Source organism: Psammomys obesus, unplaced genomic scaffold (assembly GCF_907164565.1).
Source record: "Psammomys obesus unplaced genomic scaffold, mPsaObe1.curated_primary_1811, whole genome shotgun sequence".
Classification (NCBI taxonomy): Eukaryota; Metazoa; Chordata; class Mammalia; order Rodentia; family Muridae; genus Psammomys; species Psammomys obesus.
Window position 1 is genome coordinate 917,411 of NW_026592890.1, and position 107,604 is coordinate 1,025,014.

At 47.9% G+C, this 107,604-nt stretch overlaps 2 protein-coding genes across 4 annotated transcripts in view; one reads left to right on the top strand and one right to left on the bottom strand.

Moving 5' to 3' along the window:
• Window positions 1-20,042: 20,042 nt before the first annotated feature.
• On the top strand, window positions 20,043-99,169 carry Akap12 (A-kinase anchoring protein 12). 2 transcript variants are annotated; one of them, XM_055616049.1, is made up of 4 exons: window positions 20,043-20,332; window positions 61,969-62,080; window positions 91,549-96,487; window positions 98,175-99,169. In XM_055616049.1, the coding sequence occupies exons 1-3, from the start codon at window positions 20,183-20,185 to the stop codon at window positions 96,477-96,479; spliced, it is 5,193 nt and encodes a 1,730-aa protein (XP_055472024.1). In that variant the 5' UTR covers window positions 20,043-20,182; the 3' UTR covers window positions 96,480-96,487; window positions 98,175-99,169. The 2 variants fall into 2 exon arrangements, with proteins under 2 accessions (XP_055472024.1, XP_055472025.1); XM_055616050.1 differs by lacking the exons at window positions 20,043-20,332; window positions 61,969-62,080 and adding an exon at window positions 79,842-79,967.
• Window positions 99,170-102,946: 3,777 nt separating this feature from the next.
• The window catches only part of Zbtb2 (zinc finger and BTB domain containing 2), a 21,311-nt gene continuing 16,653 nt past the window's right edge, over window positions 102,947-107,604 (bottom strand). For both annotated transcript variants that reach the window (XM_055616200.1, XM_055616201.1), the window contains exon 3: window positions 102,947-105,808. In XM_055616200.1, the coding sequence (XP_055472175.1) occupies window positions 104,440-105,808 (1,369 nt within the window). In that variant the 3' untranslated portion in view covers window positions 102,947-104,439. The remainder of the gene's footprint in view (window positions 105,809-107,604) is intronic.

Below are 107,604 nucleotides of genomic sequence, written 5' to 3' on the forward strand. Positions count from 1 at the left end.
TTTCTTTCTTTCTTTCTTTCTTTCTTTCTTTCTTTCTTTCTTTCTTTCTTTCTTTCTTTCTTCTTTCTTGTCTCTCTTTCCTTTTCTCTCTCTCTCTCTTTTCTTCTTTGTCTCTTTCTTTCTTTTTTCTTTTAGGTAGGGTCTCATTGTGTAGCCCTGACTAACCTGGAACTGCCTATATAGATAGCCAAAGCTGGCTTTGAACTCACAGAGATCTGCCTATCTCTGTTTCCTGAGTGTGAGAGTAAAGGCAGGTACCACCACACCCAGCTGCATATAGGATTTCCACAGATCAATTACACCAAGATGAGAAAGCAAAGTCTGTCACTGCTTTGATGTTGGCTCAGTCAGGACTCTGTAACTGGGAACTGACCTTGAACTAACTAAGGCCAAACATGGAATTTGTTTGCTCCCAGATGGCAATGCGGGGTTGAGCAATAAAGCTATAGAGGAGAAGGCACACAGCTGGCCTTCTGTGATGGGAGAAAGTTTCAACTCCCCCCCACCCCCAGCCCCGAGACAGGGTTTCTCTGTGTAGCCTTGGCTGTCCCAGACTTACTTTGTAGAGCAGGCTGGCCTTGAACTCAGTGACCCACCTGCCTCTGCCCCCCCCAGAGTGCACCCTGCCTTAAGTTTCAACATCTTAGGGATCTCTCTCCATCCTGCATCTGCCAGTCTCAGCCACTGCAATGGGCTTTTTTTCCAGAGTGAAGCAGGGCCTCTTGCTGTCACCCTGCGCAGAGTCTGCTTCTGAGAGCTCCATTTCCAAACAAGCTGCAGCGGTAATTGGGGGGGTGCCAGGCGCCCTGCTCGCTACGGCCACTGAATCTTTTCCTGGAATGAGCCTCCTTCTAATGAAGCTCTCGGCGCCATGTTCCCTGATGGCCACAGGCAGGGGCTAAGTCATGTGAGGGACAGCAGGGCAGCAACAGCTCTAAGTGCCTGGGGAGGCTCCTGACCAGAGCCTGGTGAACAATGCACAGGTCTACGCAGAGTGTCTTAAGGACTTTACTTCCCAGCCAGGTGGGTAGCGCACGCCTGTGATCGCAGCACTCCGGGAGGCGGAGACAGACGGAGCTCTATGTGTTTGCAGCCAGCTTGCTCTACAAGTGAGTCCAGGAGTACCAAGGCCACACAGAGAAACCCTGTCTGGAAAAACAAAACCAGACAAACAAACAAAAAAAAAAAAAGGATTTTACTTTCCAAAGCTTTAAATATGGCTGACCATTGTGAGTCATGTTGAATTAACGTGGGCATTTGGGAGCTGAGGCAGGAGGATTGCCTAGAGTTCAAGGCCAGCCTGAGCTACATAGAAAGACTCTGTATCCACAGGGTTTCTTTAAGCATGAGAGCTGAAGAGCTTGCTCAAGGGTTAGGAGCACTTATTGCTCCTACGGATGAGATGGTTTTCCCTGTGGTGGCTCACAACCCTCTGTTACTCCAGCTCCAAGGTACCAATGCTTTTTGTGGCCTCTTGGTGCACCAGGCACTCATGCGGTGCACAGATACACCAGCAGGACAAATACTAGCACACATAAAATAAAGTTTAAAAATACAATTTCAAAAAGAATTCTTCTCTGCCATTAAAGTTAACCCCCCCCCCGGCCCCCAAGTTCTACTTGCACTCTTACTAAGAACCCAGCAGTTCTGTCTGATTGAGGCTGAATGTGGTCATTGCTGCACTGGAGGTTCCAGAAAAGAGACGGCTGAACAGTGCTGAAAAGATTAAAAATAAAGAAAACAGGCTGAGCAGCTCCCAACCGCCAATAGTCTCAACTCCAGGGTTGATTCCTCCGGCCTCTGAAGACACTCGAGAATGCCTATACACAGACACAAAATTAAAAATAATAAATAATAATTAAAAATCATAAACAAGCAAAACACAGGCTCTGGGGAGATAGCTCAGTCGTCAAGATGCGTTCTGTGCGAGCATTCGGGCCTGTGCTTGCGATATCACAGGAGTTGCCACAGTGCTGGGGAGGTGAGAGCGGATCGCTGGGGCTTGCTGGCCAGGGACTCTAGCCTAACTGATGTGTTCCAGACCAGTGAGAAACAAAGGTGGACAGCTGCTGAGGAGCGGCAGCTCTGGTCTCCACACCCATGCACACACACTCATTCACACCCATTCACACTCACACACACACATAAACAGAATGAGAGAACAGGCTCCTGGCTTACCTTTAGCCCACACTATCTAAGCAATAAAATTATTCATTCATTTGGTGTGAGGACAGGTTTGTGCTGTTTTTTTCCCTCTGTGTTTTATATAGCTGATTTCTTCCAGCTACTTTCAGAGTTTCTTTAGGCACTAACCAGAAAAAAAGGGAAAAAAAAATCTTTTTTTTTATTTTGTTACTTAGTCCCGCCTAACATCCTCATCTTTCCCTTCTGCGGAGAATGTTTTGAATCAATTTGCATATAAATGCAAATAATCTTCCTCCAGGTTTTTCCTGCGGCTGTTAGAAAAGATGGTAGGTTTTTTTTGTGTTTTTTTTTTTTTTTTTTTTTTAATTTGGACAATTGCACACACCTGCAATCCTAGCACTTGGGGGCAGAGGTGTGAGGGCCAGGAGTTCACAGTCATCACCTCTGCACAGCCTGCTGGAGGCCAGCCTCGGAGTCCTGAAACTCTCTCCCAGCCTGGAAGATCGCTCACTTGGCAAAGTGGCTGCCTAACCTGTATGCCCTGGATCCCACCCTCTGCACCCCAAAACCTGTGGGTTTAGCACAGGCCTTGCTCAGCCCTCAGGAGCACTGCCTGTCAATTAAAAGACCTATGGCCTATAGGAAAATGTAGAATAGAAGGTGAGACGTCTGGAAGGCAGGAAGGATTTACAGGATAGAACTAAGTAAAAAAAGAAAGCAAAACTAATATATATATAGTTTTATAATATCTGAATATATTTGTGTTGTATCTATGTATATGTCTATATGCATATATATCTATGTATATGTGTGTGTATATATATGTATGTATATACACATTTACATGCCTCCTGGGTGAAGGAACTGAAGTCATTCACCACCACACCCAACTCTTTTTAAGTTGGAACCCGTATATACCCAAGACCCTCGATGAGTGGGGTGCTTGACCTGCTTCTAGATTATGATTGTCAGAAGCAATGGTTTAAAATTTTTAGCAACACACCTTATTCTGACTGGATTCATGACTGGTTCTGCTTGTTTGTTTTTTGAGACAAGGTTTCTCTGTGTAGCCTCGGCTGTCCTGGATTCACATTCTAAAGATCAGGCTAGCCTCAAACTCACAGAGGTCTGCCTGCTTCTGCCTCTCCGAGTGCTGGGATTAAAGGTGTGTGCCAACTCAACTAGCTCTTATGGCTGTTTCTCAAATACTTTTCTCTCCACTGAGGAACAGTGTCAGATGAGCGTTGAGCACAGAGTGCCCCAGGACAGAGCCCCCTTCCAGGGCTGTGCCTTTCTCTACAGCTGCTCTCCCAAGATTGGGAATTGAAGTTAATCAATTTCTCTCTCTCTCTCTCTCTCTCTGTCTCTCAGCACACATGGCGTGATGCTGGCATGGTGATTAGCAGCTCAAGCCAAAATAAAAACAAAACATTTCTAGTCCAGCTGCAGACCAAGAAGCAAAAGGAACAGCTGGGGAGGCCTGGCCTCTTTGCCTCCCTTTCCCTTGGCAAAACAAATTCCCTTTCAGAAATGGTTCCCATCCAACTTGGGTTCCTTTCTGGAGTTCCCTCCCTTTCTCTGCCTCCATTCTTCCATTTTTAAACATTGTTCCTCTGTCTTCCCAGGGCATTTCCTTTCTTTTGCTAGGTGGTGTAAAAACATTTATTATAATAATTTATAATATAATTTATTGTTGTTATTATTATTAACCTCATCACTTAGGACGCTGAGGCAGGAGGATTGCATGAGTTCTAGGCCATGCTGGGCAACAGGGTGAGATTCTGTCTCAAGAATCCACATAGAGAGGGAGGAAGCTAGAGTGATGACTCAGTGAGGAGCACTCCTCCAATGAGGCTACGCCTGCTACAACAAACCACACCTTTACTCCTGCTCAAGTAGTGCCACCCCTTGATGAGCAAACATTTGAACCTCTGGGGGCCGTTGCGTATTTTGGTTTTGTTTGTTTGTTGTCTGTTTGGTTTTGGTCTTTCAGGACAGGGTTTCTCTGTGTAACAGTCCTGGCTGTTCTAGTACTCGCTTTGTAGACCCGGCTGGCCTCAGTCTCGCAGAGATCGGCCTCCCCAGTGCTGAGATTAAAGGCCTGTGCCACCACGGCCAGCAGCCGTTCTTATTCAAACCACCAGAGTCTCAGAGATGCTCCATGTTGTGGTGTAGGATGGATTTCCCTTCTTTTGGGGGTTAAATGCTCTTCTGCACATGTCCACAATTCATCCTCCTTATCTGCTGGTTCTCTGGTGGACCTCTGAGACACTTCCTCTCTTTGCTATTGGGATCAGTGCCTCTGTGAATACAGAAATGCAGTATCTCCTTGAGACCCTGCTTTAAAAATGTTTCAAAAAGTTGGGGAGGGGGAAGGGATGGACACCTTTAATCCAAGCACTCAGGAGGCAAAGGTAGGTGGATTTCTGAGAGTTATAGGCCATCCTGGTTTGTGTAGCAAGTTCCAGGCCAGCCAGAGCTATAAAGAGAGAAACCTTGTCTCAAAAACAAACAAACAAATTTTAAAATTACTTTTAGGTAGCATACAAAGTAGAAGCTTTCATCGTAGCATCTTCACACTTGTCATTCGACCTTGTTCTCATTCCTTCCCCTCCCCCGCTGCCTTTCCTTTGTAGCCCCTCTTCCTTTAGCCCCTCTTCTTTTAGCTCCTCCCTTGTAGCCCCTCCCCCGTAGTCACGCCTCCTGTCGCCCCGCCTCCTGTAGCTAGTTCCCTTTCTTTTCCCACCTACTCTCTACTTCTGTTTCTCTACCTTGTCTATTCTATCCCTCTCTATTTCCACCTCCCTGAAGAAATCTTCACCGAACCCATGATTCCATTTCTAATTTCCTAACCAGCACACACACACGTATTATTTTATTATGTACTTGTGTGTGTCCATGCCTGTGTGCACTCATGCAGGACACTAGAAGCCTAACTGGTTTCCACCTGGCCAGGCTCTGCTGCAAGCGTTTGTGCCGCCTGAACCATCTCACCCACCTGCAAAACGGCTTTTTGTTCCTGATATGTAAGTATAAGGCCAGCAAATGAAGGCTTGGAGACGTAAAGTAATTCACCCAAGGTCACAGTGGCGGAGCCTGCCTGGCAGTGGAGGCTCTCTGTGACAATGGGACACACGCTCATCTCTCTGCAAAGCTATTCACACAGGACATACATATTGCCCTGACCGAGCAATTCCCGTCTATCCACTTCAGCCATGAAACACTAAATCACAGTATGGGGAGTGGAGGGGGGGAGGGGTGGCGGCTTGTACCTGGGTAACCCAGCCAATGAGTAGGGCTGGGAGTGGGGTTGTGGATTTTACCCGTGTAACCCAGCCAGTGTGTGTGTGTGTTGGGGGGGGGGCTTGTACCTGCATTACCCAGCTCCTGGGGAGGAGAGTATCCCTTCCACCAGCAAGAGCACAAGCCAGGCTGCTGATGCTGCGCCTGATTTATTAAAGAATGAGCATTCCTATGGGTTTCTGTACATTTTGATTTAGAAATGCCACTGATATAAAAGAAGCAGGCTAAAACTATCTGGTGAATCCCAGTTAAAGAGCATGTTCAGAAGAAATAATGCTTTCCCCAGCTCTAACTCAAGAAGATTAAAAATAATGCATAGTTAAAATAATTGCCAAAATAAAGGGGGGGGGGAGCCACTGAAACCAGAAAAGCCAATTTCAACTTCCTTTCCCCCTCTGCTTGTCCCCTAGTTAATCACAATAAGGCTTCCAAGACACAGCACAGGCTTGTGAATTAATTGGCCATATTTTATGACATCCAGAACACACATCCACAGAGACTGTGTAGCAAAAGATAAAAATGGAGAAACAAAGGCTTGCAGCTTGGTGTGGGAGACCCCGGGCAGAATTCTTGTTGGCTTAAGGTCAGCCTGAAAAGAAGGAAAAAAGTAGAGGGGGGTAGTTGTGACAGTATAAGCCTATGAACACTGTCAACACTCTGAAGGTTGAGCAGGAAGGCTGAAAAGTCTGAGGCTAGCCTGGGTTACATAGTAAAATAACGAGAGTTTTCTGGATGGAAAAAGAGGAAGGAGAAAGAGAACTGGAAGGCAGGCAGGAGGGCAGGCAGGCGGGCAGGCAGGCGCCCCCTCTCCTGTGTAAAAGTCTGTAGTTCCTCTGCTGGAACAGCAAGTGTTCTTAACCACAGGGCCGTCTCTTACCCTCTGGCAGATGTTCTTAACAATACTTTTTCAACTTTTGAAATCTCGTCTTGATGACCACTTGAATGAGGCACAAATCGAATTACCTAATTTGACTTTAAGATTCCAGGTTGCTAAAACAAGTTCTTCCAAAAGTGGAGGGATCCGGCTTCCCCGAGAGCAGCCAGGAAGAACTGGGGTAATTCTCAGCCCTGCTTCCATCTTACCACCACTCATTGCCTAATGACTGGGGATTGGCCTCAGCCCCCGCACAGAGATTCTAAGAACCCGGCAGGCTGGTCAAGACTCAGCTGCCTCCCTACAGGAAGGCTTTCCAGCCAGCCCTGGGGACAAGTCCCTTCACACCTCTTAGAAGGAAAGGGAGCCCAGCCCGGTGCTAGGCTGTTTGAGGAACAGAAGCGGCTGTCCTCTGGGCTTCTTTCTCTCTCTGGGAGCAGCCTGTCTCCATTTCTTTCTCTTGTATCTAAGTGTCCTTCTTTCTATGTCAGACCGACGCTTTCACGGCTACTGAAAGGAGTGTGGTCCGGAGTGAGCTCTGGGTTCAGGTGCTCTCCAGGTAGGGACGGATCTGGCTGGGGTCCCCTAAGCAGACGTCCCTGAGTCAGAGCTGACAGCATGTGCAGAAATGAGGAGGTGGGAAAGGCACAAGGGTTGTGCTTTTGGCTCAGAAGTTTGGTCCGCAGGCCTCCAGGGTAAGGGGGCACAGAATGGCAGAGACAGGACAGAAGGGAGCAAGCACAAATACCAAAAGACACGGATACGTGGCTAAGGGGCTAAGGGTTAGGACAGTACCCTGAAAATAAAGTGTACTAAACTGGGTCATCACTGGTATGACCCAATTTGTGTTGCCGGAGGATGGCTAAAGACACTCTTTAGCCACCCAGGAATAAGGACGAAAATAGTCCTAGCTGTCCTGGAACTCTGTAGATGAGGCTGGCCTCCAACTCAGAGATCCACCTGCCTCTGCCTCCTGAATGCTGGGATTAAAAGCGAGTGCCACCAGGAGACAACTTCCTGAACAGAGCACCAACAGCACAGGCTCTCAGATCAACAATCAAATGGGACCTCATGAAACTGAAAAGCTTCTGTAAAGCAAAGGACACCGTTGTCAAAACAAAACGACTACCTACAGACTGGGAAAGGATCTTCACCAACCCTATATCTGACAGAGGACTCATATCCAGTATATATAAAGAACTAAAGAAGTTAAAAAGCAACAAATCAAGTAATCCAATTTAAAAATGGGTACAGAGCTAAACAGAGAATTCTCTGTAGAGGAGTATCAAATGGCAGAGAAACACTTAAAGAAATGCTCAACCTCATTAGCCATCAGGGAGATGCAAATCAATATGACCCTGAGATTTCACCTTACACCCATCAGAATGGCCAAGATCAAAAACTCAAGTGACAACACATGCTGGAGAGGTTGTGGAGAAAGGGGAACCCTCCTCCACTGCTGGTGGGAATGTAAACTGGTACAACCACTCTGGAAATCAATCTGGCGCTTTCTCAGATAATTAGGAATAGCGCTTCCTCAAGATCCAGCTATACTACTCCTAGGTATATATTCAGAATATGCTCAAGTACACAACAAGGACATTTGCTCAACTATGTTTGTGGCAGGTTTATTCATAATAGCCAGAACCTGGAAACAACCCAGATGTCCTTCAATGGAGGATACAGAAATTGTGGTAGATTTACACAGTGGAATGCTACTCATCAATTAAAAACAAGGAAATCATGTAATTTGCAGGCAAATGGTGGGATCTAGAAAAGATCATCCTGAGTGAGGTATCCTGAAGCAGAAAGACACACACAGTATATACTCACTTAAAAGTGGATACTAGACCTATAAGATAGGATAAACTATTAAAATCTGTACAGCTAAGGAACCTAAGCAAGAAGGAGGACCCTGGGTAAGATGATCAATCCTCACTCAGAAAGACAAACGGATGGACACTGGAATAAGTAGAGAACAGGAAATAGGACAGGAGCCTACGACAGAGAGCCTCTGAAAGACTTTACCCAGCAGTGTATCAAAGCAGATGCTGAGACTCATAACCAAACTTTGGGCAGAGTGCAAGGAATATTATGAAAGAAGGGAGAGAGTAAGACCTGGAGAGGACAGGAGTTCCACAAGGAGAGCAACAGAACCAAAATATCTGGGCACAGGGTTCTTTTCTGAGATTGATATTCCAACCAAGCACCATTCATTGAGATAACCTAGAACCCCTGTTCAGATATGGCCCATAGCAGCTCAGTCTCCAAGTGGGTGCCCTAGAAAGGAGAACAGGGGCTGTCCCTGGCATGAACTCAGTGGCTGGCTCTTTGATCACCTCCCCCTGAGGGGAAAGAAGCCTTGCTGGGCCACAGAGGAGAATAATGCAGCCAGTCCTGATGAGACCTGATAAACTAGGGTCAGATGTAAGAGGAGGAGGACCTCCCCTATCAGTGGACTTGGAGAGGGGCATGGGAGGAGATGAGGGAGGGAGGATGGGAATGGGAGGGAATGAAGGAGGGGGGCTACAGCTGGGATACAAAGTGAATAAACTGTAATTAATATAAAAAATAAAATAAAATAAAAGCGAGTGCCACGACACCTAGCCGAGCATTGTTAACAGGCTCATTCTGGAGGGCCAGGACCCAGTGCCCAGCCAGGTACCAGGCCTCTAGAGAGGCTACACTTAGCCAAGCAGGTGCTGTGTCTGTTCCTAAAATGGTCACAGTTGATTCTGCCACAGGGCCCTGTTTTATAGCCACCACAGGAAGCCACTTCTGACTTTCTGGGGAAAACAGAAAAAAAGCTACTCTCCCATGGAGATAGGAATCACTGGTATTTGTGACTTAGGAAAAATCACCCCAAGTTCTTTTTGTTTGATTTTGTTTTGTTTTTTGAGACAGGGCCCCACGTAGCCCAGAGTGGTCTTGGTGTCACTACCTAGCCAAGGTTGACCTTGAACCTCTGAGCTTCTGGCCTACAACTCCCAAAGGCTAGGATTACAGGCAGGCAGCACTCTGTCTGCACAGTCCGTTTTTTCAAGCACCCAAAATATTCACATTGAAAATGTTAGATCTCAGCCAGGCTGTGGTGGTGCATGCCTTTAACCCCAGCATTTGGGAGGCAGAGGCAGGTGGATTTCTATGACTTCAAGGCCAGCTTTGTCTATAGAGAGAGTTCCAGAACAGCCAAAGCTACACAGAGAAACCCTGTCTAGAAAAAAAAACAAAAACAACAACAAAACCAAAGATGTTAAATCTCAAATTCAGGACAAAAGGCTGAAGTGCCTATTTAACATGCCAAAGTGGACCTGGCCATCAGGTTCCCCCAGCGTCTGTTAGAGGGTGTGGCTGATACCCCATTCTCTCCCCTGAACCTCTCCGCTGCCTTCCCCCAGCTGCCCTTGCCTATATAACCCAGCCATTTTGGTTACCTGGCTTTTAGGTCTGCTCTTTATCCTCTTTTGGCCAGTCTGGTGGCCCAGGCTCCTCTATTGGTCAGTAGCTCTTTCTTCTTCCCACCCCCATTTCCTCAGGTGGCCCAGCTCAGTCTAGTCGTGTACATTATGGGTCCTCCCAAGTGTTCCTGCCTCTGATTACACTTTTCCTAAACCCACTGTTACCTTTCACCTGCGCCACACCTAGGAGCACTTATACCCTTTCCTTTTTAAAAACTTTTTTTTTTCAGTTTGAATTATTTGTTTGGCACACACAAGCACATAGCATTTAAAGAGAATCTGTGTTGTTTCACAGTTTCTGAGGATCAGGAACCAGGAAATGGCTTGTCTGGGCTGTCCCTGCTCAGGGTCCCTGGAGGTTGCATTGAAGCTGTGAGCCGGGCTGTGAGTTTATAGAAACACGGGAAGGTCTCAGCCTCAGAAGCTTGTGCAGGAAGGGACTTACAACAGCCCAGGAGCGTGGCGAGAAGAAATGATCACAAGGAAAGAGAGCTTGTGAGATAAAGATTTTTCCTGGTGTAGTGGCTCATCCCTCTATGTCCAGGACCTAGGAAGCAGAGGCAGGGGGATCTCTGTGAGTTCCAGGCTGCTTGGTGCTACATAGTAAGGCCCTGACTCAGAGGAGGAGGAGGAAATAGGGGGGAGGGAGGAGCTGTCAGGCCTGGGGTTGTAGTTCAGAAAAAAAAAAAAAAAGGAAAGAAAACAAAACACATAATCTCCTAGATTTTAAAGATATATTAAATAGCCATGATTTCTGCTTTTGGGTTTTTGTTTTGTTTTACCATGAGCATGGTATGGCGTGGTGTTCTGTAGAGGTCAGAGGAAAACTTCCGTAAATTGATGATCTCCTTCTAACCTGTGGGGCCAGTGATCTAACTTAGGACCTCAAGCTTGGCGTGGGCACCTTCTATTGCTGAGCCATCTGGCTAGGCCCGAGACGCAAGCGTGCACACGCACACACACACACACGTATGTATATTACAAATATATAATATCTACATATATATATATTTGATACAGGATCTCACTATGTAGCCCTGGCCTTACGCCTAATATTTTTTTAATCTCAATGGCCAGTGAAGTCCTACTGTTTAGTTTTCTATCTCATGCCAAGACAAAATTTAAAAAAAAGCAAAAGAGACTTGTATCCCTCTACCATGTGGTCTGCAAGTGGCTCAGGTGGAGAGCACTTACCTTCCTTTCGCTTTTGTGGACTTACCTAAGGGCCACTTGGGAAGAGGGAGGAAGTGATGTGGGAGGGTCCAGCCCACCATAGGCAATGCCATCCCTGACAAGTGGGTCCGGGCAGAATAAGAGGGTGGCTGAGCAAGCTGGAGTGGGGGTGTGGGGGAGGGCTGGGGTGTGTCGGGGGTGGAGGTGGTATAAATCATTAATAATCCTCCACAGCCTCTGCTTCGGTTCTGCCTCGGCTTCCTTCAGTGATGGAATGCAGAGACAGTTGGACTGGGTCAGTGTTTTACCACAGCAGAAGAAAGCAGACTTGGACAGCTGGCATGTGCTACGCCCTGGGTTCAATCCTCAGAACCACTCATGGGGCCGGAAGGGGTACAGGACCCTCTCTGCTCAAGGCACCAAGGACCCAGAGAGGTCAAGAAAGGCCTTTTGGAGTTCGGAGTTGGAGTTCGGAGAAGAGGCTGCTTTCTCAGCTCAGTCCCCAAGGCAGCGCTTCCTCGTCCCAGAGGAATGCTGGGAGTCCAGAGGAAAGGAAACCTAAGACTGTACGGAGTGGGGCTAGCTTAGAGCTTTAGATCAGAACACAGTTCTCACCGGTGCCAGGAGGGAAGAGGGGAGGGAGAGAGAACGCAAACTGAAATGTTACAACTTCAGAAAGCTGAGATGCCTCAAGAGCACAGCAGTTAGGGTGTTAGTCTTACAGAAAGAACTAGAAAAAAGTGTTTCTGGGTGTGGGGTGTCAGCTGATCTCAGAGAGGCAGCCCATGGCTTCTTCACTTGACTTCCAGAATTTGTTTGTTTATTCATTCATTTATAAGAAAAGGTCTCAGAATATAATCTACCTGCCCTCCAACTGGTAGTGATCCTCCTGCCTCAGCCACCTCTGACCTGGGAATACAGGCTGTTCCCTTTTGAGGCCTTTTCCAGGCAGGAGAATGTGGAAATGATGTTGGCCAGGGAGACTGCAGATGTGTCTTCTGGCGGCCATTGTGACACCAAACCAGGGAGTAACAGCAGGCAGGAAAGCTATTGTTTTTGAGTTGGATGGAATCTGATTGTTTCAGAGATAACAGCTTACAAGCAAAACAAACAGCAACCTGTGCCTGCTCTGCTGACATCTGTCTTCTTTTGATTCCCATCCTGGCTCAGGGCTGGGTATGGAACCCACTCAGTGTGTTGCTCCTGCTCATAGGTGTTCTAAGTCTGCTAGTGTTTGCACGCTCTCATGCACACACACACTCAGCAATGGGTACATACAGATAGACCCTTTTTCCATCTTGAGTTCACTGTAGATTGCCATACAATTGTGAGAAATAACACTGAGAGCTCTAGTTCCATCAATGGCAACATTTTACAAAAACTGCACAGCACCCAGCCAGATTTACTTTGATACAGTCAAGGGACAAAGTGTTTTCAACCCAAAGGGAGTGTTTGCTGCTATCTTAGAGCCACACCTACATCTCCCAGCCCTACCCCTGGGACACTGCCAATCTCGGTGTTTCTGTAATTTGTCATCTCAAGGTTGTCCCAGAACATATATAGTATTTAGCTCTGGTGTACTGGTGATTTTGTTTTAGCAAATCCTCTGGTTATTGCATATAAAAACATTGTTCTCTTATTGTTGAATGTGTGGAATGTCCCCCACACATTGTTTTACAGACCCGACTGATTTAGAGCTCCTGGTGATCCTTATACCTCTGCTTCAGAAGCACTGGGACTATAATCTCGATCGACCAGGCCTGGCTGTTGTCAAAAATCACTAGGCATATTGTAAGGGTTTACTATTTCTGAGACAAGTTATTTTGCATTTACTTTTTAAAAGTTTAGCAGGCCAATTTAAAGAGACACCAAAGCAATGTGTCTTTGGGGCTTGGTGACATGTGACTGCCATCCCAGCATGTGGGAGGTAGAATCAAGACAGTCAAAGTGCAAGGGACACATTTAGCTACTACAGTTTCAGTCCAACTTGAGACCTTGGCCCAAAACAAAACTGCCCAGTTAACCTGTTGCTAACGGCCAGGTTTGGAGACACGAACCTTTAATCCTACCACTCCAGAAGCAGAGGCAGACGGATCCCTGGGTTTGAAGCCCTTCCCCCCAAAAAAACAATACAACAACAACAAAAACCCCAAACCAGGTCAGAGTCATTGACTAATTACATCTGGCTGAAAGCAAATGGACTTTAATCACATTTCTTTTCTATTTTTAGAAATATTCGTATTTGATTGTATTCCTTTTGTATATGTGTCTGCACAGAGGTCAGAGGATTATTATGTGAGAGTCGTTTCCTTCTCCCTGAGGGTGTCTGGGGATGGAAGTCAGCTCAGTTAGCTTGATGGCAACTCCTTTTACCGCTATTAAGCCAGTTTGCCGGCTCCCCATGTGTTTCTGATAATTTTTCTACACTTAAGGGCAAATATTCAGCTGGGCACTTGGGAGCCAGAGGCAGGTGGATCTCTGCAAGTTACAGGTCAGCTGGTCTACATGGTGAGACCCTGTCTGGAAAAAACAAACAAAATGAAACAACTCCCAAAGAGCAAATATTGAGTATTTCCGTTACATTTTCTTCAGCCCTGGGGATTGAACCTGGGACGTGGCGAGTGCCATGCAAGCACCCTAACAGGGAGTGATGAAGCATAATCGAGGCAGACAACAAATCATCAGTTGCTTGAAAGGCAGGTGAGCAAGGAGCAAGACGTGGGGCTTCAAAGCACAGAGAGATTTGGAGGGTTGGCAGTTAGGGTCACCATTTTCTGTTGGTTTCCAGATAAGATCTGTTTAGCCCAGACTGGCCCCAAACTTAAACTGAAAATACCCCTGGGTAACTGGAATCATAGGTCCATACCACCACCCCTTTGCATAGTTTGAGCGTTGGTGGTGGTGGTTTTGTTCTGATACGTGTCTCTATGTAGACTAGCTCTCCTAGACTTTATATGTGGACCAGGCCTTGACTTCAAAGAGATCCTCTGCCTCAGCCTCGTGAGTGTTGGAATGGCAAGGGTGAGCCACTCCAGCCATGAAGGCACCTCCTATTACGTTAGTTACATGTGGTAGAACTGCTCTCATGGAACCACCAGCGTGGCATTCGTGATCACAGGCTGGATACTGTTTTCAGTGGCGAGCTGTTTTCTCTTGAAGAGAAACCCATTAATTTCACAGGATAAAATAGTTGGCATTTCAAATTCTCCTATAGAAAGTCAAATTCACACGGGGCCTGGAAGTTTTCTCCTGGAAATCTAGCTCATGACAAGCTGAGGCAGGAGGATAACTGGTAGTTTGAGGGCAGCCTTGACCTGAGTAGGACCTTTTCAAAACAAACAAACAAACAAACAAACAAACAAACAAGAACCCAAATAACAGGGCAGGCCACTCGGCTCAAGCCTGATGACCCCAGTTTAATTCCCAGAACCCACAGAAAGGCGCAAGGAGAGAATGGAGTTCAGGAAGTTGCCCTCTGAACTCCACCCTGAACATCGTGGCATGCCCACTCATAAATGCAGAAATGGAGACGACACAGAACAAAAGAGAGTGGCCACAGTTCAAAATCTGGGGAGTTTATGCTTCTCAAGGACAGAGTTCTTTCCTAGTATCTGTAAAGTCTAGGATCAATCCCCAGCACCAAAAAAATAAAATAAAAAGAAATTGAAATTCACATAATTTCTTTTACGCAACTCTCAAGAACGCAGTAGCAGTGAAAAGATAGGGATTTTGGAGTTTTTCGTACCCTTGAGCTCCCAGGGCTATTGTGAGGATGTCAGCGGTGGAGAGAAAGGAGGCAAGGGGAGAATCTAGTTTTGTTGCTGATTTGCTTTCTTGTTTTGAGACAGTCTTTGTTTGGCTTAGAGCTCACCATGTGGATCAGGCTGGCCTTGAACTCGCAAAGACCTGCCTGTCTCTGCCTCCCACTGGGATTAAAGGTATGTGTCACCATGAAAGGCTGATTTTTTTTTTTAAATACTGGGTCTCTTGGTACCGAAGCTAGCCTTGATTCTGCCGCTCCTGCTTCTGCCTTTCTAGTGCTAGGATGAGAGGTGAACACCACCACACTGGGTCTGTATAGTTAGTTCAGGACGAAACTCAAGTCTTTGACTACGCTAAGCAAGCATGACCTATCACCTCCAGTAGTTTTCTTTTCTTCAGTTTAGTACAGTTGCAGTCCACCCCATCACAATAATTCTTCAGGGTCATGGCTAGCAACCTGGTTTGGTTCTGTTCTCCATCTTTAAATCACATTTTATTTTGTATTACTTTTCATGTAGTGTGTGTGTGTGTGTGTGTGTGTGTATCTTCTTGAGCACATGCGTACATGTGTAGCACAGACGGTTGGGAGTCCCTGTTTGCATTCTGGGAACTCAGACCAGGGTCTCTGCTTCAGCAACCAGCACGAAGAAGGGGCTGCACCATCTTGTTTCTTCGTTGCTGTTCTCTCACGGCTTCTCATGTCATCACTAAGGCTAGCCTAGAACTACAGCTCTGGTTCTCCTCCCGCCTTAGCATTCTGAGTGCTGGGGTTTACAGGCAGGAACACCTATAGTCAATTTACTTCATTCTTTTCATTGACACTCACCTTGGACAAAGTAGTTGCAATTATCTCTGTAAAGAAGTAATCCTAGAAATACTGGAAACCACCATGGGTGGGAAAATCTAAGTGTGAAAAATAGTCCTGATTACATACTTTTTAACGTATTTGTGAAAGAAAAGGTGATATTTTGATTTATGAATACCTGTTCAAGTAACCAACTCAGGATAATTTCCATGCCCCTCACCTTAAACTTTTGTTAGTTCTGGGGTGGAGCATGCTTGCCTGCTGTGCAGGGACACCTGGCCTTGATCCCCTGCACTTCATAAATCCATGTGTGATGCCACACACCTGGGAGACAAGCATTTGGGAAGCAGAAACAGGAAGATGAGGAATCCAGGGCCAGCCTCAGAGACAGAGCAAACTGGAGGCCAGCCTAGGCTACACATGGCTTTTTGGCAGTTTGGGGGAACTGGACTCTTAGTCTCACACATACAGCTGTGCTACTGAGCTGCAGACACATGGTCCTGAGGCTTCGCCTAAAGCGCCAACTACAGTAACTCTTACCATTTCTTTATGGCGAGAACCTTCAAACTCTCTTTCATTTTGAGCTATATAATGTATCCTTGTAGTCAGCCTGGTGTCCTATTGAGCCATGCCATGGTCCTGGGTAGGCTAAGCTGGTTCTGTCTGCAATCCCTTTAAAGTTGTGTGTGTGCGCACAGGACGCTCAGGCAGCATTCTACACTGCCCCTTAAGATCCCCCGTGACCAGCTTTTCTGGAGAAGGGAACTTGAGCACGAGTTTAGCCTGCTCTCCAGGCAGTGTGTATTTGTGTTTGAGAAATCTCAAACTGTTTTTTATGAGAGAATTAACCCTCTCGGGGAAACATGTCAGCCACTGGCTATCCCACGGGAGCGTGTGGGGAGGACACCTGCGCCTGTGGTGTGTCAGAAGGCGGCGGGGCCTGCCAGACAGAGTCTGTGTAACTGACGCCCCGCAGGGTTGGGGGTAGAAACTAGGGCCAGCTGCCTTCTGCTCCAGCACAGAGGCCAGGAGAGCGGTTCTCAGACGTTACAAAACCCAACAGAAGGACATTTTGGAGACTTGCATCTGAGCACTGGGTGGACAGCAAAGCAGTAACTCTGCTTGGCGCAGGACAGGCACCCGGTTGTTAAAGTGGCGCTCTCAATGCAAGAGAAGTCCACCTGAAGGACAGTGGCCATGCGTGTCTTTAATCCCAGCACTCGGGAGGCAGAGGCAGATGGGTCTCTGACTTTGAGACCGGCATGGACTACAGAGTGAGTTCTAGGACAGCCAGGCTACACAGAGAAGTCCTGTCTTAAAAAACAAACTGATGAACAATATTAACTGGAAGGTTTTGTTGCGGAGTCCAGGCTGCCCTCAGACTTACTGTGTGGCCCATGCTGGCCTCACATTCAAAGGAACCCTCCTGTCTCAGCTTGCCCAGTGGCTGTGCCTGTTACATCTACTATACCAGGATCCTGATGTTTGGGATAGAACCGAAAATATTATATACAAGTCTCTTAAAATGGTCTCTTATTGACCATTACACCCCTAGGCTCTTAAAATACAATTTTACTTTTTATGTTTTGTTTTCTGTTTTAATTTTGTTTTGTTTTTATTATTTTAAGGCAAGGGCTTACCGGGTAGTTTATTCTGACCTTGAACTCACAGTCTTCCCATCTCAGCCTCGTAAGTGCCTAGATCACAGCGGTGTGCCAACTCACCTGGCTGTTTTGTGTTTTGCTTATTTTGGTGGGAGTGTGTGTGTGTTCCGAGGTGATTGTGCACCTGTGCCTGAGGCCCTGTGGGGCCAGAGGTCTGTGCAGGTGCTTCCTCACTTGCTCTCCAGGTGCTTTGTTGGTTTTGTTTTTGGTTCTGAGACAGTGTTTCACTTTGTAGCCCTGACTGTCCTGGGACAGATTAAGAAAGATTTGCCTGACTCTGCCTCCAGGTCCTGGGATTAAAGACAGGCACTACAAAAGCTCAAGGGCTTTGAGGTTGTTTTTTTTTTTTTTTTTTTTTTTTTTTTAATAATAGGGTCTCTCACTGATGTGTCAGGCTGGCCTCAGTTCTCCCCCATGTTGGGGGTGTCAGTTAAGTGTCCCCTCACCAGACTTCGTGTCGTGTCCTGATGCTGGGGATCTGAACTCAGGTCTCCAGGCCTGAGCCACCTGACCAAGGCGTCTTCTCATCCCCTCAGTTTTACTTTTCAAAAAGAAGAAGATGCAGATTTTCACAGCCTGGACAATAAAAGCAGAAAGGAAGCGGCGTGCGCTCTAAGTAGGCACGGCAGCTTCTTTCTCCATGGCAGCTTCTTTCTCCGCACTGGGCTGTATGTACACTGTTAGCTGGAAATCTTTGTCCTTGTAATCTTTTCTGAACATTTCAAGGCTAGTTGATGTGAAAAGCTTTCTCAAGAATTTCCCAACAACTTGAATAATATAATCTCACAAAGTGGGGGGACTTTGATACAAAGCAGCTTGTATCAAAGCAGGGAGTACAAGTAGCACCTCCTGCCACGTTTTCAGATGTACTGACTTCATTGTTCTCCTAAATGCCCCTCCCCCGCTTCCGGCCAGGACAGAACCCAACGCACATGATCCAGGGCTCTGCATAAACTACGCCCAAGCTGTCCAATTTCAACAGCATTTTTAAGTTGCTACCATCCTGACATCAAAATGTCCTTTTCCACCTCCATCCTTGAGAGAAAGGGAAAACGCATAATGAGAGCTCCTTGCAGAAGGACAGGGCGCAATTTGGTGGTTGAGCGTGGACTTTGAAGTCACATGCTCTTTGGATTCCTTGCTCGTCTATCTACCTTGGGTCCACAAAATTTGATTTCCTTGGTTAATCCTCTGCCCTTTCTCTGTAGGTACAGTGAGGACAGCAGGATGTATGCCACCGGGCTGTTGCCAGGGTTTCCTGTGATGATATATGGGGTGTATTTTGGGCCAGAAAAGCAGCTCAAAGCTAGAGTGTTTGTCTCCCTTGCACAAGGCCTGAGATTCCACCCCCAGGACCGTGGGGGAGGGGAGGTGCTAATGCTCTCCAAACAGTCGAGCTGAAGCAGGGTGTGGTCTTTCCCAGCCGGGAGGTCTTCCCTCCCGAGACCCAGGCTAGAGAGCTCCTGGCTGCACTGGGCCATCTCGTGAGAGATTCCTTCTCGACCAACGGAACAGCACAAAATGAAAGAGGGAGGTGATACCCTACAAATAACTAAAAACACACAGCTTGAAAATCTGTTTCTAAATGAATAAATTCCAAAGAAGTCCGCCTTTGTGGATACCTACAAAAAACAAATCGAGAAAACACATTCGATTATGAAAAATGAACTGGTTCCCAACGTGCCCTTACATGACAATGACTAAGGACCAAATGCTATTAACTAAATTAATGTTTCCATTGACACTCAACTAACCTGTATTAAATCTAGGATACTTATCTGGCATCTAGGCTCGATGCTCTGATTGCTTTTAAAGTCATGAATTCCTTAATTCGTTCAGAGTCTCACTCAGTGGCTCTCGGACTGGCCTCAGGCTCAAGCTGATCCTGCTGCCTAGGCCACTCAGGTAACGGGATTACAGCACCCGCCTCTAGCGCTTCCACTATTAGTGAGAGGTAACCCAACAAATTTTTAGTTAAAGTCAAAGACTTATTGGCTACTATGCTAATTTAATGAGTATTTAACCAAATGGAGAAAAAGCAGACGAGCCCCTTCTTTGCTGGTGTTAGAATTCTTCGTGTTGTGATAACCCGATGGCGACTGCACAGACCTAAGCGTCAGAGAGTGGCCTGGATGTGTAACCTTCAGCATCAGACGCTCAAAGGACAGGCACATTTCCAGGAACCGCTGCATTCCCCCGCGTTCCCCGAGAAGGAGGGCGGTGAATTCTGGTGATGGCATCAGCTGACATCACCGGCTGGGATCCTGGGGACGCTGGGCCCACCTCAGCGGTGGCCTGACTGCATCAACCTCTGGGTTTCCCAGCTCCTGCCACGTGAGACGCCCTAATATGGCCAGGCTCAGGAGAAGCCCAGGAGCGCTTCCTTTCTCCTGCTTCAAGGAGGGAAGGCTGGAACAAATGCTTAAAGTCAACCAACAGTCTGAAGAAAAGCAAATGGGGATTTGGGTTCGCGCCTGGTCAGATGCAGATCTCAGGGCTGCAGCAGACCCAAACCTGGGTAATCGATCGTTGGATTAAAAAACAAAGCCTTTGCCCCCGCCCCCTTCTTGCTATCCCAGAACCTGCTGCAGCCCCGGAGCAGACCCCGAAGCTCTTGTCTTTTTTAGCGACTTGGGGAGCCGTGGGGACCGGGGGGGGGAGGGCTGCTGGGGACCTAGCCCGGAGCCTCTGGTCCTAGCCGCGTTGAGGGAGATGCTGCAAGGCGTGTCTGGGCTGTGCTCATGTGATGAAGGGAGGGAAAAACAAGGAGGGGGAGGAGGCTACGAGGTGGCTTTTTTTTTTTTTTTTTTTCTTTTAAGGAGTTTGCCACGAGCGCGTCGCCTTCATTCGCAGTCCGGGCGCGTTCTCAGCAGGATCGCAGAGAGCCGCCGCTCCTCGCCCCTAGTCCCCGTGGTCCTGGGCGCGTTTGCTCGCCCCTCGGCGTCCCCGCAGTCCCGGGAAGGCGGCTAGCCGGCGGGAGCAGCAGAGCCTCGGAGCCATGGGCGCAGGCAGTTCCACCGAGCAGCGGAGCCCGGAGCCGCCGGCGGGGAGCGACACGCCGAGCGAGCTGGAGATGAGCGGGCACGGGCCCGCGGGGGGAGCGCCGGGAGCCGCCGAGGACCCCGCCGCCGCGGACCCCGCCAGCAAGGTGAGCCGCGGCCACCTGCCCGGGAGGCGGGGTGCAGGTGGGGCGTCCCGGTGGCCTCCGCCTGCCGCAACGTCCCGCCGGTGCGGCCGGTCCGCAAACTCGAGCGCAGCCCTTTGCAGGCTCCCGGGTCTTCCTCGCGCCGGGGCGGGGCTGGCATCTTTGTCATGGGTCCCTAAGGGCGGCGACCTAGCCCTCCCGCAGCCACCGAGTCCGCCAACCTTTCTCCTCTCTTCCGGTGGGCTGGCAGCCGGGGGGATGGCCGGTGGCGCGCCCGATTGACTAGGCATCTGAAGCCACTTCACACCCCCCAGATCCCAGGTCCTAAGAGGGGAAGTGGGGACCTGCTTTGCAGCAGGGCAAACCTAGGTTCCCCGCCCAGTATTGGCCTTGATGCCAGCTTCCACCCGGGCCACCGGGTTTGGTACCCAGAGTCCTGCGGCAGCGCCTGGGACACCGCCTAGCTGATGCAGAGAGCCGGCGTGTAGCTCTCTTCCAATGGAGGGCTCGGGGAAGCTCCCGGCGTCCTGTCTCCCCCTCTCTCAGTTTGCTGCCTGTAGACTCAGTTGGGTAAACAAACATTGGAGTTAGAAGTTCTGCATGGATGAGGCAAAGGCGTAAGTGAACGTTCTTTGCACTCGGGTCGGGTCTACCGGAAAGCTCTAGAAATACTGCATATTATAGGCTTGTTTGGTTTGAGACAGAAATGTTTGATCCGGCCCGCCACAGTGTCCACTATTGTCCTGATCTCATTATTGTATTTTATGTATTTCAGGTCTTTTCCTTTGCTGTTGTTTGAGGTTGTTAGTTAATTAATTTGTTTATTTGTTTTGAGACAGGGTCTCACTTTGTAGCCTAGGAACTACAAACTAGGGGTAGGAACTCACTAGCTAGCCCAACTAGTGGCAATCCTCCTGCCTCAGCCTCTCAAATGACTTCGCAGCCACGCCCGGCTGGCAACATTGCATTTTAGCTGTTTGCCAGCATGTGCTTGTAAGCAAGACGTTGATCGGGTGGATTTGTGATATTCTTTCAGAAACAGCTGAACAGCCAAACAACTTAAACAGGAATCAACCAATTGCTAAATTCGGTGATAGCGAGTGGTGAGGGCCTTTGGGCATGTGTCAGGAAGTGTAAACATCTTTGAGAACAAAACATTTGAGATCCTGGTAAAATCACAGACGTGGGACCTGATCGCTCTGACCTCTTTAGTTGTCCTAGTGCAGTGCAGGCTGAGTGGTTGCTCTTAACAGTTTCTAACTCATCACTATTTGTAAGATGCAAAGTCCTACTGTCTCCAATGCAAAGGTTTTCTAAGAAGCATCCCAGTTTCTGCGAAACGGTTTCCCTCCTAAAGAGGAAAAAGTACACGTGTGTGTGTGTGTGTGTGTGTGTGTGTGTGTGTGTGTGTGTGTGTGTGTGTTGGGGGTGGGGATAAGTGTGCTGTGGTGGGCATGTGTTGGGGGTCAGACAACAGCTCTGTGGGACTGGTCTCTCCTTCCACCTTTATGTGGGTCGTGGGGCTTGAACTCATGTCATGAGCTTTGCACAGCAAGCCCTTGTACCTGCTGAACCATCCTACTGCCCCACACCATGTTCTGATGACAACTGCTGTCAACCTAGCTCCAGTTTGGAATATTGTCATTTTAAGGTATAATTTGCAGTCAGAAGACATTTTTTTAAACTTTGGTTTTTATATGACTTCAAGTCTTACTATCTGTTTACAGTAATCTACGGGCCTTATCCCCTGCTCAATAAATTCCATTTTTTTACTTAAAAATATTCCTTCCTTTGTTTTCCATCTTCCATACCCTTTCATAACCTGTATTCCCTTTCTCCATCCTCATCAACCACCATCTTGAAACATCCAAGCAGTCTTCTTTTAAGATGATTTAAGTGACATCACAGCATCATTAATTTGCTGGCCCAGTTCCCAGTTATCAATTTGGAGATGGATCGATCCTCTTGCATGTGCTTGTTGGAGTATGTATGTTTCTTCATTTTGACTCTCAGAGAACTCAGGTTTTGAAAACCAAAGACTTTCAACAGGATCTCAGAGTTAAGGATGATTCAGCACCTCCACCTTCTACCCCTGCGCGTCTCCACCCTCAGCTCCAAGGTCGAGACTTCCATGTGCCACTCTTGGCTCCTTAGCCCCTGGGCTGCTACCAGCAATTTCTACATTTGTGGGTTTAGGGGCTTTGTAACTAACAGCCTGGCTAGCCTGCATGGCTCTTACGAGGCAAGGGGCTTACCTGGTTGTGTGGACAAACTGTCCCCCGTGAAACATGGTGCCTGGCATGAAGGAGAGGGTCTTGGCAAGAAATGATGGAGATGAGGAAGTGATGATTCTGGCCCCTTGGGATTTCACTGGTGAGTGCCAGCTGTCTGCTCCTGCTTCCCTTTTAACCCCATTAGGATTAGTTTTATGTATCAGATATGACTGAGACCAGTCTCTCTGGTAGTTGGTAGATTGAGCAAGTGATTTAGGGAGAAAATCAGATTTGAAGACTTTGTTTGCTCTTTAGAAATAGAATGGCTTGGCTAGGTGTAGGCTCACATTTGCAGTCACAAGCCCAGCATTCAGAAATCTGAGGCAGGAGGATTGTGTGACTTTGAAGCCAGGCTGGGCTACATGAAGCTGTTTTACCGTTTGTTTTTGTTCTTTTTGGCTCAGATGAAACATACAGAGTTACTTATGGATTACATCATGGATATGTAATCTTAAGGAATCTGTCGACCTTTGGGGGAGGTTTACTATACACAGTTTTTCCCTCTTTGGATGGAATGATTTGTTTTTCCTTTTTATAGAATGTGATCATTGAAGGTTACTATCAGGTTGTTTTTTCTGTATGTAATGTCAAATGCTTATATGTGCTACACATTTAGTAAATCAGTTGGTTTGGTTGTTTTATTTTGCTTTGTTTTGTTTGGTTTTTTTTTTATAGACAAGGCATCACTCTGTAGCCCAAGCTGGCCTAGAACTCAATATGAAGCCCAGGCTAGCCTTGAACTATTTCTGATCTTTTCCTGAGACTAAAATTACAAGTAGGAGCTACCACCCTATTTAGCTTAATTTTTTCTGATTATATATATATATATATATATATTAATATAGTACATATATTATACACACACACACACACACACACACCACTTTTTCCCAGCACCCACATGGCAGCTCACTACACTGTAACTCCAGTTTCAGGGGATCTGACAACTTTATGCACACAGGCAGACATGCAGGTAAAACACCAATGCACATAAAAAATTAATAAAATTTTTAGCTGGGTGTGGTGGCACACGCCTCTGATCCCAGCACTCAGATAGGCAGAGGCAGGTGTGTGTGAATTCAAGGCCAGCCTTGTCTACAGAGTGAGTCAAGGACAGACAAGGCTACACAGAGAAATCCTGTCTCAAATAACCAAAACATTTTTTTTTTTAATTCTTTTTTGGGGGATGGGTGGGGAGGGGGTGTTTTGAGACAGGTTTTCTCTGTGTAGCCTTTGCTGTCCTGGAACTTACTCTGTAGACCAGGCTGGCTTTGAACTCAGAGAGATCCACTTGCCTCTGCCTCCCTGAGTGCTTGGGATTAAAGGTGTGTGCCGCCACCGCCCAGCAAAAAGATTCTTAAAGAAAAGAAAGTGAGGCCCGAGCTTTGGGCAGGATGCTGGACAGTATACTGTGAGCCACAGTTGCCAGCCCCTTTTTGGTGACTTTAGTTAGCAGTACTCCCTAAGAGTCCCTAAAGGCAGCTCCCTAACTGAACTCTGCCATGAAGCCAAGTGAGAGCTGGAAGCTTTTTTTCATTATTTTTTATTTTATTAGAACTGTCTGTGTGCACGCACATGGGCATGTGGGCAGGTGCACTGGTGGCCATGGAGGCCACAGTGGGCTTCAGCGGCTTTGGAGCTGGAGTCCAGGCTGTGTAGCTGTGACTTCCCTGCTGTGGGTGCTGGGATCCCTCTGTCCTCTGCCAGTAAGTACTCTTCTCTTTCTCCTCCTTCCTCCTCCTCCTCCTCCTTCTCCTCCTCCTCTTCTTCTTGGGGCTGAACTCCGGAACTTCCCCATGCTAGACAAGTGCTGTTCAGCCTCAGCCCAAGAGAATTAAACTTTGTTTATTCGAGTTGAACATTTAAATATCCTCTTTCTTGGCTTTATCTGTGCAGCACTTCAGTAAAATGCAAGAAGTCCTATAGTCAACCTTCATATGCAAATCCTAACTGGAAATGGCTTGGTCAGTTAATCGCCCGGGTGCCTGGTTTAAGACTTTTTGGCTCCTCCTGGGGACAGTAAGATTGGCTTCTCATTTTCTCAGTTGTGTGTCTGTAAACTCTGGTCTCTGCAAGTTTACTTTCATTCAGTTGCTGACAGACCATGGCTGACCAATGACTAGTAGACTTCCATTGCTCTGGTAAATCTTGATTGCTGGAGCCAAACTGCAGGCCAAGTTTGGTAATCAGAATGCCTCTGAATTAGTGTTTGTTAAATAAATGATTACATATCTATTTGTGTGTGTGTGTGTGTGTTTATGTGTGTGTGCATGCAATACCTATGGGTCAGAGGGCAGCCAGTGGGAGTTAAGCTGGTTGTCTCCTCACCACGTGGGTCCCAGAGATTAATCTCTGGTCGCCAGGCTTGGCCACAAGCACCTTCCTTACACCTATGCCGCCTTGGCAGCCCTGAATTAACCTTTTTATATTTTGTGCCGATCAGTGATTCCGAAGCTGGAAGTGGAATGGTGCTAGTATCAGCTGGGTGAGGCTAGTGTCCCCAGAAGGCAGGGCTGTTAGGACCAATGAAATGATGATGTGCACAACAGATTTTATATGAAAGAGGTTTATTGGATGGAGATGGAAAGAGAAAGAGAAGGAGAGATGTGATGGGGGAAGGGAGGGGACACCCCGACAGAGAGAAAGAGGGCAAGAGGGTCCTTTTAAGGAGCAGCTCAGCCACGCCTGCCACGTGACCATAGGTTGTTAGGCAGCCCGGGAGCAGGCCGCCTGGAGGAAGAGAACCTTGGTGCATCTTTCAGGCTGGTTCTTTTTGACTGCAGTTCTGAGCCACCAAAACATTGTGCAGAGTCGAAGAGCCCTTTGTTTGGTTGTTTTCTTAATTAAATTAATCAACTAAGTTGTACTTAGGGCACGTGCCTTGTCTATTTTATGTATACACACACCACAGTCAGTGCCCAGTGCCCCCAGACATCAAAAGAAAGCATCCGCTCCCTGGCGCTGGAGTTAAAATGGCGCTGAGCCACCATAGGGGTGTTGGGAACTGAACCCAGGTCCTATGAAAAAGCAACAAGTGATCTTACTTGCTGAGCCATTTCTCTAGTCCCTTGATTGGTGTTTTAAAGGGTGTGTCTGTGTTAAAACACATATTGCCTTCCATAATTGCCTGAGCTACTGTGCCTGCTTGAGAAATAGGAGTAGAAAAAGAAAACTGGCTTTTGACGCCCATCTCTTTTACCTTGAATGATCTAGAATTATTTATTTATTAATAAAGAATTATCTTTATTAATGAGATGGAATTTTTTTTTTTTTTGATGTGTGTATCTATGTGTGTCTCACTGTAGTTCAGGCTGGCCCCAACTCTCTCTATAAAGGATGCTGTCCTTGAACCTCTGATTCCCTTCCTCCACTCTTGAGGAAAGTACTGTTTTTGCATGTGTGGCTACCTATATTCCGACAGATTGTCCTCATTGTAAGAGCTGCTGCTCTCTCAGTACATCAGACACCAAACCTAGCGAGGTGGTGCACATCAAAGATTAAAACAAAACAAAACAAATAAACAAAAAACTAATCCACCCAGGGACGGAAAGGTGAGGTTTCCAGTCATTTAGGATTGTCAGAGATGAAATTATATGGCTACATAGTTTGAGGTCAGCCTGGGCCATAAGAGTGTGAGGACCTATGTTTGTGTCCGTAACACTGATAGTAAAAGCTGGGTGTTGCTGCCTGTGTCTGTACTCCCAGGGCCAGCTCAGTGCTGTGTGCAGTTAGCCCAGCTGACAATGAGGGCTCTGGGCTTACAGGGGGCGGGGTTCCGAGAGCCGGAGAGACCGAGAGACCGAGGGACCCTGTCTCCAGGGAATAAGGCCATGAGCTGGTCACCCGTTTTCCGAATAGCCTGGCATGGGTACTCACACTCAACATTTTAAATACACAAATGTAAAATATATTTAGTTTAAGAGCTTAATCAGCATTTCTTCGTGTGTGTGTGTGTGTGTGTGTGTGTGTGTGTGTGTGTGTGAGAGAGAGAGAGAGAGAGAGACAGAGAGAGAGAGAGAGAGTCCTCACTCTTGCCTAGAGTGAGTCTAGGTCTCCTTTTCTGGGGCTGAAGTGTCTCTCCCCTCAGCTCCCAGGAGCTGGGGTTATAGGCATACAGAACTGTGCTCTGCTCTAAAGGGCCTCTATGTGTGCTTCAGAATCAGGGACCACTTATAAAATGGATTAATTGTCCAGAGGAGCTGACCCGAAGTTAACTTTATAGAAGAAAAGGGGCTGCGGGAACCAGAGACAAAAACATCACTTATCCTGTAAAATTTAATGCAGAAGGTACTCATTTATAGAACCAAAACTTTTATTAACTCATTCGTTTGCTTGTTCTTTTAGGCCAGGTCTCTCAGAGCAACCCAGGCTCAAAACAGGCCCTCAGTGTGGGCTGGCTACAGGCACATCCCTGAGTTTGGCCATCACCTATCTTCTGATATCTGAGAGGTCAGATAAACAATTTGGTCAAGAGTCACCCCACCTTGCTGTGACCCTTTGAAACCCTTAGCTTCCCAGGAATTTTAGGACAGTCAACCAAAGAGAAATAGTATGTGTTCTGCTGGGGCCTGGGATGGTAGCTGAGGACTACAGACTGTTCTTAATAACGGGTGGGAAGCCTGGGATTCTTTCCCACGCACACAACACACAAAGGTGTTCTGTCTCCAGTACCAAGGAACTGCCTGTTTTCGTTGTCTTCTGCAGGTTTTAAAATATATGTAGGGTTTAGGGAACAGAACACCAATGCAGGAAAAAGATGTCGGGATATTGTGCTCATCCTTGGCCTCTGTAGCTCTGTGTGGGTCATCCTTTGTAAAGAAAGGGTTCAGAGTTTATGGCATTCAGCATTTTGAGCAGATAGTCAATGCCTGACTCTGTTGAAATCCTTGAGCCCAGTTCTTAGATCTCTTAGCCTAAACATTTAAAGATACTACAGTAGAAAGGTAGGCAAAGAGACAGGGAGGGCTAAATAGTATAATGAGTGTGTTTGCCTGTGTGCATACAGTACCATGGTGAGTCTGTGGAGACCTGAATCATTCCTCCATTTCTACCACATAGAAGCAGGTGCCTGTATCCAATATCTTATCTTGCTGAAATACTATTAACATTAGCTTTTTTAAAAAAGGATTTATTTTTTTTTCATTTGTGTGTTTGCCTGAAAGTATGGTATTCAAACCACAAGTGTGTCTGATGTCCATGGAGGCTAAGAGAGCGTTGGATCCTGTAAACATGGAGTTACAGATGGTTGTGAGCCTCTGTGGGGGTGTTGGGAATGGAACCTGGCTCCTCTGGAAGAATGGCTCTTTTTTTTTGGGGGGGGGGGGGTGCGGTTCTCTGTGTAGCCTTGTATCCTAGACTTGATTTGTAGACCAGGTTGGCCTCAAACTCATGGCAATCCACCTGCCCCTGCCTTCCAGACAGCTGGGATTAAAGGTGTGAGCCACCACTGTCCTGAAGACTACAGGATCAATTATTTGACTCTGGTCAGAACGTGCTGGAGGATGTAAGGATGGGACTTTGGGCTTGTGATTACTCTTTTCTTTGATTCATTGGTGCTTTTATCTTTGTTTTGGAGATAGGGTTTTATCTCAAAGACCAGATTGTCCTTGAAATCACTCTGTATCCAAGTCTGCCCTTGGTCTCCTGACCTTCCTTCTCTACCTCCCAAGAGTTGGGATGGCAGATATGCATTATCATGATGTGGGGTGTGTGTGTCTGTCTGTCGGTCTGTGTGTTTCTGTTTTTTAAGACTGAGTCTCACCATAGTCTAGGCTGCCCTGTATTCTGATTGCTCAGCATGAACACTGTTGTCTCATGGGAGAGGAGCTGACATCCCAGCCCCTTTTCCTCCTAGTGAAGACTAAAATTCACTTAAGTGGCAACTCAGATTCAGTAAGGTTAGAGCCTGCTCAGGTAAAAGGGAAGGTGTCAGAAGATAAGGGCATTTATTCCCTCTTAGGTATCTGGAGAAGGAAAATATTTTCCCACGTAGTTTGCCGTGGGAGCTGAGGCTGCCCCCGCATGAGCCAGGTTGGAGGCTGGCACACACAAGCTCTGTCAGCTGTTGGTTACAAACTGCCTGGAGCGTCAGGGGTAGAAGAAGCCTGCCTCCTCGGTGTGTGACACAGGCTTGTAATCCCAGCACTCAGGGGAGCAGAGGCAGGCAGATCTCTGTGAGTTTGAGGCCAGCCTGATCTATAAGGAGAGTCCAGGACAGCCAGGGCTACACAGAGAAACCCTGTTTCAAAAAGCCAAACCAAGCCAACAAAAAAAGCCTGCCACACACAGTCCCAGGGCTTTATTTATTTATTTCACCTTTTTTATTTTTTTGAGACAAGGCTTTTCTATGTAGCCCTGGCTGGCCTTCAGTGTGCATCGGCCTCCCTAGACCTAGATCACAGATCCCTGCTGCAGGGTGAACCCAGTGCAGCCATGGCTGGTACATGCTCTGCAGACCAGGCTGGCCTTGAACTCACAGAGGTGCACCTGCTTCTGCCTCCAGAGGGCTGGGGGAAGAGGCACGATCCACCTCTCCCTCCCTCCCCCGGGCCCCAATCCTAATTTCATTTAGGTCTTAATTCAAGAGAAAGGTTTATTTTTATGCCTAAGAGGAGAAATCTGATTTTATTGTCCATATATGTTTCCTATTACTCTAGTGCCATGGGTCACGTAGTCCGTTTTGTTGAATCTTTTTCTACATATGCATATGTCTGTTTCAATTTAAAAAAAAAAAAACACAAAACTTAGACAACTCCCCTCTGTATTCGAACAATAAATTAAAAACAGCTGGTCAACTACAGCATCAAACATATAGCTGAAAATATTTTTCTGTTTCGTATCTCAGCTATTTTTCTCACTTCTCGAGGTGAGGTGATTGGTGAGTATATATGCTTACATGAGTATAAACAGGTCAAAAGTGGGGATTAATTTCTAAATGCCACTTGTTTTCTTTTAGCATATGATAACATACATCAAAGGTAGCCAAGTCTGATGCAGGCATGGTTGCACATCCTTTATGCTCGGCACTTGGGAGTCCGCTGCAGAAGGATGGAGAGACTAAGGCCAGCTTGAGCCACATAGAGAGAACCTTATCTTGTTTTGTTTTTGAATTAATTTATTTATTATGTATACAGTGTTCTGCCTGCATGTACACCTGCACACCAGAAGAGGCCACCAGATCTCATTATAGATGGCTGTGAGCCACCATGGGGTCGCTGGGAATTGAACTCAGGACCTTTGGAAGAGCAGCCAGTGCTCTTAACCTCTGAGCCATCTCTCTGGGAAAAGAAAATCATGTCCCGATTTCCTGAGCTTGTAGATGAAGCTCAGTGACAACGTTTGCCATTCCTGAGTGATGGTTCTCTAGTGTCACAAGTAAGTCAAACAGATGGTTCTTAGCACGTAGTGTCCAGAAGGCACTGGTTTAGGTACTTTGAGTGACAGGAAAGCACACAGCTTTGCCCATCAAAGTGGGGCTGGGATGGCCTCTTCAGGTGCAGAATTCAATGACAGATTTAGGTACATGTGAGAGAGGATCCAAGAATTGCCATCAGCTCGTCCATATCATGCAGAGAGTTTTCTAGATAACTGCTTTGCTAAGCGAAGAATTATTTTGGAAAAGTACTCTAGACACATCAAAGGCCATTAGTGGGGAAGCCAGGAGAGTCAAGGCATGCTAAGGAGATAGATGTTTTTGAGGGATAATGGAAAAGGGATGATAAGTCACGTTTCACCCAATGGCATAAGAGCTTTCCCAACAGTGGAGAGCTTTTAACATGAACGGAAAGCTTCTGACACTGCACGCACGAGGCTGAGATGCAGAAGTGATGAAACTGGGAAGATCATCTAGGGGACGCATGAGGTGGAGCAGGGGAAGAGCATCTCCTAGGGATGCTGTTGGTTGGCTCAGAGATCTGCCGGGCCAGGGAAATTTGAGCAGGGTACAAGCTTGGCATGGGGTGGGCGGGAACAACCGAGGGGACCAGCAATACGGCTCAGCAGATAAAGGCACTTGCCACACAGGCCGGAGGACTTAAACTTGTTCCGCAGAACCGACAAGGGAAGGAGAGAATAAACTAAGGTTTCGTTCTGACTTCCATACACGCACCACGGTATGTGTGCGCCCAGACTTAACACAAACACAACACTTCCACCTTCCGCACTAATAATAAAGACGTAAAAAAAAAAAAAAAAAAGCTAAGACAACAGAGGTACATACCTGTAATCCCGGCACTGAACAGGGGAAACAAAAAACGATTTTCGAGTCAGATTAGATTACAAACCAGGTTAGGGAAACCCTCTCTCGAAACGAAAGATAATGTTCCCTGTGTTGGCCAGGCTGCTCCTTGAACTTCCGGGTTCAAGCGATGCTTCCGGCTTAGCCTTGCCTGCGTCTGGGAGCCTTTGTAGCATGCTTGGCTTCACCTGAAGGGTCCTTAGAAGGGAGGCTTTGTTTTTGAGTCAGGATTTCTCTATGTAGCTTTGGCTGTCCTAGAACTCATTTTTCCACCAGGCTGACCTGGAACGTGGAGATCCACCTACCTGTGCCTCCCTCTCTTTGCCCCCCCCCCCCCCCCCCGCCCCGCTGACGTCCGTATTAATGTGTCAAAGCATCTCTCGGTACCTGTGGCTCCTCCCAGCACCTCTTCTAGAGCGGGTTGGCTTATGAGCAAAGACCCAGCCTGAAGGTGAGTGGTACTGTCCCCTGTTCGGAAGCCCTGAGTTCTGTGAGAATAGAGCGAGCCGAGCTGTAAGCATGCATGCATTCATTTCTCTTTACGTTTGACAGTGGATGCCCCTATTTCAAGCTCCTGCCGCCTGGCTTCCCCTAAGTGACGGATGTAACCTGGAGCTGGGCTCAAATTATCCGTTCTCCACTCAGTTACTGTTTGCCGTGAAATTTTCTCACAGCAACAGAAAGGAAGCTAGGACATCACTTGATAAAAGTTTACAGGCGGGTGCACCCTCAGGACGCTGAGGCAGGAGGATTTGAGTTTAAGGCCTGCTGGGGCTGTATAGCCAGCGCCTGGCACAAATACCCAAATGTTTAAGTAGAGGCTTTGGCAAACTAGGGAATGGCCAACATCTTATACTGAGCCACACATCTCTAATAGTGTTTTATCTGAGAGCTGGACTGGGTGTGGCAGGGCCACGAGGGTCATCAATGGTAAGAGATAATGCCATGGGACCCAAAGGTGGCAGCCAACAAGAGGCAGAGAGGAGAGGAAGAGTGGAAGATAAAACCGAAGGCAGCGAGTTGGGTGGCTGCCAGAACACCACTTAACCTCAGCGAATCTTGTGCATCTGAAAATGGAGGTCCCTGAGGGCTGACCACACCCCGCCTGTTTGTAGGCAGAAGAGGAGGTTTCACAGGGCTGACTCTCAAAGGGCATGTTTCGCTTGGGTGATGTCTATGCCCAGTGCTAAGGACAAGGCAGTTGGATGGTTTGCTCTCAGTTTGCCTGTCGGCTGTGGTTGCTTACTGTGTGGATCCAGTGAGGGCTCTGAGTTCTGGTTGCCGTGGCAGGCAATTCATCATTCTCTAAAAACATGTCCTGGTTATTATTGTTGCTGTTGTTATTGTTGTGTGTGTGAGGGAGAGAGAGATAGAAGGGTGCTGTTGTGCATGTGGTGGCTTGTGTGTGCTCAGAGGACAACTTTAAATACTTGGTTTTCTCCTTCTTCCTCCGTGTTTGAGAAAGTCTGTCTTGTCTCTGTTGTGCTGCACTCCTGTCTCCACAGATTAAGATTTGTTTGTTTGTTTATGTAGGTTCCAGAGACTAACCTCAGGCGTGCTTGGCAGGTACTTTTTCCTTGAAGCAATCTTGCAGGTCATCATTTTTTTTTTTTTTTTTTAAGCACAGTTTCATTCTGTAGTGCAAGCTGTCCTGAAACTTACTATTTAGCCCAGATTGGCCTTATTGTATGTCAATCTTCCTGATTCCATCTCTCAACTATTAAGCTTAGAAGTGTGTGCCATCATTCTGGCTAAATACTCCTTGAGACTGTCAATCCTTATTTAAGGTGTACTTGGAGCCACAACATGATGGCACACACCTGTAATCCCAGGAGGTCAGAAGCAGGAGAAAAGCAAGTTCAAGGTTAGGCTGGCCTACATAGTAAGCCTGTCTTTTAAGGCGAGGGGTGATTAAAAAAAAAAGATGGTTGAGGAGATGGCTCGGTCAGTAATGTGCTTACCATAGAAGCATGATGGCCTGACCCACCCGTGTCCCACCATGCATGGGAAAAGGTCTGGTATCTACCCATAATTCCATCACTGGGCTTACAGAGGCAAGAAAATTCTTGTGGCTTGTTGGCTAGCTTACACAACTAAACTGGGTGAGCTCTAGGTTTCATGGACGATTGTAGCTTGAAGCAGGGCATGGTGGCTTATGCCTTTAATTCGAGCAGAAGCAGAGATCTCTGTGAGTTTGAGGCCAGGCTGGTCTACATAGCCAGTTCCAGGCAAGCTTGGGCTACACAGTGAGACCCTGTCTCAACAAATAACAACAATAGATATGTAAGTTCAAAGCAGCAAGATTGCTTGATGTGTTAAGGCATTTGCTGCCAAGCCTGGCCTGAGTTTGATCCCCCAAACCCAGTTGGTAGAAGGAAAGGAAAGACTCCTTCAAGTTGCCCATTGACTTTCACAGGTGCACTATGCCATGCTCACACACACACACGCACACGCACGCACACGCACACGCACGCGCACGCACACACACGCACACACACACGCGATACATGCATGTAATAAAGTCATCAAAAGATGACATCTTCTGCCTCTGCCTCCTAAGTGCATGCACCATTCCTGGTGTAATTGCTTAATTTTTTAGGTAGACTCTCCTGATTCCGGGGTTTACAGATATGTACCATTGTCCTTAACTTTAATGGTTGCTAGATTTTAGACATTTGGTTCTCCATGAACTAAGCCCTACCAGACTTCTTGGAGAACGCCTCTTTAGAAACTTTTGTTGGGAATTCTGCACTAAAGTCTGTAGAAAGTTCAAGGCTGTGCCATCTCTGATCACTGGTTTGACCCTGTGGTGTGTAAATGACAGGTGAGCTGGAAGAAGGTTGTCTTAAATCATTAAGAACGAGCCACTTTTTGTCTATTTCAAGTTTGAAGCAAAGTCTCACCGTAAAGCCCAGGCAGGCCTTGGACTGCAGGCAGTCTTCCTGTCTCAGGCCCCCAAGTGATGGGAATGGAGATGAGGACCATCTCACTGGACTACTGCCATCCGCTTTCACTGATGAATTTGTTTGGGTTTTTGAGACAGGGTTTCTCTGTGTAGCCCTGGCTGTCCTGGAACTCGCTTTGTAGACCAGGCTGGCCTGGAACTCACAGCTATCCACCTGCTTCCGAGTGCTGGGATTAAAGGCGTGCTCCGCCACCACTGCCCAATTTATGATGAGTTTTTTAATTCCCTCAGAAATAGCACGTGCAAGCAAATAGTGTTTAGAGTTGAGCTCCAACTGCTGTATTGTAACTGTGGATATTTAACTGGAAATTTGTAATCTCTCTGCTCTGTTTTGTATAAAATAAATCATTCAGGCAGTAGGAAATGTTAAAAATTTTGTCAAATCCTTCCTTATTATCACGATTTCTCCCAATCTTGGCATAAGACAGATTAGAAATAAAGCAAAAAATACTGGACTATAAGGAGAATAAAACCCAGGTTCATCGATTTTTACTCACACATACCCTTTTTTGACAAACCCTGAGGGCTAAAATTTACTTGAAAGACATTCAGTAGTCTTAAGTGAGTCTTGTGTTTTGTTTATAATAAAACATGAAAACCATTCTTTCCTTTAGTACTAACAGGTCTTTAGAATGCTTAAAGATTTTTTAAATTGTTGTTGTGTGTGGAGACTGTGGTGGCAGACTGCGATGTAGCAGCCGAATCTAGACTAGTAACAGTGACAGATTTCAAGCCAAGTCCCTCATGACATGAAGGCATGCGAAGAATGCTTCAAGATTCAGGGAAGTAGGTCAGGGTTTAACGCATTACATCGGCTAGAGAATGCTCAGGCCGTCTCTGAGAGCCCTGGAACCCAGCTGAGTTCTTTCCCAGAATGCTTCAGTCTTAAGCAAATTAGGCTGCAGGATGAACTTCTCAGCCTCTGGAGAGCTGGATATAGAGTTCCAGGTTCATTGTTAAAGCTTGAGTCTCCAAGAAAAGTCATATGTGGGACTGGTACTTTTTTTTTGTCACTGCATGATCCTGAAATAGATTTTATTTTAAAGAATGACAAGCAGGAGCTGGAGGGATGGCTCAATGCTTCAGGCAGAGGACCTGAGTTTGGTTCTCAGTACCCACACCAGAAGCTCAGAACTGTCCATAACTCCAGGAGATCTGATGATCCCTTCTTCTGGCCTCTTTGGGAACCCAAACAGAGGTGGCATACACTCTCGTAGATGCACACACACGTATTGAAGTAATAAGCTGAGTGAGGTGGTGCACGCCTGTAATTCCAGCACTCAGGGAAGCAGAGGCAGGTGGATCTCTGTGAGTTCAGGACAGCCAAGGCCACACAGAGAAACCCTGTCTTGAAGAAAACAAAGAAAGAGAGAGAAAGAAGCGAGTCAGTGTTTTAAAGAATTGGGGTTTTGGGGTGCTAGGGACATAGTTCAGTTGGTACGATGCTTGCCCGTCTACATCACACATGGCCCAGGCTCTAATCTGTGGCTTACTCCGGTTGTCCCAGCACTTGGGAGGTGGAGGAGAAGCAACAGAGAATCAAGCTCATCTTCTATAGAGGAAGAAGCTGTCCTGGGCTACAGGAGACCTTATAAAATACGCAGAAATAAAATGAATTGGGGATCCTTTCTGGCAATGTTAGGTACTGCTGGTGCCTTGATTTGAGTCCCAGTAGAATTACAGGATGACCATGGCGGGCAGAAGGGGGAAAATCAGTTTGAGGCCAACATGGTTTATAAAGCAGGTCCTTGGCCATCCAGAGGTACAGTGACGGTACATGCTGTGCACACAGGTAATGTGTGTGTGCTTGGGGGCTGCTCCCATGTTGCCTGTGGGAGTCAGCAGCTTTGCAGAGTCTCAATGAACAAAATAAGGACATGACTGCTCCTGGGTATGTGCTGAGGTTTATTGTGGATCTGAGGGACAGCACAGCCAGAGGCATGTGGTATGTTCCAGGCTGAACTGGGCCATGAGGTGGGGGTGGGGGGGTGGGGGAGGTGACGAGAGAGGAAGAAAAGAGAGAAAGGAAAGGACAGGCGAAGGGACGAGGAGACTAAGAGACCGTGTGTCCACCGTAGGAAACAGAAGCGTTGGGAAGGAAGAGGAAGCCCAGCCCCTGGGAGGAAGAGGTGCTGGGCAGAGCCACAGGTATGCTTTGACACATTAATACGGACCTCAGCAGTTCCAGGTTTTTTTGAGACCTAATGGCCCATTCTCTCCGTTTGCCTTTCCATGGCCTTTGGGAATTGAACTCAGGCTGCCAAGCTTGCATGATAAGCGCCTCCATCGTGATTTTTTATTTTATTTTATTTTTTTGTGGTACCAGGGAATCAAACCTAGACCCCATGCCAGTTTTGAGACAGGTTCTCCCTGCTGAGTAGGAGTTCTTGATCCTTCTTCAGCCAATCAAGTGCTGAGCCAACCCCTCCCCCATTCTATAAAAAGATAAGATTTTTATCTTCTTATTTAACGGCATCCAGATGTGGAGATAGTCGACAGGGAGAGGTCCATAGAAGATAAAGCAAAATAAAATTGAGGTAACATAGGTATGGTTTAGAAAATCATTCAGTACCCTTTGGCTTGATCTTATTGTTCAAAGAATCCAGAAAACTCGCTTCAGATTTCATTCCACTTTCTGACTGCATTAATAACTGTTTATAGACTTAATTTCAAGCGGAGCCGATGGTCCTGGCACAAGCCGCATTAAGCCTTCGCACTCTCCCTCCCTGAGTTTTTAGGGCCAGAGACAATTGGACTACTGTGGAGTTAAAAGGCTGTAAATTACTGTGTTCCTCAAACCCTTCCCCATCCTGCAGGGAATACTAGAGGTTCTGTGCCTGTGTGTGAACTCAAAGGAAGAGCAGGGGCAGGTCAGACAGCCTGCTTGAATGGAGTTGCAAATTCCTCCGCTGGCAAACTCAAGTGCAGGGAAATGTCACCCACTTGTTGCTTTTTATGGTCATGAAGAAGGAAAATCTCCAAAGCCTTCGGCTCCTTTGCTGAAAGCTGACCAGCTGCTTTATTTCAGTTTCATGTAAGAGCTAGAGCTTGAAGGACCTTGATTTATTTCTGCCTTAGTCTGATCACAGAAAGCTTTATAGTTTGATTACTAGAGAAGAAAATAATTGTACTGTGGGATTATAACATCAGCTTTTTTTTTTTCTTTTTGAGACAGGGTTTCTCTGTGTAGCCCTGACTGTCCTGGAACTCAGAGAGCTGCCTGCCTCTGCCTCCAGAGCGCTGGCATTAAAGGCGTGTGCTTTCCTCCCCTCCCCCCGGAACAATGTGTTGGCTCTGATTTAGTGTAATTTCCTGGCCCTCAGTAAATTGTTGGTTGTACATGTGCCGTGGTCTCTTCTTTCTACTCCCTGGGCTCCAGAGAATGAATTCAGGCTGGCAGATTTGGCAACAAGCACCCTCACCCATCACCTCCCTGGCTGCTTGTTTTCACTTTCTGTTTCTTTGCCAGTGACCTGCCAACTGGCAATCTTCCTGCCTCCTCTTCCCAACCGCTGCCTTGTGAGTGTACCTGCTACTGTGTCTGGCTAAAGATGGCTTCTGAAGCCAGGGTGTGTCCAGCCTAGGCCAGCTGAATCTATGACTCATTGGCACTAAGGCTTATGCTTTCCTGGTCTTACAGTCTTTGTTTATTTTTGCTGGTCCCTTGAGTCTCGGAGCCACTCTCTTATCCCTTGACTTAGTATTCAGATGAAAGCCATTTCTAGAAGGGAATGCTGCTCTATAGGGAATTGTATTCATGGGGTAAAAAGGTCACTGAATTAGAGGTGAGGTTTTGTATGAGTTAAATGAGTTAAAGACACTTCTCATCAAGTACAGTTAGCTGTCAGCTACTTATGTTTTTATCTTTCTTTTTCTTTTTGGTTTCTTTGAGACAGGGTTTCTCTGTGTAGCCTTGGCTGTCCTAGACTTGCTTTGTAGACCAGGCTGGACTTGAACTCACAGAGATCTGCCTGCCTCTGTCTCCACGTGTTGGGATCAAAGGGGTGCACCACCACACCTGGCTTTTCCTTTTCCTTTCTCCTTTCTTTTTTGCTGTTATTGCCACAGTTGTGTTTCATCCTCCGGTGCTGGGATTATAGACATGTCCTATCATGCCGGCTGCATTTCTGCTTTTCCTTATGCTCTTGGTATGTGTTCATGCGTGTGCATGGGTGTCTGTGGGGGTGCACTTCACAGAGGCCAGAGGTCAATCAACATGGTTATCTGACTCAGTTGCCACTTTTTCTTTTTCTTTTTGGTGTGCAAGACACAGTTTCTCTGTGTAGCCCCGGCTGTCCAGAAACTCCCTCTGTAAAGCCAGCTGCCCTTGAGCTCAGAGATCCACCCGCTCCTGCCTCCCGAGAGCTGAGGTTAATGGCAGGTGCCACCACCAGCCTGCAAATCACTGCCTTTTTGAAAAATAGTTTTTAGTGTGCACTATGTGTACCTGTGTTGGGGTGTAGACGTGTGAGTGCTGCTGTTCTTGGAGTCCTGGGGCGTCAGTTCCCTGGAGCTGGAGATACAGGTGGTTGTAAGTTACCTGACGCAGGTGCTGGGAGCTAAACTTGGGTGCTCTGCAAGAGCAGTGCGAGCTCTTTAGCTTCGGAACCAGATCTCCGGGAGACCACAGACTCACTGAACTGAGAGCTCACCGACTGGCATGATTGGCTGGTCCACAAACCCCAGAGGTCCTCCTGTCCATTTCCCCAGCGCTGGCATGTTGCCATGTCCGCTGGGTCTCTCTAGCCATCTATTCTTTTTTTCATATGTGTGTGTGGCATATATGTGTGTTTGCACATGTGTGGGTGCAGGCGTGTACGCGTGCACTGGGAAGCCAAAAGGTTGCGATGGGATTTCTTTCTTGGCCCTTCCGTTTACAGAGACTCGGTCTCCCACTAACACCCAGCCCTCCCAGTTAGCTCCTCTAGCTAATCTGCCCCAGGGACCCCCCTCTGCTCTCCCAGTGCACCTGGATTACAGGGCACCACCGCACAACCCTGGAACTTCTCTACCTTTGGTGGTGGTGCCTCCAGCAGAGCGCATTTACACATCAGGCACCTCCCGCCCGGACGGTTCAGCCTTGTTAACAGTTACCCTGCTCTCTTCCGCCCAATCATGGTCAGTTCCCAGTCCAGACAACTTAACATGGATTTACTATCATCTAACGCAGAGACCTTCTGGCTCTTTAAGTGTGCTTCGTAACACCTGGGTTTTAAAGATTGGATCTAGGATGTAATCCAGGTTGCCTTTGTTTGTTGGTTTGGTTTTGGGTTTTGGCTTTTTTATTTTGTTTTAAGTCTCTCAAAGAAGAATACTTCCCCAGATGTGTGGCACGTACTTTTTTTAATCTTAGGATTTGGGAAGCAGAGGCAGGTGGGTGAACGGATCTGAGTTGGAGGCCAGCCTGGTCTACACAGTGAGTTCCAGGCCAGCCAAGACCTTGTCTCAAAAACACATAATAAGAACTTGTCTAAAAAACACCAACAAAAACACAATGAAAACTTCCCTGCCTTGTTTTTCATGGCATTTTTATTATGAAGGTTAGTTCTTCCCATAGAGGATTTATTTGGGTTTTAAATTTCTGTCTTGTTTTTGTTTTTCGAGACAGGGTTTCTTTGTTATCAAGCCCTGGCTGTCCTGGACTTGCTTTGTGGACCAGGCTGGCCTTGAACACGCACAGAGATCTACCTGTCTGCTTCCCAAGTGCTGGGATCAAAGGTGCATGCCAGCAGGCCCAGCTTCAGTTTTGAATTTTTAATTGCATTTAGTTTGGCACATGTGTGGAGTGCAGGGAACAGAGCATTGAGGTTAGGTCTCTTTTCACCTGGTGCTCATACTCAGATTATCCTGTTCAATGTGCAGTCATCACACCAGCCCCGGGATTTACCAGGTTTTCCTTTGCCTGAACAGAGTTAGACTGTGTATCTGTTCTTTGTAGTACTTGTTAAAATACATTTTCTATTTTTCTCTCATATATTACATCCCAACAGCAGTTTCCTCTCCCTCTACTCCTCTCAGCCCCTCCCCCTCAAAAATAAAATTAAAAAAACTCACTTTATTATAGAGAAGTCGCACACCAAAATTAACCAGGTGGAAGTCTGTTGGAGCCCAGTGAACTTCTATACTGTTAGAGCAGGCATTCTGAAGCTGTGGACTTGACACTTCCACTAATCAAATAGATTTCTGTGCACTGTGCCCCACCAAAATCAAAAAGTTCATGATAAAATTAGCAAAGCAATTTTCTTTATATACTCTTTCATAACTTGTTTTGTTGTTTGTTTGTTTTTTCTAGGGGTTTCTCTGTGTAGCCTTGGCTGTCCTGGACTCCATTTGTAAACCAGGCTGGCCTCGAACTCACAAGGATCCACCTGTCTCTGCTTGCTAAGTGCTTGGATTAAAGGCGGGTGCCACTCCTGCCTGCCACTATCCCGTGACTTGTTTCCAGCTTCATGGAGAGGCCCTGCCTCCTTCAGGGATGGAGAGCAACTGAGGAGAATGCCTCAGCCCTTAGCCTCTGCCTGTATGTACACATACACACACAGAGAAAGAAAACACAGCAGCAAACTCGATGAGATTGTGATCCCAGCCTCAGGGATGCGGAGGCGCCAGCCTCTGTGAGTTCAAGGCCAGCCTGGTCTGCAAAGCTAGTCCTGTACAGCCAAGGCTACACAGAGAAACCCTGTCCCAGAAAAAAAAAAAGCAAACCAAATCAAACAAAAAGATAGTAAACAAAACAGCCTGATACTGCCTTACCTGGAAATGCCATTTGGGGAGAACATACCTCAGTTCCAGTATTCACATCTTGTTGGAGAGTACGTTTGAGGGAACTGTTGAATCACTTGGGGGCTGGTGAGAGGCTCCCATGCGCTGCGGTCAAGACTTGCGACCCTCCTCCTCCTCTCCCTGGAACCCACACAGTGGAGGGAGAACTGACTCCAGGTCCTCAGGCGCCCACTGCACCTGCCCTCACCCCACAGAAGTAAAAACAGAATATTGTTACGTATTGGATTGAGTTGGGAATTTGAACATTAAGGAGTCTTACTCAGTGGCATGCTGGCAGCAAGGGTTGATAGGTGGATTTTTCCTCCTGTTCTGGGCTGGGATGCCTGAGGATGGATGACTTAAGCTGCTAACCATTCAGGCTGTGCATCTTCCTCTCCGGTGTGGAATACAGAAAGCCTGGTCTTTTTTTTTCCTTTAAATAGCTCTGTATAGATTAAGAGTACCTTGCTGTCCGGGAAAATTACTTACTATCTGCTCATTTTGACTGCTTTTAATTGTTTAGCATTTGTGTTTGATGGTCGAAAGCTGCTAGTAAGAAACCACAGAGTCAGCGTAATTACTAATCGGTGACATCACTAAGTATTTGTTTGCCTGCGCCTAATAGTTTTTAATTAATAAACTGGCAGAGTAAAATTTTATGTGTGAACCTGATTTTGATAGTGGTGATCATAGAGAACTTGAAATGTAATTTTTATTGTGCAAAACAATACATGCTATTTTTACAAATCTTTCCATGTTCTTGAATATCTTAAAAATTTGAGCGATGTGGCTGGAGAGACGGTCCAGTGATTAACACTTGCTGCTCTTTCAGAGGACCTGAGTTACATTCTTAGCACCATGTCCCGTGGCTCCTAACTACCTGACACTGCAGCTCCCTAAGAGCTGGTGCCTTGAATGGCTTCCACAGGGACCTGTGCGTAGGCGCACTGCATTCACACATACGCAAAAAAAGAAATCCTGAAACACAAAACAAAACCAAAGATCATTTTGACTTTTAACCCGCACTAAAGAGGCAGAGGCAGGCAGGTCTCTGTTCAAGGCCAGTATGGCCTGCAGAGCGAGCTCCTGGATGTCATTCCTGACATCAGCCACCTCTAGCCCCTGCATGTGTGTGCACACGTGTGGACATGCAGACAAACACACATGCACACCGTATGCATGGAAGGAAGATAAGATCAAGGACAAACCTGCTGAAAAATGAACGTTGAGAACCAAAACTGGTGGTAAAGGGCTATGCAGAGAAACCCTGCCTTGGGGAGAAAAAAAAAAAGAAAAGGAAAACAAAACTTTTTGAATGAAAGTTAAATATAATGCTAAAACTAGAGCATTTATTTCTTGTGTGTTGACATTCAGTGTCCTTCTTGGTTATTCTCTACCTTGGGTTTGTTTTTTAGCAAGTTTATTTTTTTTTCACGTTTATCTTTTTATTTTGTGCGTGTGTGTTTGTGCACGTGTATGTGTGTGTGTTGACAGCAAGCACCTTTACCTGCTGAACCACGTTGCTGGCCCCTGCACTTTATAGTATTTGCCATAGTCTCTTGCTGAATGTGGAGCGCGTGGATCTTCACTGGCTGGCCAGCCTTGCCCACGGTTTCTCTGATCTCCATCCACCCCTTCCAGCGGGGCAGTGTAAATACGCACCACCGTGCTCAGCTTTTCTGTGGGTACTGGAGATTCGAACTCAGGTCTCCATGATTACACAGACAGCACATTTCCCCTGGGGTCATATCCCCAGCCCCTGAGGGACTTTTTACAGTGCTGGTCCTTATTACCAGTATTGCCGGTGTTTTGTTGAAGTCAGGAATGACTTAAAATTTTACAATTCTTTCACCAAGATTTTGCTTCATACTTGCAAGTGATTAAGACATTGTCACTGACATTTGAGTGCATGTTTACAGTTTTCTTTAGGGTTTTAGTGGAACCAAGAAAGCATGGCTTATTATTAAACTTCCTGCTAAGCTGGCCTCTCCCAGTGAAAGGGGGCCAGTTTTTTCAGGAGGAACACAGTTCCCCTAGTTCTGGGTTCATCCCTTAGTGCCTCCAGTGTTGGTTTAAAGGCAGATGGGCCTGGAAGATAGCTCAGCCAGAAAAGACACTTATCACCGGGTAGTGGCGGCACACGCCTTTAATCCTAGCCCTCGGGAGGCAGAGACAGGTGGATCTCTGACTTCCATTACAGCCTGGTCTACAGAGTGAGTTCCAGGACAGCCAGGGCTACACAGAGGAACCCTGTCTTGAAAGCCAAAGAAGAAGAAGGAGAAGGAGAAGAAGAAGGAGGAAGAGAAGAAGGAGGAGAAGAAGAAGAAGAAGAAGAAGAAGAAGAAGAAGAAGAAGAAGAAGAAGAAGAAAAGACACTTGCCACCATGCCTGACACTGACCTGAGTTTAGTCCCCAAGCCCCACAAGATGAAAGGAGAGAACCAATTTGCAAATTGTTCTCTGACCCTGCCATTGCCCACACACACACACACACACACACACACACACACTAAATTTAATTAAGATTGGTCCTTTAGTCCTGGCTTCCAGATAGAGCAGAAGGAGATGTGGAGCAGTTGACCGATGGGCTGGAAGAAGTAGTTGTCACTTACAATGAGGCTTAAGCCGGACTGCTTTAGTAAGCAATATGTCTTGTTTTTCATTTCGTACAAAGCCTGTGCAAGGCGTGGCAAGGAGGCTCTGGAGGCTGAAGCCACCTGAAGCAGATGAGCCCTTGTCTCAGAAACTAACACACATCATGATAATAAACAAATGTCTCTTATTTAGCTACTTTGGCATGGTATCTGTTTTAAATTTATTTACCTTTATTTTATGTACATTGGTGTTTTGTCTACATGTATATCCATGTGAGAGTGTCAGCTCTTGGGAGTTACTGACAGTTGTGAGATGTCGTGTGGGTGCTGGGCTTTGAACCCAGGTCCTTTGGAAGAGCAGTCAGTGCCCCTAACTGCTCCAGCTCTGGCATACTTTGTTTTTAATAGAACTGTACATCCCATTTGTTTGTTTGTTTGTTTGTTTGTTTCCTGAGACAAGGTTTCTTTGTGCAGCATTGGCTGTCCTGGACTTGCTTTGTAGCCCAGGCTGGCCTCGAACTCAGCAATCTGCCTGCCTCTGCCTCCCTGAGTGTTAAGGTTAAAAGCATGTGCCACCATGCCCGGCTACGTTCTCTTTTCTTTCTTCTTTCTTTGTACTTGTTTTGTTTACTTATTAACGTGTACGAGCGTGTTGCTTGCATGCATGTGTACACCGTCCGCATGCATGGTGCGCAGTCCAGAAGAGGGTTCCAGACACCCTGGGACTCCAACCCAGGCCGGGGACAGCCAGCGTGACCACTGAGCCACCTCCAGCCACTACTTAACTTTTGAGACAAGGTCTTATGTGGGCCGGCTACCCTCAAACTCAGTCGAACTCCTGCGACTTCCACCTTTTAAATGCTAGAGTTACCATGGGCCTGGCCTGTTGTTTGGTGGGGTAAAGTGATATAGTGTAGCCCGTCCTCAACCAGAACCTGTGATCTTCCTGCCTAAGCTTCTGTCATTTACAGTATGTTCACACTTTCTACTTACTAGTACCTGGTCATGCGTGCATGCGTGCACACACACATATTTGCACTCATCATAAAAGGAAAGAGACATTTCTCCACTCTAGAAGGGAGATAATAGAATTTTTATCCATCTTCTCTTTGGTGTTTTAAAGACTTCACAGAGAGGAAAATGTATCTTTCAAGAGTCCTTAAAAAATTCATGGCTTGCTGGTCCCAGTGGTGCATGCCTTTAATCCCAACACTTGCTGAGGCAGAGGCAGTCTTATCTCTGTGAGTTCAAGGCCCTCCTGGTCTACAAAGCTAGTTCAGGACAGCTAAGGCTTAATAGAGAAACCGTGTCTCAAAAACAAAACAAAACAACAGCAAAAGAAACAAACACAAATTTCATAGCTTAGTCAGGTGGTAGTAGCTCATGCCTTTTATCCTAGCACTCAGAATCTCTGTGAGTTCGAGGCCAGCCTGGTCTACATAGTGAGTTCCATGACAGCCAGGCTATACAGAGAAACCCTGTCTTGAAAAAAAAAAAAAAAAACAAAACCTTAGCTTTCTTTAAGTCTCCTTGCTGTGACTGTTGGAACTATTTGTAGACTCATGAAGGAGAGGCCAAGAGAGTCTTCTTGTTATCAAAGGATCACCACATCATAAACACGAGCAGGGAGAGACTTCTGGAATGTTCTCTGAAGTTTCGGGAGACTCAGATGAGAATGACCAGCTGGAGATGTTCTTCAAGCCAGGAATGATGGCACATGCCTGGAATCCCAGCACTCAGAGGTAGAGGCAGCAGGATCTTGTTATCCAGTGAGTTCCAAGTTAGCCAGGGTACAGGGTGAAACCCTGCTTCCGAAGGAAAGCAAAGCATTCTTTGTCAAAACATATCTCATCCTGGAGCTGACCTGAGAGCGCTTGCCTGGCAGGCATAAAGGCTTGACTTTCATCCTCAGTCCCCGTCACATCTGTAAGCGAGACAGAAGGTCAAGACCAGAGAAAGTCAAGGTTATCTAGCTACGTTGTGAATTCTGGGCCAGCCTGAGCTACCTGAGACCGTCTCAAAATTTACAGCAAAAAACTTACTTGGTCCCTAACATTTCTTGAATAGAATTTTAGAATTTTAACAGCCCACCCATGCTGCCTCAGTGTCTTCCCAAGCCCCACCCTGACCCTCCTGTCAGGCAGACAGCGAGTGTTCAAGTGTTCCGGATTGGAGTCCCAGCTACTGTTTGAGCTCTGACCTTATATTCTCGAGGGATACAGGAGGAAGGTGCCCTCTGTGTTTTCTGACTCTGATCTGGACAAGTGACCCAGTGATATAGCTTTCTGTGATATAGCTTTCTTTCTTTCCCTTTTGGTGATTAACTTGGGGTGAGTTGATCTGCATAGACTCTGAGCTAAGGGGGAAATGCACTCTAGGTGGAGACAGTGGAGAGATAGACAGCAAACAAATGAAAGTAAATTGTAAGCTGAAAATGAAAACTTGCTTTTGTATATCGAGCCTTAGATATGTTAGGCAAATGTTCCACACCTTAAGAAAAAATGATGCAGTCAGCCTGTGGATTCTACTACAAAGAGGAAACACTTCTCCAATCCCACTCCCTATTTTGTTTTCTTTGTTCTTCCTTCTCTCCCCCCTTCTCTCCCCTCTCCACTTCTCTCCTCCCTTCTCTTTTCTGTGGGCCAGGTCTCTCTATGTAACTTGAAATCTTTTCTTTTAAAGGTTTATTTTTATGTGCATTGATGTTTGCCTAAATCTGTGTCTGTGTGGGGTTTCTGATCCCCTGAAACTGGTTACAGATAGTTTTAGGTGCTGAGAATTGAACCCAAGTCCTCTGGAAGAAGAGCTGGTGCTCTTAACCCCTGAGCCATCTCTCCAGCCCCTTGAACTCTTCATGTAGACCTGGCTGACCTCAAACTCAGAGAGATCTGCTTCCTGAGTGCTGAAATTAAAGGTGTGTAGTACCACACCCAGTTTAGCTCTCTGAAAAAGGATTATATGCAGACCAGGCTAGCCCTGAACTTGCATTGTAGCTAAGGCTGTCCTTGAATGTCTGTCTTCCTGTCTTTATCTCCCAACTGCTAAAATTACAGGCATGAACCACAATGCCAGGCTGAGGTTTTCAATATATAAGTTTGCTCTTGAATTTTCAACATGTTACATACCAGATAAGCCTGTGTTTTTCACTCATTAGTGTATCTTGGACTGTATCTGGATTGGAATGTGAGGGAGTGAGTGTGTGTGTGCGCGCGCGCTCGAGAACTTACACAAACATCTAGCTCAAGCTTAATGGCCACCTGTTTAATGACATAAATATTCTTTATTAGCATATGTACCGATTGACATTTAGGGTAATGTCATTGTTTTGCTATTAAAAATGCTAAAATGAGCACCCTCGTGCAATATGAATACAGCTTTTATATGCAAAATGCGATTGCACATAATTGTTACCCATTAAATTGTGCACATACATACCTGTGTAAGCCTAATTCCTAGGTGAAAGGATCACCCCGATGTTCCAGTGTTTTGTATGGTGAAATTCTTCCAAATTTACTTGTTAAGCAAGAAACAATTTAGGTCTCAGAATGTGCTCAATGCCTTGAGGTTTCAGTTTCTCTCAGCACAGACTATATCTAGAAATGCAGAACACTTTGCAGATTTGGGTGACATCCTTCCATAGGGGCCTTGGTAATCTCAACATCATTCCCTCTTTAGCAGTGCACTGCCAAAAACATGGTAACATCTATGCTTGGCTTTATTAGATAATAACCAACCGGCCCCACCCATTTTGGCAGTCGGTTGATAAGCATATGAGATGTAATTAGCTTGGAAGTCTAGCCTGCTTTCATTTATAGAATACCCCTTCCTTATATTTCGGTGTAATTTAGCAAGCGCGGCACTGTTAGGCAGGTCGCCCTTTTCATTTGCTGACGAGCCCAAGGCAGCTGCTTGCCATTCTGTGGGAAGTGGCCGTGTTTCCGTTCCTTCCTCCTAGGGCTCCCTCAGCCTAAGCTGCAGGTTCTCTCTGCAAAGTGAAAGGGCATAGACTGGGGAAGTGAAGATGTCGACTTGGTCCTCGGTGACGCCCCTTCCTAGGGCGTGGGGTTGAACTTGTGTGAGCCTCTCGACAGGCTGGATGGAAGGTTACTGGGGTCCACGTAGAACAAACTGTGCTGGTTTTCATTTTGCTGCACGACTGAGCACTTGGCATTTACTCCGGCATCACACGCTCTGTTTGCACTGACAGGTGAAGGGTGGCGCCTTAGCATTGGTTTGGTTTCAGCGTTTCTTTTGGTTGTAGACTGTAAAAATAGAATTTCATATGTAATCCAGTAATTTCATGCTTTGAAGCATCCTTATTGCCCCCTTTGTTCTTGGTTTATTTTTTTTTTTCTGCTTGGAGAACTGGTAGTTCAAGCTGGGCATGATGGGGTGCCCCTATAATCCCAGCACTTGGGAGGTAAAGGCAGTAGGATCAGGAGTTCAAGGTTATCTTCAGCTGTTTAACAAGTTCAGGGCCAGCCTGACGGATGTGAGACCCTGTCCAAAAGAGACAAGAAAACAAAACCCTCATGTTTTATATTTTTCCATTTAAAAATTATTTTTAACTGCTGGACAGTGGTGGCACACATCTTTAATCCCAGCGCTTGAGAGGCAGAGGCAGGGGGGATCTCTGTGAGTTTGAGGGCAGTTAGGGCTACAGAGAAACCCTTTCTCGAAAAACTTAAAAAAAAATTAAAGTATGTGTGTATGCGTGTTTGTAGGTCTGTGACCATGAATTCAGATGCCCTTGGAGGCCAGAGATGTCAGATCTCCTTGGAGCTAGAATTATAGGAGATTGTGAGCTGCTTGACATGGGTGCTAAGAACAGAACTTGGGTCCTCTGAAAAAGCAATATGCACAAACGTTGGGTTTCTCTCTCCATTCCCCTATTTTACCAATATTTTAAATCATATTTATTGTTATTTTATTATTATTGTATTGTGGTTGTTTTTTGAGACAAGTTTCCTCTTTGTAGCCTTGGCTGTCCTGAACTTGCTTTGAAGACAAGGCTGACCTCAAACGCACAGTGATCTGCCTGCCTCTGCCTCCCTGAGTGCTTGGATTAAGGGCACGTGCCACCATGCCCGGAGAATTACATTTATTTATTGATGCAGTTAGGGGAACGCCTGTGCGTGTGCATACAAGCACCTGTGTGCCATTGTATACACATGGAGGTCATAGGATAACTGTGGGAGTCAGTTCTCTGCTGCTACCATGTGGGTCCTGAGGATTAAACTCAGGCTGCCAGGCTTGGCCGCACCGCCTTTTGGTACTGAGCTATCTTGCTGGCCGAATGGTCCCATTTGAATGCAGGCCCTTTGTGTTTCCTTTTCTGCTGCTGTGATAAAATCTCACAACCAAAGGCCACTTCAGGAAGGGTTTATTTGGGCTTACGGTTCCAGGGGGAGAGTCCACAATGTCAGGGTGGGCGTGGCAGCAAGATGGCTGGAGCGCGGTATGCAGAGAGATCACATCCTCACCGTCAGCACTGAGTGAGAGATCCCAAACCCTTTCACAGGGGTCATCAGAAAACACGGATACTTACAAAATTACAGTTAGGAAGTAGCAACGAGATAATGTTATGATTGGGGTCACTATGACATGAGGAACTGTATTAAAGGGTCTCAGCGCTAGGAAGGTTGGGAACCACTGGCCTAGCCTGGCTTTGGCGGCCATCCATGAAGTCGGGACTCAGAATCTCTAACTGGTTTCTTTCTTTTTTTTCACCACATTGTTCCACATGCTTTACAAACACCCCATTTTACATCGAGGACTCTGAGGTGCAGCCTGGCTTGTCCAAGGTCGAGAGACCTAGGTGTGAACCCAGACTGCCTGCTGCCCCTTCCCTTCTGGGCTTAGTGCTCAACTGTGTGTAACATGGAGCCTATTGACTCCATCCTTGTAGCCCAGGCTCTCCCCTCATGCCTCTTTACCCAGGAGGCGCCTGCCTGCCCTCCTCCCGCTGCAGCCAGGCTGGTCTGGATGGAGGCTTTTGGAGTTTGTGTACTGGCAATGTTACCTAGGAAAGCTGTAATAGTTTCCTGCAGCACAACGTCCCCATGAATGTTGTAAACCCCAAATCTCTCCCTTCAGACTTGTTTCTCCCAAGAGCTTCCCACTGCCCTGATTTCCGCCCAAACAGCTTAGCTCCATGGGTCGGCTATGTGTGTCTGTGGAATCCCATCAGAGCAATAAATCACGTGTCTAATAATAGCCAGGGACTTGAAGAATGGGTGGCTTGGGAAAAGGATGGTTTGGTTTGAAAGGTTCTGAGATCTTAGTGCTCCGTTAGTCTGCTTGCTGTTACTGTATCAACGCTCCGAGGGGAACTCCAGTTAGGGCGCAGCCCAGTGCTCCTGGCAGCATCCTGCACAAGCCTGATCTCTTCCTAAAAAATACAGAGGTAGGGATAAAGGTGATTACTGGGTTCATAATCCCAGTGGCTGGAGAATCCCAGCAACAGAGAGCTGACTTCTGCACAAAGACTCTGGGACTACCTTGCATTGTGCTGGAGAAACCAAGGCAGCTAGCTGACCATGCGCAGAAGGAGGTCTTGCTCTAAAACACACGAGTCACTTCCTGAGGTGTAACCCCTGTGACCTAACTACCTCGTTCTAGACTCTACTTCTCCAAGGTTCCATCCACGTATCAAGGCCAGCCTGGGTTCCAAGCTTCTGGAACATCTCAAGCCAGGTCTGTACTAGAGCAAGAATGGTGAAAAGATCACAGGCCAGGAATTAACAATGTGGGGGGTGTTATTTGGGCCAAGTCAAACCTTGCCTTTTCTAGCAAACTTACCTGCTTTCTAGCCATGAAACTACTTTCTCATTATTATGCAAATGGCATTGTGATGTTAGCTCTAGTGGTCAGCCTGACACAGCCTAGAGTGTTGCTGTTAATTTAATGGTAGGGTCTAATAATGTTTATTATTAGCCTTATAATTATTATGGCGCTATTATCTAATCTACTATCATAGTCAATAAAAGGCATAGACACCTGATAGATTTTAGAATAGCCTCATCTTACCTGGGACAGGGCAGATATTAACCCTTTAAACTACCTTTACCTCCCAGCCCCAGCCCAGGCTACCTCCCACCCATCATTCCATAAGGACTTGCTTATTCTTCATCTGGGCCAATTCCTCCATCCATAATGGTCATATGCTTCTCTCCATGCCAACCCATTCCTTTTCCAGTACCTGTCTCCTTCCCAAGGTCCTTCTGTCCTCAAAACCCAGAGAACTTTGGCTACGAGTACCTCCTTCTGTCCTACCCAGACACAGGCCTTTTAATCAGCCAATCAGGGATATCTGGGAGAACAAGTCTTCTTATCATACAGGTACAGGCTAATCATTAATAGCAATGTTCATGGCAGGGCGGTAACCGTGGCACTCAAGACACTGAAATCAGCATCTGAAAAACATAGTTGGACCTTCCTCCAATGCTGGAGTCACTGGGAAGAGAGTCTCAAAGAGAGTGTCCGCACTGGGTTGTGCTGTGGGCATGTCTGCTGGGGATTGTATTAACTGATGTGGGAACACCCAGCCCACTGGGAGTGTAAACATTCCATACACAGGGTTCCTGAGCTGTAGAAGAGCAAAACTGAACACAAGCAACTGAGCATGGTTAAATTTTGATATGGGGGGTCTTACTATGTAGCCCTGGCTGTCCTATCACTCACAGAGATCCACCTGCCTCCCTTGTTCTGGGATTAAAGTCATGCGCCAGCATGCCCAGCTCTTCTTGCTCTTAACTGGATGTGATGTGATTTGCTATTTGAAGTTTCTGCCTTGACTTCTCCACAGTAGTGGACTGTCATATGGCTTTAATGAGTTTGTCATTCTGACCTTGCCTGGGGTTCACATGGAGAACTGTGTTTGATCTCATGTGTCTTTCTCAAAATGCTACTTACCAAACTTAGAATTCTCAATGAATAACACTGTCTGCATCTCAGACAATCAGTGAATTGGTCTAGAAGCCTTTTCTCCCACTGTCCAGTCCATTGCCTGTGTCTAAGGCAGCTGCGGCACTGGGTGCCGCCGCCTTCATTTTGTTATGCTGCAGGTGTGTGGGTCCATGGAGTACAAATGTGAACACTCGAAACAGTGGAACATTTCAATTTATCATTTTGCTAATAACCATTGAAATGTATTCACCAAAATGGCATCCTTCTGGTTCATTATCAGAGCTAAATATTTAATGACTTTATTAAGTAATCCACGCTTCTTCTTTTCACACAAAGAAGTCCCTGGAATGTTTTAACATGGCTCCGTAGGCTACTGACTAACTGCTCATGCTACCCCGTAGCCCTTGCTGAGTGCTTTCTAACCTGCAGGGAGAGGTCTGGCTGTAAAGAGATGGTATCATTTAGGGGCCTTTTTTAATCACCTACTTTAGCTCCTGAATATTGATACAGATGCCTATTAGATTAATTCAACAAGCTTTAAAAGCTTTAAAGACTGGGCAGATATAGATTTATTTTAACCCTCTGTGCTTGTCTGCCTACTTCCCAGCCATACACTCTGAATTTCTTGCCATATTGGTCCTGCCTGGGCTGCCTCTGCTCCGTTAGGTCAGTCCTTATGGCCACATTCCTCCTTCTTCCTCTCACATGGTCCCTACCTGAGGCACCTCACTGGACTGGAAGTTCAGCCTTTCTGTCTCCTCTGCCCAGTCATTGGCCGTTTAGCTTCTTTATTAACCAATTGGAGATACTTGGGTAGCAATGTTTATACAACATCCATTAATGAATATGACAGCGCCCATGTCGGGACTGCAACTAGATTTTGGGGCACAGAAATCAGCCTCTGAACAGACAGGGCACCAGACCCACCCCCAACATCTAGCCATGGGGACTCTGAATGCCCTCTAACTTACCCACAGGGAGAGGTCTGGCCATGGGGACTCCTACTTAGCAGGCCTTGGAAGGAATAAACGTCAGAGATGCTTAATCAGTTGAGAAGCAGCTTAAAACCCAGCACGGCTGCAGTAGACACTTTTTAGCAGTCCTTGCACAGCTCTTTGTGAATTAGCAATTTTCTGTCTTTTTACTCTGTTAGTGTCTGGGCTGGAAATGTTCCTTGCAGCAGATGATGGGATAACATCTGTGGGCTCCTGGGTATATTACATTATCTTAGACAGGCCATGCTTATGCATTAGATGCAGGCTGTAGAAAACAAGACAAGCAGCTTCGCCTGTTACTTCTTTTTCAGCCGAAATGTGGCACACGGATGAGAACTGAAGCACACAGGAGCAGCTGATACATTCTGAGTGTGCTAAAAGAAAGAGCCAGCCCCCCTCCATAGAGACGTCTCGGAGCCACCGAGTGTGTTTCAGCGTGAATGGCTTGACTGTTCTTTTTCTTACGTGTTGCTTGTATTAGGCTAATTCAGGAGTAAACTTCTGTGTATTGCAACCAGCATGATGAAGAACCTCCAAGAGATGGTGGTACCTGCTGCCCCAGGCTGCTGCTAACAAGCCACCTTTTACAGAGTGGGGGAGTGTTGTGTATGGAAGCCGTGTGTGTTCTTCCTGGGCATCTCTGCCTTCTGTACTAGATGTAGATTTTGATCACACATTCTCCACCTCTCCATGTGGAAATTTTTATCTTTTGAAAGGTATGAATACTTTTAGAACTTCTTTGAGAATTCCATGTGCCCATATGGTTCCTTTTGATTGTGTTCAAATGGTGAAGGTTTTGGTGCCTGTTAAGCCCAGGCTGACCGTAAGCTCCATATGCAATAGACCAGTGGTTCTCAGCCTGTGAACTGCAAGCCCTTTTGGGGGTCGTGGAATGACCCTTTCACAGGGGTAGCCTAAGGCCATTGGAAATACCACATATTCATTCACCCTTAAACTCCCGTGCAATGGTATTATAGCTTTGACCTTCTTTTGGTTCTTTGTGGTTGTAAGTAGTAGTTCTTTTGTTTGTTTGTTTTGGGTTTTTGAGGCAGGATCTCTCCACGTACTCCCGGCTATCCTGGAACTCACTCTGTAGACCAGGCTGGCCTCAAACTCACAGAGATCAACCTGTCTCTGCTCTCCCTGCTCTCCTGAGTGCTGGCTTTTGGCTTGGCTTGACAGTAGTTTTTAAACTGTTAGCGTGAGCACCACCCTTCCACGAGGGCGCTGCATCACCGTGGACTGGTTGGGGACCGTGGATTGCCCTCATGTTCTGCAGCTCTCGTGCAGTGTGCACACAGAAGAAGGATGTTAACAACAGCGGGGATGTGATTTTAGAGTCACTCCCCTCTTAGAGCTGTGTTCCCTGGGTGTCTGTACAGCACTGACCTGAGGTTGGGGTGCTCCAGGCGTTTCGAGGGAGACCCTCACCGTAAGGAATGTGGTTGTCTGTCTTCTCAGTGGGTTGCTGTTGCTGGCAGATGACCCTTTTTATTTCCCTTGTCTCAAGCAGAGATCTTATAAATTCCCTTTGCCTGAAGTCAGTATGGTTGATCTCCCACCTAACCAGATTTAGAACTCGGTGTTTTCTTTTACATACTTTCCCAGAGAACCCAGAAGTTCTAGTATTCTTAAAAAACACTTCTATCACTTAAAGTGTGCGTGTGGGAATACTTGCCTGAACTGTGTGCTAACACATACTTGCACGTGTCTGTGGATTCTCAGTTATGGATGGAGTTACCAGCTGTGACTCACGGGGGGTTCTTTGGGTAAACCATTTTAGAAAATTGCGGCAGAGCTTCTTCTCCATAGAGGCTCCTAATGCACATTAAGGGCCCTTTTAAATTTAAGTAAACAAGTCCAGTTCTGTGAAACTCAGCTTTCAAGCTGCGTGTAGCGCAGAACCTTTCTGGCGGGCCCTTGCGCCCGCTGTGCTGATGTTTTTGGGTCCCAGTTTGGAAAAGGGCCGTGTTTTTTTTAAGAGGTCTAATTTGTAGACAGTGCTCCTAATTAAATGAGTTCACCATGGGGGTTGTTTGCATAAGCAATATTATGTTAATTACTTTCTAGTACATTCAACAGTTTGAATGTTTGAAATATTTTGTTTGATTAGAAAGCAAATTGTTCGTGCTAAGAGCAAACTGACCATTTTAGTGGTTATCTTGTAGCAGTTCTGAAATTATGTTAAGAAATGTTCATAAATCTTACTGAAAACTATAAGAAAAAGAAGACTCAGGCTCCATTTACAGTTGCCAGAGGCGTCAAGTGGCCCTGACTCCTGCCTGTGCTCTGGGCAGATCGGACCCCAGATCCTTCCTCAGAGAATAAATATGACGCTGTCAAAAGCAACGGAGCAGTAACCTCTCTGCTACGGAAATCAGAATTTTTACTTTTTTTTTTTTTTTGAGACAGGGTTTCTCTGTGTAGCCTGGCCTGTTGTAGATCAGGCTGGTTTAGAACTCAAGTGATCCGCCTGCTCCTGCCTCCTAGCTCTAAGCCTAGCTCAGAATTTTTACTTTTAAAAATAGATTTATTTTTAAGTGTGTCTGTATGTGTACACGTGTGTGGGTGCCAGAGGATAGCAGATGCCCTGGGGTTGGAGTTCTAGGGCCTGGGATTGGAACAGATCCTCTGAAAGAACCATGCAGACCTCACTGCTGAGCTGTCTCTGCAGCTGCAGGAAATTCGGAATCGTCATACTAAGATTGCATGGTTTTCCCATGCCAATCAAGTCTTTAAATGGCTATGTGGTGATTTGATGGACCACACCCCTGGTTCTAAGTGGGAGCCTATTAAGTTGAAACTCTGAAATGAGATGTCCGGGGTTCAGACCATGGGTCCAGGAGGTTTGCGTGCGATGATGGGGTTGTATCTCGTCTTCTGAATTCTTCAATTAAAGCCAGTCAGTCAGTAAGGAGGGCTTCAGTTGTTGTTTCTGGTTTCGTCCACTGTCTGTGAGTGGAAGAAAACAACCTGATTATGTAGAAAGCTCAGAATTTGGAAGCATTTGTATTCTCATCAGTGGATGTGGGGGCGGGGCGTTGCCATCCTCAGGAGAGTCTGTTTAACTCAGCTGCCGGAGATAAGGACTTCCCAGATCTCTCTAGAGGTCACCAGCATCGCCTGCTGGATTCTTCTCAGTTTCCTGTGGTTGGAGAGAGCTTTTGGCTCTGCAGCCCCATAATCCCCCTGAAACCTAATAGCAGTCCGTTTATTGTCTCCGAAAGGTCTCCTAGTTAAGACTGCTCACCATGCCTTGAAGGTTATTTTCTTTAAATTCATGGAAGACAAATGGGAATTCCCTATTTTAGGAATTGTATCATAACCAAGGGCTCAACCATGTCACTATATTTAAAATCTTACTTTGCACTTGCTTGGTGTCAAGTGGCATTACGCACTGAGCCACATCACTGCCTCTCTTTCACTGTGTGTGCGCCTCATGTGTTCGGGGCCTATGGAAACTAGACTCAGATCTAGAGTTGGAGTTTCATAGGAGGTACTTGATGTGGGCGCTGGGACCAAACGGGTCCTGGAAGAATTCTCTCTGTATTGAAGTTTTATTAACCATGAAGTTTTAAAATTTTATGTATTTTAGTTGTATGACTGTTTTGTATGTATGTATGTATGTATGTAAGTCATGTGCACAACTGGTACCTGTGGAGATGAGGGGGAGGTCGAATCTCCTGGAACCAGAGTTATGTGCATGCTGGGAATCGAACCCTGGCCTCTGCAGGAGCAGCTTAACCATTGAACTATCTTTTTAGCCCCAAGTTATTATTATTTTTAAAAGAGATTCTTGCCATAATAGCCCAGATTGGCCTCAAACTAATCCTCCTGCCTCTGTCTTCCCAAACGCTAGGATTATAGGTCTGTGCTGCCACAGCCAGCTGGTTGTGTGGATTTCGTTGTCTGTAACCAAATGTCGGGGCAAGCTTCATTGAGGAAAACCTTTTTTCCAGTTTGGGAAAATCTGAAGAATACTGGTTTTCTCATTGTTTGGTCGGAATATTTGACAAGCATCTTAAGGATCACAGACTTTGTCTTGCTAATACAATCAGTTTAGAAAGATTGACCTCAGTGTGACAGAAGAGCCGGAAAAGACTGGACCAGAGCATAAATCTTCATTTGAGCAAATGGACCAGGACTCATAAAGGGCCTCCAAGTGCACTTTTATGATTTAAAGAATGTCCCAGATACTATTTGTTTGAATCCCAGACAGTCTAAAAACAGAAAACTGTATTAGGTTTTGATTTATAATTGGGAAAATGAGCGGAGGTGAGGTTTCAGGGCCTGGGGGGAATGTGAACTTGACCTCAGAACTTACAGCTGCTTTGCCCCATAGTGTCTGATTGAAAACCCCCTGTGGTGGTTTGAATGAGAACTGTCCCCCACAGGCTCAGGCATCTGAAGACTTGGTCCACAGTTGTCAGCTCTGTTTGGGTAGGTCTAGATGTGTCCTTGTTGGACAAAGTACGAAGTGCCACAGTAGGAGGGAACCTGAGAGCGCAGCCTCCCCTTGCCTCCAGTGAGTACTGGCATTCTGACCAAGTTCAGTGCTTGAGGTAGAAGATGGGATCCCCTAGCTTCCTCTTCAGCCACCGTGCCTGCGCTCGATACTGTGGCCGACTGCCTTCTGGAACCACGTGGCAAAATAAACTCTCTCTCCCTCATGTTGTTTTAGTAATGATCTTTTATCAGAGCAACAGAAAAGTCGATGTCCCTCTCCCCAAACAACAGAAACAACACCTCAGGCTGTCCTCCTCCTTCCTTCTTACTCAGACCAGCAGAAGCTTAGAGACTGTGGCTCCTCCCATGTGCCAGACTCCTGGTCGAGTTCAGAGCATGAACAGCACAGGCAAGAGTTTCTGGAGTTCTCCCTTCACAGAATGTGGCCTTGACAAGAAATTGTCACTAGATCCCAGTTGTTGAACACAAATAGCATAACAACGATTTTACAATTGACTTATTCTGATCTTAATTTGTGATATTCTGGGAGGGGTGGGTGTTGTTGGTGATCTAACACAGGGCTGTCCTGCTTCGCCAGGCAAGTGCTCTGTCACATGGAGCTATATTCCAGCCTTGGTCAGCATTTTGATGGTGGCTTGAGTGAGGGTGTTAAAATGCTAATGGTGCCAGCAGATGGTAAGGTTAGAGGAGCTTCAGTTGCAACCGTTTAGAGAATCTTTTCCTTTGAGGCAAGTTTCTCTGGGTAGCCCTGGCTGCCCTGGGGCTCACTCTCTGTACACCAGTCTGACTTCCAACTCAGAGATCTGCCTATCTCTCCCTTCTGAGTGCTGGCATGTGCCCCCAAGCCCGGCTGATCTTTTTGTTTTTTGTTTTTAAATTCTGATCGTTTGTACACACGATTCTGCTATCATATAAGTGGGGTGAGTTACAGGAGTTGGAGCTGCCTTCTCTACATGTGACAGAGGCCAGGCTATGCAGGGAGAATGTAAGCTAGGAAGATGGCTCCTGTAGTGGAGGCCACTCCGTCGGCAGCCTCCCCTTGTCCTCAGCACCCCGAACGCTGGCAGGGCCTCATGGATTTTGTTCATTGTTTAAGAAATTCATGAAGGCCCTTGGTACTCCTCACAGAGAACTCAGGGCAGCTCTCACCAGCTGTGTGGTGAAGGAAGGAGAGAGAGGAGCCTGGCAGTTACTCTCAGACAGCTTCCAAACCGTCCTGAGTGTTCTCGGATGTTCCTGGAGGAGCGAGGCGGTTGCCGGAGACACTTGAGAGTTTCGATTCTTTAGTGTTGCTCCACTGTAATCTGGTAACACTTTACTGGGATAAACTCTGGCTGACCCGCCGGAGGATATGAGCTTGAAAACACTTAGGGTTTTGATTTGGTAGGAGGAGGCGTCTTCGCTTTTTGAAGCACAAACCCAGTGGGAAGATTGGTTTTCTGGCACTCACTGTGCGTATGGGGTGAGGGCTGTGTCTTTCTATTCCAATGTCTGTCTCAAAAGAAATAAATGTATCCCCGAATGCTAAGTCCAAGATGGGTGGGGAGAGGGGAGGGAGGAAGCTCCTGAGAGAAAAGCAGGCCACAGATGGCCTTCTTCCTCACTGCAGACCGTGGTTACGGAATTGCCATTCTCCTCGCACTGGTCACCACAGCCTCATCTGGGCCCGTCCACCCCTCCCCATCCTGCCTTGAGCCCAGTGTAAACCTTCTCTCCTTTGGCCCGGAGAATCACAGGATAAGGAGATTCCAAGTAAGGTGATTGACAGAAAGTTGGAGTGGAGAAACGCTCCTCCAGTGTGTGAGCCCAGTATGTACACTTGTTTGGCAATGCTGGGTTTGGAGAGGTGGCCCAGTGGTTACTGAATGTACTGCCTTATAAAAGACCCGAGTTTGGCTCCCAGCCATCATGAAGGGTCCACTGACAGCCACCTGTCAGCCTCAGGGGTTCCGAAGCCTCGGGGGCCTGAAGGTACCCACTCGTATACACACACGATATGTGTACATGCCCATGGTTCTGAAAATGGCTGGGGCACCTGCCATTTTATATAAATAAATGTGGTGAGCTGGGCACTATGGTCTCTGCCTTTAATTCTGGTGCTCTCCTCGGGAGGCAGAGGCAGATGGATCTCTCGAGTTTGAGGCCAGCCAGGTCTACAGAGTGAGACCCTCTTTCAAAAACAAACCAACCAACTAAAAGAGGAGGAGGTAGAAGAGAACAATTAACCTTTGTTTACAGTTCACAGTTAACCTGCTGCTTACTGCATTAAAGGGGGTTGATTAAGCACTTGTGGAAGACAGATATAGGTGATGCCCTCCTGAGCCACCTGGCTAGCTGCATAGGCTGACTAACTAGATGCTCTGTGGGCTTAGTGCAAGGCCTCGCCTCAGCAAGTAAAGTGGAGAGTGACTGGGGAAGACACATGCTAGCAACCCCAGCCTCCACACGTGAGTACACATGACTACACATGCTGTGAATGCTCATACGCACACACCACGCATACACCACACACACATACACACATACAACCATACACAAACACATACACCACACACACACATACACACATACAACCATACACAAACACACACACCACACACACACATACACACAGAATGAGGTATCTGTGCATCCTCCCTGATACCTCTGTTTAATTTCTGGTGTCAGCGCTGGGTTTTTACGGTGTCCCTTGTAGCCCAGGCTGGTTTTGAACCCTAATCCTTCTGCCTCATTTATCCCTCCCCATTACACTAGCGTGCAGGTTTGTACCCCCACCCTGAGCACATTAGGACGGAGCCTGAGATTCATCGAGCTGCCACACGACCCACCTAAAATACGGTTCTGCAACCCCCTCCCGCCATACTGCTAACGCAGGCCTGGAGCAGGCGTTTTTGCTGAAGAGCCTTGTGGAGACACCACCCTGTCTTCAGCTTTAGCTTTTATTTAAAATTCCCGTCTGTCACATTTTGGTAGTGAAACCTCGGAGTGGGGCTGTCATCTGAGGGTCGGCTGACCCAGCATGGGCATTTGCAGGCTGACCGCAGTGCAGTGTGGGGAGTTACCTCAGGGGAAGTGCAAGCAGGCTTTGCTGGGAGAGGAGAACGTGGTGAAACTAGTTCAGCACAGCTCAAGGCCTCTGGATCTAGAGGCCATACATGCTCCAAGAATGATCAGTGCCTGTTTGTCCAGAGCTGTCCATTGACCCGTGAGCAGTGACAGCAAGAGGAGAGCTGAGTTCTGTGGTTTGCCCTTTCCTCTTTTCTTTTTAGTGTGTGTGCTTGTCCACAGCACAGATGTGGAGGCCAGGGGCCAGCCCCCTGTTCCAGTCCTAACTCACCTTTCACCTTTTGCCTGAGACAGGGTCTCTGATTGTCCTGGGGTGTCACCAGGCAGTCCAGGTTAGCCCTCTCATGAGCCCCGAGTGTCTCCGTTTCCATCTTGTCACCTCTAGGATTCCAGACCCTTGTCACCACACCTGGGTCTTCTCGTAGGGTCTGGGTCTTCCATTGGAAGGCAAGCTCTTCTGACTGAACCACCTCCACGGTTGATGGTGAGGAGCTCAGCCACCACCCTGCCCCTGTTCTCACAGAGTCTGTGTCCTCTGTTCTCACACAGCCCTTTCCAGGAGAACCTAGTCCTCAGATTTACCCTCACTTCCTCACTAGAACCCTGGACACCGCCAGCGTGGCCTAGGACCCTCCTCGTGCTGTCATCTGCTCTGCACTTTCATTGTCGCCACTCGGCGATTATGGGTTTAATCATCACTTTGGAAGGAGGCGGACATGTTAAGAGCATGCGCTGTTCCCGAGGACCCAGGTTTGATTCCCAGCACCCACATGGTGGCTCACAACCATCTGTACCCCAGTTCCAGGGATCTGCGTCCTCTTCGCCCATTTTGGGCACTGCATGTACATGGGCAGGCAGAGCACCCATGCACACACAAATAGCCAGTTACAGTTTAAACTTCAGTTCTGACTTGAGGGCACATTACTAGTTATGAAGCTCAGTTACTTTTCTTAACTTGTACCTGGTCACAAAGAAATATGGTTTTATTTGTTTTTATTTTTTATTTATTTATTATGTGTACAATACCTGCATGTATGCCTTCACATCAGAAGAGGGCACCAGATCTCATTATGGATGGCTATGAGCCACCATGTGGGTGCTGGGAATTGAACTCAGGACCTCTGGAAGCGCAGACAGCGCTCTTAACCTCTTAGCAATCTCTCCAGCCCCCTGTTTATTTTTATTTTTATTTTGGTTGGTTGGTTGGTTTTTGAGACAGGGTTTCTCTGTGTAGCTGAGCCCTGGTTGTCCTGGACTCTCTCTGTAGACTAGGCTGCCCTCGAACTCACTGAGACCTCCCTGCCTCTGCCTCCCGAGTGCTAGGATTAAAGGTGTGCGCCACCTTACCTGGCCTAGTTTAGATGTTTTATCTTAAGAGTTTTAAAAACAGATTTACTTGCTGGGGGCAGCGGCACACGCCTGTAATCCCAGCACTCAGGGAGGCAGAGGCAGCAGGTCTCTAAGTTCGAGGCCAGCCTGGTTCTCATAGGGCATCCATTACAGCCAGGGCTACACAGAAAAACCCTGTCTGGAAAAAACGGAAACAAAAACAAACAAACAAAAAGATTGACTTATTTCATGTGTGTGAGTGTTTGCCTGTATGTACTATATGTGTGCACCGTGTGTGCCTTGTACCATCCGTGTGTGTAAGTGCTGTGGCACACATGTGGGGGGTCAAAGGACAGTTTGTGGGGGGTCGATTGTCCTACCAGAGATCACACTTGGGTCCCCCGACTTGGCAGCAAATGCTGCATTCCACAGCCGTCTTTCCAGCCCGGCAGCTGGGCGTTACTAGAAGGCGTTCTTTAACAGACTTAGGAACAGACGTTGGTGGAGAGAGATGCTCAGGGGAAGAAGGGGCCATATCCAAGAGCGTGGGTGTGGGCTTTTAAAACTGCAGTCACTGAACTTGTACTTTATAGTAAAAGAATATTTCTAGGGCCAGAGATGATAGATTTCTTCCCCAGCATATCAAGGCTCCGGATCCCCGCCACTACAAAGAAGAGGAAGAAGAAAGGAACGTAGGAAGCCCTGCTTCCAAGCTAGGCTGTAAGCTCAGTGCTGAGCCGCACCCAGGTTCTTCATCTTGGTCTCTGCAGCGGGGTCTTGAATGGCGAATGAACAGAATGGATGAATGGACTTGTGCACAGGCTTCACCTACAGGGGTCAACCTTTTGGTGACAGAACATCACGTATTCCGTACGGTCACCGAATCTTTCAGATGAACGTAGAACTTACCTCTTCCTCATCCATTTTTCTGTGTTTCTCCCCCACGTCAGAGTTTGTACTCCGGATCGAAGCATTGCTTTTAACTTGGCAGGGAGCGGGCGGGACTGAGCTCACGCTGACATGGCTTTGTCTTCCTTCCCCACAGCTCCCACAGAACGGTCAGCTGTCCACTGTCAATGGCGTGGCTGAGCAAGGAGATGTTCAGGTCCAAGAGGGAACCCAGGATGGGCAGGAGGAAGAAGTCACTGTTGAAGATGGTAAGCTGTCCCTGCAGGCCAGGCTGGCTCTGGCAGGACACGGGCGCTGGGAGGGCAGAGTGCCCTCGCGGCAAACCGTGAACAGGGTTGTCCCACACTGTCAGAAAACACTGCCTTACTATAAATATCCTGCATACACTTTCAGTAGCCCCTGTCTGGGGTCGGCATCACACACTCTTTCTTCGGCATTCTTCCCCTCCTTCTCATGTGATGTCACATTGGAAATGCTAAGCGTGCTTGCTTTCAAAGACGGAGGGCCCAACACCTGTCCAAACTGAAAACTAAAGCGACAGCTCGGCATCTGTCCTCACTAGCTCTTGTCACGTGCACAAATTTCCTGGTGTGTACATGCATCTCCGACTGGACTGTGATGTGGTTCGTGGCTTCTGGCTCTTGAGTATGGTGGGGGAAAGGGGCCAACAGGCTGGTGCGCCGTTAGCCAAAGTGTTAGTTTGTAGGGCAGGAGCACTGGGGCCATGTTCCTTTCAATTCAAGAGATAGTGGAGTCATTGAGGTACCCATGGGGTAAAGGTGATTGTCACCACGTCTGCCAATCTGAGTTCAAGCCCCAGGACCCACATTATAGGAGACAAGTGACTCCCTGAAAATGGTCCTCTGACCTACACACACACACACACACACACACACACGTACTTTTAAAAAGGTATACTGAGTGCAGTAACTCGGCTCCTCAGCATAAATGAGAGGCAGATGAAAGGGCTCGGCATCGTCTCGTCAGATAAGGTCCCTGGGACACATGGAACCTGTTTCTCTCCTGTGCCCCACGGCGCTGCGTCAAGCCGGGAGCTGCTTTGAAGTTGGTGGGAAGGACTGATCTTTCTATAGCACCACAGGCACCACGTAAAGTTAGAAATGCACACATCATCTCCCAGGCGGATATTTCCCTGACCTAGTGTGAGGCTTTCAAATAATACCCACCAGACAGCTGGAGTGATCCCAAATCAAATTCCCCAGGCCAACCCTTTGTCCTCTCCACGTTTGTTTTGAATTAAACCAAACAGTGGCTGGTGTGTGTGTGTGGGTGTGGGTGTGGGTGTCTGTGTGTGTGCGCGCGCACAGGTGTGTGTGTGTGTGTGTGTGTGTGTGTGTGTGTGTGTGTGTGTGTGTAGGCGAGAGCACAAGCCCGGGGCCGTCACTCTCAAGCCACCCGCTTATCTCTCAGCGGAGCTTTGCATATGGGTGTGGCTGGTTGAGCAGCGACAGCAGGGTGCCTCCCCAGGCCTGAGAATGTGTGCTCACACTGCAGTGATCTGGCTGTCGTAGTGGGTTCTGGGGATCAAACGTGGGAACTTATACACTGCCTGAGCCGTCTCCAGCTCTACAGTGATTTTTTCCCCCTCCGTTGAAGTCGGTGTGGCTCAGGTACTTCAGGGACCATTTGTTTGGGGTTCTACTTCTGCTTCTTCCCAGCAGGGGACCCAGGAAGGCGGTCAGTGGAAGAATAAATACAATAAAACATAAGGCTAAGACAGGGCTGCTTGGCAGTTATCTAATGAATTTGACAAGAGCCGGGAGCTGCTCGGCATCCAGGTGGAGTGCCTACCTGAGGTCAAGGGTGACATTACCACCTGGGAATAGAAGACAGGTTGAGCTACATCATCAGGGCTGCGGTTGTGTTCAGGGCCCAGTGAGAAGCGAGGTGTTGGTTAGCAGGACTGAGAACAGCCAGAGCCAGCACTTGATGTGACTCCCTGTGGGATGGGGGTCAGAGGTGAGGGCCCTTTGCATCCTGGGCAAGCGCCACTGTCTGCCTCCCGGCTGCGTCATCACTGTTAGTCGTTACAGCGATGTCGTTGGCTAGGCAGTGTTCCTGGGACTCCAGCCCCTGCACGGGAGACAAGTGTGGTTCCAGAAGTCTCCGGTGAGCCTGACGTGCCGGCCCCTGGCTACGTGTGTTCCAGGATGATCACAAGCTTACCTAAAATATCATGAGATTTTTTTTTATCCTTTTTTTTTTTTTTTTGCAACTTGATTGCATGTTTCTCAACTGTGAACTCTGGAGATGACAACATTGTGTTGCAGAGTCAAAACTGTGGACAGGCCTGAATGGAAAGGCCATGCAGAAAAACTGGCACTAGATAAGAGGGAGCCAAAATCATTGCGGTTTGGGGAATTTTGTGGTGGACAATTTGAGATCTCTGAAATATGAAAGGAAAGGGTAGTCTGAGTGAGTTTCTTTTTTTTTCTTTTTGAAAACAAATCTATTATATACTGTGGGTGTGTGGGTGCCTCTTCACTGAGTGTGCAGAGGCTTGAGTGAGTTTGTGGAAGTCAGAGGGCATCTTGCAAGAGTTGGTGTTGGTCTAGGGGATTGAACCCAAGTTATCAGGCTTGGGAACAGGTCCCAGGACTGAGCCATCTTGCCATCCACGAAGCCTCTTCTTTTTCTTTGTGTGTGTGTGTGTGTGAGTGCCCACACAAGTCCTTCTCAGCCTCTTCTATTGTATGGAATCCGGTGATTGCACCAAGCTGCCAGGCACCTTTCCCCGCTGCGCAGAATTACAAGTCCATGAGTGGCCTTCCTCTGTGGCCGGGCTGATGTGTAGGCTAGATCTGTGGCTGGGGGCAGGCACACGCCCCGGGAGATCCTGGAGGGCAGGGCGTCTCTTGCAGGCTATGATGTGTTTCCTGGAGGCTTGCTGTTGCCGACTTCCTTTCCCCCAGATGTGGCTTCTCAGACATTCCAGCACACGGCTAAACCCCCACTTTTATAAAAAGCCATTCTGTCCCCACTTATTCCCTGGCTTCCCTGGGCAGACCCAGACTTCGGACCATGGCTGACCTGGGAAGTCTGGGCACACAAAATGCTGTAGTTCTGGGAGAATGGAAAGAAACAGACTCTGTCCTTCAGAAGACCCTGAGAAAAGCTAACTTCTGGGAAAGGCTAGCAGTCTCCTGAGAGGGCCATGGAGGCCACATGAGAGTTCCTCCCAGAGGCCTGTCGCAGAGGCGGAAGTGCTGTCCCCTTGCTTTATCTTTATCTTATCTGCCTCACCATCATAATTCACAGCTTGGCAGTGTTCATGCAGACGGAATCTTCACATTAAATTCTTCAACAGCATTTTTTTCCCCCATGCTTTTCTTTTAATATAAGTGTTAAGCCCGGGCTTGAATTGAAAGCCTGGGGTTGGATGCTTAATTTTTTGTATGTTTATTTATTTATTCTGTGCGTGTGTAAAAGTCAGAGGACAGCTTGTGGGAGTCGGTTCTACCTTAGGAGTTCTAGGATGAAACATGGGTCATCAGGTTCACAACAGGGCCTTTGCCCTGAACCCTCTCACTGGCCTGTCAGGGGCTTTGTGTTCTTGCGCATGCGTGCATACATCCACAGGGAGGCCAGAGAAGGGTCTCTCCACTGCCACCCCTCCCTGTTCTTAGATCCGATCCCTCACAACTGCAGAAGCTCCTGGTTTTCACAGCCAGCTTCCTGGATCTGCCAATCTTCACCTCCCCTCTCCACCCCACCCCCAACCCAGGCACCTCCCAGTGGGTCCTGGGCATTCAAACTCAAAACCTCTTGCTTGCACAGCAGGGGTTCTTCCATAGATCCCTGACCCATCCTTGCAGACTCCAGTGGTTGGGTTTTTGGGGTTATTTCTGGAAATCAGACCTGGACCTGGAAGGCGGTTTGAGAATGTAAGCGCTTAATTGGAGGATCTGGAGGATCCGGCTTTCTAGCCTGCTCCACTCAATGATAAAAACAGGTTTGGAACCATGTTGAGTCTTGGCCAACAGTAGTGTTTATTGGCCTTTGACTGAACTCATTGATTGGCCACAGTGATGAGTAATTCACGGCGAGGAGCATTCCCGCTGAAGGGCTACTGCAATATTTATGAGGCCCTGGGAGTAGCTCAGCGGTAGAGCACTTGTCTAGCACGCTTGGGGCTCTGGGTCTGATTCACAATACCAGAAAGGAGAGAAACGTCATCCCAGTATGGTAATTTATTCCTGCCTATAATCCCAGAATTTGGGAGGCTGAGGTGGGAGAGCTGCTCCCAAGTCCAAGGCCAGCCTGGGCTACACTGAGTCCCAGGGCACTTCTGATACCAACGTTCTGTGTTTTATCTCACTGATGCGATAAGATACACTGACAAAAGCAGGTTAAGACTGGGTTTATTCTGGCTCACAGTTGAAGGTATGATCAGTCCCCCATGGCAGCCAGGTTATGTCAACAGGAGCTTCAGGCAGCTGCTCGCATTACGTCTGCGGCCAGGAAACAGAAAGCCGTGGATGCTGGTTCAGCTGGCTTTCCTCTTTTGTGCAGCCCAGGATCTAAACCCAGGGGATGGTACCCACTTTTAGGTGACTCCTGCATCTCACTTAACCTGATGAAGATAATCCTTCGCAGGCAAGGACAGAGGCTAACCTACGCTAGAAAACCACATCTCTCACAGGTGTTCCTGGAAGCTTGTCTCCCAGGAGACCCCAGATCCTGTCGACTTGATTGTTAATGTTAAGCACCACAGCTCAAGTGGCTGAAAACATTTTTAGACAGAGTCAAAACTTACCCATTATGACTTGCTTGGCTTTTCTGAAATTAAGGAATACCGATAATTCAAGAATATTAGACTATTTTTTTGCTTGTAAGCTTTCTACCCTTCTTCCCTCCCCACCCCCACCTTAGAAACTTTCTTCAAGTGACAGATCTGTTTACTAAATATATTCTAAGCTGAAAAGTAGGGTATATAGATAGGGAAACAGAGGGCTGTGTAAGTTCAGAGCAGTGTTGTAAAATATTTACTAATGCAGAGCATGGCGGTGCACGCCCGTCATCCCGGCACTGGGGGGAAGACGGAGGCAGGCCAATCTCTGTGAGTTCGAGGCCAGCCTGGTCTACAAAGTGAGTCCAGGACAGACAGGGCTACGCAGAAAAGAAAAACAAAACAAAAAACAAAAACCCTGTCTCAAAAAAGCAAAACAAAACAGAACAACAACAAAAAAAGAAAAATATTTACTTATTTATTTACTATTGTGTGCATGCGAGTGAGTGACTGAGTTCTGGGCACATTCTTAGATCAGAAACCATTTTTTGAGTCAGTCCTTGCCTTCTCCCTTTCTTTGAGGCAGAGTCTCTTGTTGACGCTGACTGCATCCTGCAGGCTACCTGACCCCAGCCTTCTGGGCACTTCTGTCTCTGCCTCTCTGGCCCCTGCAGGAGTGCTGGGATTGCACTCCCATTCCCACCTTTCTTTCTCACGGCTTCCGGGGCTGGAACCCAGGGCCTCAGACTTTTGTCCACAGAGACACGTTGCCAGCCCCAGGGACAACTTTAAGCCACACGTATTCAGGGATAAATACAAACATTTATTTACAATGAAAAAAAGATCATAGCAATTTCCTATACCTTCCACAGTTAGTCTCCTCACTTTCGTTCTCTTCGGGTAACTCGTCAGTTTATCTTTTTTATTAAAACTGCTTATCTTTCTTCTCCCTAAAAGTGTCTTTTACTACTTTTCCCCAAACAGATGGGAAATTTTAACATCCTATTTCTATTGATGCTACTATAACTAGTTGCTAAATAAAGTGTCTAAAGAGAGCCAGACATTGGTGGTGCACACCTTTGATCCCAGAACTTGGAGGCAGAGGCAGGAGGATCTCTATAATAAGTTCAAGGCCAGCCTGGTCTACGGAGTGAGTTCTAAGTCAGCCAGGGCTACACAGAGGAAACCCTGTCTCAAAAAAAAAAAAAGTCTAAAGAACCCCACACTTCATACAAGTAATCCAGCCGTGTCTCAGGTCTGAATATCTTTGGATGCATCCTTCACAAGGCAGGAATTTCTGGATTCCTGCTAGGCCGGGGCCATACCTCTGGTTACACTCTGAGCTGCCTGCCTGCCTCTATTTCCTCTCTGAGATTTGACTTTTTGCATTGTCTATGTAGCAGAACGACCCTTCTCCCTCCTCACCTTTGTGTGAGTAGAAGAACAGTGGTGCTCCGCCCTCCAAAGGTGTCACACCCTTTGCACGCCCAGAGCTGAGGGAATTCGCAGCAGCAGCAGCAGCAGCAGCAGCAGTAGCGGCCTTTGTCTTCACTGCTTTGCTGTTGGCATTCATCACTTTGGGGCTCACACCTCTGAACCAGTTAGCCAGGTGGACCAGTGCATGGCGCGCTCATCAGAGGATGGTAGGAGGCTGCTTGTGGGGTTCCCCTGTTCCCCTTGCTGAGTGTGGTGCTCCCCCCGCCCCCCACCCCCGAGGGCACTGGCTAAAGCTGAGGTCTCTGGAGAGTCTAGCCCTCCTTTCACTGTAACCCACTTTTCTGCATCTCAACGGTATCCTGCAGGTGTAGGCATAAGCGGAGGACTCATGACTCAGTTACCTAATGGCTGAATTCACTACCTTGTGGAGAAGACATTTTTCTAACGGTGCTTATATTGTCCCTTGTTTTATTGACTTTATGTACTTTCCCAAATTCCTGGTGCTCAATAACTTTAGGATATAGAAAGACCAAAGGTGATCACTGCATAATTATCGTCCTCCCTGTAGGTCTGTTCCCACACAGATAATTATGATTTTTTTTATTTCTTTTCTGTTTTAACATGTGATGTAATCTTGTTTACATTTTTAGGGAGACCTACCTGCCATGCCATCATTATTCTCCATTCTACCTCTGTTTTTCTTGGTACCAGTTGTTTGTTTGTTTGTGTATATGTGCTCAGGCACAGAGGTACACAGGTGCACGCTCGCACACGTGCAGACACGTGCAGACACACGCAGACACACACACACACACACACACACACACACACACACAGGCAGTCGTGACCTTCATTAGAATGCATCCCCTTCTATCTGTGGAGTCAATATCCATCTGTAACATGAGCGCCCTCGGAAGCCTGACTCATCAGTGTTTCCTTTGGGCCTTAGCACCGCAGAGGGTTAGCTAATGCCGACACCTGAGCATCCTTGGACTGCTGCTTAAAATGCTATTATGCCTATTTATAAAATTATTTCTCTGGTTTTTCTTAATCTGATACTAAAGGTCGTTCTCTGGATTTAAAGTTTTAACTTTAATTGGATACCAGGTTTGTGAGGGGACATTTTATTCAATAATATCCTGCTTCAGAGTATACAGGTAGGAAGAACAAGGTTAATGGCTTTATAAAGAGTGTAGCCACATGGTGTCACATGATCTCTAGTGTCTGCTCTGCAGGGCTCCTGGAAGGTGAGAGTGGGAAAGAAGAGTGGGTGGAAAGGATGCTCAAAGAAGCTGCTTGTCCGAGCATTTTAGAAGTGTTACCTGTAGATTGTTAGAGTCTTGTGCACTTCTGCCCAACGCTCTGTTTAGAGCTGTGTTTTTTGTCAGGGTTGTGGGGGAGAGGGGGATAGTGAGTGTGATGGTGACTTTCTGTCACTACGAATCAAAACCCAGGGAAGTTAACTGATAAAAAGAAAAACAATCAATTTGCCTTAGTGCTCTGTAGGCCTTAGTCCAAGCCTGGGCCATCACTGCTTTGGGTCTGGGGTAGGTAGCTGTGCCTGTTAGCCAGGGCCAGAGCACATGAAGGAATGAGATGTCACCTCATTCTGGGAAGCGAAAGGAACAGGAAGGGGCTTGTCTCATAGTCCATTTCCTGGGTATGTCCCCAATAATTTAATCCTCCCTCTACTGTCCTACATTTAAAGGCCTGTGGCACCCCGGATAACAGCACCTGGGGGCTGTTCAGGATTCCAGGCATAGCAGTTAGGCAAAGAAAATGTGTTTTCTTGGCTTAAAATTCAGCTTCTGCGCCCGCATGGCTCAGCAGTTAGAAGCAATTGCAGCATGAGCCAGGAAACCTGAGTTCGAGTCCTTGGAGCTCACCTAAAAGTTGGAGAGAACTGATTGTACGAGGGTGTCCTCTGCAGGCACACCTACACATAAACAGAGCAGACACACACAACCAACAAATGACGACTTAAAGGCTTTTCTTTCTTTTTCTCACCTGAGGCCAGCATCGTCTACAAAGTGAGTTCCAGGCCAACCTGGAAAAAAAAATTTTTTTCCCGTAGTTTGTGTTTGTGCTTCTGAGTTTTTTCAGATTGCTATTGTTGCTCAAATGTGTGTATAGAGTACATCAGTTATTCAGGTGAAAATTTAATATTTTGATTGGTCTAGTAAGTATATCTTCTTGCTGTTAATGTCTAGGATGGGGGCTCCGTATCCCTGCCTAGCCTGGAAATGTAAGATCTGCTGCTCTCGGCCAGCTGAGTGCTGGATTAAAGATGTGTACCACCATACATGGCTGCTTTAATGTACCTTTAGTTTTTTAAATTACATATCTGTGTGCCGTGTGTGCGTGTTTGTGTGCTCATTCAGAGGCCTCTGGAGTTGGTATTCCCTCCACCATGTGAATCCCAGGGATCAAACTCAGGTCACCGGGATTGACAGCAAGTGTTGTTTTGGGGCTGAGCCACCTCGACTTCCAGCTTTAATGTATCTTAACATAGGTGTGTCACGTTTAGAAAAGTGCCAAGCCTGTGGCCATTACCTCACTGTATGAGTCTGCTGGGGCTGCCACAACAGAACTCTAGACCAGATGATGTAGAGACAAACATTCATCATTCTCGTAGCCTGAGCAGTTTCCACGACTCCCGAGGCCTCTCCTTGGCCTGCGGACTGCTGCTCCCTTTCGATCCCCATATTGTCCTTCCTTTCTGCATTCCTGGATGTCTTCAAGTGTCCAAATTCCTTGTCATGAGGACATCAGACGGTTTGGGTTAGAGCCCACCCTAAAAGATCTCATTTTTAAACTCTTTGTTTAGCTTTTTAATTTAATTTAATTTTTAAAGATTCTCACTAAGGTGACCAGGCTAGTCTTGAACTGGTCCTATAGCCCAGGCTAGTCTTGGACTCTCTAAGTAGGGCTACTGTTCTTGGTTTAATTCCCTGCTTTTGAGACAAGATTTCTCTGTGTAGCCTTGGCTGTCCTGGACCTCACATGCCTGCCTCTGCTTCCCACAGTGCTAGGATCACAAGACGCGCTGTTACTTGCCTTTTAAAGACCCTCTCTCTTCAGGACCTGAGGCTGTGGCTCAGTTGGGGTGATTACCTAGCACTCACAAAGCCCTGGTTTCCATCTCTAGAATGACATTAACTTGGGGGTGCGGTGGCACATGTTTATATAAAGGCACTTATGAGATCATGAAAAGGGGACAGAAGTTCAAGGTCATCCTCAGCCACATTAGCCTAGTCAAGGCCAGTTTAGGCTGCATGAGACCTTGTCTCTAGAAATGAAAATAAGTAGGGGCGGGGGGCAGGTGGGAGCTCAGTCCAAACGAGGTACCAGGAGGTGGGAGGGGCAGTTAGCCCGACACCCCACCCCTGTGAGCAGCAAACCTTAACAGAAGGGAGTTCTGAGGATGGTATGCCATGTCCCTGCCCGCTGCAGCTTCCTCATTTGGGGAGTTTTTTCCATAAAAGGAGGCTGAAAAGCTGCCTCCCTCTGCCTGCCCTCCCAGTCCCAGGGCTGACTTCTGTGCTCTACGGAGCAAACTCATCTCCCTTTCCACAGGCAGTCCTCTAAGTATTTGCAAACATCAATCATGTCTTCCTTTCATCTTTCCTAATATCTCCAGAGAAAAGAAGCTGCCTCACATTAAAAGGAAGGAAAAAAAACAAAACAAAACAGGCCAGGACTTACCGTATATTTCCAACAGGAATGTGCTGCGTGGAAGCCCGCCAAAACTAACTAGATCTCACTCTTACTATTGCTCGTTTTTAAGTTTGTTTCTCAATCTCTTTAAAACATAAGAATAAAGCCAGGCCTGGAGCTGCATGCCGGCAGTGCCAGCACTTGCTGAGTAAAATGGGGAGCAACAGTTCAAGGTCCCCTTCCGCTATATACTGTGTTCAGGGTCCCCTTCCGCTATGTACTGAGTTCAAGGCCAGCTTGGGATGCAAAGACCCTGATCCAAACAACGACAACAAGGACGGGAGAGAGACAGTCCCATTGGTAAACATGCTTGTGGACTTTGGTACAGTCCTCAGGACCTTCACTGAAAGGCCAGGTGGGGTGTGGGACACGATGGTAGTCCCAGTGCTGGGAAGGCAAGGTCAGAGGGTGGCCGGGGCTTGCTAGCCAGCCAGTCTCATCTGCTTGGTGTGTTCTAGGCCGCTGAGAGACCCTGACTTTTTAACTTCTTAAAACATTATTTTTTGGCCTGGCGTAGTGGCATACACCTTTAGATCTAGCACTTGGGAGGCAGAGACAAGCTGATCTTCAAAAGTGCAAGGCCAACCTGGTCTACAGATCAAATTTTAGGACAGCCAAGGCTATACAGAGAAAACCTGTCTTAAAAAAAAACAACCAAGCAAAACTTATTTTTATTATTTCATGTATATAGATAGGTATTTTGCCTCTGTGTTTGTATGTATGTATGTATGTATATATGTATGTATGTATGTATGTATGTATATGGTATGTGTGTGTATATCATGTGGGTGTAGGAACCAAACCTGGGTCCCCTGCAGGAGCAGCCAGTGTTCCTAAATATTTAATATATTATATTTCCAGCCCCAAATATGGCAATTAAAAAAATTATTGTTGTTACATTTGCTGGTGAGTGTGTCTGTGCATGGCCTAGTGCTCATGTGGAGGTCGGAAGGCAACTTGCAGCAGTTGGTTCTCCTTCCACCAGGTAGGCTACAGGGATCCAACTCAAGTCTTCAAGCCTGGCAGTGAGTGCCTTTACCCTCGGAGCCATCTTGCCAACCCCTAGTGACTTTTAAGAATACCTGGCTAGGAGCATGTGACCCTAAATGCAATCTCCAGTATAAACATAAACAAACTGAAGGCCTGAAACATCAGTCAAGACGCCCCAGGCCCCGCAAGGGCCCTCAGCAGGTCCTCAACACGATGGCATCCTAACGTGTGCCACGTTGCCCAGGCCAACCAAGGTAGTCAGCGAATGAACTTTTAGAGAAGTGCATCATTTTCATCACGCTTGTCAAATCTTGGCTCCAAGTGTCTCCCTTGCCACGTTACTCTCCCCTCAGTGTGTTCAGACACACCGGGATTCCGTCAGGGGCAGCGTGATGGATGCGCTGCTGACCAGCCCGCCGACACGCAGACCTAACCCCTCGCTGCCTCCCGAAGCTCACAGAAGAGAACCTCCCTGATCCCGCTCCATGTGATAAGTTGTCAGCTGGAAATCAGGCGACTCGCTTGGAGGAAGTTCATCTCCCACTTGTCTTAGTTACCGTTCTGTCGCTGTGAAGAGACACCGTGAGCACAGCAACTCTTACACAGAAGGCATTTCACAGGGTAAGGCTTGCCTACAGTGTGGGAGGGTTAGTCTATGATCGTCGTGGCCTTGGGGAGAGCATGGCAGCACTGATGGCGCTGGAGCAGGAGCTTAGAGTTCCATCCTGATCTGAAGGCGGAGAGACAGAGACTGCGCCCACTCTTGGTGACACACCTCTGCCAACAAGGCCAAACCCACTCCAATAAGGGCACACCTACTAATCCTTCCAAAATAGTGCCCTCCCCATGACTAAGTTTCCCTTTGTACATTCCAGTGTGGCTGCTAGAAGGTTTGAGGCTGCCTGTGTGGGCGGTTTGGGGCTCACATTATTGTTGACATAGACACGGCAGTAAAGGAGAATCAGTGAGTGTTGTGAATGTAATTGTCCTAATTTCTCCTGGGTCTGTAGCTCTAGATTGTTCCTCCCTCTCACTCCTTCTGACTAAGAGTTAGGGAAAATGGGTAGGGGCCTGGTGAGTGCTTGCTTTGCATGCAAACATAAGGACCAGAGTTCGGATCCCAGCACCTACATAAAAGCTGGGTGCTGTGGCTCGTGTCTGTAATCCCAGCACTGGGAGGGTAGCGACAGAAAGATCCTGGGGTCTTGCCAGCCAGAGAGTCTAACTGAAATGACAGGCTCGAAGATCACTGAGTGGCCCGGTCTCAAAAGTACGGTGAAGAATAACGGAGGAAGACATTGGACATTGACCTCTGACCTCCACGTGCACACTCAGGTGTGCTGACACACAGTAGGTGCACACACACACAACACACACAGTCACATCGAACAAATCATTTCTAGAGGCACACGAGCCACACACAGCATTTGGGATGACAGCAAACACCATTTTATTCCTCAGCTTTACTCTGAATGAACAGGCTTGTTTCACACTTCCAATCCTCCCAGCATCCAGGACAGGGTGGCTAGTGGATCTCTGTGGTCACGGGTGTCTGTTAGCTGCCTGATGGGGAGCTGGCGCCACACTCCGCCTTCTGTGGGAGCAGCGTGCGCATCAGCTCTGGCTTCATTTCTCCAGCCCTCCTCCTTCAAATTGAGGGGGGTTTGTTTTGTTTTGTTTTGGACTCGCTTTGTAGACCAGGCTGGCCTCCAGCTCACAGGAATCCGCCTGACTCTGCCCTCCAGAGTACTGGGATTAAAGGTGTGCACCACTGCGCCTAGCTCAAATTGAGTTTTTAATGCTCATTTTCCTCCATGCTTTTTAAGTGTTTTAAATTTTCATGCTGTCCAGATTACTTATTTGGATTTTTAAAACTTAAATTACCATATCTATGTTATCACGTCCAATGCATCTGGACCATAAAATTCAATTAGCCAGTGCTGTTGCTGCACAGGGTAGAGACCGGAATACACAGGACCCAGTGGAACCCGATATCCTGTGGCTGATTTGTCAGTGTCCTTACAAACATTCAGCGTAGTCTTTAATCTCTGCACCTGGGAGGCAGAGGCAGGCAGGTCCCTGAGTTCAAGGCCAGCCTGGTCTCCAGAGGGAGTTCCAGGACAGCCAGCGCTACACAGAGAAACCCTGTCGAATATTCAGTATACACAGTGAATCCTCTGGGTCCGCAGATTTCACGACTAACCAGCTAACCATGGAATCAGCTAGCCTCAGAGCAAACAATCCGAGTGCTTGCTGGTGCGGAGGTGTCCTCATGCCAGTGTGCTCTCTAAACACTCGCAGGCGTTTCCCCTGCCGTTACTGCAAGCCCTGCAGCGCGACCACCTTTTCCCAGGGTTCATCTGCATTCTCTCGGGTTTGATAAGTCATCTAGAAGTGGCTTAAAGTTCTCTATTGAGATCCAGGCATGGGATGAACATCTAAGCCAAGACAAGAAGTTTGAGATTTGAGGCTGACCTGGGTTACCCTGGGCTACATATACATAGTAAGACCCTGTCTCCACACAAACAAAAACAAAAAACATACGAGGAGCCAGGTGTAGCAGAGCACGCTTGCTGTTCCAGCACTTGGGAGGTAGAGAAGGGAAGATAAAAAAAAATTAAAGGCCAGCCTGGGTTCCATCAGACCCTATCTCGGAACAGACAAACAAGAAAACAACAAAAAAGGCAAAAGTGGACAGGTCAGCGCGCATTTATTGTGCAGTTGTCAGTGAGTGGTGTGCATTGTCCCTTGTGATCTCCAAGACAGTACTGCACCAGACAATGTCCCTGTGCCTCAAGGCATTTTGGGAGCCTATCTCTGCTCCTGAGCAGCAGCCTAAGGAAGGCTGTGTTGTGTCCTGGACCACAGCCCACCGCTGATACCCGCAGGGACCAGCTGCTTCCAGAATAAGTGTTCTCAGCCAGTCACTGGCTTATGGGAAGCATTTTCCTTTTCCATCTGAGATTTTTACCCCCTCACTGTGGCTTTCTTTGCCTGTGTACATCCGTGTGTCGTTTTTCCCCACGGTGACAAAATGTAGGTAAGCTTTACTATCTTAGCTTTGTGTGTGTGACGGTGTGTGTGTGTCCAGATACAGTCTCGTCAGGCAGTCCTGGTTGGGCTAGAATTTGGTAATGTAGCCTAGGCTGGCCTAAGGTACCCTGCCTCAGCCTTCTGGATCCTGCGATTACAGGTGTAAGCCACCAGTTCTGACTGCCATAACCACCTTGTAATTTTATGTTATATGTGTATGGTTGTTTGGCCTTCATATATGTCTGTGAACTGTGTGCGTGCAGGCGTAACTGTGTGTCTGTTTTCAGAGGCCAGGAGAGGGGATCAGCTCTTCTGGAACTGGAGTTAAAGACAGTTGTGAGCTGCCTCATGGGGTCTGAGAACTGAACCTGGGTCCTCTGCAGGAGCAGCCAGTGCTCTTAAGCTCTGAGCCACCCCTCCAGCCCTCAGAAGCTTCACTCGTCTTCCTCACTGCTGTTTCCTTATACAGATGTAGCAAGCTTCTTTTACCCCGTGTCAGCTGATGGACACTAAAGTTGCCGTCACTTTGTACCTGATGTCACTGTGAACGAAGGTTGTGTCCAGGTTTTCCTGTGGGCGTGTGTTCTCGTCTCTCTTTGGTTGCTGGGTCATATGGCAACTGTGTTTCACTTTGGGAAGTCCCAGGCAGCTTTCCTGTCCCTTGCTGCTAGCAGCAGCTTTTTGATTCCCTGTTATTATTGTCATTTGGTTATTAGCATCCTGGTGATTGTGAAGTGGTTTTAATTTGAATATTTATAATGGTATAATGGATCATGATGTTGAGTGTCTTTTCATGGGTCTATTAATCTTTCTCTCAAAGATCTTTCTTTTTTCATTTTTCCAGCACTGGGTAGGCAGAGTATCAAATAAAACAAACCAATCAAACAAAAACCTTTTCTTTTGAGGTTTTCTTTACTTTCTGTTTATGCGTATGGGTGTCTGAGGGTGTAGGAGGGGCCTAGAAGATGGCATGTAATCCCCTGGGTCTAGAGTTACAGATGGTCAGGAGCTACCATCTAGCTTCCTTAATTGAACCCTGGTCCTCTCAAAGAAAAGGCTCTTAACTACTTAAAGAACCCCCTCTTTTTCCAATTATGTATATATGTGTGTGCAGGCATTCTCTGAGTCCAGAAGAGGACATCAGGTCCCCTGGAGCTGGAGTTACAGTGGTTGTAAGCCACCCGAGGTGGGCACTGGGAATCCAAATCCCGCAAGAGCGGAACACTCTTCTAATGGCTCAGCCGTCATCTCTCTAGCCCCGTATGTGTATCTCTTCTTTCCTTCTTTCTTTGCTTGTTTGAGACACGGTCTAATAGCTTGGCTGGCCTCAGACTCAACTTTGTAGCTGAGGGTACCCTTGAACGCCTGATCTTTCTGCCTCTGCCACTTAAGTGCCGGCATTACACGAGTGTGCTCTTACCCTCCCCCCACACTCTGTATGTTTTCTTTAGCCAAATGTGTAATGTACTCAGATCGATCACCCCATTACTTTGTTTTCATATGTGAGACAGGGTCTCCTGAGGCCCAGGTTGGCCTCAACTCATTATGTAGCCGAGGCTAGGCTTGAACTATTGATCTGCTTCTGTCCACGGCGATGGAATTACATATATGTACGCCACCACTGGCTGCTCCCTTTCTTTCTAAGACGGTGTTACTACGAAGTTCTTATGATGTCCTTAGCAATCCTTCCATTCTCGTTGGCATCCCTACCTCTCCTTCCCTGGCCTCTGAACATGAACCGCAAGGAGCAGTAGCTGTAAGGAACCCGCCTGTGAGTCCCCGAGTCATGCTCTCCGGGCACTGCCGCGTGAAGTTGCCTCTTTGTGCCCACACTGGGGAGTTCCCACTCTTCTCCTAGGCCAGCTCAAGTGTTGCTGCCAGGGCAAGCTAATTTCTCTGCCCCTGAACGTGGCTGCCACTCACAGCTGAGGTTCCTGAGACCACCGTGTCTGATTGACCCCCCCCCCCCACACACAATGGAATAAGAATGTGGCAAGTATTTGTTCATTAAACCATGCAGATTTAAGACTCTCCCCAATCCCCTATCTACCAAGTGATGGGCATCGAGTATCCTACCCTTTCTGCTTTAAGTGTGCACCTATGGATCTGAAACTTCTCATTTAACATGAGCGGAGTGGAAGAGATGGCAAAAGGTCAGACTGCCTGTCTGACCTTTCCTTCTTCATTTCTCCTGATTGGAGGTTTTTCTTTTTAAGGCCAGACCCAGAGGAACTCGCTGGCAGCAATGACATACACTCTGGCCTTCTTTGCTCAGGGAGGCAGGGATCCCAGAGAACCGTGTGCTAAGAGAGCCAGCCCCTACACGCCATCCAATGCTCGGCCTTCTGGCATTAGTGGCTGCTCTGAGAATCTCATTTCGGTGTGTAGGTATTGCTCCCGTGTCGTGAAAGCAAAGAGCTTACACTCGCCTGTTTGATCATCTGTTTCTGTTTTTACCAGACTGGGTTTTTCTGTAGCCTTGGCTGTCCTGGACTCGCTTTGTAGACCAGGCTGGCCTCGAACTCACAGTGATACACCTGCTTCTGCCTCCCGAAGTGCTGGGGTACAGGTGTGCACCACCACAATGGGTTGGTTGCTTTGTTTTGTTTTGTGTTTGAATTTTGTAGCTAGTGAATTTTTCCCCTTAGCTATCTCAGAGGAATAGTTGTTATTAGAATTCGGAGCCAGAAGGGCAGGTTGTTGGTGACACAGGTATTGGGTAAACCCGAATCCACAGAGGAGTGGTAGCCACGTGCCGTTCGCAGCTGAGTGCTGAGAACTCACCCAGTATTCTTAGTTCCCTGGGGGCTTCGGGGCTCCCGGGACACTCCAGGGAAGTGTTCAGTGCCGACTGGGTCTGGGGGCTCCTTATCCGTGATCTACCCCGCTGGAATAGGTGGTGGAAGGATAGAGACGGCTGCGCTGCCCGGAACCCCACCTGTCGGGGGTGCAGAGGGCAAAAACCAGCTCCCAGGTGTTCACCTCTCACTGTAAGATCCGGGCCCGCCGCCGGCCAGGTTGGGTGTTGGCTGGGAAGCTGATCTGAGTGCCTGGGCGGAAGGCCCTTCAGGCTCTTTCTGGGCCTGAACGTGGTGCGTCGCGCCCCCTGGTGACAAGAGGGAGCAACCGTATTCCACGTCGGGTCGCGGGGCAGAGCGGCAACCTCTAGTTTAAGGCCTCCCACCCCCGTGTCGCTTGTTCGAACAAAGCCCTCAGGTCTGAGGAGGAGAAGAGCAGCAATGAAACCGCTTATTTTGTTTGCTCAGACAGACAAGGCGAGCTGTGATAGACATCTCCGGGCGCCTAACAGACCTACCCGAGCCGAAGACCCAGCTCGTTTGTTCCTCGTGTCCTCGCAGAGAAACAGTCTCAAGATTAACGGAAAAAGAAGCATCGGGCGGCCTGAATTTTTAGTACAGCGGTTTCATTTATCTGCTATGGGTGTGTGGGTTAGAGAATGTTGCTGTCGCGGCGGCCAAATGTCGAGCTCATTTCCACCACGAAAGGGGCAAGACCGAAGGCCCAGGTATTACTGCTGTTTAAGAAGTCCTGGCTGAACGCTGAAGGCAGCTCCTCTGGCGACACAACAGCCTGGGAAACAGGCCCGCGAGGGTTGCGGGTCTTCACACTGGTCGGAGACAGTCGGCAACATACAAAATGCCGTGGGCTGCAAGAAGAAACGCCGTTTTGCACGCCACCCACCTTTAAACCCGCCGAAGGACCCAGAACCCGGCATTAGAAACCAGAGGGTTTAACATCTGCGCGACTATTGCCTTTTACAGTCGGTGCCAAGGGATGGAGTCACCGCGTGGACCAAATAACGATGCTCGGGGTCTTGCTCACCCCTGAGACTTAGAAACCCCTCCCCGGGTCGCTGGGGACCGCGCGCTGCCAGCCCTGTAAGATGGGGCACGTGACTGCCCGGGCAGCGCGGCCCGGGCGGGGCGGAGGTGTGGGCTGGCGGGTTGTGGGCGGGGCCGGGCTGTGGGCGGGGCGGAGGCGTGGCCGGGGCCCGGGCGGGGCGGGGCCTCCTAGAATTAGCCCGAGCGCGGTCCGCGGCGCGCAGTGCTGTGTCTCCTGATGCTCGGAGGGTGGCTGGGGCAGCCGCGCTCCTTCTGATCACACACAGGGCACTGGGTTAGCAGGGAGGAGGCAGAGGAGAGGCCGAAGACGGTTATTAAACATGCTGGGAACTATAACCATCACAGGTAAGACTTCGTTCTCCCCGGGTGACAGGCCTGTAGGGAGAAAAGTACTTTTTCCTTCCTGCTGATGTGAGTCTGGAATGAGAGTCCCAGGAGGTGAGCAGTGTCCGGAACCTCGGTGGCTTTCAGCCTCTCTCCCTGCACTTCCACCGGGAGAGCGTGCCACAGTCCCCCAGGAACCCCACGTTTTGTTTTTATTTAAACCAAAAAAATCTTCCCGGGACGATGCTTTATCCCTGAATTAGGGGCTGTATCCTTCCCCCCTGGGGAAGCGGGGGCTGTTGAGAGGAGCCGCCGCAGCTAGCGGAGTTGAGTCGGTGTCAGATTCGCTGTGGATAAACCTGCCCTAGCCTGAGAAACTGCCAGCGTTCGGCGCTTCCTGGTGCTTGTTAATAAAACGTTGAGTGAAGTCGTGTACCAGACTAACGTTTTGATTTACTTAATGCTTACGTGGTTGCCGGTAAAGCCATAGTTACTAAATCTATAGCAAGATCCACCACTTAGGTATTAGTAAAAATGGTTTTTAAAAATTACTTTTTCTGTGCTTGTTTTCTAGGAATCTAGCTGTATGGGTTATAATGTAATGCCTACTTCTGGAAAGTAGGCTGCCAATGCAGGCTTTCAGAATGCGTTTTCCAACCCGCTGGCTTGGTATTTGATAGTGTTAGGCAGTTCTGCTGTGGCTAGGCTCTTTAGGAGACTGTGCTTATGTCTTCTTTCCCTTTCACCCCTTCAGAAAATTAAACTCCACCTGCGTACATTTACCAAAACAGCTCTTATTTAAATATTTTCATGTGTGCTACCGAATCTGTTGTCTTAAAGTGGGGCGTGGACTTTCCAGGGCTTCAGTGTTTCCTCTGCGCACCTGGCCCCCCCCCCCCCCCCCCCCCCCCCCCCCCCCCCCGCCGTGTCTCCCTGTGGACTTTTAAATGAATTTGAAAGTTCAGTAAAGCTAAAAATATCTCTTACTTCCTATAGTTTAGTTTGTTTACCCCGAGGGCGTCTTCATGTTCTGTCCAATCTCTGACAGCACTGGCTTGCTACTGCTGGCCAGTGTGGAAATTTAAAAAGTGAATTACATTCTCTCCTTTCTCTTGTGTCAGCCCGTGGTGTGTGTGTGTGTGTGTGTGTGTGTGTGTGTGTGTGTGTGTGTGTCTATGCATGTGAGGGCAGGTGATGTTGGATCTCCAGAGCCCGTAGTTACAAGCGCTTTCGAGGTGTCTGGCTTGAGTACTGGGAACCAAACTCTGGTCTCTTCAAGAGCTGTCCATTCTCTTAACTCCTGAGCCCCCGAGTAATGAATTTTTACACGAATGAATCCATGCTTAGAACAGAGCCCCCAAGATCTTGCTTTCTTCTGGTATTTTTTGCGTAAAAGGTGTTGTTTTGTATATTCAATATTTTATTAGTTTCTCGCATGCTCAGTTTCTCGAGGGAAGGAAGGGGCTCCAGCAAGTAATCCCAGCAGAGCAACAGGCAGAATGTTGAGAAGGGCTGTCTAATTTCTAAGGTGCTATCAAATGATTTGATGTATTGCTTTCTAGATTATATTTCACATGGTTCCTGTGGACAGTGCTGCATGGTTTTGTGCTTTCTGCTGGTAATCAGAAACTGCACAAGAGCCTAGGCATGGCGGTGCATGCGTATGGTCCCAGCACTCTGGGGACAGAGGCAAGCTGAGCTCCGTGGGTTCAGGGCCAGTCTGGTCTACAGCGGAGAGTTCCAGGAAGGCGGCTGTGACATGGGAAAACCCTGTCTCAAATGAAGGAAGAGATAGTAAAAGAGCGCACACGTCTTTGATGGCAAGGGTTTGGAGATGGACCTCAATTGCTGAAATGTCTGCCTGACAGTGTGCCTAAGACCCTGGTTTTCATCCCGAGGGCTGCAGAAACTAGGCATGGTACCACAGACCTGCAGTCCTACCACTGAGAAGGTGGAGGCAGGAGGATTAGGAGTTCAAAGCCAGGCTTCGATACATAAGACCTTGTCTCAAAGTAAAATAAAATAACTAGAGCAACAGAAAGCTTCAGAGCAAGCAGATTTCTTCAAGGGGATTTCAGTGTCTTCCTGTTGCTGTTCCTTAACTGATTAAGGAAGATGTATTCTCAGTAGTCACTAGGAAGTTGGTAGGGGCGAGGCAGTGGTAGTATATACCTTTGATCCCAGCATTTGGGATGCAGAGGCAGACAGATCTCTGTGAGTTCGAGGCCAGCCTGGTCTATAGCACTAGTTCTAGGACAGCCAAAGCTACACAGAGAAACCCTGTAAGACCTGTTCCGTCACCTCTTCCGGTTCACATAGACATGTGAGGTGTAGACAGTACAGCCTGCCTTGGGATTGTAGACAGTACAGTCCTGTGATGGGTTGCTCAGTTCATGGCATGGCCATTCCAGACCCCCATTAGCACTAACTAGGCACAGGAACCAGAAAACAGCTGTTTGTGACATGATGGTCAGAGAGGGTCCCCTTCCCTAAGGCACAGAGTGGTGGCAGGACAGCAGAAAACTGCCTGGGCCTTTGCTTGTTTGTTTTAAAGACAGGCTCTCGCCTACCCATAAACTGCTTCAAACTCAATATGTAGCCAAGGGTTACCTTCCACATCTGCCATCACTAGGGCATGCGTGCAGGTGTGTGTGTGAGTGTGTGCGCGTGTGTGTGTGCGCGCGCATACTTGCCACAGTGTGCCTGTACTGCTATGTCTTGTAGGAAGGTAATTTTCCTTTTGCTTCCTCTGTTGGTTTCCCAGGATGCAGCAAGCAGCTTGGGTTTTTGGGCGTGTTTCACAAGTTTCCCTGCCTGCTGAGCCATCTCACTTTTTTTTTTTTCCTTTAAAGTGAAGATCTCCCCATGTATCTGGCTGGCCTGGAACTTGTAATGTTGACCAGGCAGGCTGGCCTTTAACTCAGAGTTCCCTCCTCGTCCTGGGATTAAAGCATGTGTCACCCCACCCCACACCACACCCACCACCCCAACCAGAACTTTCTGAATTAAGCGAAAGTATCTTTCAGAGCTGGAGAGATGGCTCAGCTCTAAGAGCAAAGGACCGGAGATGTGATCCCAGCACTCGCATCGGGCAGCTCACAGCTCAGTTGAACCTCAGTTCCGGGGTATCCGGAACTCTCACCTGGTCCCTGTGGGCACCTGCATTCATTCATGTGCACGCCCACACACTAACACCCACGTGCACACATAATTAAAAATAAAAAAGCATCTTCCCTATTTTCCTTAATTCACACTTTTTTTTAGGTTAACTGGTAATATCGCAATATCTCTTTGGTAAATTAAGCAAAAGCATTGTTCTTTTTATCTCCAAAGTAAAGTGAGAGTTCCAGGTGCGGTGGCTCACCTCTGTATCTAGCACTTGAGAAGAGAAGCCGAAGGGTCACCTGGTTCAAGGCTAGCCTCAGCTACAAAGTGAGCCCTGTCTTTAAGGAAAGAAAAGAAAAATGGACAAAGGGGGGAAGAGCTGGTGAGATTTAAATTGTTTTAATTAAAAAACAATTTTTTTTTTTAACAAACCAGAGAAGAAGTCATGCATATTATATAGTTTATAATGTACTTTTCTATGCAAATCATTTGGGGGTGGAGCATGTCCCCTGTACCCAGCTGGTGTGATGTGTTGGTCCTAGTCTATGGGGGGGGGGGTACAGAACCCTGTCCTAAGAGTTCAGGAGCTACACTGGTCTCTGCTAATGTTGGCGCTGTATTTTTGGTGCTTTATAGATTCCATTGTCTATTCCTAGTGGTGGTGAAAACCCTGATTAGGAAGCTTCCTGAGCCTAGCTGCAGAGTTCCGCACAAAGGATCTCTTCCTCAAGGTAGATGATGATGCTTTCGGGTGCCCTTGCATCCTGGTGGCCAAAGGCCCACAGGTCAGTGACGTCACCTGGATGGTGCTGAACCAGGTTTCACATCTCCGAGAAGCCCAGTGAAACAGCCTCTTCTGCCTGGAGGTTTCATGGCTGATGAGCTCTGGAGAGTTGAGCTGGGTGTGTTTTGATATAACGGGTGGGTTCAGAATGCAGAGAATTCCTGGAAGAATTCCAGGAGCTCATGGGGGAAAGTTAAACAGTCCCAGATGTCACACACAGCAGGCTGTGCCTGGGGACAGACAACGCTGGCTCTTCTAAACCCAAAAAGCGAATATTCTTGCTTTTGTGGTGGCATACATGGTTTTTTGTTGTTGTTTTCAAAAAGTGATGCCACCAAAACTCAACAGCTAAGTTTAGATAAAAATATTAACATTTAATTCCTTTTTTTTTTTTTTTTTGATGTGTGTGTAAAATACTTTTATCTCAGTCTCCTACGTATGACTGTCCCTTGGCATCTGTGGAAAATTGGTTCTAATGTGACCATTAGAAAAAAAGGTGACTAAGCAGAGTGTGGTGTTGCACACCTATTATGCCAGCAGAGGCAGGTGGATCTCTGTGAGTTCGAGACCAGCCTGGCCTACAGAGTGAGTCCAGGACAGCCAAGGCTACACAGAGAAACCCTGTCTTGGAAAAGAACAACACCACCACCAATGACAACAGCAAAGCAAAGCAAAAAAAAAAAAAAAAAGATTTTATTCAAACAGCCTGCGGCTCTGTACTTTAAACACCCCTAGAGTGCTCACAACAGCTAACACACTGCACATAGTTGTTACACTGTCATTCAGGAAGAAGAGGTTGATGCAACTCGGTTTGGATGAATTTTCCCCCGTTTTTTCCTCTAAGCCAATTGAATAACCTTGCGCCCTGGGCCCGCCATCACGCCGCAGGGTTCAGGGGCCAGTGGTGGGGAACCTCTGTGAAAATGTGCATTACAGAATATGCTGATGTGTCCACTAAAGGTGGAGGTAAGGAACCGTGGCCTCCAACACACAGCTGAGGAGACGGTGTTGCAGATGGCCGTCTCGACCCTTGGAGGGGTCAGAGTGTCTCCCCTGGCCTCTGCAGGTCAGCGCGATGGGGAAAATGGGTTGCTGTCAGCTGGGCTTTTCTAGTGAGCACCCTCACCTGGGTCCTGGCCGAGGCTGTGTTGTGGTCCCCAGCAGAGCCCCAGAATGAGTGAGCATTGTTGGAGCCCCGGATGCTGCGGCTTTGCTGCGTGAACAGCAGTTGTTTGTCCTCGCAGTGGAGGGTTGCTGAGAGCCGAACCGGGTATTACATTACACAGCGAGAGAAAGCTCTCCTCTACAGCTGCCGTATAGACTGTTAGGGGGCAAGAAGTGTACCTCTTTACTTGCTTCCAGTAATTTAATTAGACTTTTAGCTTTTCTTCTTCATGTCTACTTGGACAAATCTAAGGCAGATGATTGTGCAGGAGCTGGGGTTTCAGTGTGAACACACACACACACACACACACACACACACACGTATGTATCAGATGCAGGAAGCCATAAACTCATCCCCCTGCACTGATTCCACAAGTAGCAAAAGGATCTAATGTGTCAAAAGCGATAGGAGAGGGCAGGCTCCACCGCTGAGCTGTGGTCTGTGCTTAGAACCCATGTGAATGTGGAAGGGAAAGCCCAGAGTTGTCCTCTAACCTCAACACACGCGTGGTGACGCTCATGCATCCAGCCAGCCAGAGCACACAAGCACAAGACAAATAAAAATTAAAGATTAGATTTCAAAACTGTGAATGTAGAATAAACACAGGGACATGATGGCATGTCTGAAAGATAAGCAGTGGCCCATCTTTCCAGACGTCTTCTCATGAATCTGTCTATCTATCTATCTATCTATCTATCTATCTATCTATCTATCTATCTATCTATCTATCTATCTATCCATCTTTTTAATAGTATCCTGCATGTATACCGGCAGGCCAGCAGAGGGCACCAGATCTCATTATAGATGCTTGTGAGCCACCATGTGGTTGCTGGTGCTTGAACTCAGGACCTCTGGAAGACCAGACAGTTCTATTAACCTCTGAGCCATCTCTCACCCGGAATATATTTTCCTGTTTTTGATTGTTTGTTTGTTTGTTCTGTTTTAAAGCTCACAGTTAAGCATATGCAGTCTGGTATGGTGCAGAACCAGCTCATGTGTGTGAGAGGCAGAGACACTTGTCCCTTACAGGTTATCGAGTGTTTGTGCTTTGACAGTGTATAGAATCAAAAGGACAAACTGTGCTCGCCCATTGCACACCTGACTCAGTCTTCAGTTATCCCACAGAGCCACACACCTACTGTAAGATATTGGCCAGGTTATTTTTCTGTTTACTCATATGGGGCTAAGGAGACATTCCAAGGCTAGCTGGCTGGTTATCCATCTAACTATCTATCTATCTATCTGATAATATAGTATCTAACACATATTATCTAACGTATTAAATAGCATATTCGATGTTATATAATTACATAATTTACATGCAATGTTATAATTATATAACTATATAATACTTAGATAATATATAATTATACAAATACAGTATATGAGCAGTTTGGATTCATAGAAAAGTTAGCCAGAATTTAAAGATTATCCCTTGTAATCTTTCCTGTCAGTCCTTTCCCAAAAGCGACGTCTGACGTCATTCATTACACTCAGTGTGGGCAGTGTGTGGGTTTTAGGTTTTGTCCTGGTAGTGTACATCCTGTGGATTTTGACAAATGTTAGGAGTGTGTGTGCTTATAATTCGTACCCTGCCAACCCACTGTCTTTTCACCCAAACACCTACTGAATTCCATATTGGTTATCCCAACTTTGATCAGTTATGAATAAAGCTGAAATCGGTACCCAAGTACAGTGTGTGTGTAGGAACTGTGGCTTTGAACTCATCTCTGACCGCCAAGGATCACGATGGCAGCCTCAACAGGATAAAAATATGGTTAGTACTGTAATAAACCTCCAAATTGTACCCCCAAGTCACTACAGAAACCTTCGGCCTATGTGGTCATTTTTGAAGTTCTTGTGTCTTCTGAACTATCTGGGGGCTCTGCCTTCAAGCTTGAGATAGTGTGTGGCTACAGGGAGGACCTTGGGCCTGGAACACACCAACTACAGTTGTTTTTTTTACGAACTTGGGGCGCCTACACCCAAGCCAACCCCGAGTTGTGTCCTCCTCGCCTATAGCCATTACTTTGAGGGTTAACCCGGCGGCCATATGTAGGTGGCACACAGAGCAGGGACTGCCAGAGAACCTAATAAGTTCTAGGGCTAGCGGGGAGGCCATCACACGGGACCGTAGACCCTTCTGGAGGCGGGGGAGGGGCCTGCCTTGGTCACCTGGCCCCGCTTCTGTGACGTATGTAGCCGTCCCCAAGGGTACCCATCTCCAACTGGGTGGCCGGCGCCCGCCCCGCGGCCGGTTGGTGCCCCGCGATGGGGCAACCGGGAGCGGCTGGCCGGGCCACGCAGGCCGCTGTCCCCGGCCTGTCCCCGGCTGCCGGCCACTATGCCCTGGTGGAGTAACTTATGCTGTGAGTAGCGCGCCCCCTGGCGGGGGCGGGTGGTCCCCAGCCCGCTCTCTCTCGGGCGTCCTGAGAGTCGCCGCGGGCCAGGACTGAGCGCATCGCTTCCCAGCCCCGGAGAGCCGGGCCGAGCCTCCGTGGAGGTCACGTGCTGCCCATGTTACACCCGTCTACCCCGCATACACAAGGCTACCCCACGAGGAGAGGGCACAGCCTCCGGTACCCCAGCTTGGAAAAGGGACAGGCGGGGCTGGCGGAAGGGAGGTGGAAAGGTCATTATACTTGTCTCTTCCCAGTCTGGGGAGAGCGGGCGTGGAGGACAGGGGAGGTGGACCAGTCCCTGCGTCGTGGCCGCCTCCTCCGTGTGCCAGGCGCGTGGCCGAGCAATAGAATCTGGGCAGCCCTGTGGGTTCAAGCACATGACGTGGGGCCAGGACATAGGCTGTGCAGATGCGCGTGTGCGCCTCAGGGGCGCGCGAGGACACTTCTGTATCCTGTTGGAACCTGATGTAAACGGCCTCGGCCACCTGGCCTGGTAGTTGTGAAGACCAGGCCATCAGGTGTTTGATAGCTCGGCTATGCAGTAGAGGCCGATTTTTTGGAAGTGCAACTTCCCTGTGAGTTCTGCACAGGCTGGGGTGGGGGTGGGGGTGCGGGCTCGAGGCCCGAGGCTAATGGAGGCTGAGCCCCACAAAACTGCGAGTGTCCAACCTGTAGGCAAACGGGGGAGGATGCGCGCGGACGGATTAGGATTGCATCTGAGTGTTTTGACAATAGTGTGTAAGTACCTCCAAGGGTACTGTAGATCAGTAGACCGGTCAGGACGTTAGGACTTCCTAAGCATTTCTTACAGAGTCCGTAGAGCAGTTAGCTGACTATTGCTTAGTCTGGCTAGAAGCTGTTTTGTCCTGCTGGTTTGCTGGCTGTTTGGCTTTGTGTGCTTTAGCTCAACTCTACGCATTCCAATCTAGACTTAACAGAGAAAAAAGGATGGGACTTGGAGCGATGGCTCATTGATTTAAACCATTGTTCTTGAGGATGACCCGTGTTTGGTTCCCGACAGCCTCCTCCGCCTGACCTCTGAGAGCGTGCATATACATAAGATGGACATGAAACACCCACACTCATGTTGTGGTGCACACCTTTATCCCCAGCATTTGGGGGGCAGAAGCAAGGGGACCTCTGTGACTGTGAGGCCAACCTGGTCTCGAACTCTTTAAAAAGGCTTATTTTTATCTTTAAAAAGATATATTTTGGGTGGCTGGAGAGATGGCTCAGCGGTTAAGAGCACTGGCTGCTCTTTCAGAGGACCCGGGTTCAATTCTCAGCACTCACATGGCAGCTCACAACTGTCTATAATTCCTGTTCCAGAGGATCTGACATCCTCACACAGGTAAAACATCAATGCACATAAAATAAACAAATCTTAAAAAAAAAATATATATATATATGGTCTTAAAAAGCTATATTTTTTAATCTTTAAAAAAGATTTATTTGTAAGGAAATAAAATTTTTTTAATTGTAAAGAGGACTAGAAAGATGGCTCAGCAGGCGAGTGGCGGCTTGCTCCTCAAGACCTAGGAGGGTTCCCAGTTTCAAGGGATCCGATGCCGTCTTTCAGCCTTTGTGTTACCTGCATTCACACAGGCACACATAAGAAAAACAAAAAAAATCTTTACGAATAATATTTAAAGTATTCCAAATTGAAACTTGGGTGTTAGAGGCAATGATGTTCAACATGCTCTTTAAAACAACAGTAATTTAAAAATGACAATAACCCCTGCATTTCACAATCCCATAGAGGACAGGAGGTGTTTTTAGTCTTGGGCTTGTAGCAAGATACTCATTTATACTTTTACTGGTTGTTATTAAAATCTATTAGAGTAATGTTATTTTATGTTTATTTTATTATGTTGACACCACTAAAAACTTATCTCACCAGTCTTGAAATGTGCATGTATTAACTATGGTCCCCTTGTAGTGCTGTGGACCTCTAGAGCTTGTTAGAGAGAGATGAAACTGAATTCCCCAGTATCCTCCTTTGTTGTTGGTCCTTGTGCATAGCAGGCAAATATTCCTACTGCACTGCATCCCCAGCCTTTATTTCGAAATAGATCTTGATTTGTACCCCAGGCTGGCACTAAACTTCCAATACGCCTACCCTTGCCTTCCAAGTATCCAAAGTTTGTGCCAGTTTTTGTTTGTTTGTTTTTCGAGACAGGGTTTCTCTGTGTAGCCTTGGCTGTCTTGGACTCGCTTTGTAGGCCAGGTTGTCCTCGAACTCATAGAAATTCATTTGCTTCTGCCTCCTGAGTGCTGGGATTATAGGCTTGTACCACCACGCCTGGTGACAGTTTTGATTGTCCTTTTAATCTATTCCATAAAGAAGTATATGTCATGTAGAGGAAATTCAATTTGGACAACAAAACTAAAACATACCATATACCTAGCCCTTCCCTATGATGATGATATCTAAAAGATGGGACAGAGGATTTAGGCTGAAATGAAGTTACGTGGTTGGTCATTCAAAGTTTGCACTTCCTTATTTCAGCAGAAATAAACCTCAGGTAGTCTTAAATCATTCTCAAACACACAGCCTGCCCCCTGCCCCCTTCCCTCTGCCCTCTGGCCTCTGCCCCCAACCTCCACTGATATCCTTTTAGTGGTGGCTTTTCCCAGTGAATGTCTGCCTGGCGCAGCACCAGAGGAGGGTCCGGTTGTTGCCCAGTTAGTGCGGTCACCCGTCCTCCTCCAGCTTCACTAAATCATGTTGTCTTGCTTCCTTACACCCAGTAATTTTTAAAATTTATATCTTATAGAAAAAATGGGAGCATCTCTAGCCAGCCACACTCTTTCCCCTCCTCTCCAGCCATCTGAAGTTTCAACAGCCAATCCTTCTTGCTTGATTTTGGCCTTTTATGGCATTGGCTGACCATTTTCTTAAAAGTGGATTCCATTCATTGGGAATCTGTAACTGGCACGTGCCTTTTCAGTGACCACCTCAAGGATGTCAAGCCTGATAAACTTGGTTGTGGTGGCACCTGTTGGCGTTCTCCCTTGTAAAGGGACTTTCTTGAGATGGTCACCTTTGTGTTGATACTGTGAAAACTTTATGCTTCCTGACAACTTTTCACCCAATGAATTTGGCAGCTTTTGATCCTTGACTACCATCATTTCTTTTTTATTATTTTATTTTTTATTGTTTTAACTTATTTATTTATTCGAGACAGCCTATCTATTAGGTAGCCCTGGCTGTCCTGGAACTCAGTGAGAGACCATAAGATGGCTCAGCCAGCAAATGTGCTTACTGCCATATGTGATGAACTGAGTTCAATCCTTGGACCCCATGTGACTGGGAGTAGAGAAACCAGCTCCCACATACTGCCTTCTGACCTCTAAATATACTTTGTGACAGGACCCTCCAACACAAAGTAAATAAATTAATATAAATTGAATGAGCAATGGGGGAAGACCTCAGTGTCGTCCTGTGTGTGCGCGCGCACACACACACACACACACACACACACACACACACACACCTATTATTTTTGGTTGTGTCTTGTTTGGAGATAGGGTCTCACTGTGTATATCCTGACTGTCCTGGAACCCACTCTCAGGGCCAAGATGGCCTTGATCTCATCGGCATCTGCTGTTTCTGCCTTCGAAGTGCTGGGGTCAAAGCAGTGTGTCTCCATGCCGGCCTGATTTCATTTGTTTAAGTAGTACTCCTCCAGCCCTATTTACTGGATTTTGTTTTTATATCACTACTCATGTGTTCATATTTTTTCCTTGTATAAATGTTTGGCTTGTGTGACCTGTGTACCGTGTGCATTCAGTCCCCACCAAGTCCAGAAGAAGGAGTTAGATCTAGTCACTGTGCAAGTGCCTGAAATCAGGTCCAGATCCTCTCTAAGAATGTGCTCTTACCAGCATGTACTGTTAACCACTGAGCCATCTGTCCAGCCCATGTGTCTAATTTCTTGATAACCAAGGAAAGGTAAGGGGCCAAGCATGTGGTACCTTTGAACTCGAAGTTTTCACAGTCCTTTGAAAGCGGTAGCCATGGCCCCATCTATTAAACACTTGCAAATACCCACATACTCTCTACCTTGCCTTAGTATTAACGAGAGTATTGTGCTTGTTGAACTAAGTAATGTTTCCTCTTTTCTCCTTTCCCCTTGTTAATAGTTGGACAGAGAGAGTCAGAAGATGTGAGAGAAAAAGACCGAGTGAAAGAAATGGCTGCCAACTCTGCAGTTGCTGAAGACATCACAAAAGAAGGGCAGGAGGAAACACCTGAAATACTCGAACAGATCCCTGCTTCAGAACACAATGCAGAAGAAATGGCACAGCCTGCTGAGCCCCAGGCGAATGATGTGGGCTTCAAGAAGGTATTTAAGTTTGTTGGTTTTAAATTCACGGTGAAGAAGGATAAAAACGAGAAGTCTGATACTGTCCAGCTACTCACTGTCAAGAAGGATGACGGCGAAGGGGCGGAAGCCTCAGTCGGAGCTGGCGACCATCAGGAGTCCACCACGGAGACCAAAGAAGAGTCAGCGCCCAAAGAAAGTGAGCTGAAGCAATCCACAGAGAAGCCGGAAGACACCCTGAAGCAAGCACAGAGCAGCACAGGAATTCCTGTTCAAGCTGAATCTGGTCAAGCAACTGAGGAAGAAGCCAAAGATGACGAAAAACAGGACAAAGAACCCACCAAGTCTTCGGAGTCTCCGACCAGCCCGGTCAGCAGCGAGACAACATCTTCCTTCAAGAAATTCTTCACGCACGGCTGGGCTGGCTGGCGCAAAAAGACCAGCTTCAAGAAGCCGAAGGAGGATGACCTAGAAACCTCAGAGAAGAAAAAGGAGCAAGAGGCAGAAAAAGTAGAGGAGGAAGAGAAAGAAAAGCCAGAAGAAGGTCCTGCTGAGCCAGCCCCCGCCTCTGAGCCGCAAGAGGCCACAGAAGGCACCAGTCAGGCCAGGCTGTCCGCAGACTATGAGAAGGTGGAGTTGCCACTGGAAGATCAGGTGGGTGATCTGGAGGGATCGCAGGAGGAGAAGTGTGCTCCGCTGGCCACGGAAGTGTTTGATGACAAAGTGGAAGGCCACCAAGAAGTTGTTGCAGAGGTCCATGTGAGCAACGTGGGAAAGGTGACGGAGGAGCAAGAAGGAGGGGAGGAGGCAGAAGGGGATGTGCAAGAAAAGGGAGAATGCTTGCCCCCTGAAAAACTGGCTGAGGCCCAGGAGGCCCCGAAGGAAGCCGAGCCTGCTGAGGAGCTGGTGAAGAGCAGAGAAGTGTGCGTCTCCGGAGGTGACCACACACAGCTGACCGATCTAAGTCCCGACGAGAAGGTGCCGCCCAGACACCCGGAAGGCGTCGTCAGTGAGGCGGACATGCTGTCCTCTCAGGAGAGGATCAAGGTGCAGGGAAGCCCCTTGAAGAAGCTCTTCAGTAGCTCAGGCTTAAAGAAGCTCTCAGGGAAGAAGCACAAGGGGAAACGAGGAGGCGGGGGAGACGAAGAGCCAGGGGAACAGCAACAGGCTCAATCCGAATCCCCGGAGAGTGCTGATGAGCAGAAGGGAGAGAGCTCAGCCTCCTCCCCTGAAGAGCCTGAGGAGATCACGTGTCTGGAGAAAGGGCTGTCGGAAGCACAGCAGGAAGGAGAACCCGAGGAAGGAGCTACTTCCGATGGTGAGAAGAAAAGGGAAGGAATCACCCCCTGGGCATCCTTCAAAAAGATGGTGACACCCAAGAAACGGGTCCGAAGACCTTCTGAGAGTGACAAGGAAGAAGAGCTGGACAAGGTCAAGAGTGCCACCTTGTCGTCCACGGAGAGCACGGTGTCAGAAATGCAAGAAGAAGTCAAAGCTGTTGGAGACGAGCAAAAGCCGGAAGAACCAAAGCGCAAGGTGGACGCCTCAGTGTCTTGGGAGGCGTTAATCTGTGTCGGGTCATCCAAGAAGAGAGCAAGGAAGGCATCCTCTTCCGATGATGAAGGCGGGCCAAGAACAGTGGGAGGGGACGGTCACAGAGCAGAGGAGACTGGCAAAGACAAAGAAGCTGGGACAGACGCTGCTCCTGCCAGCACCCAGGAGCAGGATCAAGTGCAGGGAAGTTCCTCCCCCGAGCCAGCTGGAAGCCCTTCTGAAGGGGAGGGTGTCTCCACCTGGGAGTCATTTAAAAGATTAGTCACTCCAAGAAAAAAATCCAAGTCCAAGCTGGAAGAGAAGACTGAAGACTCCACTCCGGAGCAGTTGGCTTCCGATGTCGAACCAAGTAGAGAAGAATCTTGGGTCTCCATTAAGAAGCTTATTCCCGGACGGCGGAAGAAAAGGCTGGATGGGAAGCAAGACCAAGCCGCCGTTGAAGACTCGGGGCCAGTGGAAGTCAACGAAGATGACCCTGATGTCCCAGCCGTCGTCCCCCTGTCTGAGTACGATGCCGTGGAAAGGGAGAAGATGGAAGTGCAGCAAGCTCAGGAGAGTGCAGAGGTGCCCCAGCTGCAGGGGCCTGTGTACGTGTCAGAGGAGCTGAGCAAGACTCTGGTCCACACCGTGAGCGTGGCTGTCATCGATGGGACCAGGGCTGTGACTAGCGTCGAAGAGCGCTCTCCTTCTTGGATATCTGCGTCCGTAACAGAACCTCTTGAACATGCCGAAGACGAAGCCACGCCTCCCGTTGAGGTCACTGAGAGAGAGGTCTTTGCAGAAGAAACTCCTGCATCCACCCAGACTTTACCAGAGGGCAAGGATGCCCATGACGACACAGTGGCCAGTGAGGTGGACTTCACCTCAGAAGCCATGACCGCCGCAGAAACCACGGATGCCCTCCGCACCGAAGAAGCCACCGAGGCATCCGGGGCAGAAGAGACCACTGACATGGTATCAGCAGTTTCCCAGCTAACCGACTCCCCAGACACCACAGAGGAAGCCACCCCAGTTCAGGAGGTGGAGGGTGGTGGTGTAGATCCAGAGGATCGGGAGCGTCAGACACAGGCCATCCTCCAGGCAGTGGCAGAGAAGGTGAAAGAGGAGTCCCAGGCGCCTGCAGCCCAGGCTGCACAGAGAGCAGGGCCAATCGCGCTGGAGAAGGTGGACGAGGTGGAGGAGGATTCCGAAGTGCAGGCTGTGGGGAAAGAGGGGGATGTTGTGTCGGAAGAGCCCAAGCAGGAAACTGAAGCTGAGCATTTTGCACAGGCCTCTGAGGTAGTACAGGCTGCCCCAGAGAACCTTGAGGAAGTTCCTGAAGTCCTGGTGGGTCCAGAGTTGAAGGAGAGTGTCACCACGTGCCAGGCCCTAAAGCCGCAGCAGCTGATGGAACAGGCTGTGGCCCCTGAGTCATCCGAAACCTTGACAGACAGCGAGACAAATGGAAGTACTCCCCTAGCAGGTTCAGACACCCAGGATGTGATGCAAGATGAGACTGTTGAGAGCCAGGACAGTAACGCCTTTGCTGCTGTCGGGCAGGCGCAGGCCACAGAGGCAGAGGCACCTGCCGCTCAGGGGGAGGAGCCTTCAACACCACCTCATTTTCCACCCCAGGAAGAGAGTGGGGAGAAACCAGAAAGAGATGATGTTCTAGAACCTACCCAGCAAGAGCTGTCTGTGGAAGCAGCGCTCGTTCTGGCAAAAACTGAGGTGGGTCAAGAGGTTCCCCAGATTGATGGAGAAAAAGACAAAGGCGGACTGTGTGCTGAAGAACTGGAGGTGTCCGTAGACACAGACGAACCCGACAGTCAAGTAAAGATGGCTGAAGTGACACGCGATGGTGAGGTGACGGGAGCGTCCTGCCAGGAAAATGAGAGTATTGAAGTGCAGGGTGGCCTTAGCCCAGAGGAGAGGGAGACAGGAACTGATGTTGACAAGGATTCGACGATGGAAACAAAGCCAGAGCAAGTGAGTGAGGAACACGAACAGAAAACAGCCACTCCTGAGAACGAAGATGCCTACCTACAACCCGACCAGACAGCTGGCATGCCTGACTCAGAGAGGGGAGAGGCAGTGAGCAGCCTTGACGCGAGCTCTTCTCTCCCAGACCAAGACAAAGCAGGTTCCCTAGAGGTTCAAATCCAAAGCTTTGACACACCGGTCACTCAGACAGCGCTAGCTGCGGAAACTGTAGAAACTGTCAAGGTTTCAGAAACAGATGAAAGTCTAGAGTGTGTAGCTGGACACATAACCCCAGTAGAGCAGTCCTCTGCAAAGGATGACCACTGCCCTCCTCAGCAAGGAGAGGACACTGGGCCTTTGGAGCCTGAGTCTAAGGCAGAGGCAGCCCCAGCCACACCACCACCTGCTCCTGCTCCTGAAAGGGCCCTACATCCTGACCTGCAAGGAGAGAGAAGCCCATCCCAGAAACAGCGACCAAAAGATGACGAGCAGATTGGTGCTGACGGCAAGGAGAGTGCGGCAAGAGAGGAAGTCCTCGACACCGAAGCCAAGATCTCGGAATTTGAGAGCGAGAGCAGTAGGCTCGTCCAGAACATCATCCAGACAGCGGTCGACCAGTTTGCATGTACAGAAACAGCCCCTGCAACCTGTGCTGCCGACACTCAGGCGCAGGTTCCTGAGACGCAGGCTGACAGCCAGGGATCCCAACAGATGCCGGGCAAAGATGGCTGCCGTCAAGCCTCCACCCACGATGAAGTACCTACTGCTGCAGCCCAGGACGGACTAGTGATTTCTGATATTTCCAAAGGCATGGGCGAGACTTCAGAAAAGATGAGTGTTCCTGCAGCTGAAAGTGCCGGTGTCAAAGACCAGCACTGTGAAGGGGTGATTGTCTCACTCAAGGCAAAGGGAGATGGAAAGGATGCAAAACGTGTGCCAGGTGACGCTTGTGCCAAGTTAGAACTCTTCGAGAAGCCACCACCTGAATACAAAGGTCAAAAGGGGCATGCCACTGATGGCCCCCAGCACCAAAGCCTCCAGGCAGAGGGGGAAGCCTCTGCAAATCTAACCAAAGAGTCTCCAGATACCAATGGGCTAAAGCTAAAAGAGGATGGAGATGTTCCGGAAGTCGGGATACAGGAGGAGAATATGCCCACTGAGCCAGCCAGAGAGGTCAGGCCCCAGACAGAAGAGGACCTGCAGGAGCCAAAGGGAGACCTGGCAGAATCTTAAGACATTGGGTAGGTAAACTTCCTTCTGGGAGGTTGATCTGAGACAGACACCCCCCCCCACCCCGCCCCTCCTGCCCCATCTATAGGATTGCATGGCAGATAATTTATTTGTTTGTTTGTTTGTCTAATCTATGTGCATTAGTGTGAAGGTGTCAGATCTCTTGGAACTGGAGTTATAGACACTTGTGAGCTGCCATTTATTTATTATGTATACAGTATTCTGCCTGCATGTGTCCTGCAGGCCAGAAGAGGGCACCAGATCTCATTATAGATGGTTATGAGCCACCATGTGGTTGCTGGGAATTGAACTCAGGACCCCTGGAAGGGCAGACAGTGCTCTTAACCACTGAGCCATCTCTCCAGCCCCCAGATAGTTGATTTTATAGAGAATCTTCAGTTGGAAATAATTAAGTAGAGTAAAAATAATGGCTTTGTTTTGCTTCTTTCTTTCTCCTTCCTTCCTTCCTTCCTTCCTTCCTTCCTTCCTTCCTTCCTTCCTTCCTTCCTTCCTTCGTTCCTTTCTTCTTTCTAACAGGGCCTTTTTCTGCAGTACTGGCTGTCCTGGAACTCATCACGTAAACCTCTCTCCCCCATGCTGTGATCAAAGGCATGTACCATCACACCTAGCCCAGCCAAAACTTTTCTTAACATTTTAGATTAGGGCCTGGAGAGGTGCCTCCATGGTTTAAAATGTGTCCTGCCCTTACAGAGGAAAAGTTTGATTCCCAACATCCATGTCGGGCAGCCCACAACTGCGTGTAACTTGAGCTCTTGGGGCTCCAAGAGTCTTCTGGCCTCCCGGCACTTCTGGGCTTCTGGGAGCCTATGCATACTCACACTCAGAGACATGAATAGAAATCTTTTTTCAAAACTAGTTTATAGCTATTTGTAGAAAAGATGGACCCTCTTGCCCTCCAGTAGCTTTAAGCATTTTTTAATTTCGCAGTGCACCTGAGCCTGGGAGGGGGTGTCACAGCTGGCTAGTTTTGCAGTAGCACAATGCAATATGGCAGCCCAGGCTGCCCTTGAGTTTTCTGTGTGGCAAAGGATAAGACGACTTTGAATGATCTTCCTAAGTGCTGGAGTGTCCTGCCATGCGTGGCTTTCCTCTTTGTTTCTTAGAGGCAGGGTTTCACTGTATAGCCCAGGCTGGGACTTGAACTCCAGGTAATCCTTGTGCTTTCAGCCTCCCCAGTCAGTAGATTTCAGGCATGAGCCACCACATCTGGCTCTGGCAAGTGCATTTCTCGGTGTGTGTGGTGCTGAGGTTGGAATCCAGGGCACAGTGGAGGCTGGTAATCAGTGAGTTGTCATCAGTCTCTACGGACCCCCATCTCCCTTTCCCCCTTCATTCCCTCTCCCCTCTCTTTCCGTGTGTGTGTGTGTGTGTGTGTGTGTGTGTGTGTGTGTGTGTTAACAGTTCTTTTATTGTTTTATGTGTTCATGCATGCACGATGTGGGTGGCTATGCTATTGTGTGTGCTGGGGGTCAGAGGACAGCCTTTGGAGGCAATGGAAGCCGGGTCTCCAGGCCTGTGGTGTAAGCCTGAGCTGTCTAGCCAACACCTCTTCTTGTGCTGGAGTGAGGTTCCAGTGCTCCGCAACTCTCCATCCCTGTAGCTCTCAGACACTTGTCAATACACTGAGGAAGAGAAAAGGCGACTTTTAACTTTCTCCCTCCTTTCTTCTTTGTACAGTCACTCATTGTATGTTTGCAAGACCAGAATGTGAAGACAAGTCACAGAACAAAATGCTGCTGTTGGGACCTTGAGACCAAGATTTCAGAGCCCTTGAGACCTGGAGAGCAGGGCCGTCCACTGATTCAAACTCCGTAGAGCAACCCCGACAATCCTGAGGCTTCATCGGGAGCTACAGCCAGTTAACATTTCCTTGTTTCAAGACTGCCTTTGATTTTCCCCTTGATGCCATATATTTCTGATTTAAGGTCCTACATTTTCAGCCTGGAACCAATGTTGGCAATACCTAGTTCTCCTTCTCAAACTGGAGCATCCTCCTCTCTGTATTTATATGTATGTTTTCTGTAGTCCTCCTCCTGTACCTATTGTATATTTTTTCTAATGTTTAAGCACATGCCTTTTGTATTATGCAATATATAACGGGTGTGCAGCCATAGCGAAGCCTTGAGAAGCCCTAAGCCTCAACTGTATAACCTGTGGCAAACAGAGAAAGAAGAGTCCTGCAGGAAAGTACAAGTCTTTTTTTAAAGTTCTCTGATGCTTAGGTCGTGGGTTTGTAGTCCTCCGAAAGTGGTCATTTTCCTGGGCACAGTGAGCTTAGTAATAGAACGCCATTTTGAAACATACAGCGTGTCCCAATATTACTGTGACATGTTTTTTTTTTCTAGTCCAGTCCAGGTTGGAAAGAAGTCTCCTTAGTGACAGATTAAGCCCTGTCTCTTAATGATATGGACAGATGAGTGTGCCTAAGGCCATGAGATGTTTCCCATGCAGAAGGGATCTGTTGTACTTTTTGATTGTACTCTTATATTGCTGAACCAAATTCATACGCAGAACGAAGTGAGTCCTGTTCTTTACAAATGGGTATTTTGATAGATACTGGAGTTTGTCTGTGTTATATCTGTGCCACTTCTTTTAAGAACTATGTTGCATTATGTTCGTTTGGATAAATTGTGATTTGACAGCTGATTTAAATAAAATATTTGCTTCACTTACATCCACTGGTTTTTTGAGCGCTAAGGGGCCCAGGTCCTGTATGTACTGCACCTCACAGGCTCATATTTGAATGCTTGGTCCTTAGTTGATGGACCCATCTGGGAGGGATAAGGAGGTGTGGCCTCGCTGGAGGCAGGTCACTAAGGGTGGACTTTGAGGTTTCAGAAATCCGTGCCAGTCCCAGCTGCTCTCTGCCTTGTGGTTGTGTCAAGGCGTGAGCTCAGGCATTACCCCAGACCACGTCTGCCTGCTTGCTCGCAGCAGTGTGCCCTACCATGGCCTCATCCTCGGAAACCTCAGCACCAACAAGTCCTTTCTTTAAGTTGCTTTGGTCTTAGGTCTCATCACAGTAATAGAAAAGAAACTAAGATGGCAGCTGTCAACCAGATAAGAATTAGAGCCCCTATCTCCATTCCCCCACAAAGTATGCCTCTGATCCCAACATTTTGGAATGAAGGGAAGGAAGATTCCTTGTAGAACAGGCTGGGATACAAAGCTAGTCAGGAGAGAACATTTGGGATCCTGCAAATGAGTGTCCCCTGCCCTGCACATTCATAGAAGTCTGTCTTCTCCTGCTTATGTCACTGGAATTAATATAATTTAGACCTTTTTTTTGCCTGAGAAAGTTGAAACGAGAGACAACAGCTTTTGGCTGAGGTGACAGATTGATGGCAGAGGTTGGGAGAAGATTGATGGTGACTTTTGGGGTCTATTCTTGTCCTTTGAAAATTTCATGTGTGTTTTAATGTCCCCTACCTGTCCCCACCCCCATGTGTTCACGACACCTGTCCCCACCCCATGTATATGACCACGACAAGCAAATGTGTCCCTCCCCAACTTTGTTAAATTCTTCCCTTCTCCCCTTTCCTCTCCTCTGTGCTCTTTCTATAACTCACTGAGCCCAGTTACTACTGCCGGAGTGTGCATGGCTTAGGGGCCATCCCCTGGAGACTGAGCCACGTGTCAGAGGCCACACTTCAAAGAAAAAGGACTCTTTAAACGGTCTCTGGGCCTCTGATGGCTCAGCAGTTAAGAACCTTACTGTGCTCTCAGAGGACTTGGGTTTGGTTCCCAGCACCTACACTGGGCAACTCACATTCTCCCGAAACTCCAGTTCCAAAGGTTCAAATGCCCTTTTCTAGACTGGTGCACAGATATACATATAGGAACACATCTATATACATAGAAATCTTTAATATATATCAAGAGGAGAATCAGGAGCAGTTACTGCTGCTTGCTGCCCTTCAGTTCAGTTCCCACCCCCACACTGGGTGACAGCCACCTGAGACTCCGGCTCCTAGGTATCTGATGCCACCTTCAGGCTTCCATGAGCAGCAGCTCACGCGCTCAGGTACACAGACATAACACGTGCACATAAGTACTTTTTTTTTTTTTAATTTGTTTTGTTTTTTCCAGACAGAGTTTCTCTACGTAGCCTTCACTGTTCTGGACTCACTTTGAAAACCAGGCTGGCCTCAAACTCAAGAAATGCCCCTGCCTCTGCTGCTACTCCTGGCCTTGGCACGCTCAGTCTCTGGCCGGCTGTCTTCAGATCTGTTTATTGAGGGCATTTCTGTCTAACTGAGAAAAATGTTCTTAATCCATTCTTTTAAATATTTATAGAAAGGCAAAAGGTGAAAGACTAGGAAGCCTTTCCCAGCAGCCATGGTGCGGAGACCTGAACCTTGGGCAAAGCCTCTGATGCTATACTTTGTTATCAGACTGTCCTCAAACTCGAAAAATCACCGTGTTTCTGCCTCTGGAGGTGCTGGCATTAATGGCATGTGTCACTACCCCTGGCCCTGATGCTATCACCCCTCCCCCACATATGTTACTTTGCCACCTTCTTTCTCCTTATCTTCCTCCTCCTCCTCCTCCCTCCCATCTCCTTAAGCAAGGTCTAAGTTTACCCTAGGCTAACCTGGAACTCACTCTGTAGCGCTGGTGGCTGGAACACATCCTGCCTCTTCATCCTGCCTTGTCCTCCAAGGTGTCTGGCTTTTTCTGTTTCCTGACAGTTTCGCTGTGTGTCCTCTGCCTCTGCTTCCCAAGTGCCGGCATCTCAGGTGTGTGCCACTGCAGCCTCCTCTTGGGCCACAGTCAATATTATTAAGTGCTCAGAGATTACAAGCACATCTCGAGTGAGGACAGAAAGTTTCCAATAAACCCCAGAGCCTTCAAACTCTTGCAATTCTGAGAAGCTAATACAAGGGAATAAAGGTCAGTTATTCTACAGCAGCAATGGCCAGGACACCTGCACTTCCCATGGTGTTTCCCCGGCATCAGCGCCATCTGGTACTTCTGAGAAATGACTGGGCTCCAGGCTGAGCTGTCATTTGGCTAGGGGGACACTTGCCCAGCATATGGGAGCTCTCGGAGCAGCACTATAAGCCGTGTGTGGTGGCATGTGCCTGAAATTCCAGCACTCAGCAAGGACAGGCTGAAGGAATCAGGATTTGAGGTCATCCTCAGCCACACATGGAGTTTTAGGCTAGCCGAGGGTACATGGGACATCCCGTTACACATAACAGTAACAAGGAAAGAAACTCCTGGGTTCCACCCTACATAGGCTGACCCGCCTTTCAGCATTAGGGCCAACAGTCTTTCTGCTCAAGCCTCTCAGAGGGTTCTGTGGCACAGCATGTTGAAGACCTCTGTGGTAACGTAAGCTTTAAAATATCTTCACGCGCAGGCATGGTGGAGCAGGCTGCATGCCTTTAATCCCAGCACTTGGGAGCCAGAAGCAAGCCAATCTCTGAATTTGAGCCAGTCTACATAACGAGTTCCAGGATAGCCAAGGCTATGTAGAGACACCTGTCTCAGGAAAGAAAAAAAAAGTCTTGATGAGAATTGCCCTCAATTGCATGATAAATAGGTTAACAACTTAAACGACCTTTTAGGAATGAACTTTATGAGAACGTTACCACCCTGAAGTCTTGAAAGGTCCTCGAGATGGGAAGGCATTAAAATGGCCAGCCCATTATTTCAGAAGCAGCGTAAGTGGGCCCTTAGAGGGCAGGAAAGGATCCGCCTGACAGGTGAAGGAGGGCCGTCACAGGCAGGGGGATGGGCCCCTGGAAGAGCCTCCTGTAGAGCAGCAGATCTCAACCTGCGGGCTGCGACCCCCTTGACAAACCTCTATCTCCAAAACCATCTGTCAGGATTCCTAACAGCAGCACAATTACAGTTACAAAGTCGCAATAAAATGAAAATAATTTTAGGTTGGGGAATCACCACAACATGAATTGTATTAAGAGGTCACAGCAGCAGGAAGGTTGAGCATCACTGCTTTAGAGAAATGACCCCCCCCACAAAGGAATCTGACTTTTGTATCCTTCCAGGGGTGGGGAGCGCTAAGTTGGATACCCAGGAGCCAGGCACCGGGTAGTCCCATAAATAAAAAGGTGTAAGAACCTCACGGGGCAGTACAGCCTTTTAGCTCGCCTTCCAAGGTGTGCACGCACGTGGAGACTGGAACACAACTGAACTAAAGAGGATGAAACGGCCCCTGGCTGTCTAATCTCGGTTCTTGTGATGCTTTGTGACTGTCCCGCAGTACCCGAAAGCTTTCTTCACACACTCCTGTCAGGCTGTTCCAGCATCCTCAGAAGCCAGCCGGCATCTCACAACTTCAAGACCCAGTGGGACTGTAACTTCCTCTACTACCCGAGGTCTACCTGACAGCCGTATGTATACCCAGCTGGGACTCCTGACGCAAGACTTCCACACTCCTGTCTGTGTTCTTTGGTAGACAAATACACAAGAGAAGATCCACGTGCCCATTTAATGAAATGTTTATTCAGTGAAGGGATGTATAAAAACTTACAAATCTGAGAACTCAACTATACATATAGGAGGATGATGGGATGTTCAGTTTCTAACATACACGTACAGTACAGCTATGTACTAACCCCGCCCCTGCCCCTCAGTCCTCACTTCCGGCTCCTGTTGCATCCCGGGAGGCCATTCTATTAGCCCGAGGGAAGATTAAGGACAACTTTTCATGCTGTTAGGCCAGTGGGGAAATCCTCAGGTGTTAACAAAACTGGAGGATACACAACAGAATCAACCTTCTTTCTTTACAAAAAAATAAAAATAAAAATAAATAAAAAATAAAAAAAATTTTTTTTTTTTTGGTCCTGATTTCTCTCATTATTTTTGATGCTTTAGTAGATGTTACCACTGAACCACTGAACTTCTGGCATTGCTTTTTTTTTTTTTTTTTTTTTTTTTTTGGAACGAGGTCTCTCTGTGTAGCCCAGGCTGGCCTCAAACTCCCACTTCCTTCCACCCTCCTGACCCCCTCTCCCAGTGCTGGGTTATAGGTGGGCATCACCATGCCAGGCAGTGTCGGGTTTTACACTCCGCTCTCAGCTTCCCTTGTAAGACGCCTGTTTCTATAGTCCTTTCCTTGCTGTACACACCGCTCTGGCAGGCAGTGGCCCGGCGCTGACACAGCTCACCGCTGGGGACAGCTAGGGAAAGGCGTGCCGTTGGCCGCTCAGAAAGACATTCCGGAGAACCGTGCTTTCCAATCGGATTTTAAACAAGCGCGGCAAACAGCATCTTCTTGTGCATCTTGGAACGAGGCCAGCCATTAGGTGCATCGGTTCCCCTGCTTGGGAGCAAGTATCCATATCTGCTCACTCGCTCACACACGAACTCCCAGCCCGTCAGGTTTTATCCAGAAATGAAGATTGCCATCACATTATTACTCTTTTGCGTTTGTTACAGTCGATTTCTTAACTAGTGATTTTTCTTAACTGGACATAATCTCAAAGGATACATTCTGAAATCAGACACCTAGAGGACAAATATTAAAAACATTCTCTCGGGTTTCAAGTTTCCCCACACCTTCTAGATTTGCATAGCAGAGCCCAGCTTTCTCTCTAAGAAGCATGCTGTATTTTCTGACTTTGTCTGAGAAGGAAGACTTATTACCCAGGGACAGTCATAATTTTAGCTTACCAAATTATATTCTAGTTGTTTTATTAACTCTTAATTAATTCCAAGTAGGTTTTTAAAATAATCTAAAACTTCTCAAAACCTATTTCTTTACAAGTACTACTGACCATTATCCTTCCAATATCCCCTGAATTACAGTAAATATAGTCCAGGTTTATAACGCACAAAGCCTTACAGAGATGGGGCTGGGAGGAGGGGGCAGGAGAGGGGTGGGGCCCGTTTGTATCATGCCGTGGAGAAACTTTCCCGAGCAGGGTAGAAGGTTCTTTGTAAAAATGACAGTTTTTAAAAAGACAAGTCACACTCAGTCTAGTAACACAGTTTCTTGTTCCTTTTTGATGGACGCTAACACGGGGTGGTCCGGGTCGGTCACTTCTGGGTCCCCGCTGCCCAGGAGGACCGCCCGCCCGTCGTCCAGCGCAAACACGTCCGAGCTCTGGCTCTGGCAGGAGTGTCTGACCACCTCGCTGGGCGTGGAGAAGGTCTTGTCGCACAGGTTGCACTTGTAGGGCTTGTTGGCCTGCACCAGCATGCTGTCCATCTGGCTGCCCTCCTCGAAGGTGCAGAGCTCCAGCGTCTGCTTGTCCACCATGGTGTAGGTGTCGATGCTCTGGTTGAGGCACACGTGGCGCGCGGCCTGGTTGGCCCGGCAGAAGCTCTTGTCGCAGGTGCTGCACTTGAAGGGTTTGCCCGTGTGAATGTACATGTGCTCACGCCAGTGGCTCTTCTGGATGAACTTGCGGCCGCAGATCGTGCACTCGTACTTGCGCCTCTTCACCTCCCTCTCCTGGTCCGCCTGCTCCAGGTTGTCGATGTCGGCAATGTCCGAGGGCGGCGGCGTTTCCGACTGCTGCTGCCCGTCGATGATGGGGGAGTCGGAGATGTGCTGCAGCTCGCTGTCGCTGATGATCCCCGCCTCCGGCACCTCCAGGGCGTCCTTGCCCAGGTCGGCGCTGCTGCCGAGCGACAGCGGGCCCCGGCCCTCCCCCGGCGGGCCGGCCGTGAAGGGCACCCCGGTGTGGATCTGCAGGTGCTCCCGCAGGCTGCTGCGCAGCGTGAAGCGCCGGCCGCACAGGTGGCAGGCGTAGTACTTGGGGAAGCTCCCGTTCCTCTTCATGATGCTTGGCTTCACGTGGGTGATGGTGAGGGAGGATGGCTGCTCGTCGGAGGAAGAGGCCTCCAGGTTGGTCTCCTCCCCAGGAGGAGGGGGAGGAACAGGCGTGGAGACAAGTTCAGGCGACAGTGAAGTCTGCAGGGGGTCGGCGGGAGCCATACTCGTCCGATTCACCTGGGCCAGGTTTGTAGGCAGCTGTGACAGCTGCGAGGGCTCAGGCACCGGCTCCTGGCTCATCCTGGGTGCCTGGGGCCTAGGTTCCCGCCCAAGTTTCTCAGGCCCTAAATTCATCTTGGTGGCTTGTCTCAACTGGTGGTCTGCGATCTGAATGCCGTACAAGGAGGAGGCCAGCGGGAAGACTTGCTCGGGATGGGAAAAGCTGCCTTGGCTGGCCAGGCTGGCCTCCTGGATGAGGGGGTACGCGTGCAGGAACTTGATCCCTTGCTCTAGCCGCACGGGGTCGATGAGCTGTGGCGCCATCTTCCCGGTGTACATCAGGTGCAGCAAATAGCTGAAGATGTCAGGCTGTATGTCGGTGGGCTTCAGACGGACACATTCACTGAAAGAAAGGGGAAAGCCATGAGGAAACACCAACCTCTGACCAGCGAGAGAACACTTCTGTGGCACTACTGACTCTTTGACTGAGCTCCGTACAGACCCAGGTCAGAGCTCGGCAGATGCAGTTAGGGAAGGAGAAGAATTTAATCTGATTAGAAAGCCTGTAAAGCTGGCCCTGACAATGGAGGGTTGCTAGCCTAACAAAGCCTAGGAGGAGGGGGCACAGCTCCCTGAGTTCACCAGTCACCTTCCCAGTGTTGCTAGGTGGCACTGGAAGGCAGTGCGGGACCACAGTCTCCACCAGTGTCCCACTGTGGCCTTTACAGCGGCCCACAACTGCCCTCAACTTTGTAGGTGGCCACACCACATCGCAGTTCACAGCTGGCAAGCGGCAGCACAGGCAGGTAGCACAGGGACTGGAATCTAGGCCCGCTTCATCCCACAGCCACCTGGAGAGCCTCCAGAGCACCAAACAGCTCTGTGGGGCACATGCTGGGCTTGATTATCCCATCTGAGAGGCGGAAAGGCACCTCCAGATGGTGGCTTAGCCAGCTGTCTACCCGTTAGCGGAACACCACTTCAGAAACAGCGACAGTGAAGACCTCCACCACTGAGGGACTTCTAACACAGCCCTGTGAGATACACAGCTCTGTAGTATGTACAGCTTCATCCTGGACAGCAGCGTCCTTGAAAGTCCTTAGAATTTATAGTAACTTTTATTATATAACTTCTTGGCATTAAAGATCTTTTTGGCAGGTTTAGCAATAACAGTCATTGTTTAAATCAATTACCTCTCACCATGCTAAAATATTAACAGCATACCCTATCTCCTAAATTTAACATTTTACTTTATTAAATTAAAAATAGATGAGCTAGGCATGATGTATATTCCCCACACACAGAAGGATGAGGCAGGAGGATTGTCTGAACTTCAAGGTGAGTCTAGCTACAGAACAAGTCACGGTCTATAGAAAAAGAAAAAAAGAAAAAGAAAAAGCTAATGTGATTTTAAGATCAACTTCTGACAGGACATAAATGAATAATTACTGGACGGGCTTCAAGGTGTCAAGATCCTATGCAATACCACATGCAGCCACAAACATCAAAGTCAAACAGTAAAAACCAGGCATAAATCCAGCATCCACTGACAATACAAAGAGAGCGGGAAATGTGAGCCTAATGCCATTTTCTACAAAACAAAAACAGGCCAAGACTTCTCTTTCTTTCTCTGAGACACGGTCTCCCTGTGTAGATCAGGCTGGCCTGGAACTTACAGGGACCCACCTCCTACCCCAGTGATGGACCTAAAAACGCGTGCTACCACTGGCATGCTCAGGCAGAGGCCCAGGGAGCTCAGAAACCACGGCCTTCAGAGATGTGGATCACTCCAGGAGATGGATGTGATCCTTGGGGAGGAGGTTGGTTCGGAAGGGGCTTTCTTTCATCAGGCCTGTCCACTGCATCTCCGTCCACAGGGCTTTGCAGGGGCCCACTGGCTGGGGGAGCCATTCTCTTCCTTGTTTCTAAGTGATTGCTGACAGTATGCCTTCCCAATGTGAAACAAGTATCTATAGTTCCTGATGGCAAAGGACAGAACTGGGCAGACAGTGTAGAGCAAACAACGCTCTACACTGCAGCCAGGCTGGAGGGAGTGCGGAGTACTGGGGCTGGCACCATGGTGAGGAAGCTGGGCACCCCTGGAGTTTCCCAGCAAGCACACGCGCACGCATGCGCGCGCACACACACACACACACACACACACACACACACACACACACACACACACACACACACACA

Bases quoted from the DNA above. Each gene is read 5' to 3' on its own strand.
- Akap12 (XM_055616049.1), top strand. From the start codon at position 20,183: ATGGGCGCAGGCAGTTCCACCGAGCAGCGGAGCCCGGAGCCGCCGGCG. The intron at 20,333-61,968 runs GTGAGCCGCGGC...CCTTCCCCACAG, and splicing joins CCGCGGACCCCGCCAGCAAG to CTCCCACAGAACGGTCAGCT. The intron at 62,081-91,548 runs GTAAGCTGTCCC...CCTTGTTAATAG, and splicing joins AGAAGTCACTGTTGAAGATG to TTGGACAGAGAGAGTCAGAA.